General features: G+C 41.3%; 1 protein-coding gene across 3 annotated transcripts; it reads right to left on the minus strand.

The window, feature by feature from the left end:
• Positions 1-31,824: 31,824 nt before the first annotated feature.
• LYPD6 (LY6/PLAUR domain containing 6) lies at positions 31,825-97,575 on the minus strand. Of its 3 annotated transcripts, none has more exons than XM_054043252.1 (5): positions 97,492-97,575; positions 52,832-53,020; positions 48,053-48,151; positions 39,019-39,149; positions 31,825-36,047 (listed from the first exon to the last, which is right to left on the minus strand). In XM_054043252.1, exons 2-5 carry the CDS (start codon positions 52,947-52,949, stop codon positions 35,886-35,888), a joined length of 510 nt encoding a protein of 169 aa, XP_053899227.1. In that variant the 5' UTR covers positions 52,950-53,020; positions 97,492-97,575; the 3' UTR covers positions 31,825-35,885. The 3 variants fall into 3 exon arrangements, with proteins under 3 accessions (XP_053899227.1, XP_053899226.1, XP_053899228.1); XM_054043251.1 differs by lacking the exon at positions 97,492-97,575 and adding an exon at positions 96,327-96,392; XM_054043253.1 differs by lacking the exon at positions 97,492-97,575 and adding an exon at positions 65,216-65,271.
• Between the last annotated feature and the right edge of the window lie 46,604 nt (positions 97,576-144,179).

A 144,179-nucleotide genomic window follows, 5' to 3' on the forward strand; every position in this document is an offset into this window, starting at 1 on the left:
TGGTGTGGAGAAAGTGAATAAAGAACTGTTAACCCTTCACATAACTAAACCAGGGGTCACCCAATGAAATTAATAGGCAATAGGTTTCAAACAAACATAAAGTACTTCTTAAAACAATGTGCAGTCAACATGTGAAAGTCATTGCCAGGGGATGAGGTGAAGGTCAAAACTAAACTCGGTTCAAAAAAGAATTCGATAGCCAAGATGGACCTATCCTCCAGGAACCTATTACCCAAGATTGTCAGGAATGCAACTCCATACTCTGGATGTCCCTAAGCCTCTGACAGCCAAAAGCTGGGACTGGATGATGGGATGAATCCCTCAGTAAATTGCCTTACCTTCATTCCCTCTGAAGCATCTGGTACTGGCTAATGTTGAAAGGCACGATATGGGCTAGTTGGACTGTTGGTCTGACCCAGTATGGCCATTCTTAGTTTGACTATCACCTGCCTCATTGTAATTGAGAAGAGGTCTGGGGAAAACCTCTACTTGCCCAGTTAGGTCAAAAGTGGAATAGAAAGTTGTTGATTAGCTGGTTGTCAGTTGTGTGTCTCTCTGTAGAGCCAAATACTTTATTTGTGTTTAAATTGTTTTGCAAATCTTGAACATTTATGCTATGATTCTCATAAAAGGGTCTGGCTGCAGGAGTCTGCAAGAACTGCCCCAGAGTTCAATGGTGACATCTCTATACTTCCAAGACTCATGTCTTAGCAACTAGAGTGTGTATAAGTATGACCGCTGACATGGTACCATAGTAGAAGTAATATCTTGCAAAGCAAAGAGGTTGCTGCTACTTCAAACAATAACTACCCAAAGAAAATCTGGATGAGGCAGGGGACAGAAAGATGCACCTATTCCCTTCTCTCATGAATCTTACCAATATTGTGGTAGTGTCTAAATGAGATCAGGGCTCTATTAGGCTGTACAGGTAGACCCAGGAGAACAAAGCTTCCCTATCAGAGGTGAGAGAAGTGGGAAGAGGATCTGGTGGAAGCATTCCTGTGGAGCTGGGCGAGTGGGTTATCGTGAAGCCGATGTTGAACCCCTCACTCCTCCAGCTAATGCTTGAGGCATGGTGGATGCCTGGCAGCTGTCCCACTCTGTTGCCTTCAGATTTGGTGGCAGGAAATGGGAAAGAAGAAACAGTATCTTTCCCCTGCTCCTAGACCTCTCTTCTTCACTTCAGTGTGGGGTGCACACAGTCCACACTAAAGACTTGTCAGCACAGGGAAATGACATTGTTTTATAATGTCCTTTGTTTGCAGGGTTGTAGCTGTGTTGGTCCCAGGATATGAGAGAAAACTAGGTGGGTGAGGTAATATCTTTTATTGGAGCTTCACAGAGAAGAAGAGCTCTGTACAGTTCGAAAGCTTGTCTTTTCCACCAACAGAGGTTGGTCCAATAAAAGATATTACCTCACTGACCTTTCATTGTGTTATAACATGTTAATTAGCATCTTAGATGATATATTTTAAAAATCATGTCAATTGGCTAGACCATGGCCAGCTGACATTTTAAACACAAGTCCATGGCTGCACAAGGTGCTAACACATATTCAGCATCTTATTAGTTAATGTGTTACAACCTGGTGTTGCTTCCCAGTAGAAATAAGCCCCGATAGAGGAGCATGACCTTAGAAGTGTCCCTCTTGTTGTTTGTAGTAAATCAGTGGTGAGGTGGTGTTTAAAATGTGTACGTGAATATATACTACTTCTGTTTTAGAAAAAACAGAAGAGGTCACTCTCCCTAGGCTACTGTATTAGAATACACAATCACAATTAAGAAAAGTGAAAATAAAGATACATCCTTCAGAATATCAAGTTTGTTTAATATCCATTCAATACCTGGTGTGTACAATTACCAAACGAGAGGAAAAATATACATTCTGTTACATGACATGATAAACTATTTATCTTGATGGGAAAATAAATCTTTGTATTTAAAGCAAAGGATATGGTTTAGTATTTTCAAAACGTGTGGGAACTCTAAACACATTTTTAACACAGTATATCTACATGAATAAGGTACTTCAGTTCCTTTAGCAATTACATGGTTTACTGGTTCCAATTATACATGAAATCTCTAGAACACAAGGATCTATAGATACAAAGTTGTTCTGATGCTTTTGGTGTTGGTCCAGATCCCACAGCACGATAGCCCTATTTTCTGGTTCACAATCAATGCAGCCAGAATCTCACAAGAACAGGCATGAGCTCAAAACTCTATGCAAACAGATGATCTCTTGTGACATTTTCGGACAAAAACAGCTCACAAGATTTTGGCACCATTGAATTGATTTCAACTTTAACATGGATGCACCTTGGTACTATCTTCTCATCTCACATCTAGTTCAAATCAGATTCCCTGATATAGTAAGTAGAAGGTAATAATGTTGCCTTTTTTTAATCTTCCATTTCTGAGTACTGAACTGGAAACTTCAACTGTGCTCCGTGCTAGGTCTTGACAAGGGATTGTGGAAGGAATGTATACAATAGCTGCCTGATGTGGAAGGAAAACCAAAGGGGGTTATAAGTGACCAGAAGTACTGGAGCCCATCCTGAGTGGGGCCAGGAGTGAGTTATAATGTGGGAAATATCCGGTATTAATTATGACAGGAGTCATAGTCCAACCTAAAGATGGCTTGGTCAATAATTATATATAATAAGAATAAGCTAGGTTTCAGCATTTGCTGTACTCACAGTACCATCTTCTGTTATTGCACACATTGGCACTGTCTGCTCCCATTGAGCTGGGAGTGGGGCTTGTGTATTTAAGGGTGGAATTTGGCTCCCAGCTATTACAACCTTCACTAATGCTGCAGTGTAGTGTAGTGGCTGCACAGGCACCGTAGGGAGAATATACCCTTTTGCTGATGTCTGATTCAAAATCATAAAGATGTCCCATATCCTAGTTAATCTTGTAGTCATGTATCCTTTTTAAAACCTGTGAATAGCATTTGGGATTTATATATCATTACTATGATTCATAGTTGTTGGTATTGGTTTCAGTTCCTGGTGTTGTGGACATTTCAAAGTGCCTATATCTCAGCACTATAGGCTGTTCTCAGTTACATCAGTATCAATCTGCAGTGTCTCCATTGAAACTGGAGCTGCCAGAGCTTGATGAGCTACAGGGTACTGTGCAAGATTTACTTGTTCACTCAGTCCTCTGACTAGCAATGGACTTAGGTGAGCATCTACTGTAGGTTAGATAAATGGCCAGTATTTTAATAATTGATATGCCCAAAAGAGTTCCTGCAGTCCTTTGTACTAATTCTAGGGGCTTTGCTGGAGTTACCCTGTATTTACCCTGGTGTAACAGCCTCATTTAACCAGACATAAAACTTGTAAGATAGCAAATAAATCTTTTCACTTAATTTAATCTTTCCATAGTATAGCATAACTAACTCATTTCACTCACATGTCACGTAGAGTGAGTGAATAAAAATACCCATTAATGTAGTAAAGCTTTGAAATGTAATATCAGATTAATTGCACCAACAGCTTCACATGGGCTCAGTCTTTAAAACCTTTTTTTATTAAGACCTACTGTCACACTCTGCTTTCACACAAGATCCTGAAGGTTGTCAATCAAATTAGTGTTTCTATACATATGCTTGAAGAAAGCAGGAAAAATAACCCAAACAGTCAAACAGCCCTCATTCACAGGAGCATAACTGCTAAAGAATTCTATTCTCTCTCCACACCCAACACCTGAGTAAAAAAGCCCTTAAAATATCTGAAAGGTCAAAGATACATCTACCGGGAGAGAGGCCCTTTCTGTGTCTGCCATCTTGATTTCAGGCCTGTTGCCCTTCACTGGTAATTGAGGTGTCACTCAACAGCAGATATTGTAGGTAATAAAACTGCAAGAAAGCAAGCTTGTAATTTTAGACTACTCCAAGTAGCTGACCCAAAGCAGGTAAGGCTTCAGAAGCAGCCTCTCTAAAATTAACTACTCTCGCCTTGTAACTTGTGTAAAACTAGGACTGTGAACGTGTGTTATCTAAAGGTTTTTAGTCAGTCAATCTAAACTAATTGCTACAATTTATAGTAAAAGGCTTATGTTTTTAACTTAGATGAACAATATATTTTTAATTCATATTGTCATGCAAATAATATGGTATCCCATAAGATATGTTTCACATTCAAATTATATAGATATAAGTCTGAAGTCAGGATGCCACTTTTGTACTCTAGTTTATGGGGAGTTTTTATTGGGAGAAATTTTCAACGTGGACAATTACAATATTTTAGTGCATATGTTTTCCCTACTCCCTTTTCCCAGCAGTACAGCATGATAGGGCTGCTACACACATGGGTTTTGTCCACCAGATAAACATGAAAGTTTTCAGGACCAGACTCCAAAGAGAAACTGCTGAGCTCCAGTTCATTTGCAAATTTGACACCATCAGATCAGGATTAAACAAAGACTGTGAATGGCTATCCAACTACAGAAGCAGTTTCTCCTCCCTTGGTGTTCACACCTCAACTGCTAGCAGAGCACCTCACCCTCCCTGATTGAACTAACCTCGTTATCTCCACACTGATTTATACCTGCCTCTGGAGATTTCCATTACTTGCATCTGAAGAAGTGAGGTTCTTACCCACGAAAGCTTATGCTCCCAATACTTCTGTTAGTCTCAAAGGTGCCACAGGACCCTCTGTTGCTTTTTATGAAAGTTTTGGTGATTCAAAATCTGTGTGAGCACAGAGTAGGATGTTTGGTTTTTGAATTCATGCCAAGATTGTAAAATTAAACTAAGCACTATGGGGCAGGGACTGTCATTGATTATATGGTTGTACAGCCTGCAGCACAATGGAACCTTGACCTAACTGAGGCCTTTCATACTGTTAAACACCCGTGGCTGGCTCATGTCAGCGACTCAGGTTTGTGGGGCTCAGGCTGCAGGACTGTATAATTGCTGTGTAATGACATTTGGGCTCAGGCTGGAGCCTGGGCTCTGGGACCTTCCTCCTTTGCAGAAGGCCTTGGGCTCCATGCAGAAGGAGGCATTGTTATACTTGGACCCAGCAGAAAAGGAGATACAGACTCAGAGGGAGCTGATAAAAACACAGCTGTCCTCTGTGCTTGCTTTATTGTTCAGCTAGCAAAACTGAAAGCAACATGTAAGTAAGGCATTTTTCTGAGGAGGGGGAGGTACTCAAACATTTAAAGGGCGAGGGCATCACATTCCTCCTCCCTACTTTAAAAAGCTTCATATAGATATATATAGATATATAAACATAAAACACTATATAACCCAACAAAAATTGTAGGTGGGCTACTATGGATGCTTAAATTGCAAGAGATTATTCTGCCCTGGAATAGCAATTCATGAACCAAACAATTTATAAATTCAGGTGCACCACTGGCTTTTGCACTCGCTTAGGATAACATGATGATGGCAGTGCAGCAATATCCTGAGCAACAGGATCACTGGCAAGGCATCAACTGGATCTAATATGGAATCAAATGGATCTGGTACCAAAGTTTGTCTCAACAAGTCTTTGAAACTAGGAGTTGTGATGGGAGGAAGTTTGATTAGAAGAACAGAAAGTCCTACGGGAACATCCTTGGACTCCAGTAATGGTCCATATTCAGTTTCCATAAAATACTGTCAGATAGGTGCAACACAAATGAAACAGGTCCCATGCATTTTACAACTTCTCCAGGTACCTACTTCACTCCACAATCATAGTTGTGAGTCCATACTAAGTCCTTGACTTGACAAGAACAATGATGCATCTCACATTGTCAATCAATTTGCATATCTTGGGATTTGGCTACACTTGAGGCAATATCAGGATGTAGTAGGTCCCAAGAGATATGCAAAGATTGCTTCAAGAAAAGAATTGCAGGTGACTCCTGGGTAGTGGCATGTGGTATGTTCATGTTGCATGTGGTAGACAAGCAAGAAATTGTCCAATTTCTGTGGATGACTCAAAATAGACTTGTTAGCTTTTAAGGCATGATACACAAATTGTGTAAATGGAGATTCTTATGATCCAACACTGTACTCTGTAGTACCATTCCCTTCACAAAGGAACGCACATATTCCTTAGAGGTTTCTTTATTGATGTCTGTGCTAGTGATGGGTAACCTAGCTATCAAAAGGAGATAGAACACTTAGTCCAAAGTTTCTTTGAGTTGACGAGAGCTGGGGCATGGCAGGCACAACAGCCCATCAGCATTGTCAATGCTAAGTCACTTTATGGAATTGAATAGTATAGGAATGAGCTTACCGTAGAAACGTCCATCATTTTATATGAGCAGCAGCTAATGATGGAATTCCATGTTTCAGTTCAAAAATTGAAATGAATGGGTGATGAGCCATCAGCGTGGTAAAATGTCTACCATACAGCTAGGTATGGAACTTCCAAAGTCCAAAGATAATACTGAGAGTTTCTCACTCTGTTTGTGCATAGTTCTTCTCAGGTGTAGTGAGTTTTCATGATACAAAGGCAATTGGTTTCTCCATGCCATTAGGAAAAATGTAGGAAAGCACTGAAGCTTATGGCGAAGCAGCACAAGCCATTGCAGTAATAGCGAAGCTGATAACAGTTTCTTTGCTTCCTTAAATGCACATTCACACCCTTTAGTCCACGTCCATTTTTAATTTGCTTGCAACATGTCATCTAATGGCACCAATATTGTCACCAGCTGAGGCAGAAATTTACCATAGTAGTTAAACAGTCCTAAGAATAATCGTAACTGTGACACATTCTCTAGCGGTGGTGCTTCAAGAAGCACTTTCTCTGGCGAGTTCCTTAAGCCCATGGCATCAATTACATGTTCAAGGTATTCAGATGAAAATTTTAAAAACTCACATTTGTCTCAGAGCCCTGGCAACTGACTCAGGTGTGTGGGGCTCAGGGTTAAAAATAGCAGTGTAGATGTTCCCAGTTGGGCTGGAACCTGGGCTCTGAAACCCAGTGAGTTTGGACTCTTGCTAAGCACTCCCTGGTTTGTGATTTTACAATGCAATAAGCACTGTTTATGTCAATAAAAGGTTGATTCCTCTTCCCCTCATCCTTAAAGAATCACAGATATTAGATGTGGAAAAGACCCATTAGGTCACATCTAGTTCATTGGTCATGGCAATATATAATTGTTCCTATAGAACTTTAATAAGTGCCTTATCCGCTTTAGTTTTAAATGATTTTGCTGACGAAGGGAGCTTCCACCATTTCCCTTGGGAAAATATTCCACAGTTTAAGAACATTTTCCTGTTGTTATGCCAACTTTTTCCTTTGTCGGTTTTATCCCAAGTTTAATTTTGGGTCTGTCACTTAGGAGCTGATTGGCCAGGTATTGGAGTAGCTGGATTCTGGCTGAGCCTTATACTGCTGCACTTTAGTACTTCCTGCTATGGCTTATGCAGTTTGCCAAACTTTCACACTGATCTTTCGAGGAGAGCTTTCATTGACAACGCAGGCTTTATAGTCTTAGCTCTCAACCTTCTATATTGTCTTTTTCATAACACTATAATAACAGCAGAGTGAACTCAATATATTTATTCACAAAAAGCACCGGTGACTCACGTTTTGTATTGTTCAACTAGCTGTAAATAATAGCCTGCTGTTAAGAGATTTTTCACAAACCTTGAATCTATGAAGAAGTGAATGCCTACATTGTATGTCTATTCAGTCAATGAGCTTGCCTTTAAACGTCCAACCATCTGTCTTTGTATTCTGCAGAGGCTGTGATTTATTTCTTGAGTCAGAATGATAAAAATAGTAGGCTGTGGGGCTTGTCGAACCATGACTGAATGGTAATACACAGCACTGTTAGCTACATGCTGTAAAAGAGCAAAGTGTCACAGTTCAGGGCAACTGTATCTCTATTTCCACCCTATGGTCCCTCAAAGGTACCCGCTCCTGAACCATCACCTCTGTCTCTCTCTCTCTCCTTACTGGGATTTTTCCAAGCTGCACGTTTCCAAGCTGTGTACACTGTGCTATTCCCAGCGAACCAGACTGCTTAAACAGGCCAGCATCTCTGCTTTTCATTTTCTTCAACGGCTATGAACAACGTAAGTGCTGGCAGTCAAGAACTTACCACATAGCAAATTTATTCTTAAAGTGAAAGCCTTACAGCAAAAACATATGAGGGGGAAATAAATCAAAATTTCGATATGTATGCAAAAAGCTTGCCAGAGGTCACCAGTAAGCTTTATGGGGCCTCAGTAGGCCAAAGTTCTTCCAACCCTTCCCAGGAAGGATGGGAGCCCCTTTGGACAGACGGTCCTGTCCATTTACTGGATAAGAAAGAGGGCTGTGAGTCAGTTTAAACTCAGGCTATTTATCCAAAAGTGTCACTATGTCTGTTGGTCGCTGGAGAATCCAGTTGGAACCAATATATGCAAGGCTGTCCATAAGGCGCTGCTTCACTGGAGGTGTTACAACTTGAGCGAATTGTCCTACTCACCCCCCACTATTCTTAGTTCCTAGCAGAGCTGTGGTCACTAGCCCCCACCATGAAATTACACACAGTCCTTGGCCCACACTAATGCATACACTTAATACAGTAAGACTACCAAAGGTAGTCCAGTAACTTGCCATATGTGTGGCAAACAGATCCCGGGAAGCCATCTTTTCTAGCATTACCCTTAGAACAGGAACTGAGGCTGCTTGAGCTCAATCTTTGCTGCACTGAAGAATCATAAATGTAAAGATGGAAAAATTATTAAGTACTGAGAAAAATCATTGCAAAATAAAGATAAACGGAAATTTTGCAGTGCGTGTCTATAGAGCAAGTGCCAGGCCTAGCAAAATGAATGCTAATCCTATATTACCAAATGATTAAAATTAGTGAATTAAATGAAGCATGTATCTGTTGTATAAGCTGAGGGGTGGGGAGAGGCAGAGAGAATTCTCAACACAATACAAAGATTTTTTTTCCCCCAACTGAGCACCAACCGTCATTAAATACATCAATTCTGGCTCACAGTATCCCCACTGGGGTCGGTAAGAACTGTGCCTAAATCAGGTGAGCAGGATTTAATCTTTAATGATGTAACTAAAAATCAATCAATAAGAAACCAAATTCTATTGGCACAAAGGGCAGGAAAGGAAAACTAGAGTTGTAGCAGGTGACCAAACATACAGCAGCAACTTCCTTTCTTGGGAGACTCATTTATTTTTACTATTTCTCTAGTGGTTCATTTTTATATTGGGAAAAGAACTGCAGGATAAAAATTACACCATGCAAGATCAGTTCTAACACCATCCATAAAGTGGTGTTTTCTATTTGCAGGGCCATAAAAAATAGAAATGTACAATTTAGTGTTATATACATATATATAGAGAGAGATTGCTCATTATTACAGCAAGGGGTTAGTAGTACTGTCAGGCAGATGGCCAGGTTCTGCCCACTGCGCCACATGGATAGTTCATGTCTATAGTATTTGTACTTCAACCACATTGAAACACAATCCACTCGTCCTCTGCCATTCTTTGAGGGGATGCTACTTGTGGGCTGTTGAATTCAAGCCATCTGAATAAGGTTTATTTAAGTGTTTGAGTACAGTAGAACCTCAGAGTTATGAACCCCTTGGGACTGAAGGTTGTTCATAACTCAAATTTTTGTAACACTGAACAACACATTATGGTTGTTCTTTCAAAAACGCTTACAAATGAACATTGATTTAATACAGCTTTGAAACTTTACTATGCAGAAGAAAAATGCTGCTTTTAGCCCTTTTAATTTGAATGAAACAAACACAGAAACAGTTTCCTTATCTTGTCAAATCCAGCCTGAGCCCAACCATCTACATAGTGATTTTCAGCCCTGCAGCCCAAGACCCGCAAGCCCAAGTTAGGTGACCCGTGCCAGCCGTGGCCATGCTGCGGGTCTTTTATCCTTGTGTAGATGTATGGCATATAATCTACAGTAAACACTTTTCACAAAACGAGCACTCTGTATCAGAACACTCAGACGTCATTCTCTAAGGAAATCTGCACAACACCTTCAAAAGATAAGCTGAGAGTTTAAATTCATAACTTTGCTAGATACTAAAAATCATGGACTGAATAGAGACACTGGATCTATGGCTTATCACAACAATCTATAACCCCCACACACACACCCAGAACTTCCTTTTGCCCCCCACTCTCTTCCTTTCCTCCCTGTGACTGGAGGGTGGTTAACAGGCCCCTTCATCTTGACTGGGCCCTTGAAATATGTGTTAACTACTCATGCTAAACAATTTGTTCCACTTTATATTTTAGCTGTGACACTCCAAGTATGTTTCCCAGACCAGAAAAAAGAGCTCTGTTTAAGCTTGAGCGCTTTACTCTCTCACCAACAGAAGTGAGTCCAGTAAAAAATGTTACCTCACTCACTTTGTCTCTCTAACATCCTGGGACCAAACAGAAGTGTAGCCAAGGATGGGCCTGAGTGGGCCGCGACCCACCCACTTACCATACAGGCCCACCCAACTCTGAGAAGGGGTGGAGTGCTGCCACAACAGCCTGGAGCTTCACTTGGGCACCTGAAATCCAGGACAAAGCGATGCACCCACCCTTTAAAAAGCTACACGCCAGCAGCTCTGCCTTGTCATTTTCTGAGTCGTCCCAGGCGCGTGCCCAGCTCGGCAGGTGAACAGGGCCGGCTCCAGGCACCAGACAAGAAAGCACATGCCTGGGGTGGCACATTGTAAGGGGCAGCATTCCAGCCAATCTTGGGGTGGCACATTCCGGCCGGCCTGCTGTGGTTCTTTTTTTTTGCTTTGGCAGCCCAGTCCACAGCTCCGGAGCCCCCAGCCGGCTCCCCGCGCTCTGCCAGTCCCAGCCCAGCCCAGCAGGGGCACAGACCCCAGCCCGGGGGGCAGGAACTAGCGATCCCCGCCACTCACCGTGCCGCCGGGCTCCCTGGGACGTGCCACTCCCCGCCGCCTGCACCGGCCTCTGCCTCCCGTGCCACTCTGAGTCCAGCCCAGCCAAGCTCCTTTAAAGAAACGGCTGAGCCAGCACCTCCTGCAGCCCCCGGGGGCTCTGCCTGCCTGACCGGGAGAGGCACCCCAAGGCCGGCTGCGAGCGGGCTGCAGAGCCTGGATGCCCACGGGTGGAGGGAGTGGGCGGGCATCACCCTTTACCCTGCTGCGAGCATCCTTGACCGCCCTCCCTGCGGCTGCCCTTTTTGCTTGGGGTGGCAAAAAAGCTAGAGCCAGCCCTGCAGGTGAAGCCCTGTGGAAGAGGGTGTGGCATTGGTGGAGATGCTGAGCTAGCACAGTCTGTCATTGCCCGTCCATCCAAAAGTCGCAGCCCACCCAAATTTCCACTCCTAGCTATGCCACGGGAACCAACATGGCTACAGCAACTCTGCATATAAAGAGAGGAAGAAAATGTGCAACTTGAACTGAACAAAAAGGGCACTGGCTAGTAAAATGAGACAAGCGGAGAGCAATGGTGCCCTTTCAGATATTTCTTTAGAGGCGGGGCAAATTCCAGTCCCCGCCCTGCCAGCAGGGACTCTATTCAAGTGCCCACTTGTTCCCCCACTCTGCTTCCTGCTCCTGCAAGAACCCTGGGTCTACCTCTCTCCTGCTCACACAGCCCATGAGCTAGTGCCATCAGGAGTCAAGTTCTTAGCGAACCCCCTGAGCTCCACCGTATGGGAACAGACTCACAACACCATTTGGCCCAGCCACCCATCTATACGGAGGAGCGGCCAGGTCAAAGTTCAATGGCATTGTGACCAAACACCCAGTACAATGTTATGGACCACTCTAGCAGCAGCTGTACTGATTAGTAGGGGGCCTTTGTTTACAAGTGTCAGGCCGTGACCCCCCCGGCTCCACAGGCTATGGAACTTTGAGCAGGTATAAAAACCTAGGCGGGGGTGGGGGCACACCCTCATTGGCACCACTGCAGAGAACTAAGAGGAAGCTGAACTGGGGAAAGCCATAGAAGAAAGTGTGTGTGAGTGAGTAAGAGAGAGAAAGAGTATTAGAACATTTCAAAATGTTGACAGAAAAGAATATTGGGAATTTTTAAATTGTTTTTAATATGTTTTATGATGAGCTCCAATTAATGTAGATATTACATAGACTCACCCACACCCACTGTAGTTAGGGTTTTGTGGCTCTTTTTCAAATAGTAAAATTAGGCTTGTGAGGAAAGACAGGTTTGGCCTCCACTTGTCTATAGGGTGTGGTCAAAGTGAAACTTCCTGACACATTTCTCCGTACTGTGCAACAGATGAAGACATTCACCATCTTTGGAAACATTTTCATTCTATGTGAGTGCAAGTGAGAAAAGGAATTAGCGTTCTGTGGCTCAGCTCGCTGTAGCCAAGAATGCCAGGCTTCCAAATAAGGATGGTCGTTCGATTGTCAATTTAGAGAAGAATCCTTGCCGTAAGAATTAATATAAAGGGCAAAATTCAGAGGTGATGTGTAAGGCTGGGTAAACTAGACCGACCCTTTATGGTCCCTTAGGCTAGCTTGTGCCTCAATTGACATGCATGTACAGAAGCATAAGGTGGTATAAGGTGCTCCTTACTCCTCTCTGCAGACTACCCATATTGCGGGTTACAATGTGAGGGGGCAAGCAGCCTTTATGGAGCCACTTTTCTCTCTCCAGCACAGGTCAGTGTATAAAGCGGAGTTTTAGTTCTCCCTTTGCCCACCCTGATTTGGCCATCACAGCAGAGCAGCATGGCCACCAGTAATCTCCATGCTTGGTGCTTGCAATTTACTAGAACAAGTTTTCTCAAGAGATTTTTTTTCTGAACATGGCACTTTGCAGAATTGGCCCTGTGTCTGCATCCCACAAATGAAATCAGCCAAGACTGAAACTAGCATCTATTATGAGTTAGGGTATGTCTACACAAGGATGAAAGACTTGTGGCATGGATGCAGCTGGCCTGGGTCAGCTGACTGGGGTTTGTGGGGCTAAAAATCACTGTGTAGATGTTTGCGCTTGGGCTGGACCCCAAGCTGTGGTATCCTCCACCCTCACAGGATCCCAGAGCTCAGGCTCCAGCCCAAGCCTGAACATCTACACAGCTATTTTTCAGCCCCAGAGCCTGAGCCCTGCAAGCCTGAGTCAGCTGACCCAGGCCAACCATTATTGCTCTCTGTGTAGACATACCCTTAATGGCAGTTCTTCTGCCAGGCCACTCAAAAGGAAGTCTCCTTTATTATTATTTATCAGTAGTATGGCAGAGTTTATGAGCCCTGCTCATGGAACAGGGCCTCATTGTGCTAGGTGCTAGACAAACACAGAGCAAAAAGACAGTCCCTGCCCCAAAGTGCTTCCATCCTCTCTGACAAGCTAGCAGGGTCTCTTTAAGACGGTTTCAGCCTCTCTGCCAATCTTACAGAAGGTGTAATAGAGAATTGCAACAGAACATTTACAGCCAGGGATCATTATAATTCAAACACGAGACCAACCTCGAATCCTGAGTCATTAACTCAACCTTGTTATTTATATCCATAATGGGTCCTCGGAGCAGCCCTGAGAAATTCACAACTTTTGTTTCAGGGAATTTTACACAAAGCTTTCACAAGCATACCCACTATCACTTTCCCTCACCTCACCCGACCCCTAAAAGGAAAAACATTTCACATTATTTCCAGTTGCTACAAATTTACTATTTTCTCATCAGAAACATATGAACATGGAATTTTTGCATTTTCGTTAGCCAGAAGCTACCAGCACTCAATAATGGACCCATTTTCACAAGAAAATGTGCCAGGTTATGCTAACAATTGTGTGGAAATGGGCTAATTTTTGAGATTTTAAATGCATTTTAATGACTTTTGAGTAGGGTTACACCAATGTTACAGAGTTTTTAACTCCTCAACTCTCCAAGACCGTCTAAAATTGTGGATAATATTTAAAAGAATCAAGTAGGAAAAATGACAGTGATTTCTCAGGTTAGTTCAGGGATTAGCCTGCTGACTCCTGCAGAACATTCTACAGCAGGTGTGGCTAGCGAATACACATTTGCTGCGTTACCAAAATAGTTATTGTGTATTGCGTATGATTATGAATAATGAGGTAAGACGAAAAATTAATCTATTTGTGGTTTTGTGAGATGCTTATCACCATAGTATTTAAATTGAAACCTACTGTACTGTAGCTATGTGGTGAGTCTAGTTTAAAATTGATACGCATTATATTCACTTTTCATTTGATCATTGCTCCCACTCATACCCTCTCGGCAATGATTCTGTGGTTACTTGAAATAGATATTCTTTTGAAACAGAAGGAATTTCAGGATCTACCTGTTGTGTCTGGCAGCAGAGGAGGTGTGCATTTGCTAGCCACACCTCCTATAGTTTGTGCTGCAGCAGCTGGACGATTAATAGCTATTTTCTATTAATGATAGATTTTTAAGGTGGACCAAAATACCTATAGCTTAATGAAGAAAAATGCTGATTAAATGGGCTTGATTCATTTCCAGTTTTATTTACCCCTTCACACAAAACAAGCACCTTCTTTTTTGAAATGCTCATCTAGAGGCCCCCTACTCTTATTTCATGGGAACCTGATTAAGCATATTAGTTGGCCCACCAGGGCCTGGGTTTTAATCTCTGCAGTCCTCCAAGGCCACTGCTGTTCCAGATGATCTTGTTAAAGTAGGTACTATGCCTGTGGCGGGATACGATTAGGAAGCCAAACTTTTTTATGTTCTTCAGCCACAAAGCTCATATTGCCTTTGCCATTTTGTAACAAAACCACAATTATCACAGGCTGATTTTGACAGAAATTCAAGACTGCTCAATAAAAACGATGAGTTGAAAGCTCGTGTAGACTGGCTGCCAGACACAACAGGGCTGTGAATAGCACAGTCTGTGTTCAGCAGAAATAGTCATTTTCAGATTAGGCTTGCTTGCCTATCTAATCAGATTTTCTGCCCTTTTTTTTTTTAACCATATTATTAGGTTCTTTTTACATGTTCAGCTTAGGGTTTAATAGTAACCAGCAGCTAGCACTAAATAACCTCCTAGGTGGCTACTCAGCACAGGAAACTATTTGTTAGGCATCTTCTAAGTGATGATTCCCAGCTTTTCAGAAAACTATGCCACTTTTTCACCAGAAAAAGCCCACAGCTGAACCAGTCTGCTGTCTCCTTATCCTTCCCCATCCCTGCGTCTAGAGACTTCCTCACACCCTTCCCCAGTAGCTAGTAACCAATTTGTCTCCCTTCTGTTTACCATTGACTCCTGCTGTCCCTTTTCATGTCGCTTCCCACCCACCCTTGATGAATTTGAAGTCCAGCTGCTTCTCTGGGCCCCAGAGATACATCTACCTGCCTTCTCATACAAAGCCTTTGCAGTTCTCCATGTGCACACACATAATGTAGCGTGGCTTGCTCCCCACCAGGAGACATCAAATGGCAGAATGTTCAGAGGAAGCAGCGCTGCCAGTGGAAAGGGTGGGGCTCAGAGCAGCAGTGAGGAGACGCAAAACTATTTATGTGAAGGTGTTTGACTTCCCACTACTGTGAGTTCTCTTGTGTGTGGATATTCAGGACCTTTGAGGCTGGATGGCCTTTCCCCGTCCACTCTGTTACCAGCAAATACCAGCTTTGAGGCCAAGGGCTGGAAAACTCCATGAGGCAGGAATAACAAACAAATCGCTTACTGGAAAGTCAATAGCTAAGTTGAAAGAAGCAAATCTACTTTTGTATATTAAAAGGTGCAAAATATGGGTTGACTAAAGCTAGGCAGGAAACTGTTTTCCCAGCCTGTGAGAATCTTTGAGATTTCAAAAATATTTCCCATCCCAAATCAGGACAAAAAGGCAAAAATCTCAAAAATGTGTATGAACTGAAAAAAATCTGAAAAAATTAAGATTGGGTCAATCAAGACTTTGATTTTTGAGACTTTCAAAATGTTTTGTATTGATTTTGATCTTTTATTTTTATTTACTTTTTTATACATTAACTTAAAGTTCTAAACAAAAAGTCATTTGAACCAAAAAAAATGGAAGTTTTATTTAGAAAATGTTGAAGTGGGACATTTACACACGTCCAACCCACTTTCAAAAATATTGGAAATGTGAAAATCATTGAAATGCCCCTTTCCCACAAACAGTTTAAATTTTAACAAATCAGCATTTTCCAAGAAAAAAAGTGTCACAGAAAAATTCTCAGCTAGCACTAGTGTTACCAAAGTTCTGTTATTAATGGGTCAGGTCCTTCCCCTACATTTTCATAACCACCGAGGGGGCAGGGACTGTCCAGATGGTGCCATTCACTCTATAAGGCTTTTCTTGCACAGTTTGTTCTGTAACCTTCCATTGAAGGAGAAGGTTTGGCTTCCCATAGAAGAAAGCAAGGGTCTGACCCACACATCTTTGACATGCTCATAGTTACTGCAAACTGCATGGAACATAAGGCCATGTACAAGAACAGTTGCAAGTTGGTGATGTCCATTAGCTTCAATTAACTGCTGAGATTCCCTTAAAACAAAGGTGCTTCACTGCATCAATTGCAATTCTTTGTTCTTTTCAGTAAGACTTAAAATATCATTTCAGGAGGTGCATGACTGTGGAATCACTGTGGATTCTTACTATGAAAAACTAACAGGATTATGAGACTGAAATTTCATGCGACCGGATGTCACGCTTCATCGAGAAGGTAATCTCTAATTCTAAACCTGCAGAGCCCAACAGGCAGGAAAAGCTTTAGGAAAAGTAATATGTGCTACTGAGTTTAACTTTGGCGAAAGTATTTAAAAAAAATAATGCCCTATTGTTTCATTTTATAATGGGAAATTCGTACAAAGCTACGGAGAGACAATTTATTATGTATGCCTATGCAAGAACGGCAACATTACCTTTTAGAGAACAGGACTGATTTGGGGCATGCTTTCAGAAAGACATGAACTTTAATAAGGCCCCAGCTCAATGAGGTAATATGCACTCCCTAACTTTAGTATGTGTGACTAGTCACGTTGAAGCCAATGAGTTTAAAGTTAGGCATGTGCTGAATCGAAGCCTAAGGAAGGAGCAAGGCACTTTGCTATTCTATTGTTCACGTGAACGTTCTCCAAGTATTGTATATTTTATTTTCCAGTTCTTTTTAATGTCACTCAGTGACATTCTGTTTGTTCTAAGTATAGTAATGCTTGAAATGAAAGTCTATATTTAGGATGTGAATAACACTGTGTGTGAACACTAAAGGCTGGTAGGTGCCCATGCTACAACAATGCATTAATAATGAACAGTATGTGGAAACTGGAGTTTCTGTGGAACATGATGCAAAGCAGAATCTTTATAGGAAACAGGAAATGCCACTGAAAGGAGATAATACTTTATCATTGTACTAGTTGACCTAGAATTTCATAGCCATTTGGGGTGGGAATAATAAAAGACTCATCATGGGGCTACCTCCCTTAGTTTTAACTTTACCAGGCTATAACACTGTTTGATGCAGGTGTAAACATCACGCTAGAACTTAGGAAAGTGACCTGTTGCTCAGGAATTTGGCCTGATACTATTAACAACATGTTACACCTCTGTAGTCCGTTCCACCCTTCTCAAATCACTTTGCAAACAGTCAGTTAAATCTCACAACAGACACTTTTTGCAAAAATATTCAGTTAGTCAAAACCCCAATTTTCTGTTAGAAAAACTTGATGGAATATTTTGCACCACCCCTGATGTCCAACCGATTGCTATAATTGATTTTAATGAATTAGATAAAGTAGCAAATACCAACCTCACGTGGTCTGTGGGTAGGATTTCTTTTCTAGACACAACAAATAGAGCTTTAACAGTTATGAAAGCTGAGATTTTTGGTAGAGAGGAGTGCACTGCACTATTTTCTGCTTTTCTGTCTGCTTGAACAATATGGGGCACGTTATGTGGTTTATAGCAGCATCCATTTTAAGCAGCTACAAGGATTCAACGACAGACGACACTCACCCTCACAAGTGCAAGGATATTTTTAAAGGCAAACCCCTAGAAATACATGATTTAGAGATAAAATTGCCCACTCAGAATGGGAAATTCAACCCAGTCCAGAGGACCTGAACAAAACCCAGAGGGCCAACTTCTCTGCTGATGTAAATCAGTATAGCTCCAAGTGTGCATGCTAAAAACTTTGCAGCCCTAGCTGAGACTGAACAGAAGCTTTTGGATGATGTTGTAATACACAGATCTCTCTTTAAAATTCATAGTTTTAATCTAACTCATTCACCAGTGAATTCTGTACTACCACTTAGGGGTTTAAGAAACGATTAATACAATATGGGAAAGGACTCAATCAAGACATTGATGGTGGAATTATTGTATCCGACTGTTCCATTTAATGATTTTTGTAATGCTAATAGGACCAGTAAATTGTGGGATGACAGGCTTCCCTCTGTTGTGCTGTATGAAGAAATGTGTTACAAACTAAGTCAGTTCCCTGTGCTGGGTGTGAGGGGGAGAGGGAAATTTCTGGTGGTAGGATGCTATAAGCCTCAAATCTCCCAGAAGCAGCAGGCTCACAACATGTACAAGGTGTGCTACACCCTATGCATGGATCAGAAACAAGGTGAGAGGTGTCATCCACAAAGAACTGTGATGTTGCAGAACACAGGAAAGGGGCATCTAAAGTTATGGCAGCCATAGCTTGTCATGCAATGTGACTCGACTACTGAGCATTCTCTAGAGAGAGGAAAGAAACATCAGGGAACCACACACAGAACAGACATGGCAAAGGTGCAGAGGGGGACATGCAATGATGGTCCACAGCTATAACTCTTTGCGTTCACATGAAATTGTGACGTCCACGCATGTACTTTCAGGGGCTGCACTAAAGGTAGGCATTGGTTTGTGGAATATTCACTGGTTCTTCTAGTTTACATGTCTTCTTGTAACCCGACTTTCTGCACAGCTGTGGACGTGCCGCAACGTGATTGTCCTTTGTACATTTTGGCATCTCTAGCCACCTACCGCACTGTTTTGTGTGGGAGGGCACCAAGCAGCTCTGAATACAAAAAAATCACACAAGAAAAATGACTTGGCTCAACATCATTATGAATTGTCCAAATCATAGTCCCCTGGGGTAAGTTTTTGTTTTTAATACTGTTATTTGCATATAGCAACAAAATAATTTCTAATAAGTTTTCACAGTTTGAACTTTAGCTCTATTTAAATAGAGCTTCATTTACATTCTGCACTATCCATCTTATAATGCAAATCGCTTTATCCTAATTAAAATCTGATTCATTTCTACTTTCTGTGAGTTATGCAAAGTTTGCAAAAGAGCAGAGTTAAATAAACCATCTTATTCAAGCTACCTTCACCAGTTTTATTTAGAATGACTGTTGTATTTCTGTGGGGTGGGGGGGTTAAGACTTGGGGCATGGTAAATTTGATGTACCCCTAGAGATCTACACCAGCTGGAGGAGTGCTGTTGTCATACCAGTATTCAAAAAGGATGATTGAGGGAACTATAGGCTGATTAGCCTGACATCAGTCCCAACAAAATAACGGAAAAACTGATATGGGATTAAGTTACTAAATAATTAAAGGCTAGTGATATAACTAATACCAGTCAACGTGATTTTGTGGACAGCAGATCTTGTCAAACCAACTGGATTTCATTCTTTGATGAAATTACAAGTTTGGTTGCTAAGGATACCTGTGTAGATATAATATCCTTAGCCCTTGTCTACCCTACGGGGTTAGGTCGAATTTAGGCGCGTTAGGTCGATTTAAAAATGACCGTGTCCACACAACCAACCCCGTTCTGTCGACCTAAAGGGCTCTTAAAATTGACTTCTGTACTCCTCCCCAGTGAGGGGAGTAGCGCTAAAATCGACCTTGCTGGGTCGAATTTGGGGTAGTGCGGATGCAAATCTACGGTATTGGCCTCCAGGAGCTATCCCAGAGTGCTCCATTGTGACTGCTGTGGACAGCACTTTGAACTCAGATGCACTAGCCAGGTATACAGGAAAAGCCCCAGGAACTTTTGAATTTCATTTCCTGTTTGGGCAACGTGGCGAGCTCAGCAGCACGGGTGACCATGCAGTCCCAGAATCGCAAACGAACTCCAGCATGGAGCGAAAGGGAGACACTGGATCTGATTGCTGTATGGTGAGAAGAATCTGTGCAGGCAGAACTCTGATCCAAAAGAAGAAATGCAAATATATTTGCCAAAATCTCACAGGGCATGTTGGACAGAGGCTACACCAGGGATACACAGCAGTGCCACGTGAAAGTTAAGGAGCTCAGGCAAGCCTACCAAAAGACAAAGGAGGCAAACGGTCGCTCCGGGTCATTGCCCCACACATGCCGCTTCTATGAACAGCTGCATGGCATTCTAGGTGGGGACCCTACCACTATCCCAGGACACTTGCAAGGGAGGAGTCTCACGGAACACGGAGGAGGATTTTGCGGATGAGGAAGAGGAGGAGGAGGAGAATGTGCAGCAGCCAAGTGGTGAATCTGTTCTCCCAAGCAGCCAGGAACTTTTCATCAACCTGGAGCCAATACCCTCCCAAGGCGGGATTTCCCAACCCTGAAGCTGGAGAAGGCACCTCTGGTGAGATCACATTTGTAACTACAGTACAGGGTTTAAAAGCAATAGTGTTCATGATCACCTGGTTGAAATAGGGGAATTTTTATAAGGGAACAGTAAAAGGACCCCGTTCATGCTGGGCTGTTTGTGCTTGGCTAAAAGGGATCATCCCAGAGAATAGCCACTCGGTGGGGTGGCGGTAGCTGTGTGCTGCACATCTACCTGAATACTGCAGTCCCTCCTTTTAAATGTGAAACCCAACCCATTGCTTGCTCTGGGAAAGGGCGGGGGGCTGCAGTTTGAAAACATTCCCACATATTATGAAGGCGTAAGAAGCCAACCCAATTTTACTCTCTCTTTTTATCTCCCCCCAGGTGCAAATGTTTCTACGCTCTCCTATTATCCCCGTCTCTGCGGTTATCGCAGATTAGAAGGCAAAAAAAACACACTCACGATGACATGTTTTCCAAGCTGATGCAGTCCAGGATAGGGCACAGCTCAATGCATGGAGGCATTCAGTGCCAGAGGTCAGGAAAGAATTGAGTGAGCATGAAGAGCGGAGGCAGGACCCGATGCTGAGGCTAATGGGGGAGCAAACAGACATGCTGAAGCGTCTGTTGGGGGAGCAAACGGACATGATGAAGCGCGTGTTGGAGCTGCAGGAAAGCTAACAAGAGCACAGACCCCTGCTACATCCACTGTATAACCACCGACCCTCCTCCCCATGTTACATAGCCTCCTCACCCAGACACCCAAGAACGCAGGTGGGGCGACTCCGAGCACCCAGCCACTCCACTCCAGAGGATGGCCCAAACAACAGAAGGCTGTCATTCAAGCAGTTTGATTTGTAGTGTGGCTACAATAAACAATGTGGGCTTGTCCTTCCCTCCTCCCCAACCCCACCCGGGCTACCTTGTCTGTTATCTAATTTTTTTTTTTTAATTATTAAAGAAAGAATGCATGGTTTCAAAACAATAGCTACTTTATTTCGAAGGGGGGAGGGTGGTTGGCTTACAGGGAATTAAAATCAACAAAGGGGGCAGGTTTGCATCAAGGAGAAACACACACAACTGTCACACCGAAGCCTGGCCAGTCATGAAACTGGTTTTCAAAGCCTCTCTGATGCGCAGTGCGCCTAGCTGTGCTCTTCTAATCGCCCTGGTGTCTGGCTGCTCATAATCGGATGCTAGGCAATTTGCCTCAAACTCCCCGCCATAAACGTCTCCCCCTTACTCTCACAGATATTATGGAGCACACAGCAAGCAGCAATAACAATGGGAATGTTGGTTGCGCTGAGGTCTGACCTAGTCAGCAAACAGCACCAGCGAGCTTTTAAACGTCCAAAGGTGCATTCTACCATCATTCTGCACTTGCTCGGTCTATAGTTGAACTGCTCCTTACTACTGTCCAGGCTGCCTGTGTAAGGCTTCATGAGCCATGGGTGCAAGGGGTAAGCTCGGTCCCCAAGCATAACTATTGGCATTTCAACATCCCCAATGGTAATTTTCTGGTCTGGGAAGTAAGTCACTTCTTGCAGCTGCTCAAACAGCCCGGAGTTCCTAAAGATGCGAGCATCGTGCACCTTTCCCGGCCATCCCACGTTGATGTCGGTGAAATGTCCCTTGTGATCCACCAGTGCTTGCAGCACCATTGAGAAGTACCCTTGCGGTTTATGTACTGGTTGGCAAGGTGGTCCATTGCCAAGATGGGGATATGCGTTCCGTCTATCGCCCCACCACAGTTAGGGAACCCTATTGCAGCAAAGCCATCCACTATGACCTGCACATTTCCCAGAGTCACTACCCTTGATAACAGAACGTCAATGATTGTATTGGCTACTTGGGTCACATCAGCCCCCACAGTAGACTTGCCCACTCCAAATTGATTCCTGACTAACTGGTAGCAGTCAGGCATTGCAAGCTTCCACAGGGCTATCGCCACTCGCTTCTCAACTGTCAGGGCAGCTCTCATCTTGGTATTCCTGCGCTTCAGGGTGGGGGAAAGCAACTCACAGAGTTCCAGGAAAGTGGCCTTACACATGCGAAAGTTTCACAGCCACTGTGAATTATCCCATACCTGCAACACTACGCAGTCCCACCAGTCTGTGCTTGTTTGCCCAGAATCGGCATTCCACTGTATCAACCAGCCCCAGTGCTGCCATGATGTCCCAATTGCCACAGCCCATGCTTTCAGGAACGTCTGTGTCCATGTCCTCATCAAAATCCTGCTCATGCTGGCGTCTCTTAGTCCGGTTCTGCATATATTCAAGGATAATGCGTGAGGTGTTTACAATGCTCACAACAGCAGCGGTGATGGTGAGCTGAGCAGGCTCCATGCTTGCTGTGGTATTGCGTCTGCAGGAGAGCAGAGTTGCAGCGGAAGCGGTGGATGACAACGGTTAGCACCGCACAGATTTCTGACAACTTGGAAAAAATTGCTATTGAGACTGAACACATTTACAAGAGCAGGAGAGCAGAGTTGCAACAGAAGCAGTGGATGATGACGGTTAGCCAGTCCTACTGCACTGTCTGCTGACAGCAGCATCCAGGACACAACGGCAGTGGTGACAGTGAGCTGAGCTGAGCAGGCTCCATGCTTGCCGTAGTATGGTGTCTGCACGGGAAAAAGGCACGAAACGACTGTTTGACGTTGCTTTCACAGAGGGAGGGGCGACTGACGACATGTACCCAAAACCACCCACGACAACGTTTTTGCCCCATCAGGCATTGGGAGCTTAATCCAGAATTCCAATGGGCGGCGGAGACTGCGGGAACTGTGGAATAGCTACCCACAGTGCACCGCTCCATAAGTTGATGGTAGCCACAGTAGTGAGGACGCACTCTGCCGACTTAATGCGCTTAGTGTGGACATACGCAATCGACTGTATAAAATCGATTTCTAAAAATTGATTTATAAAATATCGACCTAATTTTGTAGTGTAGACATACCCTGTAAGGCATTTTACTTAATACTCCAAGATATTCTGATTAAAACATGAGCACTATACAGTACCAATAAAGCACATGTTAAATGGATTTAGACCTGATCTCAAATGGATTAAGAACTGACCTCAAAAAGTAGTTGTCAATGGAGAATTGTCATTGAATAGGTGTGTTCCTAGTGGGGCTCTGCACTGATTGGTACAAGGCCAGATGCTATTTAACATTTTCATCAGGAATCTGGAAGTAAATGTAAAATCACTGCTGATATAATTTGTGGCTGATACAAAGATGGCAGGCAGAGTGGTAAATGATGATGACAGGGAAGGCATACAAAACAATCTGTCTTGCTTGGTATACTGGGCCCAGGCAAACAAAGTTTGTTTTAATACAGTCAGATGCATACATATATGTGCATCCAGGAAAAAAGGAATGCAGGCCATACCCACAGAATGGGGGGTTGTATCCTCGAAAGCAATGACTGAAAAGGATTTAGGGAGTCATAGGGGACAAGCAACTGAACATGACCTCCCAGTGTAAGATGTAGCAAAAAAGGGCTAATGTTCTCCTTGGATGTATAAACAGGGGAGTAAAAAGTAGTAAAAGAGAGGTGAGTTTACCTCTGTCTACTGCACCAGTGAGACTGATACTGGAATTCTGCATACGATTGTGGTTTCCACATTTTTAAAGGGAGGTGGAAAACTTGGAGAGGGTCCAAAGAAGAGCCACAAAAATGATTTGAGAGCTGAAGAAAATTATTTACAGTGAGAGACTTAGAGCTCAAGATGTTTATCTTATCAAAAGGAAGATTGAGTGGTGATTTAATTACAGTGTACAAGTGCAGGGTTCTATAATCTAGCGGCAAAAGGAATAACTACCACCAATGGCTGGAAGCTGAATCTAGACAATTCAAATTAAAAATAAATGAGTAACCATTGGAACAAGCTGCCAAGGGAAGTGGTGTCTTCAAATCAAAGTTGGATCCCTACATGGAAGATAAGCTTTAACCAAACACAAGTTATTTGGCTCAATACGGGATAACTGTTTGAAATTGAATGGTCTGTGGTATATAGGAGGTCAGACTAAATGATATAATGATCCCTTTTGGCCTTAAATTCTATGACTCTATGGGTACATCCAGACTACCTGCCGTATCGGTGGGTAGTGATCGATTTATCGGGGATCGATATATCGCGTCTTGTTAAGACGCGATATATCAATCCCCGAACGTGCTCCCTGTCGACTACGGAACTCTGAGGCACAACACTGAACTCACAGTCCAGGAGAGAGGGAATCTATGATGGCTTTCCACCATCTTTGGACTTGGCCATCCTGGGCTATTTTGGGGGCTGGAGAAGACCTTGGGTCCTGTCTAGTTTATAGCAGACTCTGTGGGCTCCCCTATGGGGGCCTAAAATTTCTGGGAATCACCTCAGCTTGGCATTACCGTCAACGCACACTTCCAGCCCATCCCCACCCCAACCAAGGATTGCAAAGAGGCCTCGGAGGTAGCCTTACAGCTTCCCTATGTAGTGCCTATACATCAAGGGCATCCACCCCTGGTCTGAACCAGGACTGTTCAGGCTCCTTTATGTCATGCCAACCATTTAGGCCAGGCCTGTTCATTTTCCTTCCAAATGTTTCATAAAAAGTACTTTCCATTATTTTTTCAAACAGCACTAGTAAAAACTAGTCACATGAGCAAGCATTCCTGGCACAACCCCTCTGAAATGAGGAAATCAAGGATGTTGCTCTTTGGGACATGAAATGCTTCTTTTCTACTCCTACTGCCTTTTCAGGGTTTCCCATAGCAGCTGTTGTTGAGCTAGCATTAAAAACCATAATAAAATAAATTTCCCAAGAAAATACATTTCCTCACTCTTAGAAGTCCACTTCTGATGACACTTATGAAACCCAACTGACTTGTTGAGAAATAGCGTTCCTTGCGTCAGTGTAAATACTGTAATTATTGGGATTACACTATACCCCAAGTCTTTAGGATGCCAATAGCATGCTCAGTGTCACTTGTCTTGGAAACATTGTAGCTGCTTCATCAGTGAGGTCTTGTAGGTGCTAGCCCTTGTGGGGCCAATAACGACTCAGACACATGGCTAAGGGAAAGGATTTTGCTAGGGCTGGTAGGAAAGGGGAAAGGTTTCAAATACCCTAAGTAGCAAGGTTTAAACAATTACGGTTCAAAGCGCACAATAGCAGTTCTTGTTGTGGGGCCTTGGTGCAGCACAATCACGAGTCAGGGCTCGTCAGGCCAGTGGCCTGGGGTGCCCTCGCCAGTCTAGTCTCTATTCAAGCAAATAAACATTTATGAGTTTCCAGGTCAGGCTCAGTTAGTGTCATTCATTGAGGCCCACTTGGACTAGTTTCCTGCCCAGCCACTGCTGCTCCCATAAGTCTCACACAGACCTGCACCTATCTGTGATATCTGTCAGTCAGAGCCTGCTCCACCTGCAGCTTTGGCCACAGACTAAGGACTGGGCGACACTGAACTTTACATCAACATAGCTACGTTTCTCAGCAGTGTGTAAAGTTATGTGGCTATGCCAACCTACCGCCTGGGATAGCTAGTGCGATGGACAAATTCTTTCATCCACCTTGCTACTGCATAGCAATTAACTACAGCAACAAGACATATCCACCCACACACCGCGTTGCTGTAGTAAGTGTCTAACACACACAAACTGCTGCAACTGTAGCATTTTAAGTGTAGCTAGACCCTCAGATCCTGGGGCTTCTTCTCTCCAGCTCCCTGCTGCTATGAGGTTCCCACTCCCGCACAAACAGAGCCAGCTACTTCCTGGTTCAGGACCTCTCGTTCGTCTCTCCTCTTATCTGGCCAGAGGAAGGGGAGTGCAGTGGGGAGGGGACTGATGGCAAACACAGTCACTGCCTAACCAGCAGGAAGGGAAGGTACAGTCAGGAGGGAGCTGATGGGCATTACAGTCCCTATTGTGCAGATCCATCACACTACGGAGTAAGATCAAAAGCAGGCCTTATGTATTCAGGTTCACTGATTCTGAGCTTTAATTTAAGGTTGGTGTGTTTCTTCCTGTAGTTGTTAACCGAGCTCATATTGCCCCACAGCCTCATTTCCAGCCGACTTGGGCTTGGCACAAAGCCTGAGGGTGGGGAGGGTCAAAAGTGGTTTAAAAAGCTGGTGCACTAAAAATAGCAGTGTGAACATAACATAGGGTGGCCACTCATGCCTTCCTGGAATACCAGACATTCTAGCACATCCAGGAATGGCGTGGGCCTGCCCCTGCTAGTATGATCCCCACCCATGCTGGTCTGACCGCAGATGCATGCAGTGGACAGGGATGCTCAGGGGCCGCCCCAAGCATGGCAGTCAGGCGGCTTACGGCGGCATGCCTGTGGGAGGTCCACCGGTCCCGCAGCTTCGGCGTACCCGCCGCCGAATTGCTGCTGAAGCCGCGGGACCGGTGGACTTCCCGCAGGCATGCTGCCGAAGGCTCCCTGACTGCCGCCCCTATAGCGACCGGCAGGCCGCCCCCCGCGGCTTGCCACCCCAGGCACGCGCTTGGTGCCCTGGTGCCTGCAGCCGCCCCTGGGGATGCTGGGGGTGCTGAGAGTCACTGAACCAAACTGTAAACCATGTATATAGTGGAAACCACTTCAAGCCAGGGGGTGTGGTAGCACCTCCAGCACTTCTAGTTCCAGCCCCTATGACAGTGGGCACCATCTTTAAGACAGCACTGAGCCTCCCCCTCACTCCCCTCCCTGGCATGATTTTTGTGTGTGCGGTCACACTGGTAGGGGATGGGGCAGCCGCCTGGTGCACTCTTCAAAAGGGCTCTCCCATGCAATACCGTACAAAACCACGTCTGGTTTTGTCTGAGTACTAGACAGGGGAGAAACCCTAAAATGGGCAGCAGCTGGGACTCCCCAAGTCCAAGCCTGCCCAACCCCCTCACCTTTTAAGAAGCAAGCTCAGGCAGCTAGCCTGAGCCACCCATCTACACTGCTACTTTTAGTGCACTGCCTTGAGCAGAGCTAGCACGAGGGGGACTCTTACCTTGCAGCTGCACGGACATATCTCTAGTGAGCCTTTACACAGGCAGGGATCAATAGAGCATCTGGCTCCAAAGTTAGCTGTAGCTTATGAAGTCTTTGTCCATCGTTACACCATTAGAACATGTGACAGGAAAGCAATCCACTGTGTCACATGTTTAAATGCAATAGATCATATAGTCAGCTTGTACAAAATAGAAGTTCTTCAACTTTCTTTGCTGGTGATCTCACCTGTCAAGGCCAAATAGCCTGAATCAAACCAAGCCCTCCTCATCCCAAGAAATTTCCAATGAAAATTACCATTGACTCCATTTACTGATAAGAATTCTCTCCCCCGGCCCGCCAACAGCAAGCATGCAGGGAAACGTGTAAGGCAATAACAAAAACATGCTGAGGCAAAAGTTTGCAGCTGTTTGGTCTCGTCTATCACTGCACCTGAATTTCTGGCACCTGCAGACTACGCCCCCACCAATGTTTCAGATGAGTATAACATAATTCCCACGTCAACATCCACGTGAGAGATTTGTAGGCAACACATTATTGTCCGGTAGGTGGGATTCATGACACTGCTAGGAGCTCTCACTATTTTCCCCCCTCTCCCCCTGGAGCAGAGACTTTGCAGCCAGTTGATTAGAGTTCTGTGAATTTTCTTATTTGGGACAAGGAGTTTTCTAAGGTTAGAAGATAAAACCGAGGCCCAGAAAAATCTGAAAAAGGTTGCAAAAGGATTCAGACCCAGAGCCACAAAGGGACTTAGGCACTTTGAAAATCATAGGAACAGCATTGCAATTTACAAAACCTGAGTTAGGCTCCCTGGACGATGAATGGGGAGAGATAGGTGCCTAAGCATGTGATCCACATCCTACTATGCTAGGCGGGGAGCTACTGAGACAATCCATTGTGGATTTGGTAGTTGTGGTACTGTAGTTAATAGGGTGCATGGTGTTAGGCGAGCCCTCATTTAAATAAGGTCTCATGGGCCACTTGATATCCTTAAAAAAGAAACCCTTGGCCTTTAGATTAAGGTCAAAGGTGGTGGTGGTGATTTTAAAGACAAAAAACATGAGCTAGATCATAAATTATATAGCTTGACTGGTCTGGCTGTCAGTGAATTTAAACATCTTGCAGATTCAGAAGTAAAACATTTGTGAATGTTAACATCTGCTCACAGACACTCTCCTGTAGTAGAGTATCGCTGCTTTAGGAGGTGGGCTAAAATAAATTCTGTAAGCCTGGGATGGGCTGTAATTAATCTGTCCTTGAGTGTTGCTGGATGCACCTGTTGAACTATGAATGAGTCTTTGACCATGAGGCATGATTATAAACAGGAATGCATACAGAAGCTCTGAGGGTTCAGAGCAGCACATATTTTATGATTAAGGTGGGAGTGAGGAAATGCAGGTTAATGTGCTAGAAGGCAGGGACTGATATACAGAGTAGGAATGTGTGGGATGCTTGGGGCAATAATTGGAGAGAGACTGGTGGGGGTTAGCTTCAGGGGCTGGAATGTGTTTTCCCTTGTGTTGGGACAGTGCCTAGCACATTGTAGACACGACTAGCATACAAATACATAATAATTAAAGAGCTGAGCTTGGTATAAATTGCATCATCTCTGCTGATCTTCTAACTTGTACATTTTGAAACTCTGCAGGGGATAAGCCCATATGTAACTGCTCAACACCGTATTCCTTGTAGGTAAATATTTCACTGTTGATAGTGAATCTTATTCTTTCTTGCTATGCCCCATGACTTTGCAAACAGCCAAAGAACTGTTTTGTGTCTTCATTGTAAATTGCTGCTAAATCCTTGACCAATGCCATTATTCTTTCTCCCAAGCAAACAGCAACTTAATGAATGGTTCTGTAAAATTGCTTTATAAATTGTTAATGAACTCCAAAGTCAAGCTATTATCACATTTCTACTCCACAGAGAGACTACTATCAATGCGAACACTCTTCCTGATGCTTTAAGCGTTTAGCATTAATTACACTTTACAATGAGATCTATTTTCATTTTTGCTCTCTGAGCATTTGTTATATCCTTCCTCTGTAAAGTTTGTTTAGTCTTTTTTTCTTTTGCCCCAGCATCACCTTCTGCTGCCAGAAGACCCTCAGATCAGCCTTTCCCACTGCTAAAGTGGTCAGTGATCTGTAATGACCTTTATTATAACTTTCTACAACAGACTTATGCAAGCTTCTTTCCCATTTCTGACAAGTTCACTAACTGCCCTTCAGTCCAGTAGGGATAATGAATGCATGGAGAAGCACAGAGACACACATAGCATTTGGAAACCATGCCAACAGCAATCTTGAACTGCTAGAGTCCTATTATTGTTGTAAAATATACCAGAAAAGAAGGGGAACCTCCTCCTACCCCCCATTAAAACCCATTTATAGGAAACATATATAAAAAGCTTGGTATTTTTCATAAGATCACTCTCTGGAGGGGATTTCTGGAAACTCTCCATTATATAACAGTGATTCCCTGTTGACTCTCACCACTCTCTTTCTTCAGGGATTTCACGTTTAAGCAGACTCACTGTATTGCAAACAGGACGTTTATTTGTTTGGGGTTGATAGTGAGCTTTGGGTAGTCTTAGCATTTCTCTCTCCAGGCCCTAAATAGTTATTACAGACTGGAGACAACATGTTTAAATGGGTAAAAGAGACCTATAAAAAACTGTTTCATTAACAATCTTTATTTTTTTTTCTATCTTGGATTGCTTTCAGCTATATAAACTAGGTAGTTTATTTTTTTAAGAAGCCTATACATCTCCATGGGACATCTAAGGAATACCATTGCTGATAAGAACCCTCATAAATGTCTGGGGGGGGGTTGTTTATATTTCATGTCCATATGAGAGTCGTCCTTTCTGAAAGCAATTTCAGGATGCTATCAAGATAGTATACAGAGTTACTGGCTCCCTGGTCACAGCACAGCCTTAACAAAAGTCTATTGAAAAATCTTGTATTTCCAGTTTACAACAAAATGTTTCTTTTATGGTACAAAAATGAATCTAGGAAAACCAGCTAAAATTACTTCTGTAAATTGAAACCTTTCTGAGAAAGCACAGAACATACGTCTTCTGAGCAAAGAGATGTAAACTGTGTGCATCAGCTTCACATGAAGTTTAAGTCTGAATTAGTTCTTTAGTTGTCTGAAGTTTTTGCAATTGCATCAGAGCTCATAAGGATATAAATCGGGAGTAACTACATGAAAGCAACAGGAAGGTATACTGTGGTTAAACTGGTGAGAGAGAAGAATTAGGCCCTTTGTTAAGAAAATTACAATTTATCAAGAAAGCAGGAAATAGCTACACAACAATTACAAATTAGACTAATTTTAGGCTTGGCAGAATTCAATTTTCTTTATAATTTCAATGGATAAGATCAATGTTTATTTTAAAGCATTTTTCCCCATTTTTACGAATTTAAATTTTCACAGTTGTGGGAAATTGAAGCAGGTTCAGGTATTGAAGGATCTGACTACAATTATTTGATGACAGTAGATGCTGAGATTCAAAAAGTTAAAACTTTATAAACACTAAAACACAACTTGTCACCATTGCATGTCAAAATATACCAAGTAAATATCCTTAAAAAAACCTCTAATAAGTTCTCAAGCAGCATTTTTCTTACTGTGGTATCTGTAAATTTCTGTTATCGATGGAAATATTTTTTTCATTGGTTTGTGTGTGTGCAGAGAAATTTATGTTTACTGACATTTACTATTAAAAATCTAATCCTTCCAAGCCTATTTTAAATGATCTCATATTCACTTTTTATTATATGCTGAATTTTAATGAACATCAACAGCAGTAAGAACACAAGCTACTCACTGCTTAATATGGGATTGTTGGAAACCTGGCATGATTGCAGTTCCTCCTAAACCTACAAGTAACAAAATCAGTTACTTGCAGTCTACATCCTTCTACTATTTTCATGAGAAGGAAGATTACTGAATTTAATGGAATATAAGCATATCCTGGAACACTTACGTCCCAATCCTGCTGGTACTCTGTGCATGGAACTACCATGGACTTCTCTTGGTGAGTGCCAGAGGATAAATATATAGGATCCAATCCAGAGCTCCCACTGAAATCAATGAAAAGATTCACATTAGGTTTAGTGGGAAATGGATCAGACCCATGGGCACTTCTTTCTGTGGGAGCAATGAATTTAGTTCTTGTCTTCAAAGGTTCTTCTTTTGCTAATGTGACCTAAAAGAAGCTAATGAAGGACAAAAGAAAGTTTGCAATTATTTTCTAAGAGGAGGAGGAGGGGTAGAAAACCTAGTGGAAGAGCTGGAATTATCAAAACAATTTAAAATACATACTGATTATCAGACAAATAGGTCAACTTTTATATTTAAAACCTCATTTATTTACACAATGTACAATATTTACAACATTTAAAAATCAGATATTTAAAAAGAAGATATATTGTTCAGAACCTAAAAATAAATATGTAGCATCTCAACATTTATATGCTATTAAAATATCATACTACATCCACAGACTGGCTGGTGCACTAAGAGTTTGGGGCAAAGAGGAGAATTATGCACAGATTCTCCGTAAACATTGTTTTCAGAGAATTTATTTAAAAAAAAAAAAACTATTATAAATACAGCTATTTCCCACACTGTACATTCCCAGTAACTTTAACTTATTTGTTGACCAAACCCCATGTATCTGTATATAACAGAACTGGTAGCAACTTCGTTCCAACTTCTCCTTTTACGGACAAGACTGGGTCCTTGCACACCTGCAATGCACTGATGGGGATGAGATTAGAGGAGATGGAGCTGCAAAGTAGAAGAAGCCTGAATCATTCTATCTATGCAATGATGAAACCATCAGAATAGCTTGGGTTGCTGCTGGAGAACATGATTAGCAGTGGCTGTACCTGTTGCTTTGGAAAGATGAGTATGTGCCTTGACACAGCTTTGTACTTGCTATGGCTGGAGAGCATTACTGAGTTCACAAGCCATGTCTCAGTCTAGCACTCCCGTGATATGAGGTCTGCATAGTGGCTCCCAGGGCTTTCTTGCCTGCGAGTGCATCTGCACAGACACACCCAGAATTTAGCCATATGTCATTTAACTGTACAAACGGTATGTACAAAACCTTTTTTTCAATGCTCTTACTATTAATAAAATATAATCCCTCCCTAGTAAAAAGGATAGCCACAGCATAGTCAAGATGGTTCGACTCATCTAGCTCATCAAAATGTTACGTTTGGTGAGGCTTCAGCAGTAACTTAAAAATATCACCCAGTTAACCAAGAATCAAAAATGTAAATTCTACAGGAAAAGTATTAAATACACCTCTACCCCGATATAACGCGACCTGATATAACACGAATTCAGATATAACGTAGTAAAGCAGCGCTACGGGGGGGCGGGGCTGCGCACTCCAGCGGATCAAAGCAAGTTCGATATATCGCGGTTTCACCTATAACGCAGTAAGATTTTTTGGCTCCCGAGGACATCGGGGTAGAGGTGTATAGAGATACGGCTTACATATAGAGAGACTACTCTTGCAATCTCAGTGGCTGACCTATGCAGCTCTAATGCCAATGGGAGTTGAGGGTGCAGAGCAGCTCACAGGATTGGGCTTTAATAACCTAAGAAAGTCTACTCAAGAGGGGACCAAACTTTGTGCAATTGAGGGCCACACCATTAACTCGCCAGGAGCCCAAAGGGCAGGCCTCCCTTGCATAAAACTAGCAGATTGCAACCACCCTTGTAATTAATAACAGGGATGGTTGAGCTGGTCACTCAAATTAGAGATCCACATATTTTACTGCAATGCCATAAACATGATGCAACTGGATGAAAACACCGAAATTCAATGGCTTTTGACCAAGAACATGACCATTTGTGAATGAAAATGGGCCAACTTTCACTCAGTTTTATTTGGAAGTAAAATTCAACTTTAAAAAAAAGGGGGGGGTAAAGCTCAATTTTCACACTGAAATGTGTAAAAATACCTGAATTTTCACACAAGCGAAAGTTCTCCAATCCCTCAAAAATGTGTGGGGCATGGGTGGGAGGGTTCAGATGAATTGTGTGGTTTTGCAATTTTCCCATAACAAAATCTTTCACACAATCCTAAATAGTACAGCTGTGTAGCCCAAAAGAAGCCATTGGCCATTACAACTAAGACAAGAGCATTGCTTACCAGCATCAACAGTGTCTAGAGATTATTGATATTTTGAAGAAACTCTACAGGATTAGTGTTTGTGGATAATTTTTATGCCATTCAGAAGGCAATTTCTTATCGAAGATTTTTTACAGAGCACTTGGATTCCAGCAATATTTCCTCTCTCTTTATAATACATTTCATCACATAAGCCTCAGAGCATAAACCTGTATTGTAATTTGATAAAGTGCAAGTTATCAGTTGATTCTTGCTAACCAAAAATAGCTCAAAAACACTTAAATGTATAGTTATACATTGTACAGTCTATCAAAGTTCCACCTACTTTTTTGTTTAGTTTTAAGTTAAACCAGTGAAGGAAACTTTAATTTACTACTGACCTTGTAAAGCAAGTTAATCTTTTTTCAACACTGGTGCAAAATATTATAAATTATCATAGTATATATTACAGTTTTACCCAATCTTAAACCAACTATCCTATTAGGGTAAATTGTTCTTAAGAATGTTTTTTTTAAAAAAAACAACAACAATACATTAGATTCTAATCATACCATACAAAAATAAATATTGTATAAATGATTTACAAGTGACATACACAACAGTTGGTGCCAAAAATATAGCCAAGACTAGTAAAAGTTTCACCCTATATGCCGGGAGTGAACATTAGAAATAAATGACGTTTTCTTAGTCTTTCTTTGTCGGAGTATAATCATGCACTACAGTGTTTTTCTTGCCATGTGGCTATTCAAATAGCAGTTTTATACATTTTGAGATATACTTTTAAATGCAAAACCTCAGGCATAGTCCTGCGGTTGTTTGGTATGTATAATTCTCACTGAAGGGAACAGGAATTTGGAGAGTGGGAACATTGCTGGATCAGTTCTTAATTTAGTAGTAATTTAGTTCCAAGTTATAAAAGAAAAAACGGTCTACAATGGTAGTTAGAAATATTGTCATAAAAGTCGATTTTAGTCAAGCTATATCTTACTCTCACTCTTAAAGTCCATACCCCAGTGACATCACTGGGACTTGCATGCATGGACTCAAGCCAGAATATGTCTATGTGGTTGTTCCAAAACACAGTGAGTTCAATGGGACTTCTTATGTGCTTAAAGGTAAGCATGCGCTTAAGTGCTTTGTTAAATTAGAGCCAGTGTTAAGCACCTTGAAGGACTGGGCACCTAGCTGTAAAAAGAAATAAAATTGTGAAGCACTATTTGCTGTGCTGCCTTGTCATGCACCATCATATTCCACAGGAGGCTTTCAAATAGCTTTTAATATACATTTTCCTCTCTTAGACTAAAACTGGCTGGTTGTATTTTAGCCCATGCTTCGATCAATAGAGCTTAAAAAACTAAGGTCTTTAAAATATCTCAGGCTTGACTTACAAAATGGAGGTGTGATGTCATTCTTTACAGAATGGATGAATATTTACAACAGGTAACAACACCATGCTCAGCACCACATCCAAACATTTTAAAAGTCAGATGTGAAGGTTTCTTTTTCCTCTCTGGGTTCTCATGAAGAAAAAAAAAAACATCTTCACTGTTGATGGATTACTTTAGAGAAGGCATCTGTGAACAGCTGAAGCTTGTTCACAATCTCCCATTGGACCCAGTTCTCCTCTAATGTTACTTTTATACTGGTGTAACTCCACTGACCTCAATGGAGTTACTCCTGATTTACATCACTGAGAGAGAAGCAGCAGATCCATTGAACTTTGTGGTGTGCAAAAAAAATGACAGGGCAGGCGTATAGAGCTGAGGTTAGCTACTGTGGGGTTTCCAAACAAATCAGGAAGGTGCCAAAGATTGATATGATAATCAAATTATTCTGTTGGAATCAGTAAATAAATACTCCTTCATGAGAGAGCTTCAAATAATCAAATTATATGATTCTATAGCTGCATAATATATTTTTAACAAATATTACCACTTCACAGAGAGAAGACAAATTTCAAGAATATTCTATGTACCCGTGTATGTGGGTGACCCACTAGCATTGAAAATACTTCAAATGTGTTTCTACTCAAAATATTAAGTGAAAACAATTGGATTATTCTCCCCTTCAGGAGAATACACTTCAGGAACATTTAGGTGCAATACTAACCAAAATTAACAAACAAACAAAAATCAAGAAGAAATCAAAAATTTTGGGAATGTTGTTGAAATACTAAGATTGTGAACATATATTAAGATAAGGTCATACATTGATACTAAGGTTTTCATCCAGTTAAGCTTTTCCAACTATACAAATGGCACCTTATGACATCGCTATGAAGTAAATACCAACAGGAGACATGACGTTATTATTGATATATGTTGGGAAAGTCTTTTTGTCTGATTTATAGGGGATGTCGTTGCAAATATTGCATCAGTTGCGTTTCTGGGTAATGGCAAGTTGCAGATATTTCCTTCACAGCAGGAAGTGCAGATCTGAAAGAAATAAAACTGTTCAGTAACCAGAGTTATTCCACTTTTGAAGATACCTCAGACTAATGAGTGGATTTATCATGATGTTTGCAAACTATCACATTGGTCATTCTGCTTATATGTTATATCCCTGCCCCCAACTCTTTGTCTGTCTATTTCCATTGTAAGCTCTTAGGTGTGGGAACTGTCTCTTATTCTATAATTGTACACTGCCTGGCACAATGGTGTCCCAATCTCTGTGGGGTTTCCTAGGGACTACTGCAATACAAATAACAACAGTATGGTTACAGTCACCCCTCCTTATTCTAGAGAGGCCTGGAGACACTGAATTTGTCTTGGATAGTATTAAGGTTTTCAGAATAGCAATTTGGGGCTTTGGCACAGGGTCAGGTGGTCATGAGAACTGTCTAGGACAGATGCGTGGCCTGGACAAGTGAGGTCTGCCATAGGGAGGGCTGTAGCATTCAGTTTAAAACAAATATATTTTTTTTCAGAGCAAGCCATTTAAAAAATAATACCCCTGTTCTGGCTGTATGTCTACAGCAGAGTCCATGCAATATGTAGCATAACTTTCAGAAATTAATCACGTATTTATCTAGGCTTTTCTAGGTGCCCATCACCTGATATCTAGGCTAATATAATACTGGAGAATTAAATACACTAAGATACATGTTCTATGTATACAGTTTATTGTGAATAAATACTATTCAAAGGCCTGAATTCTCAGTTACATTAAGACCCCTTTACACCATTCTGGCAGCGTAAAGAAGACTTATAAGGTGTGTAAAGTAAATTCAGCTTCAATGGGACTGCTCCCAATCCCATTTATAAAGTTTATCTTGCGCTTTTGTCTTGCAGGATCAGAGCCATAGTCTGTCTTGGAGTTTAATTACCCGGGCAATTTACTTCAGTTATTAAGAGTTCAATGGTCGAGAGAATTAAGTTCAGTTCCACAACAGTTAGTGATAAAAGATTTTAAATGTTACCAACCGGTCACATTTAAGAACAACATTCAGAAATATTTACGAAGCACGTTGGACACCACGCATCTTAACTGGCCTGAATGCTGGAAGTGTAGATGGGAAAGGATACATTTTAAGGCATATCACTCAGTCATGTCCTAGAATTACTGAATGCTAGCATAGGATAAAAGATAGAAATGAGTATATGGGATTTTTAACTATCCTGCAAGACCCACATGATGAGTGTGTCCTAGTGGAAACACCACAACATTTCAAGGGGTGTTGATTCCTGTCCAGTATCCCTTGTTAAAAAAATGGAGCATAAAGTTGGTGCCAGTGACTGACACATAGCCAAATATAGCAGACATCACTGCAAATGAACATTTCAGGCAAGATTGTGCTGTGGTCCCATATGACTATGCAGGGACATGTAGGATTTGTCAGGAACTTGGGTCTTGGCTCAGGGGACAGAGGAGTTGCATGCCACCAAGAGCAAGTGAGTCGGGTTTGGGGGAGGCGGACGGAGTGGCTTCACCTCACTTTCAGGCATCAACCACTGACCTGGGCAGGCACCAGGTAAAAGTAAGTTGCACACTTTTCAAGGCTACAGTAAGTTACTTCTCCTCGCAGAGGGAGCAGAGAATTCCTTCCTGGGGCTACTGCATGATGTATCGATATTTAATGTCATTTGGGAAAACTTATCCAGTCAACATTAACATTCTCATTTCCCCCCATCTTTGGGGGCTGGAGGGGTGGTTTCTTGGTCACCAGCTCATGTCAGCATGGTTCCTGCAGAAATTGTAGTGACATGGGCTAAAAGAGAGGTGGGAGGCCAGGAACAGGTCAGGAAGAACATGGCCTCCACACAGATGACACAGGCCCCTGCGAATAGTGGGGGAGCCACTGGTTTGCCCCTGCTTCTTTTGTCCCTCACCCTCAAGTGATAATGTGTAGGAGAACTTCACAGAGTTTCATGTGGCCAGGAAGGAGGGAATGCTATGGCCCGAAATTGCTAGAATACCACAGGGAACAGAGCCTGGTTACTCATAGGAATATCCTACTGGACCCTACTTTTGAAATGTGTCCGTAGTTTGAAATCTTGACTTATTTTTCAGTAAAACAGCTTTTTTAAAATAACCCATTCCTGATAAAATTAGAAGATCCAGCGCAGGTATGGAATGTCTACTCCGAGTATTTTATCCAGCGTAGGATAAATAAGTCACCGCATGACTACTGACTGGCGGGTGCCCTTATTTACTATGCCCTACATTGGTGGGGCTACAAAAACACTTCGCAGGACAATGTCCCCACTCATTAAAAAGAACTGGGCTGAGAAAAGCAGGAAGTATAATAGTATAAGCAAAATTGTATTCAATTTCATTAAAATGGTTCTCTTTCCTACGGTACCAGTGGATCTTTAACATACCATCAAAAATGTCTAGCCATGTCCCTGTCTTTCGTCTTGTAGACCCATTATTTTAATTCCTCAAGGAGGGTGGGATGATGTTACTCTTTCCTGTGTTTATGTTTTTGCACCTTTCAATCTGTGTATATACATACTGGCCCAAATCCTTCCTTAGTTATTACCAATTTTTATTCAGGCAAAGTTTCCTTTGCCTGAGAAAAGGAAGTTTTGTCACTGGGAAAAACTTGAGTAAGGACTTCAGGATTTGCTCCTGTATTTGTAAGGGCAATGTTTATAGATTTTACTTAGATCTGCAGAGTTCATGCAAATTATATGCTCCCATTATTTAACACGGACCAAATTCACTTAAATCACTAACACCAGTGGGAGCAGGAGTTAGCCCATAATCTTCTTTACCTCATGCTTAAAAGGCTCGCTTCCCTTTTTTTTATGAAACAAAGCAACATGAATGTAGCAAAGGACTGATCAAAAATAGAGACATTACAATTTTGGTGATATTGTTCCACCTGTTGTATGTGTCAGACTTCTGGCTAAGAGCAGAAGATTTCTGCAGTTTGTACCAAAGCAGATAGTTTTTGCCCCTAACCTTGTGGCCTTCGTGTTTTGAATCTATGCATCCAGTAGACAAACAGTCCTCCAGTGTCACACAGCGCTTAGTGACAGATATACTTTCTCCACTGGCTTCCAATGTGTGTTGAGTGTAACAGTATCTTGTCCCTAAGAAGAGAAAGAAAAGCATTTTTGGTTCTGGACAAATTCTATTTATAATTCATACTTCACAGAGCTGCTGTGCTCACATTTTGGAAATATGGATGCAATCACTAAGTAAAGAAAGTCATGGCAAACACAAAAAATGGAAGAAATATACCGAATTCCTATCCTAGATCAAACTGTAAATATGTACACACTAGTGCTGTAAACTCTTATACAGTGCCTCAGATCTCAAACATCTCTGAAGATTAGCTTTGGAAGAGACCTCAGGAGGTCATCTAGTCATTCTAGATATGGATCCAAATATCATGGGTGAACTAAAGAGACCTCCAAACTCTGAACATCCCAATATGGATCCAGGTCTAAAAATCAATACCTCAGGACCATCCCTAGTTTATAGCACTGCTAGCTTAAAAACAACTGTTAAATTCACACCAGTTGCAGGAATTCGCCATACACGTTTTGTCCCTAAATCTGACCTTTCATGCCCCTTAACATCAATTTACGTGGGTTTGAAGATTCTCTTCCACTAACTTCATGTACATGCTTTCCTTCCTCATGATTGAGATCACTGCAAATGTGAGCCATCCTTCCCATAGTCTAGACAGTGGACTGAATAGGTGGTCAGGAATACCAGTCTTCTAATCCTGGCTCTGCCACTGGCTAGCTGTGTACTCCAGGGCAAGTCACTTAGCATCTTTATACTTCAGTTTCTGCAGCTATAAAATGGTGATTAATGCACTTCCCTACCATGCAGGGCACTTATGAGGATTAACTAGCTCTATGTTTCCCAAACTGTAATGAAGTCAATGACACCCTCCACTATTCCCACCGGGAATGCGCTGAAAATGTAAACCATTGTGTGAGTGATTAAAACAAAAATCAAAATTGTCTTCATCTACAAAGGGAACAGAAAGGCATTGGACTCTGATTTCCTATTTCTGTAAGATGATATAAACATAGGAAACATTTTTTCTCATTTTTATGTCCTGCTTGGTAGGTAGTGATGAACATCCTGCCTGCTTTCATGGGAAAAAAATGTGTAATTAAATTAAAGTGGATGTTCTTGTGCAGCTGTTATCTTTAACTGGAAGAGAGTCTCACAAACTCTTCACTTTTTAGGCATTCATCAACTACAAAGAGAAGGATTATTGAACTAATGTGTTATTAGTTAGCATGGGCAATAAAAATACCAGATGTTTATCATAAGTTTGGCCAGCTCTGAACTTCAGTGGTGATACCCATGACAAACAGACTGGAGCATTTCAGATCTCTGAGGATGATCTAACAGGCTGCCTTTGCTTAAATCTACAGTCACTACAAACACAAGACTTTTAATATATTTTAATATATATTCTACTCAGAGGTCAGAGCCTAATTTTATCAGATGCTGAGTGCTCTCTACTCCCACTGATGGGAGTGATGGGACTTGAAAATACTCAGGCCCAGATCCTCAAAGATATTTAGGCACCTAAATCTTATTGAAATCAATGGGAGTTAGGTGCCATTTAATACCTTTAAGGATCTGGGACTCAGCACCTCACAGGATTGGGCCTCTAGAGTAAAATCCATTCCCAGTAAAGCAACAGAACAAGGCCTATGCATGTACCACTTAAGTCTCACATAAACCTTATCTGTGGCATAGAGCCTGTGCTGCCTCTCTGCACAGGGGTGAAGTTTAGCCTTTATACATATCAGCTGAAACCCATTTACAATTCCATGTTTCTAGAAGCCACCACAGTATAATGCACCCAATGGCTCTCTTTAATGGGGGTTTTGTTGTGATTAACAGACTTACTTTGGGCTGAAAAAGTTCAAGAACGGACAATATTTTACATCTTTTGCTGGAAAATATTCTAGGCAATAACCAGTGAGATATGTGCATTTTTGTGTCATGTGAGACCTACTCTTCCTCTCTTTCATAAGTACTTCTTAGGTCATGAGCACCTCCTGCAAGGTGAGGATCACCCTGAAATCCTGTTGAAGTCCATTGGAATTCAGGGGCTCTGCAGCCTACAGAATCAACTCCTTAGGGAGCAACAAACTGTGTTTAAGTATTACTGAGGGCCAAATCCTCTGAGGTATATAGGCACCTAACACCTACTAAAATCAAAGGCAATTAGGTACCTACATTCCTTTGAGGATCTGGACCAGAGTGCCTGGGTGACAACTGAGAACACTTGGCACTTCACAAGACATGCTCAGTACCTTGCAAGATTGAGCTCTTACAGAGAACCATTGCAATGCTTGCATTTACCAGCTTCCATCTACATGCATCAGTGAAGATGCTCTTAACATCCCAAATAAAAGTCTTTTTTCCCTGGATTCAAGATACATGCATATAAAACCCTCTCAAGGGACTGAAGTAAAGTAATGTTCTTTGTGCATTCTAGCCTTTTGTTATATATTGCCTGTTTTCCCAGTGCAGGGTAAGTGCAGTGATCACAGCTGATAAGATGAAGGCATATCTTGGGTTTATATAGAGGACAAGAGGCAGCCCAGAGCAAAGATGAGTGTAAAAGTGAAATAGATAAATCTACATTACAGTTAATACCTTGGGGAGGTGAGAGCTTTGGTATGCTGACGCTGATGGGGTCACAGGTAAGCAAATGGGCTGATGGGCCTGCCCACTACATAAAGTTAAGCCAAAGAATTGAAGAATACATAATGGAATCAATGTCCTTTATCTGTGCATCATCTCTTGGACACTAAGGTGTCCAAGGCCATGCAGGAACTGTGACACAATCAAGAACAGAACACAGTTCTCCTGTTTCCCAGATACTTGTCTTAATTATAAGATCATCTCGTATCAGGTTAAATGTAACCCAAATTTTAAGTTGTGCAAAAAAATGAATTAATAAAAAAAATGATATATGATTTATCATTTGAAAATGTCTCTTTAAATGCAGCTTCAGTTATTAAAGGTGGAGCTCGTAGTGCCACTTATAGTTAAGGTTGCCCAACACTTTCCATTATAAGACCCCGTTTTCAGTTACTTATAATTTTGGCTACTTAAACAGTTCAGGCTAAAATTTCCCAGGCTGGATGTCTGCCTCAGAAAGAATTTTTTTTTTTTTTTTTTTAAGTGTCAACAAAAATGGTTCAGCCATTTCAGATCATTAAGAATAGGGAAAAATCTGTTGTTTTGTCCATGTTAAGAGAAATTCTTTCAACCATTCTGTCGACAAGCTCTGGCACCTCCATGCTGTGCCGTTTGCCATCACCATGAAAATTCACCTAAATTTGATCAAGTTATAGCCTCTGCAAAATCTGTTTGCTCATGCTCAGTAGACACTTGTTAGAATTTGGTAGCAAGTTCTCCAAAGACTCCATCTCCACTGAGCATGCTCAAACCCCTCACAGCTCCTAGGAGCAACTGGACTGCACATGTCTATCCCCACAGAGTGACTGAGCATCCTGGAGCCTCAAGTGCTGAACAAGCATTTCCTTCCAATTGCTCCTCCCAGCTGCTGAGAGCAGCTGTGGTGTTGGACACAGGGAAGCTGGCTTGGGAGAGAGGGACCGGACCTAAGTGGAGATGGGCTAGGAGATGAGGGGGCAGAGGCTGGAATGTGGTGGGGGAGGGGGACAAGAGCCAGAGTGCATGGGAGTTGAACAAGCATAGAAGTGAAGGGGGCAGGAGGTGGGGCACTGGAGGGATGGTGTTGGATGGGAGCAGAAGAGGGAGCAGGAGCTGGGGCTTGGGTCTGTTAGATAGTAGCAGAAGGGAAGGGAAGCAGGAGCCTTAGGAGTTTGGATAGGAGCAGAGAGGGCTTGACTTTCAATTTTACCATGCCTTTAACATAGGCTTTTTAGATGTAATATGTATACAGGATCTGACAGTCATAACTTTGATGCTGCTTTTGGTGGCACCTATCCACTTAACAGTTTGCCTCAGTTGTCAGACTCTGCTCAGTAGCCATTCAGGAACTGAATATCAGGAATACTCCAAGTGCAGGGTCATAACAGAACTGGATAACACACTGTGCTTGAGATGGACCTACCCAGAAGAGAGGGCAGGTTAATGTACAATGGCAAGAAATGAGCCTGCACCCTTCTGCATTCTAGCAAATGCTGTCAGTCATTCATGTTCAATCCAGGGTTCATTCATGTTTTAATAATACACTGCACTAAATTTTAGTTATGCAGAAGTGTGCTTTCCATGTAACTCTTGCATTTATGCTCCTGTGAAAGTGACTTAATTTTTTAAGTATCAGAGGGGTAGCCGTGTTAGTCTGTATCCACAAAAACAACAAGGAGTCCGGTGGCACCTTAAAGACTAAGGAATTTATTTGGGCATCTGAAGAAGTGGCAGTTTTACCCACCGGACTCCTTGTTGTTTTAATTTTTTAAAATATCTATTTAACTAAAACAAATTTTCTGCTATTTAAAAAAAAAATGCAATACCGAGAATTTTCTTATCTTTCAATATCACTTAACACAAGCAGTCCAGAAAAGGTTCAGATAACTGCAGAGCAGGAGGTGATACAACTTTACTCTTCTAGCTGCCCCCCGAGATAAAATCACCAACCTATGGAATGAGTAAATAACGTCAGGTCTTCACAATTACCCTGGGGGTCAATTTTCAGTTATAAGGTAAATTTTGAGGCCTGTTTACTAGAACTGTGACATGAAATTATTTTTTCTTCTTTCAGTTTGTTTAAAAAAAACTGATAAGTTAGTTTATTTTGAAATGTATTTGCTTGGAAAGTTGGAGATAAAAAACAAGCAAACACAGACACTGATTTTGCATCCAGAAGGAACAAATACAGATCACATCTGACTTTCCTTACAGTATGAACTGAAAGTTTTCAGCCTGATTCTGACTCATGTAAGCCAATAGTGCTGATTCCTTCAGTTACACCAGTGTAACTCGACTGACTCCAGTGGAATCATTCCTGAATTACAACAGTGTGAGAAGAGAATCAGGACCAACAGATTTACACCAGTTTAAAATCAGTATTAAGTGATAGCAGAATTAACGCTTCTCTCTCAAAAAAAAAACAGAAAACAAAACAAGACAAGCTACACTTGTTTTTTATTTGTCAGCTGTGAATTGTTCTGCTTTGTTCCATCTCTTAGACTTTCCTTTGCGTCTGTTCCAAAATCCATGGTCATAGATAAAAAGTGCCAGTGCAAGTTATACTTGTCATTTCTGCAAGCAGCAGCTCATGAATACTACTCTTTCCTTCTTCCAAAGAAAGAGCAACTCTGGTCCTGGCCCTTTAAAATTCTACTTGTTCTGCAGAAAAGGAGAGCTGTTTCTTAAAAGAATGCGTGGAAATCACCTGCAGGACAGGAACATTTTAAAGACCCAGAGCTGTAAGACGGAGTGTGTTGCATGCATTGCTGCCCAACACCAAAGTAACACTGTGCTGTCTAGGTTATTATTTTCCATTCATTCTAAAGAATGCCACTATAGGGAGGTGGCACACAAGGACTTTGTCTCAGCCTCTGAAGATAAATAAAGTAGGGCATACAGTGAATCTGAGCTTGGTTCAGGCTAAAGTCCAGCTACAGAGTACACTGTTCCCAATGTACCTTGATAGTTTTAGGACTAAATGCTCCATGCTATGTGAGCAAAATGCTATCTGATAACTGCATTCTAAGGAGATTTGGGGTTCTTTGTTCTAAAGATAAAAAGATGGATTCGAATTTCCACCTGGTCGATTCCGGGCTCCAAAAGCCCATATTTTGTAAATATGTCATGATCCTGCTGTGGTGAAATGTAAGAGAAACCAAGCATTGTTTTATCTGCTTGTAAAAAACAAGCTTTAATACAAGATAGAGTGGCAATAGTAGTTCACAGACATACCATCAAAAGCTGGTCTGCATAAGCCTGATTAACGAAATAAAGAGAGTCACTGGAAACATGATTTCCAAAAAGACAAAAAGAAAGCAATTGGCATTGCCTAGCTATTGGTTTCCCTTTAATGTCTAAATCAGTGATTCTTTGAAGCTGGGAAACATTTTTATTAAAAGCAAGTCTTGCAGTCATTCTTTTGTGTGTTATAGACTAGTCTGCAGACTGTTTTCAGTCACTATCATCATTGTCAATTATTTAAAATAATGTGTATTCTTGCCAAAACGGGGTGGGGGGAGGGGAAACTGCTACTATTGCCATAATTTGACACAAGCTGTTCTGATCTTTCATTGTTATTGAAGTTACATTAATTTAAACTCTTAAGAAAACAAACTAAATTCAAGAGGATTTCTTGCAGCTCTTTAGTTTAGTCTAGAGACACAGGATGGCTGGTCTTTGCTATTGGGACTATTGTCTTTTGGTTTTGAGATGCATGAAAAGCACTGACTACGGAAGGCATTTGCAATGGGCCAATCACCACCAAATCTAGGTATACAATTCAGAGAGATCCTGGATGAGAATGCTAAAGGACATTATTCAATATATATTAAGTTCCTATTGAAAAGAACTGGCTAGATGAAGGCTGCTTTCCCAAAACGTCAGCTGCTTACATCTTGAGTTCTGTAGATTCAGTTGCAAAGGGTCAGTCAGCAATATTTCTCGACCATTGTAAACTTCTCTTTGCTGCTCCTTTATTTTGAACAAGTTCATGAGTAACTGTGATAGGGCCAAATTTGGATCCCCTATGAATGGCTCAAGAAAATGAACTTGGTCAAGGGGACTTGTACAGATTTTAGACAAAGGCGTACACCCGTGTGTGTATCCAGCAGCAAAGTGGAGGATACTCACACACCTGTTCTGCAGTGGCTGGACTACGATAGGGGAAGCCCAAGGGTATAAACTATCTATGGGAAGGATATGCTTGGCCAGTGGATCTATGTAGTGTTGATCAACTGGCCATGCCTGTCCGCCTCTCAATAGCACTGGGGAGAGAAACACCATGAATAAGGCTCCGTGTTTGTCACGGAGGTCACAGATTCCGTGACTTTCCATGACCTCAGTGACTTCTGCAGAGGCCTGTGCAGCTGTCCCGGGAGCCACCTGAGCAGCTCGGGCTGCCCCTGGGCCAGTCGCACCGGCTGCTGCTTGGGCAGTCTCGGGCCCGCCCCCAGCAGAAGGAGTTGCGGTGGGGGGGGCACTCAGGGCTGGGGATTGGGCTGCGGGGCGGTGCTTACTTGCAGGGGGCTCTCCAGAAGGGCTACAGGAACTCCCCTCCCTCCGCTTCTAGCTCCACATGCTGCCTCCGCCTGCAGGCACTGCCCCCGCAATTCCTGTTGGCCACTGGAGCTGCAGAACCAGGGCTTGGGGCGGAGTGGAATGGAGGCAGCACGTGGAGCTAGGAGCTGGAGGTTGCCGCTTCCCAGGAGCTGGGCAGGGAACCTGCCCCAGCCCAGCCACCCGAGCACCTACCGCACCTCCCGGGCTGCGGAGCCCCTCCTCCCCCAGCACCTCCCTCCAAGCCATCCCTCCTGTCCCCAAGTTTTAGTCAGGGGTATATAGTACAAGTCATGGACAGGTCACAGGCCGTGAATTTTTGTTTACTGCCTGTGCCCTGTCCATGACTTTTACTAAAAATACCTGTGACTAAAACATAGCCTTAACCATGAAGCACTGCTTGTAGTACACAGGTAGTACACAGTCCCTTGTATCTCTTCACAGCCCACTCTCTGCTCCCCATTCTAGGCAGGCTAACTATGGGACTACATGGCCCCACCAAGGTTGGAGGATTTCTCCCAACACAAAGAAACACAAGACAAAATGAGGAAGAGCAACAATGAGAGACAAATGGAGCGTGAAGGCGACACTATATAAAGGATGTCAGTGTGGGCAAGAAATGAAAGATGAAAGCAGGAAGCAATTAATTGAGAGAATTAGGAGAGACATTCAGAGCATGGAAGAGAAAATGAATGAAGAGAAGGTAAAAAGCAGAGAAGGGCATCCACAGAATTTGGATCCCTGTCAGGATTTCAACCACTTCAAAATTTCAGAGGTATTCAGATCTGGGATTCTGCGCTGTGCTCAATGCTATGCCAACGGGAACAATTAGAAATGAAGCAAGATTTTAAAAAAATAAATAAATAGTTTTCCAAAAGGCGGAATATACCTTTGATTCCCACCACTTGTTGGGCGTGGTTTAATTATGCCGGCAGGAGAAAACACTTCTGCCAGCATAGAGCGGCTACAGGAGACCTTACAGCGGCACAGCTGCCGCGGTACAGCTGTGCCGCTGTAAGGTCCGTAGCATAGACATAGCCTTGGTTTCCTCCTCCCCTCCCCCCAAGCCCGGAGAGTGACTGACAACTTCCACACTGCAGCCCCTTTCTGCTAGGAACTTCCTGGTTTTATACCTTAGCCAGCTTCTCTCCCAACTGGGCTTTATTAGCCATTAGTCATTTCCAGTCATGCCAGACTCTCCACCAGGTGTGGCCTATGAGGTTAATTGGCTCCATCTGCACCACCATAATCCCTTCAGGGCTGATGTGTGGTGAACATCTCATCACAGTTCCATTTCTAAAAGTGACTTACATACTTGGGAGACTAAGTCCCACTGAACTTAATTTCTGTTTCAGCTATGGGAGAATGTGGGGATAGATTAAAGCTCTAAACGTATCTACTGCAAAGGGAAGTGTGAGGGTTGGATGGATCATTTGTATCATCCACCAATCTTACTCACAGTAATTGAGGCTTACAGGTGTGAATAACCATCATCTGAATTCAAATACTCTTAGAGAACAATGAAAATCATAGGATCATTGAAATGTAGGGCTGGAAGGGACCTCAAGAGGTCAGCTAGTCCATCACCCTGTGCTGAGGCAGGATTAAGTATACCTAGATCATCCCTGACAGGTGTTTGTCCAACCTGTTCTTAAAAACCTCCAGTAATGGCGGGTATTGGATACCTGTGCATGTTATCACTTAAATGGGAATATTGAGGCATTTCCTTAACATAGATTTAATCTAAACAGATAGTATGGAGCTAATTTACCTTTTGGACAATAGATATCTGGAGCCCATCGGTTGCATTCATAATTGTCTGCTGCCTTTTCACAGGTGAAACATTTAAATCCACCAGGATATGGTGTGGCTGAAAAATGTAAACAAAATTCATGTAAACTGATCACCATTTAGCCAGTCTGTACCATGCTTTTTAAAGGCACCATGGTAATATTCTTTTTAAAAAATGTATTTGCTGCTTGATATGTGCACCCGAACCCCATCATAAATTGTCTTGAATTTTAAAATTCTCTAATCCAGGAAGAGCATTTATATATAAGTAAAAGGGCCCAGTAAAACAGTCATTACTCAGGAAAACTGCCCATAGCTGAGCTCAAGGGGAGTTTCATCTGAATAAGAGGTATGGGATTGAGTCCCATAACCGCACTTGCTCATTCTCTGTAGCACATATCATTATTTCACAGCAGTATTCAATACTGTTACTCCATCCCCGTTGTTAACAAAATGTCAGCTGGACTAAATACTTCTGAAATCTGCCTCACAGAGGAAATACACTCACACTTTTGAATGCTGATTGATCTTCCAAATGAAAAAAATATATCAATTTGCTGAACCTCCAGCTATCAATAATCTGCTTGAGTACAAGTTATTTAGCCAAATGTGAAACAAAGATTTAAAGTGCTCTCTTGGCAAGATTTCTGCAATACATCCTAAATTAATCCAAGTAAATGGATTTTTCCAGATGTTGCCATCTCTCAGTACAATGCCCAGAAACTAACCAGCGAACAATAGGTGAAATTTACATACAAAGCCAAGGCATTGTACGGGGCAATAAAATGTGGATAGTAGAAATTAATTTCACTCCATTTCATTTCAAGCAACCAATGCAAGATTCAGTACAACACCTCTACAGCCACTGTTCCAGTCCAAAGACTAGAGTAGTAACCATTGCACACCCTATATAGAGATGTTTGGGGCCCTTGAATCAACAACCTGTGGCCAGTCCCTGGATCTCAAATGTCCTTTGAATACCAGCCTATATGGAGTTGGTGTGCATCTCTGAATGGTTGGTCTGTCCCAAAGCCCAAAGAGCTTATATGGTTTAGAGAGCCTTGCACTAGACCCTTTGCAACATGGGTGAATTTCACCAGTTATGCCAACCTTGCAAAATTCAACTTGCCTGCTCCAGACGTCAAGTAGCTCTTTTTAGTGGGTGAATAAAACATTATTCACTTCTTCCTTAACTCCATAATCATAGGAAGAGCAGCTGAATAGATTTTGTGCATGGACTGAAAAATGTTCATGATAGTTCTGTAAGGCTGAGCTATGCATATGTTGAAAGTAGAGTGTTTAAGAAGCAGGTTTAAGACAATCTGTATCTCACTGATTTGCAAAGGTCTAGGTAAGTGCTGTGTTAAACTTTGTTTTTGTTGGACACAAAGCATTACATTGCACCTCACCAGATGTAATCTTCTGAAATTAAAAGATAAGCCAATTTGTATTAGCAGAGACCGTCACAAAATATAGATTTTCTCCTCTATAGGCAAAATACAAATCTGCCTATCAAATGATTATTAATTCAATTTTGGCAAACAACCCAAATGAGAGCACAAAAGTACTCCAAACTCTTCTTTATGGCTGTCTTCAGGCCAGCATCCCAAAACATATTCATCTCATAACAAGTGTCCAGGGATTGGAGGTTTTATTTTAAACAGTAAAAAGGAAATGGCTCCTCTGGATATCAAAAGGCAGGAAGGGGTCTCTGGAAATAGCTTCTAGACAACAGAGGCATGTATGGCTAGACGCATGTGTGTGAACATTGCTTCTTGTAGTAGACCATTAACTAATACTATATCTGATAAAACAGAACAAAAAGGTGAACAAAAAGGAGAGGCTGTGGAAGTTCCTGAGATGCATGGTATTTTCTTTATCTTCAAAGCGCTACTGGAGTAAAATAAAGTTTCAAACAGTTGTTGCCACAGCTGTGAGTGAATCTCATTTGGCTCTTGATCACAGAAGTGAATAAGCTCAGTAGACTGTGTTTCGGGACATAAGGCCTCAGTCCCTCAGGAAAGGGTGATTCTAAAGAAAAAACCAACCTCACAGTGCCCCGTAACTGCCTGTAACATTATCCATCCATTAACTCCCTTGGTCAGCAATGGTTCACTTTGTACCAGCTTTCTTTGGAAGACTACTGCGGAGATTTAGTCTTTGTTCAGCATACACTAAAAAAAAAAAAAACAAAGGCTACATTTCTCCAACAATGATGTTGGTTTTAGGGGTGTGCAAACACATTTTTGCCTAATTTCAAACCCACTAGAACATATGTGGGTTCAAAAGTTTGACTCACAAAGTTGAACATCATCAGATTCCATTTAGCAGAGGGGGGAAGGTGCAGAGAGGGAGAAAGTCGGGTGAAAAAGGAACAGAGCAGGCAGAATGAAAAAAAAAATACAATCAGACTGAGAAACTAATGAAAAAAATACACGCAGCATCTTATATTGGTATCTAAATGAAATGCCTTAAGGACTTGGTTGTGCAGCCTTTGCTCATGTCAGTTAGCACTTAAATGAATAATCACAATGATTAAATAATTGCTCACCACAATAAGTAAGATCTGCACAACTGAGTCTTAAATTGGGCAGCCTCTAGTGCCAGTCTAGCTCCCTTCTCCCCCTAAACAGAGCTGGTTGAAATTTTTATTTAAATTGTCAATAATAGTTTTTGTTCAAAATTCAACTTTTGATTAAAAGAAACCTGAAAATGTTTGGGATTTTCAGTCACCTCTAGCTCCTAATACATAGGCTTCCCTTTAGCTAGACAGATATTGGAACAGACCTTTAGCTGGTGTAAACTGGCATAACTCCACTGACTTCACTGAGTCTATGCCCACTGACACCACCCGAGGATCTGGCTTATTATTTTGAATGACTCATCCTTGGGGAAAATGGATTTAAGTGATGTGGGCAGAAGGACTACAGTCCAGACTAGTGCCAGAACCCAGGAAAGAAGTTCACAAAATCTCAAGCTCTATGAGCTTCAGCCCATTTCATCAATCACAAAAAAAAAAAAAACAGAGGCTCAGAAATTTAATAACTTAGTGGCTGAGGAGAGTGCAGAGATAACAGCCTTTCAGCTCTAGCTGAGTGCTTCCAGTGGGGCTTGGGCACTGGTAACAGTCACTGCCACCTGACAGCTGTTCCCTGGCCTCTGTGAAATAAATTAGTGATCTAAAACCATTTCCTAGTGGACAGGTGTCCATGCCACCAAAAATGAATAAAATCCATCACAGCCAGCACTATTGTTGGCAGAGAGCTCTTAGTAGAGAACTCAAAGACTGGGGGCCTAATCCAAAGCCACTGACTCTTTCCATTGACATAATAGGTTTTAACCCAGGCCTTGATGAAGGATGGAGCCTTCACAAGGTTGAGGTCTATAGGAAGGGCAACATTAAAAGGCATCTACTGCTGCTGCCTGGGTTGTACCTGTTCTGTGATCAACAGTCGACTTCAATCCCCAGGGCTGTCAATGTGGCACCTTTCCTGAGCGCTGTAAGTTGTGTTTTTATTTCCGCGAGTCTATCACAAAGGACAAAAGTTGCCTATAAAAATGAATTGCGCTTACCTCAGCTGTCTGCCATTTACACACATTAGTAAAAGGAAATAATTGTCCTAACAATCTGTAGAATTGAAACATAGGTGCAATGCTAGAGTGGGGAATGAGATACTTGGTAAGCATTGAGGACCGCTTCACATTATAAGCAAGTTTCCCCTTTGCCAAACCCTGGGTACTTATGGCCCAGACCTGCAGCCTGTTGAGCACTGCTGAAATAAATCTAGAGAACCAAGAACTAGAACCTGGCACTCGCATTTATTCCACACCTAGGTAGGGAGGCTTCCACATAGTACTCATTATAATACAGAGAGATGTTCAGCAATGTAAGCAAACCTCCACTGCCATACTGAATGGAGACATGGGTGTGTCAGGGCCAGCGAGAGTGGGAACACAACATGAGCAGTGAATGCCAATGATGTGTGTAGCAGCTGTTTTTACTACCAAGAGTAGTGAGTTATTTGAGTGTGCGAAAGAGCTGCATTTAGAGAAACTGAGAGCAGAGACAGCCAGGATGATCAGATGCTGCTAGAAAAATGTGTCCTAAGTTTACTGGAGAACAGTATCTCAAGGCCAACTGCTCAGTGCCTCATGACATGTACTAGCCAAAGTGTTTTTGCCATCCCATTAGTCTGTAATGCCAATCCTGGTAGTTTACTTCACTTTATTAGACTGTCAGTAACAAAATACCAGGTTCATCCATCCTGCCGGTTGTTCAGTGCTGCTGTCGCAGAGCTTTCATCTGAACCCCAGATGGATCAAGCCCTAAAAATACATTGAGCTAGGTGACCTAGAAGATCCCTGAAGATCCCTGTCTGATCAGCTTTATTACATCATTTCAATAGCACAGGTAGTTTGGCTTTTAATTGTTTGTCGTCATGTAAACTGACCAAGAAATATCCTTCTGACACAAAGTATATTAAGTATATATGACATAAAGTATATATGACATAAATTTATATAAAGTATATAAATATCCTTCTGACACAAAGTATATTAAGTATATATGACATAAAGCACATATAAAACATACTTCCTTTCTATTTTAATAACTTACTTTCTGTAGTGCAGAGGCTAACTTTAGAAAAAGCTACATATCCCTTAGACTACCCAGTGTTTCTGCTGTCTGAATTCAGGGTTTTTTCTCTAAGCCTTGGCACAGTGACATCCTATTTTAAGCATGTGAAATGAATCTTACTTGAAGGATGAAGGTAGATAATATCTTTCACTGTAAAGTCTCGAGGTTGAACTGCTTTCAGACAGTCAGCGATCAGGCTAAGTAGCAGAACCCAGGCCAGGGTAGGCCAGGATTCCATTGCAGAGTGAGGCCTCACTCATACGGGTTTCTTGGGAGCAAGTCCTCTTTATAATTGGAAGAAAAATGCACCTATAAAACAAAGAAGAAAAAGAAAGAAAAGTGAGACTATTACAGCTACTGTCCATCCAAGGGCCAATCCTCATCTAAGCACACAGCCCAAATAACCAAGCTTGGCACTTGGGAGTTGTGCAGGGGCCAGGAAAGAATTCTACTTACACCCCAAGGCTAGAGCTGCAGTAGCCCTCTCCTCCCCTGTAGTTGTGGATCTACGACCTCTGCCCTGTCCTTCCATCCATCCCAGCCCTCTAAGCCCTTCTCTCAGCTGAGGCACAGGGACCTCCTCAGAGCTGTGCTCTGCTAGAAGCAGCTGTGGAGTTGAGTCCTGACTGCAGTGGACTGCACAACGTTTTTGCACTGCACAAAGTTTTGAACCAGGATCTGAGAATTTCAACTGCATAGATTCTAGTGGGGTCAGCAAGCGCCAAAGCAGAGATGGAGAGAGTTTTGCCCCTGAGTGAGCAGCAGGACAGCTATCAAAGTCTCTGGCTTCTGTAACGCAACAACAAGGTGAGTTTAGATTGCTTAGTAAAATTCCATGTGACCTTTATTTTTTTAAAGAGGGGCACTATCATCCCATTAGAAGCAGTCCCCTGAAAAATCCCAGTGTGATTTATCACATCTGAGTTATAATGAGATCTAACTAGTTCTATCTTACAGACCACTGGAAAAGTGCCAGACTCAGACAATAAGAAATCCAGTGAGGAAATTCAATACAAGATTCTTGTTAGCAGTGTGTGGTCTAAGGCACATTGGAGCAGCTTCTCTTCATACACCTGTTCTTGGGAACCAGAAAGGCTTTAGGGCTCAGTGTAAAGAGACTGACATTAAGTTGCTGTAGTCACCAGTAATATACCATCATGTACAACACAGCTCTTCCCCAAATCCTACCCTCTCACTAAAAACACAGACACAAGTCCTTGCTTCTTCTCTCCCTATGGAGTCCTGTTAAGAACTAAGCATCTTTGTCACAAAAGTGGCTTCTCAGTGATTCAGAGAATTCTGCAAGACAGAATACACCATTTCTGAGGAATGCTCCCCTCAAGCGAGGGATGTTTGAGGCCTCAGGGAGGTGCAGAAGGCCTGGCCTGGAAATCTCACAGATATACTGGCGCTGTAGGAAATGCAGGGCTTAAACCCATGGATCTTACAGCATCTGCTAGGAGAGCAGGATGTTCCACATTGCTCTCTGGATCTCTCTGGCAATACAGCTATGTTAAAATCTAGGATACCATTAGATCCCTCTCCCAGGCCTGCACTTTCCTCAGCCATGCCCCTAGAGTGGGAAGAAGTTATGGAGGAACTGTTGATCTAAATATGCTGGGTAGACTGGCTGCTCCCCAGCTGTACCCCCCCCCCCGCCCCGCTCCTACATGCTTCACCACAGATCCCAGCTGAGCAGTGCCCATGTGGAAGTATTCTGTGAGCTTCTAAGGGGGAGCAGATGGTGGGGTCACCATTCAGTACCCTTCCACTCTTTAGTTCTCATCTGGGCAGACCTTTTCTCTTTTGCTCCCCTCCACGATGCAGAAGGAAGGGGAGTATGGAACCCATAGGAGTAACTACATAACAGTATAACACAAAGCCTGTATCTAACAAACTACAGCAATGCTAATCAGAGAGGCTGAGGGCAGCATTCAAAATAGAATCTGGATTGAGTTTGGGCTAAGGTTCAGGCTTCGGATTTGAAGCCAAATGCAAGACAGGGTTTGGATTTACTGTCACAAAGCAAGTCAGTCGTAAAGGCAATACTAGAGCTCAGAGTCTCTGGCTTTTGGTCACTCAATTATAGCATATGGCACAACACAGAGGGAATTTAGGTGGACAGAATATTAACCAACTGAGGGTTTTTTGTTTTAGGACATCAGATTTTAACACTACCACCCTAGTGAAAAGAGCCATGGATCGTCTATTCACATGCATCCACAAGTGTCAGGATTTTGGTTTTAGGTCTAAGTTATACACACCACGTTTAGCGTGAATTGTCATGGCATTCTACTAAACACAACCCAAATACCTTTCATTTCATTTGAATGACAAAACAGTTTTAGTTGAATAGTGTCTTTGACCATTATGCCATGTGATAAGCAGTATCTCTGATAGAACACTGTACAAACAAGGCCTGGTTCTCGTCACACCCCCGTTTTACTCCAGCTTTATGCTAGGGTGAGTGAGAGGTTCACCAGGTTTATTTTCATGTCAAAAATTCTGCATAAAATGGACAGTGGAAGAGATTTGTCTCACCTTTTAACTTGACTGAGTTTTCCATTGCCCTATCTCCCCTAGCTACCTTTTTATGGAGGAAACAGGATGGGTGAAGCTGTGTGTTTATTCAGACTGCTGTGCACTTCACAGCATAATGAAATAATTTGGTATTTTGATCTAATGGCATATTATCAGTAAATGCAGTGCATGTGTTAAGAGCTAGGTGATAAGGATCAATGGCTGGTCTAAACTAAGGTCCCTAAAGACTCTTTTCAGTACTGAGATTCCTTCTCCACTGCCTCATTTTTCCTGTAGTGCACATACCAGAGAATGCATGGAGCAGACTGAACTGAAGCAATATTAGATTCAAGTTTCTTCCAACTCCTAAACTTGGTTACCACGGGTTTACTGATGCTCAGATACTATAAAGTTGATTTAATATTCTTCTCTGGGGCATTCTAAGGCCTTACTTCTGTTCTATAGTAATAAGTATATCTGTATTGCACATTACATTTAAAAGCACACAATACAGATTAGCTCCCCTTTTTGGGGGGCCCTAAAGGAAGGAAAGTAATTTCTGCAGCCCCATGAGCACTTGTTTCTGCTGTTTAGAAGGTTGTCCAAATGCAGTAGTACTCTACATTTGAAGCATGGATTTAAATATGCTAAACATCTTGCTGTAAGTTGTTTCCTTGCTCAGTACCCAACACTCCAGAAAAAATTCAAGATCTCTAGCTATACAGTGTTTATTACCATTCATTATAAACCTAATGCTAGTGAAGAGGGAAAACTTGTACTTTAACATTCAAAGGGACAAAGGAACCCTCTGTTTTAGTTTCACTTTGCTTGATATGTTTCTCTTACATAGAGTCTCAAAATAAAATGTGAAGGAGGAAGAGGAGACTCTCTTAAATAAAGTCATGAGCTTACGGTTAGTTTCACAATTCTCTGCAATCTGATTGGCTTGAAGAGGAAGGGTGGGAATCTGGGTTGTACAGTAACTGTGTGGTAATTTCTCTTAGTGAAGGAAAGAGAACCTTCCTCAAAAAGCAAAGCAGAGGAGGGAAAATATTAAGAAGATAGGACTGGTTGGGTGAGGAGGGGGCAGAAACTGAGGCAGCCATGTTTGCTGTGGGCATATAGATGGACCAGTCCAAGGCCTAAAATGGAAAATCAGAGATTAGGGTGAGAGGGCCAAGAGCAGCACATTGCAATATAACCACTTTTAACTTATTAATAACCATATTCTGTGCTAACAAGTCCTCAGCCATCGGTCCCCAAGTTTATGAGCAACCCAGATACTGTAATAAACTAATTAACAGGAAGCACCCCCAATTTACCATTTAAATAAACTGTTCAGATGGTTCACACAGACTGCTTTCTCTAAAAGGAGAAAGAAAAATTGATCCAAATTCCTATATGAAAACCCTTTAAAATATGTATTGCTCAAAAAGGTACACTTATACACTCTACACTGAATACAGTTATTTCCCCCAAGCAATTTACACATTTTGATAAAGATTATGATTTTATATTAATCAAACATCCTTGTTTGCAGTTAGAATGTTCCAGAGATGACTGTGTAAGCTAACTTTCATTTCTAGCTCTGTTTCTCTCAAACTCACTGTGATAGTCACCAGGGGTGTGCACAGGATCGGCATTTAGATGAATATCAGAGGGTCTGACGTTCTGATTTGCTCAGATTTGGAAACAGCCTTTTTATTAAAATGGCATGAAATCCATAACAACAGTGAGGAAAGCAGATAACAGGCCTATGTGGTACATTAAGCTTTGTTGATGTAACTCTGAGAAGAAGGAAATGCCAATTTCCATTTATTTTAGTCCACAAATGTGTATAATCCAGAAAAAAAGTCACAATTCGAAGCAGAAAGGAAATAAAATGAGCTCCTCACAATTAGAGAGAGAGACCTATCTCATAGAACTGGAAGGGACCCTGAAAGGTCATTGAGTCCAGCCCCCTGCCTTCACTAGCAGGACCAACTACTGATTTTGCCCCAAATTGCTGAGTGGCCCCCCTCAAGTATTGAGCTGAATTAGGGCCTAACTGACTACCTGCTGGCTTTGGTGTATTGATCTGAGACAAAGGAAATCAAAGAAAAGAGAACTTGTAATTGCATAAAAATACAAGCTGAGTGAGAAAAGACAAATAGCCTGACCATGCAAGGTATGGCAGGTGAGAGGAAAGGAAACAGAGTGAAAGTATCCTAAGGCAGAGCAGTGCTAGTGTACTCCCCGACACAGCCCAAAGCCAACGCCCAGGCAGGCAAGCCATACAAATACTAAGTACAAACAAAATTATAATGGAAACTCAGTTGCAACTGGAGTGATTGCCATCATTCCAGAATAGCTATATTACATAGGGGGAATATTTGTGTTTTGTTTGTTTTTTTTACAAGTGCACTTACATACACACCCCAGTACAGCAGCTAGCCATTTATTTAGGCTCCTTGAACTCACTCCACCATCCCCTACATATCTCCAATTATTTTCATGGAAAATTGGGTTTTTGACTAAACGATTTTTGAGGGTAAAAAAGTATTTGCTGCTTTCCAGGGAAAACTGACTTTTCACTGCTCTCCCCCCCCAAACACACACACACACACACAAAGTTTCAGGCAAAATTTTCAGTTTTTAGGCCAAAAACTTTTCAGGTTTACAGTTTGTCAACAACAATCATAATTTCGTGCAAAAGAGAAACATTTTCCAAACGCCTCCTATTGTTAACATAGAGGCCACTATTGGTTAGACTATTAATAACAAAACAGTCTTACTCTTTGGAAATACAGTACTATAGTTTTACTTTTAAATTAACTCCCTTTCTTGACAAGTTTCAGTAGGCTCTTGCGGGTAATCAAATTTGTGCATCTAAACTGATGTAACAGAAAATGGCACTGACCAGCCTGATTTTGATATCTGATTGTAGTTAGAGGAGAGACAAGGGGGTGAGGTAATATCTTTTATTGGACCAACTTCCGTTGGTGAGCAAGACAAGCTTTCGAGCTTACACCAAGCTCTTCTTCAGGTTAGTAGTTAGGGGAAACAGTTCTATGGTATTTAGATCATATGGCCTGTTCTGTTTATAAAATGGCTTAGGACACTGACACAGAAATCCCAACTAACTCATAATCCTTCCAGCCTTACACAGCACCTTCCATACAGAAACACATCTTCACTAGAGTTACACAGCAGGATTATTCCCCCCACCCCCTCCCCTTTTGCCCTGACACAGAGCTATTGAAATTCACCAAGCAGCAATCCAACTGCTCTGTCAGATCTGATTAAGATGGTGACATGTTGTCCTCACTGTCACCAGCTCTGGAGACAATAGAATGTAGATGTACTTAAAAGAAATAGTGTTATAGACATTTTCATGTACAGCCAGTGCCAATAATTAAACATGTAATTTTCAGAAACTGCAAGCCTCTTGGGGAAGGGGATTATTGCAGTGGCTCTCCCCATTCAGTCTGTCCTGTCCCTGACTCTAATTCTCAGTCATACATACACTAGCCGGCCTTTGCTGGAAATGATTAAACTGTTCAAATAGCGGTACATATTATGAATGAATTACTGCTGGTAGAAAATGGATTATGTCACAGTTTTAATTGTTTTTCCAATAGCTTCAACAAACTAGAATTAAACAGGTGTGTGTTTTCCTACGCCATATATTCTTTCAATTTCCTCCAGCCTCTCTTCTAATCCAAACAGAAATTCTCAGTAGGAATTTCCCATTGCTAAAACTACCAAAATGCTCACAGATTTTTATCCTTCCAGTGTCTAAAAAAAAATAAATCTAAATTTCTTATTAGCACTACCTCAAGACAATAAAATGAAGATTTTCCATCCAGCGTAACAGTCTGACAACAGAGAGAAACTATTAATCAACATTAGTGAATCTAGAGAAGATATATGCAAACACTAGTAACAATGACCTTGGGGAGTGCTGTATTAATTTAGATGGAATAAATGGGCCCGAAGTGTCAAAGGTATTAACAAGACCCTGTTACTGTCCAACAACAAACAGTGTTAAACAAAATTCGAGTTTGGTATACAGAGATCTCAGCCTGCTTAATACCATGGCAAACATCATTAAAAATCTTCTTAACCTTTTATTAAAGGCACAGAAAAAAAGGAAAACAGTTAAAGCCCTTGAAATGTAAAGTATTAAGTAAGGGTTTATTTTAACAACATCCTTTGTTTCCTTCCCCTCAGGATGCAGGGAGATTTTAGAAAGAAACGCCCAGTATGATAGTCTCTTAGACAGTAATAACTATTTTCTTTGGCAGGAGGCAGGGCTGGCGCTTCCATTTAGGCGACCTAGGCGGTCGCCTAGGGCACTAGGATTTGGGGGGGCGGCATTTTGCCACCCTCAGCAGCAATTCGGCGGCAGGGGGTCCTTCTGCGCTCCAGGTCTTCGGCGGCAATTCTGCGGCGGGTCCTTCACTCGCTCCGGGACCTGTCGCCGAAGTGCCCCGAAGACCTGGAATGCGGAAGGACCCCCCCCCACCGCAGAATTGATGACGACAACCAGGAGCACGGAAGGACCCCCGCCTAGGGTGCCAAAAACCCTGGCGCCGCTCCTGGCAGGAGGGACAGTTAGTTGACATTGGCTGGAGCTGTTGTAAGTGTTGTTGTTGTTGTTGTTCCCACTTCCCAGAAGACAAATCAAGCCAAACACACAAGGGGTTGAGAAAAGAACAACAAAGACAGAAAATGCAGCTTTTGTCTCAGATGTTGAATTTTGCTTGCAAACTTACTGCTGAAAACCCAGGCCAAGCACATAGTCTTATTAGCCACTTTGAAATCTGGCAAACTTGTACCAGCATTAGCAGTTCAGAGCACTGGATTTAGAAGTTTTTCCAGTCACAGGCTTATAGCAGTGTTGCAAAACATACAGTCTTGGCCATCTGAGCCTGACTCTTATTAGACAGAAGGCAAAAGGAGAGGGATAGGAAAGAAAAGAAATAAGGTGGGGAAGGAAAAGGCTACACTTGGGGAGAGGTGTGACATCCCAGGTGGTGTTTGGGATTTAGCTGCAGCTGGTGGCGGTGGTGATGTCATCTGGGTCCCTCTCTCTGGTCCAGTCTGGTGTCAGGACCTCTCTCAGGATCAGGACAAAGAAGGTCCAGGTGCCCAGGAGACAGTTGGTGTGACAGCCATGATGGTGAAGCTTGCTCCTTCCTCTTCTTTCAATCAGCCAGCGTATCAGTAACCTCCTTCCATATTTGCCCCCCAACATTTCTTTTTTTTTAAGAACCCCAAAAGAGAGTGAGGGTGGCTTGGCCCATTCCCCTGTTATTTTGTCCACCAATTAGGCCTAATTTTCAACATACCAATGTTGATTCATTGATTTTCAGTCTCACACCAGGCACAACGTTAACACAGTCCTTGAGTTATATTAGCAGGTCTTTTTGTTTGGACTAATTTAGTTGGGCCTGGCCTGGGACTCAGGTAACCTGGATTCTATCTGTTCTCGCTCACTGACCTGCTGTGTGACCTTCCTCTCGCTCTGCTTCTCTTTTTCTTCCCACCCTTTGTCTGTCTTGACTAGTTAGATTTAAAACTCTTTGGGGCAGGGGACTGGCTCTGTATTTGTACAGCACCTAGCGCAGTGGTGCCCTGATCTTGGATGAGGCTTCTAGAGGCTGCTGTAATACAAATTACTAATAGTGCAGTCAGATCATGTCTGTTCACTACAGTCTACGTCACTGAGGTAATGTTGAGGATTCCTCCCTGCCCCTGACAATACTTCACCTATTTCCACCCTTCAGAGACCATTCCTCATTACAAACTGTACTATAATCCACTTGATGTGAGAACTCATTAAAGCCTCATAACAGCTGTCACAAGGGGCTGACTCACAGGGCTGGGTTTTTCTTGTCACTGTTGTATTTGGAAAGGGTTTTTTAAAATTATGAATGGAGTAAAAAGATGCACAGTACAAACAGGCATGTTGTGTCTCCAGACAGCATAGAGGTGCATACTATATTGACATACCTTACAACCTCACACAGTGTTGTGCAACTTCATGGTACTCCACCAGAATTGTGTGCAGCTGGCTGATAAATTGCTGTGGCCATATGTTAAAAAAAAACTGGGGCACATCTCTATTACTCTCATCCTCCCGCCCTTTCGTTTTTATCTCTTCGTGTTTCTGCTACGATGGTCTCTCATCCCCCACCTGCTAGCAGATATCTTTTCTATCCTGTTACTTTGTAGGATTCTCTCCTTTGAACCATTTGAAAGTCCTACATTTTCGTTCCTTTCCTTCTGCCTCTGTCCTCCTGGATTTTCTTTACTTCTTTCTTTGTTTTTGTCATCTTTTCTGCTGATCCTCCGTTTTTTTCTCTCTCCCTCCAACCTAGCACTGGCCAGTAAAGGCTTTAATAGTCGCCTGTATTTGTTCTCTTTCTCTTCCCCTCAAATCAAGCCTTCTTTCTTCTTTCTCCTTGTAGATTTCTTCTCCTCTCTTAGCTTTGGGAATAGTTAAAAATATTCTAGCCTCTTGAGAATTGTGTGAAGCTTTATGACACTATCACACTTAGTCATCAAAAGGCCCTATAGCAACTATTGTAAAGGGGTCACCATCCGGCCTCAATTACAGTAAGCAAGTGTAATTAAACAGTCAAACACAATTAGCGTACAAATTACTCTCCTAAATGTGGACCATCTAGTCTCCTTGCTGCTAATTACAAAGCCGTTCATTGAGCTAAAAGCCTACATCTTTGAAAAAATGTACAATAAACTCTTCTCTCACACTATGTAATCATTATTTTAATAGGATGCATTATAAGGGATATTTTTAACCCAAGCCCTAAAACATGAGTTTCTTATATCTTCGGAATGATTTCAACAATCTCTAATTTTATTTTATTTTTTTATGATTTGTATAAAAGCATCTATCCTAGGCCCTAGGTGTTTTGTCAACATTTAAAAAAAAAAAAATCAAACTTTGATTCCTTGAATGCTAGTATTGTTTAAGAAAAACATGGAAGAAGAAAGCTTAAATACACATACTTTTGTCACTGGACTATGCATCACTGTATTATTTTTATATTCTAGCTGTTAGTTATATTAGGATTGAAATGGAGTACAGAAAAATGTCTCAAGTTAATGTGAATTTACTTAGGTGCTTATTGACATCATACACTGACAATACACTTCAACAGAGTGAATAAGCTCAGCGTTCAACCTAAACCTGGAAGTTCATGAGTTTGGGGGAACTGGAGCCAGATTCCTTAATCTACATTGTTATTTGTAGCAGTGGTTATACCAGTCCAGTCTCCCACTCCGCCTTTGGCCCCTCCCCAAATGCCATTGCAGTTGACATGACCTCAATCTACACCCAGCTCTCAGACAGTCAGGCTCCACATGATACAGAGGACAGGAAAACTCTGCATGGGTGCTGGAAATCCTGTGATTTTTACTACTGGGAGGAAGCAAAAATCACATCAGCTCCATTGCATTTAGGGCCCTCTACAGTTGCAGAGGTGGGGGCAGGGTTCTCCCCTATATACATGCATATGTCTGTTTGGGGCCATTATAACTGCTCCTCTTTCACATGTAGAACGCTCCTTGGTGGGAAGGGGGATTCTTTATGTGGATCATGGGTTGTGTAGGGCCCTTGGAGTCTTTTTAAAACTAGGTGTTAGATAAATGATCAAAGCAGATTAAAATCTACAGGTAAGTCTTCTTAGGTACAAACTTTGAAAAGATGGTCTATGAATAGGCAAACTAGAGTTGCTCAATGTCAGTGAACATTTAATAGTATCCTTGCTACTACAGTCATAACACTTTTTACTATGGTTCTGTTTTCTGTCACAAACCAACAGACCACAATTTTGTAATCTGATCAATGTGGGCAGATCCTTAACCCCACACAGAGACTCATTAAAGTCATTGGAGCGCCCCATGAGTGCAGGGGTCTGCTCTCACAAATCAGAGTAAAAAATCAGACCTACAAAGAGTCAGACTGATTATTCAGCTCTTAGATAGAGACCTACAGGAAACACCTAGGTTCTATAAAAAGTGTTTCTTGTATAGCTCAAGCAATATCTACTTGAGCTGAAAAGAAGACTAAAATGTTGCATGACACTAATCCATAAAACAAGCAAGTTATTTTTTGTGTTACAGGAGTACAAAAGAAATCTCAAAAAAATCTGACAAACAGTAATGAAACTGACTTGTGAAAAACATTGTGTGACCTCAATAGGACCACGGTTTCAACTGGAGTTATCTGTTACATACAAGATAGCCTAGGGTGTCTGCCCAGGAGTGTAACAAAGCTATTTAATAAAAAGTGTTCTGGCTATCCTGACCATACATCGCTCTGTCTTCATACTGTCTATATAGTATGTTTGTGCCTTTAGATTAGAAGCCCTTCAGATTCTGCTCTGTGACCCCTGTGCACCAGGGCGCAATGCCACTCACTCAGTTTTGGTCCCCATGTTTTGTCATGATGGAAGACTGGCAGGACTAGACCTGAGTAGGCAGTGGGGTAGGCAGAAGTGGTCCTCCTTAAAACTGCCAGTGGTACACATTGTGCGTAAAATGCATACGGCTGCAGGTGCCACTGGTACAGCACCATGTACACCTGAAATGCTAGATAAAGAGTAATTAAAGTACCTTTCAGGATACATTTCAGCCCAAAGTAACTTTTTGAAAAAGCTAAGATATAATCCCCTGAAAATATGGGCTTGTGATTCCAGTTGGTGCTGGTTACATAAATTCAGTTATGTATATATAAGCCGCCCCAGGCAAAAAAGCCTCCCGCCGCCCCCCCTCCCCCCAGCGTGGCAGGGGAGGGCACCGAGCCCGGCCGCAGGCCGCTCTCCCTGACCGGCCAGAGTGCCGGGGGGAGGGCAGCAAGCCTGCCGCGGCTCCGCTGGTGGCTGGAGCCCCGGGAGGAGGGCGGAGAGCCTGGCCGGGGCTCCGCTCTCCCTGGCGGCCAGAGTGCCGGAGGGAGGGCGGGCTCGCTCTCCCCGGCAGCCAGAGCACCGGGGGGAGGGCAGCGAGCCCGCCATAGCTCCGCTCTCCCTGGCGGCCAGAGCGCCGGGGGTAGGGCGGAGTGGTGGCCAGAGCGCCTGGGGGAGAGCGGAGTGCCGGCCGGGGCTCCACTCTCCCTGGTGGCCAGAGTGCTGGGGGGAGGCCGGAGAGCCCAGCCGGGGCTCCGCTCTCCCCGGCGGCCGGAGCCGGAGCACCACGCTGCCCCCCTCCAGGTGCCGCCCCAAGCACAACCTTGGTGGGCTGGTGCCTGGAGCCGGCCCTGGTTTAGGCTTGATCCTACTCCAACTGAAAGCAATCTGTGTTTTGCCATTGACTTTTAATGGCCTAATTCTATTACCACAATACTTGTTTGTGCCAGTAAAGATACCAATGAATTCACATGCTTTTCCAATACATGCAACACTGTCATGTGTTTTTCCACGACAGTTTAACACAGGGGTAGGCAACCTATGGCACGCGTGCCAAAGGCGGCACGCAAGCTGATTTTCAGTGGCACTCACACTGCCTGGGTCCTGGCCACCAGTCCGGGAAGCTCTGCATTTTAATTTAATTTTAAATGAAGCTTCTTAAACATTTTAATAACCTTATTTACTTTACATACAACAACAGTTTAGTTATATATTATAGACTTATAGAAAGAGCTCTTCTAAAAACATTAAAATGTATTACTGGCATGTGAAACCTTAAATTAGAGTGAATAAATGAGACTCGGCACACCACTTTTTAAAGGTTGCTGACCCCTGGATTAACATATGTATGTAGTAGTTAATGAAACACCAGGCGTTGTTGTCCTGACTCTTGAGCAACATACAAATCAGTCTATGGAAATTCTCAGTTTCACTTTAGTTCATTCCAAGTTCATGTGAATTTATATTTTTCAACTCATGAATAAATTTCCTGTTATGCACCACTTCACAAATACAGTCAAGACGCTAAATGAAGGGACATTCGGTATTAGGGACAGAACATGAAACGTACTTGCATGTGGTGGTTTCCAAAAAGACACCGAAATACTGGCGTAATTCAGGTTGACACACGTTGATGCAGGCAGCTATGTATTCATACAAGTGCAAATATAATTTATTAACTTCAGTTAAAAATGTAAGCACTTCCATAAATATTTACAAACAACATATTGAGCCTCACAACAGCCTGGTGGAGTAGGTAACTTATCCCCATTCTGCAGATAGGAACACTTCAGAAAAGAGAGATCACGTGACTTGTCCACGTCCACATAAGGAGTCAGGCCCAAATCCACAAATGGACTTAGGTGTTGCAAGACTCACAACTGCAACGCATAACTTTTAGGCACTTAGCCCACCTGTTGAGTCCCCAACTCTGAGTTAGGCATGTAGGGCGAGAGTGTCACCAAAGAATGGGACTCTCAAAAGCCTGCATGCTAGGCAAGGAGTAGCCTAAGCTAGCTAGTAGAAGATGCCAAAGACATGGGTGTGTCCTAAGCCCCACCCCTCTTGTGAAGTTTAGAGCCCAAGCAGAGTTAAGTGCCTAAACCAGGAACCCTCTCCTAGAATCAGGCAACTAAGTCATTTCTTTCAAGAATGGCACCAGCAAACATTTAACTCCATACAAAATGGATGGGGGGGGGGAATTCCATTATAACCTTTAGCCCAGTGGTTAAGGCATTCACGCAGGATGTGGGAGATGCTGGTCCAGGTCCCCCCTGCCTGATGCAGAGAAGGAATTTGAACATAGGGCACTCACCTGCTCACCTGGACTATATAGCATCATTCTCACTTTTCTTTGGCCCAATGCACATTTACTTATTCATCCACAGTGGAACAGCTTCAATAGGAGAGACTGAGAGAAACCCACATCTGAACAGCCAGGAGCCCTGTGATTAGGGTACTCACCTATCAGCCTCAGAGCTGGGATAAGAACTCCATTCTTTACAGCTAAAAGTAAATTTAGGCCTTTCCCTTAAAATGCTTAATCATTAGCACTCTTTTCTTTGCATTTCAAAGCATTAACAGACCCTGGGAAGAAACCTGTTTTTAATATTTTCCATAATTAATCATATTATCTTCCAAAGGATGGAGGCTTCATCTAATTTAATATAGTATATTGTTATATGCCCTTGAAAGTTCAAATCAAATACATTTCTAATAGAGTTTTGTACAGAATGTATTGTCCTAATGCTGTCTCACCATCAGATTTTAAAGACTTTTATTAAATTAAAATATCAAAACATTAAAAGAGCTATATTCTTAATAATATTTAAATTATCTAAGACAGCCCAAATGATAACTGACTAGTCAGTAGTGTTTCAGGTTTCCAGTTAATGGAACAAGTAAACTTCACCAGTTAGCATACTTACAATTTCAACAACTTTTCTGGAAAATAAAAATACTGTCTTATCCAGAATTTCAATTTTTGCTGAACAGTTTCCTCACGAAGCTCAATTTCCTATCTGATGACTTGGCACCTTCCTTTCCTGAAAGAGCAAGTCAAGGATATGTCTATACTGCATGGGGGAGTCAGCCTCCCAGCCCAGGTCCACAGACTTGTGCTAGCACACTAAGAACACATGTGTGGATGTTGCAGCTCAGGCTGTAAAGCCTGGGGTGGGGGGAGTGGCCTTGTGAACTCAAGCTCCACCCTGAGCCACAACATCTCCACAGCTATTTTTACAGCACTAGCATGAGCCCTGCCAGCACAAATCCGTAGGATGCTCGCTCCCAGATGCAGTATAAACATGCCCCAAGAATAATTCATTTTCACTAATAGAGCCCTGGGGAAAAAAATTATAATCATTGTAATGGAAAACTATGAAACAACCTCCTCACAACTAGCCATCTTTAACAAGATTTGACTGAGTTGTTCTTCATTCTGGAGTGTTTATGCTGGAAGCATAAGAGAATGTGCTTCAGCTGACATTCCTTTAAGCTAGATCACTGCTGTGAGTATTTTACATGGCACCTATCTGAGCACATGCTATCTAGTAAAGCGGAACAGCTACACGTGCATATCTTCCTACTAAAACCAGACTACCCTCGTTGCACAAAACCTCTCTGCAATAGTCATCACCTGATCATTTTGCTGTGATGTTCATAGCTGATATATTCATTACTAATATATACTGCAGAATAAGCTCTTGGAAATGGAAAGCTTCCTTTGAGAAGGTAAAAATATACACTTTACAGACTGGGTCCAGCTATGAGCTTGCATACTGCAAAGACCAGTATGCCCCAAAGAAATCTCTCTTTGACTGCTTGGAGACCGAGGCAGACCGAGGCAGAACCCAGAAGCAGAGGATGTAGTGCCCCAGGTACCTCTTCTCATGTCACTTGGTGTCTTATGCTTCTGTATACTGGCCAGAATCCATGATGACAAATTGAATGAGAAATCCTCAGGACTTGTCTCCAGCCACCAACAGGAGTTTTGATGCTCAACTGTATTTTAATCAATGCACCCCACAGTCCAAACTGCTGAATATGCTGTTGCCAGATATTGGAAAGTGATTTGGGGAATTATACCATTTATAATGTATGGGAAATGAATAAGCATTAAGTTCATTATGTACAGGCTGCTTATTGTCTAGTACACCAAGCATAATAAAAACATAACGTCAAATTCATCCTTGCTATAACTCCTCCCGCGCCAGAATCTTTTGACTGTTCTGAATTCAGATTGCATGCAGGATAGTTGAGTTACAGCAGAGTGAATTAAGGGGAGAAAAAAACCATTAAACTGACTCGCTTCAAACTTCAGGACTGATTTGGATTCAGATCAATTCTTTACTCCCCAGATGGCAATGAGATCCAGGATCTCAGTACGGCTCTAACTGGCTGCTCGAGGCATGCTGTAGGGCTTCTGGAGCAATATCGCGGCAACGTCAATATATTTGAATCCAGGAGCAGTTTTTAAATGGGGGAGGCAACATCAGGTCAACCTGACCCCAGAGCAGTGTAAGGTTCTCAGGTAAACAAACAGGTCAGTAACAGACAACCACAAAGTAGTGTAGGATAGCATTTGGAGGACCGCCAAAGTAATGTGTGGCAGCACACAAACAATACTCTGCACTAGTTCAATTAGCATCAAACATAATACACTTTGCAAGGGACTCCAGAGTTCATAGTAAATGTGGAGTTTCTGCGCTCTAATTAATTGTGTTGTGCGTACGCAGGCATTTTCACACCAAACTAATTTGAGTTACTATGGATCAAACACCTGGTGCAGACAAACCCTCAGTGTAACTTATTTTATTTATACAGTCCTTGAACAAAATGAAGGACAATAACCCACTCATTATGCAGATGTACCACTTGAAAGCTATATGGCTATATAGTGACAGGTACCACTCAGGGTTGGATCATTTCTTTGTTCTACCACGAAGTCCCCCAGGACTAGGTTGGCAGGTAGTGGCAAGCCCCGATCAAGTTCAGGCAACAAGTCCATTTCTGAGGATGGTCCTTCTCCTGAGTTTTCATACTGCTTTGAGCCCCTTTCTTCCCTGGACTCCCCCTCAGCCACTATGGCCATCCCACGCCTTCCTGGGTCTTCCAGCTCTGGCTCCACTTTTTTATGGAGGCATCCCCCCGAACCCTTGACCACTTCTTCAAAGAACTTCCAGTCACACATAAGTATGAGTGGGTAGGCCAGGTCTTTTGCCACTCCCGGCCACACGATTTCAATGTGTTCTTACATAGTCATTAGTACTTCTGTTGTGGGATAGGGTCACACATCCCTGTGTATACACTGAAGGTAGGTTATGTCACCAGCTTCACCTCTGGTCCCCACTAGCCTCTCCCAGACCAGGGTCTGGCTACAGCCTGAGTCTATCAGCCCATGTATTGCTAATCCATCCACTTGTATTGGGTTCAACATCTTCCCAGGGTCCCTCTTCCAAGCCCTATTATCGGCTGTCCAGGTCTGCCCTTAACTACAGTCCATGAATGGGCAGCTCTTTCTGAAATGTCCTTGTTGACCACATGCAAAACAGCTCCCAGTGGGAGGAATGGTTTCTTGGTTGGTTCTCCCAAAGGTGGAAATCCCTTTGGATAAGGTCATTCGGCCAGGCCTGGTGGAGTCCTCTTGGACAGTGGTGGGTGGACTTCCAGGCTCTTCTTTTGGCCTTTGTGCCCCCCTCCACTACATTTGGGAGTGCAAGCTCCCCTAGTCAGCCTTGGCGGGGTTCAGACATCAGTGCTCCATAGAGACCAGAAGCTCACAGGACTGACTTTTGGTGTTTCAGCCTCCAGCCCAAGGGACATCAGGTAGTTCGCTGCCAAAGACACTGCCTCTGCCAAAGTTTCCAGTTGATGTTTCGCTACCCACTTAAACTCCGCCCTTCCCCTGGAAGGATTTGGGTGATTTGTTCTATGATGACCTTTTCTGTCACCTGAACCCTGGTACTTCTCTAGCTGGAGCCACCACCAGCAATGCTCCTTCAGGCTCTGGGTGACTACCTGTGGCCACACGCCCAAGGGAAATGTCTCAAGGTGGAACAGTTGTCGGTAGATTTCTGGTGAGATATTGAAGCGTCTATGATGGCCGCTTTGACATGCACATAGTCTTTGTGAGTTGTTGTATCGAGCACCCAATACGTCACCCGGGCCAGTCTGATCAAGTAGGGGCCAATAGGGTGGCCCAGCTCTCCTTGAGCCATCAGGCCATGACAGTCACCCTCTCCGATGTGACAAGGAACACCAGGGTCGTCAACAGGCCCCATTTTGCTCAACTTTACCAGGACAGGTGGCTTTGAATTGGTGCTCCCCTTTCCCATGGTTAGGCTCAAGGTCAATACGGGTGGTTTTAGGAGCATCATCATCTGGTGGACGAGTCACTCCTGTTGTTCTTGCTGCTAGGCTGTCATCTCCTTAATCAGCTGCTGCTGCCGCCGTCTGCTGCTGCTGTTGGGCAGTGATCTGCCAGAGTAGTTGGCTCTGCTGTTGCTGCTACTGGGCGGCCTGCTGCTGTTGATTCTCGAGAACCCATTTTAGCAATTTCTCAATGTCCATCCCTATTTTTTTTTTCTTTTTTCCTTGGTCTACTATCAGGCCTGGGAAACTGTATGTGCCAACATCCTCCAGCAAATGTAATGATGTCCTTGATGGGTTAGGTTGCCCAGTGGTTAGCACACTTAGTGCCCCCGCCTTCCCATGGGTCAGTCTTTCAAGTTCTGATCCTCTTTTACTCAGGAGGTGTGGTGAGGAGTAGAGGCAGTTCCAGCCCTTCCTGTGGTAGGGGAGCCTGGCCCTGCCCACTCCACTAGGCTTCAATCCAGGGCCCTAGGAAGGTCAACAGTATCAGGCCCCTGACGGTGCCCTCCAAGTTACACTCCCTGTGTCACTTCCTACCTCTGCTTTTCTCTCCTTTTCGCCTTCAGTCCAGGATAAGGTAAAAAGAAAAAGAAAAGGTAACCAAACTGTCAGCCCCAGCCGCATATAGTCCCACTTCCCTCAGGGAGGCTTCTCCGGTGCCCTTGTCAGGAGCCTTCAGGGTAGGTCTGTCCTCCTCCCCCATCTTCTCCCTTATGAGCTGTGCTGCTCCATTTTCAATCCCTTCTCCAGTTGGAGCATGCTGTGCAGGGCTGGAGGGGCCTGGCTACCTGGGCCCAGTATTGGCCTTTAAATCCTTCTGATCCAGTGTTGGGTTTGTTTTCCTCATTGCAGAATCCCTGACCTAAACGAAAGATTATTTATCAGCCTAGAAGAAAATATTCTAAACTTATTAAAATTTAGTACAATTTCTACACTGCCTATTGAACTAAAAGAAATCAGAAATCCTAACAACCTCAGAAAGATGCTTCAGACCATATTTTAATAAGAGAAATTTTTAAAGGATTCCCAAAGTACTGTTCTGGATCTCAGTCTAGCTAATGAAAAAGAAAAATAATTTAATTTAATTTAAGATGTCCTTACGCACAATTACATCATATCCAAGAAGATGGGGACAGTTAAAACAGGCTAAGGGCTACTGCGAGCTTAATAAGAATGAATGTGTCTCCAAGAATATAATAAAGACATGATTATTGAACTGAAAAAAAAAATTATTTTAACATTAACAAAAATACAGTATTTCAAAACCTTTTGTTTGGGGAGTTGAATAGAAGTCAGACTAGCCTTTAGCAAGCCTACACATTCCTATTTATAAAGATTAATTTAATTTCACAAACCTGAAATTCTGCCACCATTTATTTACTACAAAACAGGCTACACATTTAATTATTACTTCATCTTTGGTACTAACTGAACTAAAATGCTGGAAGGAATGTTTCATCCCTCTTTCATTAGCACAGAGGAAAACACTATAATCTCTCATATCTCAAACATACAGGACATTATGGAGCAAACCAAAAATAGATAACAAAAATAATTATTTGGGAACACTGGATACTAGAAAGTATAACAAATAGATCATTTATATCAAGATGTGAATGCCATACTCAGGGAAACATTTCAAGGAATTTACAATATAATGTAGGGGCCTATTTCTGCAAACTCCCCAGACAGAGATCTTCCACTGAAGTCAACGTAATAAAAGAAGTCAACACTTGGTGTATTCAGAATTCAGGAATATCATTCAAACAACCAATTGGAAGAATGGCCCAGAACTGTCACAAGTAACGTTCTGTTCAGAAATTCTGAGCCAAAGAAAATGCAATGTTACATTAATAGCTGAATAAACTAGTTTCAGATGATGAACCATATTGTGCTACCAGGTTTTAGTTATCTCAATGAGGAATTCTGCTTAGAAACTTACAGCACAATATGGCGCTATGGAAAATGAGAAATATATGGAACAAAGAGCTGACACTAAACTATTAACACTAAAACTTATTAGATTTAGGTGCAAAGTGACAGCATGAGCATGATGTCTGCATTCTTTTTCTACCTTTCCCTGGTTCCCTCCATGCATTATCTTCACCCATTGTTCTCACTTTAACAAGGGCCAGGTTCTGCAATCTTCACTACTCTAGATAAGGGCCTTAGATTGGAAGCTCTTCTGGGCACGGAATCCATCTTCATTCATTCAGCAAAGCACATCATGCCATCTATGCGCCTTATTTATAAAAATAATTTTTAAAGCTCCACTTCCTTTTCTTTCTACTTGTCCTATCTCTCCTTCTTTCCCCTGCTAAATACACAAGCATAGACACACACCAGTTGCCAACAGAGTCATTTGTTATTCGATTATGTAAAAGCTGAAGGGATCAGGGGAAGTACTTGACTCCCACCCACGAGCACTGAAAGCTGAGGAAGGAGAAGGATGGGGAACTTCAAATATATGCATACTTCAATCTTTTTTTTTTTTTTTAAAGTTACTCATTGTTTGCAGAAGGTCTTGGAGTTTGGAAGTTGTAAGGGCAGGAGTCAATCAGAGCAGAGTGATTTGTAGTTAGATAAGTAATCATAATGCCATTATGCAAATCAGGCACCTTCATTCAATCAGAGTTCAGGGATTTCCATAACTGAGAAATAACCACACAGCTTTGAGTCAGCAACTGTACAGCAACCCTGTGCTAAGACTGGCAGAGATAATTCAAGCTTGATATAATGCACTTTATTATGTAGAATTAAGTAAGCCAATAAAATGAAATGACATTTCCTGTGCAGGTAGTTTAGGATCTCTGCCAAATGTTTATCAAGAGTTCAGGGTGCTCTGCTGAGGCCCAACTGAAGAATTTGGGTCTGATTTATCTGTTACACTCCAGTTTTACACAGGCTCTGCGTTCTGACCCTGACATGCATAAAACTATTAGCTAGGCTAGAGACCCAGTACACAGCACAGCTAATTGTTATGCAGAGAGAGGTGCAGTCTGGGCACTGACTAAGAGCCAGGAACTCCTGAATTCTAGTCCTAATTCATAAGTGCCTTTGCGCAAGTCATTAGCTCCCCATCTGCAAAATGAGGATCATAATGATTCCCTATTTAATGCCTACAAAGTGCTTTGAAGAAGAAAAGAATTAAGTATTGTGTCACGGTCTGAGTACACCCCGACCCCATCCTGGGGCGAGACAAGGGCATCACAACCCTGTGGCTAAGTCCATCTGCCCGCCCTTGGCCTCAGGGCAGTCTGGCCTAGTGGTCTGAGCCAATATGGCTGCCATCCCTCACAGGGCTATGTGGCCTAGTGGCCAGAATCAGTATGGTTGCCCTTTCTTGCAGGCTGCACGGCTTAACATAGATGTCCTCTCTTGCAGGGCCATGCGGCCTACTGGCCAGAGTCAAAATAGGTGCGGTTTAATGGCTGTAGGGGCAATAGGCCACCACCCAGGTGGGGATGGTGGCTGGGGTAGGAGGACCCAAGCCCTCCCTACTCCATCAGGTCCCAGCCGAGGGCCCTGTCAGCAGCGAGTGTATGCGTCACTGAGTCAGCGGAGATCCTACTGAAACATGCTGACATATCACTCGGTTCTACAACCGGATCAATGCATAATCCCCCTGGGCTACTCCTACTCTGTCTCCCGATGAGAAGGCCCAGCCATCTCTGTGGTCTCCTGGTTCCTCGGCCTGTGCAGTTCTCTGCAGCTCCCCTCTCCCTCGGGCATCCTCAGGTAGCCAGATATAAGCCTTCATCTCGGTGGGTCTGGCTTCTGCAATTGGGGGCTTCAGCAGCTCCCGGGCAGGAGCCAAGAACACGTGTCCTCCCTCCTCGGCAGTCAGCCATGACTGAGCTGAGCTGCTCCCTTTTATACTGGTGCTCTGGTTGGAGCGTGCCCAGAAGGGGCAAGGGGGCGTGGCTTCCTCAGCCCACAATGTGGGATTAACCCTTCCTTGTCCAGTGTGGGGTGTGTACATCCTGTCACATACTAGTAGAAGCAGCAAAGACCACAAGACTTTTTCAAATCACTAAGTCTCACCCTCAAAAATGGGCAGCAACCTTGCATTAAATCTATTTGTTGCCAACAGTCCAATGAGCTCTGTGCTTGATCCTTGAGAAATCATGTGCATACTTCTTGTCTAACCATTGGATCCAAAGTAGGAATCATTTCCCACATGCATTGAAAAGAGCATTCAAATATAAAACACTGCTGAACATTTAATTCTATGTTATAATTGGGGAAAAAAGAAGCGGATGCACTTGCAACTACCATTAGTCAGTCAGAATCCTGAGAGCTCAGTATCTCCTAGGATCTGACCAGTAATATTTTATACATTTATATATCATTTATATAACTGGTGTGAGGAAAGGGGGAGTCCAAGAGAAACCTTAAGAATAACCCTTAGCCGGGAGGGCAAAACAGTCCCACCATAAAACAGATGAAAGCAGCAGCAAATGATAGAGAGGAATGGAAGAGACTAGTTAGGGACAATATTGGCATGGGAAACGTAACGCAATAAATAAATGTTATATCATTAACAGAAAGACACAATATTCTGAAATAGGCTGAAAGTGACTCCACCCTATGTGGCTCAGTGCCACATCCCAGACTGTTGAGTACTGAAGCCATTCCCAGCCGCGCAGTGTAAAAGAATTATGTCCTGTATTTGAATCCCAGTGCTGTGTTTGTTTAGTGATGTTCACGCTCTGCAGTGCAGACATCAGCACTGATCCCAAGTACAAACCTTGGTTAAAGTACAGTGCAAGTTTTGTTATTGTCATTTTTTTCAGTTGGCTTGAACATGTATTGCTCTCCTAAGAGCATTCCAACAGGCTTTTCAAATAGATTTTCTTGTATAACTTAACTGAGAATATTGTCGGGGTCCTTTAATTACCATGGGAATAGAATCTGCCCTTGCTTATGTTGCTTTAATTCCAACTCCATTGTCTTCTCTGGAGTTACTCCAAATTTAAATTAGTGTGAGGGCAGAAACTCTCCCTTTATTATCTAGGTTTTCCACATGATCTGTGAGGTTTTTCTTTTTAATGTTATATTATCTTATTTAATATTGTAATTTTTCTTTTATTTTTTTTATTTAGGGATCCTACCTCATCAATGTGAACTTCAGTAACCGGAAAGATAATGGAGAAAATAATTAAGCAATCAATTTGCAAACACCCAGAAGATAATAAGGTGATAAGTAACAGTCAGCATGGATTTGTCATGAACAAATCATGTCAAACCAACATAATAGCTTTCTTTGACAGGGTAACAAGCCTTGTGGATAGGGGGGAAGTGGTAGATGTGGTATATCTTGACTTTAGCAAGGCTTCTGATATTGTCTCGCATGACCTTGTCATAAACAAACTAGGGAAATACAACTTAGATGGAGCTACTATAAGGTGGGTGCATAAATGGGTGGAAAAACATTCACAGACAGTAGTTATCAATGGTTCACAGGCAAGCGGGAAGGGCATATCGAGTGGGGTCCCACAGTGATCAGTTCTGGGTCTGATTATGTTCAATATCTTCATCAATGATTTAGATAACGGCATAGAGAGTATACTTATAAAGTTTGTGGGCAATACCAAGCATGGAGGGGTTGCAAGTGCTTTGGAGGATAGGTTTAAAATTCAAAATAATCTGGACAAACTGGATAAATGGTCTGAAGTAAACAGGATGAAATTCAATAGGGACAAATGCAAAGTACTCCACTTAGGAAGGAACAATCAGTTGCACTGCACACATACAAAATGGGAAAGGACTGCTTAGGAAGGAGTACTACGGAAAGGGATCTGGGTATCAGTGGATCACTGGCTAAATATGAGTCAACAGTGTAACACGGTTGCAAAAAAAGCAAACATCATTCTGGGATGAATTAGTAGGAGTGTTGTAAGCAAGACACAAGAAATAATTCTTCTGCTCTACTCCACACTGATTAGACCTCAACTATAGTATTGCATCTAGGTCTGGGCGCCACATTTCAGGAAAGATGTGGACAAATTGGAGAAAGTCCAGAGAAGAACAACAAAAATGATTAAAGGTCTAGAAAACATGATCTATCGAGGGAAGATTGAAAAAATTAGGTTTGTTCAGTCTGGAAAAAAGAAGATGGAGAGGGGACATGATAACAGTATTCAAATACATAAAAGGTTGTTACAAGGAGAAGGGAGAAAAACTGTTTTCCTTAACCACTGAGGATAGGACAAGAAGCATTAGACTTAAATTGCAGCAAGGCCGTTTAGGTTGGACATTAGAAAAAACTTCCTAATTGTCAGGGTGGTTAAGCACTGGAATAAATTGCAGGTTATGGAATCTCCATCATTGGAGATTTTTCAGAGCAGGTTAGATAAACACCTGTCAGGGAGGGTCTAAATAATACTTAGTCCTGCCATGAGTGCAGGGAACTGGACTAGGTGACCTCTCGAGATCCCTTCCAGTCCTACAATTCTGATTCTTTTCATTCCCACCTTTCTCCATTGGTTGGTTCAATTTACAATACCGAATCACAAATAAAGCTAGCATCAGTGCTACTTATTACCCAGGGCCAACAAGATGTACTTAAAAGGTGTAGGCGTACACCTACCTTTGTACATGCTCCCATTCTCCTAGTCTTTACATCAAGATTGGCTGTCTTTCTAAAAGATATGCTTTTGCCCAGTCAGAAGTTATGGGTTTGATGCAGGAGTCTCTGGTGCTATGCAGAGAGGTCAGACTACCTGAACATATGGTCTCTTCTAGCTTTACAAACCTATGAGTCCATGAACCACTTTGCAAAAAAATACATTGTCACGTGACTAGAGAACCCTTGAATATGGATAGTAACTGACATACTGCCTTCTTGAATATGCATTTGATACACAGCGTTAACAAAATTAAGTATGCCATCTAAAGAAAATACAGCAGCCATGAAACATTAATCAATGCTCATTAATAGGAACAGGAAAAATATTTGCAGATGATTTCAAAAAGGCAGTCTTTGCAGGGTTTGGTCCCATATCTTGTTTATAATATCTTGTTTATCTCTAAAAGCACAAAAAAACTTCCCGAATGACCCATGAGAAGATGCTGCTTGAAGATTCCACTCCTCCTGGTCTACCTTACATTCTGGTGCTTTACAGGCTACATATAAAGTACATGAAAGGCCCTAATTGTGTTCCTCCATTACAGAGCATGCAGCTTTTCTTCCTACAGAGATTGAGTAATGAAGTGCACCGCAATGTGATTCTCCTTACAAGGGATGATGGAGTTTCAGAATACCTAGTGTCCAACAGATTTGCACACCGAATTCTTACTCCAATATTTATGTAAATTCATATTTATGGAGCTTAGCTTGTCTTTAGACTCCTCTAAATTTACATACAATTCCTGAATTGATTCTTATGACCCTATCTTGCCCTTAGTTACTTCAAAATTTCAGCTTATTATCCTCCGGTCAAAAATGCTCTCGTTTCAAGCCTTTATACTAGATAATGACCTACGGTGAAATTCTGCACCCACTGAAGTCTATGAGAGTTTTTCCAATGACTTTTCAATAGAACCAGGATTTCACCTTTAAACCTGCTCCCACTGAAGAGCAAAACCTGCATTGGGCTTCCATAGGAAGTTAAAATGTCCTTCAGTCATCAAGATAATTACATGTTCTAGAGCCCAAGCTTGACTCATGTTGGTGAGCTGTACTCACACAAGTAGTCCCACTGTTACTAGTGAACTATTTGTGCGTAAGTCATATGAATACGCTTTGTAGGTTTGGGTCCCATGTTTGCTAGATACGCAATCAATTAAAATACAACAACAATGATTGAAAAAAAAACAGCCTTATATTGAGAAGAAAAGATAAACAGAGCATAAAAGTACCATAAAAGACCTCTAGGGTCTGGCACTGTTTTTCACTTAAGTCCATGAGAGATTTGCTATTGATTTCAACGGGAGCATGACCGGCCCACAAAAATCAGAGTTCCACTGTCACATTTATAAAGTTAGTTTTAGGATTCTGCTCTGTTGACGATGCATTAGCCTGAACAGAATTAACTCATTCTGTCAAGTTGTGTTGGCTGTGCAGTGCTAACAGGAAGGGGGATGGAAATCACTAAAAATCAGTATAATCAATCAAAAATCAAACTATCCATAGGGAGAAGATGTATTGAGTAAAAAGGTGGCCTTTTTACACAGTCACTTTTCAGAGAAGAACCACACTTTAAGGGCAGCTTAAGAAGTGCCTAGGGCCTTGTTCAGTCCCTCTACACAGGAGTAATTTCATCCACAGAGTGCACACAACGTGTCTGTATCTGGAGTTCCCTTCAATTTAACCTAAAGAAAAACATAGCTGCAAAGATGTGGTAGGTTAAACTATGTAGTTACAATGCTTGAAAGTGAGAGGAATCTTATCTCTTTGAACTCCTCACGAAGTTAAGCAACAGTGTTAAAAATATCAGGAATTAATTAGAGGGCAAGTTTCAGTGCAGCTGTTTAAGTGATCGATCACATGCCTGCTTTTCCTCCTATTGCGCCGTTTACAAGAAAAAGGATGGAAAAAACATGCACCTAAACTGGTTCATCTAGAATAGGCATTTACCAGACATTCTCTTTAATGTCTTTTGCTTCAAAGAAGTGAAAACAAGTAAAAGAGAATAAGAATTACAAATGGTTGCTCAGGATAAAAACAGATGTGTGAGAAATTAGACAGAATATTAAAAGGGCAGGAAAGGTCCCAGTGTGCAGAATCTAGCCCAAGGTTTGGATGCATCATCTTAAACGGAGGAAGATGTAACACCCCTATGCACCACTGGTATACCAATCTGAGCTTTCCTTTATTTTCTTCAGGTAATAAAAGGCATGAATCAAAGAAGCGGTACAAGTCTGACCTCCTCTGAACTGCGGGTTTCTGTCTAGATTAACCTGCTATAAAAATCAAAACTTTACATTCCCATTACCATTCAAGAAAAGGCTTCATTTGAGAAATCTCTATCAGGGGTCTCTAACCCCACTTCTTTATGTTCTTGGAACAAAAAGGAGCAACTTCATAAGAGAAGAGCTGCAGCTGTAACTCAGGCTAAGTCTGTTCGTTTTCTGACCTACCAGTGGAACATTTTCCTGCCTCTCACCCTGCCATTTATTTTAAAACCCCCAAAACAAACAAACACAAACACTCTCCAGGGAAATGTCTAAACTTCAGATTTAGATATTGTAATAAGTCTCATGATCCATGACAGAGCATTGCCCTCTGGTTAAACTGGCAAAGCTTTTCAATATAGACAAAGCCTTAGGCTCCTAAGTCACTTAGACACATTTGAAAATTTTACCCTTGATCTACAGATGGAAAAGACCAAAGGAAAAATGTGACCTATTAACCATTTTGTATTAAGACTCATGATCCAATACTAATAATTTTAAATAAATGTTAATATTCCCTACAATTAAACAGATACTTATATTTAATTTTAAATGAATTATTTGGAAGGTTTGGTTTCTATAAAGCCTCAAGTCATGTTGCTATGCCAGATAGATGATGTCATATCAACTGAAGTTAAAATTCTGATACTCTGCCAGTTTGAGCTGTAATATTAAATGAAGGCATAATGAGCTTCCTGCTCTAAACTGGAAACAAAAGAGCAGTTTATTTAAAAGCAGGCCCTCAAGGTCAATAGAAATTTACAAGTGTCTAATTCAAGACAAAATTACTATCTTATCATATTAGTAACTTTCAGACTGTACTTGCACAGCACACAAATCTAATGCAGGACACTGCATATCATTACAATATTATACTGGATAAAGACAGACACAGAAAGACCTCGGAATAATGAGATTCCACCCACTGGAATTTGTTTTACAGGTTTTTTGCCTAATGGATCATTTTCCAAATTCAGTGCACATTATGTAGTCTTTGAAGACATATTATAAACTGCAACCCCAATGAAAACAAAAGCTAGCAGAATGTAAGTGTTACCCTTTTTATATGAGGAGAAATCATTTAGGTTATTGTCTAACCCCACTACCAGTATGCCCTGACGTTCTCAGAGCTCCAGGGCTCAACCCTGTGATATGCAAAGTACTCTCAAATTCCCTTGTCAAATGACAATATACAGATAGCAATGCTGAACTCGCTACAGGCCACACACACACAAAAAACCAACAACTGTAATTCACGGGTGGGAATAAGTCTCAGATTTCCTGGCTCCCAGCTCTGGGCCTTACCCAAGAGACCAACCTTCTTCCTGACAAAGGAGTGACACAATAATTCCCTGATCCAACAAACATTTAAGCATATGCTTAACCACAGTGGGACAATGTACAAGTGTTAAAGTTAAGCATATGATTAAGTTCTTAGCTGGACTGAGACCTATCTAAATAGTATGCTTGATCTTAGCAGAAACAAATCATATTGTAGTTGGGAGACAGTGTGACCTGGTGGATAGCTTGGACTTGGGACTCACGAGATCCGGCTCCTATTCCAGTTTCTACCACTGGCCCTGGTAACCTTGGGCAAGTCATTTCACCGCTGTGCCTCAGTTTCCCCATCTGTAAAACAAGGGTGATGATACTGACCTTCTTTGTAAAGACATTTGAGCTCTACTGATGAAAAGCGCCATCTCTGAGCTCGGTATTATTTATCCTTATTTTTCTGAAATACCCTCAACAGATTTTTGTGTGTCAAAAGAAGCAAGAAGGTTTCTGTAATCAGAATTGCTGTAACGGTATTCTTACTCCTTACCCTGCCCCTCCCCAGGCAAAATGTCATTATATTACAATAATAATAAGATGCAGCTTCATTTTGTATAGCATCTTTCAGACAAGCTGTGTCCCAAAATGTTTTATAATGCTAAAGACAGTTACAAAGAGACAATCAAAAGAAAGGAGAGAAATTAAAAGGATGACAAGATATGGTTTCAATAATTACCTGAAAATTTAATGGGATGTCAATAAGGTATAGAGCTACAGACAGACTGGTCCAGATGGAAGGAGCCATAGAGATGAATGCTCTTACCAAATGTGGCAAAACTGTGTGGAAGCTAGTGATAGATGAGCAGAGGGAGCAGGGAAGGGAGGAGAGCTTGAGTAAAAGAAGGATCCATGTGGTAGGTTGGAGACAGTCCATGGAGGGTACTAAAAACAAGAACCACCAAATGGAATGAATATGGAGCTAATGGAGTTCTTTCAGAATGTGGGAAACCACGGGAAGTTAATAAGTAGAGCCCTGCAAATCTGTGGATATCTGCTTATATCTGCAGACCATTTTTGCAGATTACAGATCAGATGCAGATATAACTTTTGAATCTAAGCAGGGCTCTATTAATAACAATTTTTGAGCATCAACTTTTTTAAAATGCTCATGTTATTTTGATCACTTTACAAATAATTTTGGAGTAAAATGTATCTTTTTCTTGGAGGGTAAAAGTGTCTTTGAAAAGCATTAAGATTTTGTGATTTGACAAGATTCGCTGGGACACACAGAGTGATGCTATTTCTGACCACTTGTATGGTACTATTATTCTAAATATCTACCCTACATTACATACATGTACAAATATGTTTGTACAATCTGCCACGCCTACCCTAGATAGATGCTTATTTTTCATTAAAGATAAAAGGACAGGTAAGTCTAAAATGTTTTCACATGAATACAGAACTTCTTCTAATAACTTAGCAGATCAAAACATATCATAGATGAAAACTTGCTAAATACAAGCCAAGCTATATTCAGCACCAGAATTAGGATTTTCACAATGGTAGAAGCACATTATTAATAGAAAAATTATAGTACTGATCCAGCTGTCATTTAAATCAATTGTAAAATTCCCATTCATTGAAGTTGGTGACTGGATTGGGTCCTGCCCTTGGACTCTTGATAATTAAGGTTTCTTTTGACTGCCAGGTACAGCTCTTAAAGCCTTATATTCACATGCTTCAAAGTGTCTGAATAAAAGACTATAGCAAATACCACTATATCCCCTGTAATTAAAGCAATTTGGTGCATAAAGTACCAAGTACCAAAAACTGTAGTAATCATCTTGAGCTTATTAATTTACAAAGCTCTGGGCATTTGCCAGTCACTGCAGTTCTGATCATGCCCTGTTCCTGCTTAGTCGACACAATTCCAATTAATCCAGTAAAAGACATTTTCAAAACTAGCTAGAAAATATATTCACACACATATTGCATTATTAGAAATGGTAAAAAAAATTAATCATAGAAAATTAGGATTGGAAGAGACCTCAGGAGGCCGTCTAGTCCAACCCCTTGCTCAAAGCAGGACCAATGCCAACTAAATCATCCCAGCCAGGGCTTTGTCAAGCCGGGCCTTAAAAACCTCTAAGGATGGAGATTCCACCACCTCCCTAGGTAACCCATTCCAGTGCTTCACCACCCTCCTAGTGAAATAGTTTTTGCTAATATCCAAACCTAGACCTTCCCCACTGCAGCTTGAGACCATTGCTCTTGTTCTGTCATCTGCCACCACTGAGAACAGCCTAGATCTTTGGAATCCCACTTCAGATAGTTGACGGCTGCTATCGAATCCCCCTTCACTCTTCTCTTTTGCAAACTAAATAAGCCCAGTTCCCTCAGGCTCTCCTGGTAAGTCATTTGCCCAAACCCCCTAATAATTTTTGTTGCCCTCCAATACCAAATTCCTCAGAATGGGGGAAAGAACTTGTGTTGCTTACCTCTTCTTTCATTTAAACTTCTAAACACCAAGGGTGAGGCTTCCCAGTCACATATCCTGTCTTGCACCACAAGTGGTATCACTCAAGGGTTAACCTCTTAAACTTCCCCTTCTCTTGTTGTAATAAGAAAGTACTCACTTCAGTAAAAAAGCATATCAGTTCCAGCACTGTAAGATCACTCCATTTCTGTTCTCCCTCCCCACCACCACCATTACTCTGCCACATGGATCTCAATCACAGAGGTCAAATGATACAAGCCCAGCACCATCCTCTGCTCAATTACCTAACCAATACTATCCAAAGGTCCTTGTGAGTTTTACTGTAAGCTCTTCCTAATTCTGAACCACTAATGAAATTATCTGTTTGTTCTTAAAATAACACTAGTATTACTGTTATTTATACTACTATAGCCTAGGAGTCCCAGTAGTGGACCAGGACCCCATTGTGCTAAGTGCAGAACAAATACAGAACAAAAAGATAGTTCCCGCTCAAAAGAGTTTACAGTATAAATGTAAGACAAGAGACAACAGACAGATACAGACAGACCAACAGGGGAATACAGTACAAGAAAACAATGGGACAATATTGGGCTGCATGATAGGCTGTGGTCCCAGCCACCAGCAGCCTCGCCATTAAAAATGTGGAGTCTAAAGAGGGTTCTTGACCCTGTCACAAATGGTTTACAATAAACACAGCTTCTGAAGTGCAGGACAACTACATATTGCTGTACTAGAGAAGTGCTGTAAATCAGAAGCCATAAATAAAATGATGCCTGGATTACCGTATCACGCAGTGGCACACCATGGTAATGAAGAATGGCAGGTATACCATTACAGACTTGCTTTTAATGGCCACAGATGTAAACATGCCAGAGAGGAAGCCTGATGGAATCTCACAGTTTTATTCATCTATTCTGTTAATCTTAGTTCTTTTAATCACTTTTTTTAAATTGCACATGGCCATATAGTTATCCTTTTTACCATATTAAAGTGTACAGACAGGTCGCACTTAAAGCAGCTTTTTTTCTTTTCTATTTTTTTTTTTTTTTTACCAGTTCCAGAAATTCCCCATTCCATGAACAGGTAGTATCTCTCCAACTGGCAAAACCTTTCAAAGCAGTAGAAACTTTTGAACTGTGACTTTTGTACATACCACATGGTCCCTAGTTTAAATACTAACACATTGGAAGGTTTTATTTTTGCTAAACCAATCACACTTTCACCCTCCATAACCATATTTATGGCAGCATAAATCAACAAGTGTTCAAAGAAACAGCTCCAAGGAAATATGATCACCACAGCAAGCAGCAGTGAAAAGAATGTGTGTGGTGATTTTATTGTCACTTAGAAACAGGAGGTCTGCGATAAACCTTAGAAAATTATGTCTTGGAACTACAAAAGCCAAAACTCTCCACCATTCTAAGCAGGCAAGAATTAAGTGCTCAAATATCAATTATGTCAGTTATGAATACAAATGGATCAAGATTTGATACAGGCACTGAAAGTTTAAAATGCTGAACTTTATATTAAAATCATTATTCAGCACTCACATTGCAAACTAGGGCCTGAATCTACAGTTCTTTCTCAAAAATCTGCCATGGGAGTCAATAAATATCTTGGTTAAATGAAGAACGCAGGATCTGACCTCTTTGTGTGTTTATAAAATATGGTTAAACTTTATAGACTGAAATATTCAACATGAATATATTATTAATATAATAATAACTACTACTGTACTTCATAATAATTAGTAATTAAATAGAATTGGTCAAAACATTTTGACCAAAAAGAAAAAATAAAAACCCTTTCCCATAAAAAAAATATAGTTTCATTTAAATCAATTTTTTCTGTGGGAAAATGTTGATTTCAACAAAAATGTTCAGTTTTCTAATTGGAAAATTTGAAATAAAGATTTCATTTTGAATTGATATTTCAAAATAAGATGGACATTTTTGTTTCATTTCAACTTAAACTGTCTTTTTTTTTTTTTTTCAGTTTTTGGACCAAAAAAATCATTTTCCATTCTTTCCATTTTGTCCTCCCTTCCCCCCCCCTCAGCCCCAGTGGAAAAGAAGTGTCTGAAAGGGCAGAAGAACACTTTTCACACTTATTTACTGTTTTACAACCAGGAAACGTAAAGTATATTTTCCAACTGTTCACCCTTTTTTCAGAGGGGGGAAAAAAAAAAAGTTTTTCTGGTCAAAAATTTTTGAAAGGACTTTTTCCTCACAAAATTTTGCATTTTCCAGCCAGCTCGATAAAATAAAAATAGTGATGAATAATTCCCCTGAAGTAAATGGGAGTAAGATGCTACTCATAGTAAGTAAAAGTATCAGAATCTGAACCTAAGTTATTACTGAGCCATATTGGCTTCTTGGTCATTGAATAAAATTCCCATTGGAACAAGGACAGACTGTGGCCTGTAACATATAGCTGTATGGAATAAAAATAGAAAATATATTGGGTCTCTTGTTGTTCCTCAGGAAGTTCAAGATTTGTATTGTCATATTTAGACTCAAATCAGTCTCAGACTAATGAAAAACTATCTAAATGGACACATTGTGTTTAACTGTTGCCTGGTTTTTCAGCATAAAAGCTGTAAAGCAATGCACAGAGCTATACAAACTGCAGAGTCCCCAGGCACAAATTGAATGCACATACAGCGTGAGTTTTATGGACACCCACGTCCAAAGAGTTTCAGATGGTCTACTACAGGGGTAGTCAACAGGCAGACCGCGGGTCAACTCCAGACCATGAAATCTTTTTATTTACTTATTACTATAATTATTGCTATTGTGGTTTGAAAAATGTTTCTCTGGAGTCTGGACCTGGACAAAAATAATTGACTTCCCCCATCTACTAAATAGGATACTTCTATATCTATGACCAATTCTGGGTTGTCTCTGGTGACATCGGAAATATGGTCACTTAATAGTTAAGTTAGCTTGGTAAAATGCTGCAGTATACTTGGGGTGGTCTCAAGACAGGTGGTCTTTGAAATAGGCTTCACTGTATTTTTCTATATAAGGTACATGCTAACAAAGGGCTCCGTGATAAATAATAAACTTCACCAAATAAAACCTCACAACAAAGAGCAAGTAAACAAAAATATCCACATTGAAAAGACCAGCAGTACTGCAAGCCACATGCATTCAGAACCCATAAGTCAGGCCCCACAAAATCACGAGGTTTTAAACAGTACAAAATTTTGGATACTTTTTATTTTCCTTCAGGATTTTGTCCTTTATGATGGACTTTTCAAGCTTTTCTTCAAAACTTTTCTTCACAACGATCGTATATAAAAACTGAGATTCCTGTGCAATCACGTCTGCACTACCGCTTAAGTCGATGTAACTTAAGTCGCTTGGAGTGTGAAAAAGCCACCCCTCTGAACAACGCAAGTTACATCAACTTAAAGCAGTGTTCACACTGCGCTATGTCGGTGAGAGACGCTCTCCCATCAGCATAGCGCGTCTTCACCAGAAGTGCTACAGTGGTGCAGCTGTGCCAATGTAGCACCATAGTGTAGACCAGCCCCGAGAAGAAGTTCAACATCTATAATTACTGATGGCCATTATACAATAGACATTAGCAGGCTAAGGATTACATTTCAGACCTCTTATTTTTAGGGAAAGACCCAGTCAGGAGTAAGAAAATCTAAACCTGGCATCTTAAAAACAGTATAAACAAATATGCACTACAGTATATTTGACAGGATTAAGAAGTTTGGCATAGGCAGGCTAAACATTTAATTTAAAAGATTTTAACGGCAAGGTAAGCTGCCATAATTACATTGCAGCTTTTCTAATGTTGACAAAGTTACTTTTAAAGTCTTTTAAAAGCGGTAAAGGCCAGTCAACTGAAAAAAGAATGGAAGAAAAAAAACCCCAAAATCTTACTTATCGTTGAACAGAGCCCAATATAATTAAAATGACGCTGACACGAAAACATAACCTTCCTCGAAAACACACTGTAGTTTTCTCTTTTTCAAAACATCCACCCTTTTCCCATTCAAATCCCTTGTGTACTTTTCCTGTGAAGCATTGCAATGATTATCCACCAAATAATGTTATTTAGTTTATATATAAAGCAATTCAAAAGTAACCAGCATGAAATATGGGATTTAAATAACATTTACAATCTAGCCTGCACTGGAAAACTAAGCTCTCCATAGCACTCTGCTGTCCCGCTCTGCTTCTCCTCACCCAACATTGTCCAATGTCAATTCTGTTGTGCCCTTGATTTAACTTTTAGACCACTAGTCCTGCAAACACATAATATCTTGTTTACAACCATGAATATTCCCACTGATAACTGTAAACTCCTTGGGATGATGAGCATAGCCAAATTCACCAGTGGTGTAAGCTTATTATGCCACTCTAAATTCAATAGACTGGCACCAGCTTACCCCAGCACTGAATTTGGCCCAAGTCTTTTAGTTGTCTGGAAAACACTATGAACACTTGTTGTGCTAAATAAATAATAAAAACAAATAGCGATATTTCTATTAAATGAGTCATACGAGCTGACGATAAATAAAGACTTTAAACAGGTCAGCTACTTTTTATATTAATTCTTTGGTTCACCGGCCATTGTTTAATTTTGAAGGCTATGTTAACAAAAGACATCTAAGGAAAATATCTTCTCTTTACTAAATATTTAAGACCACAAACATTTATTAATGTTTTTGAAATTTTCCCCTCATATTATAACTACTTCAGAACTCACCATAAAATTAAGAAATGATCAAAACAGGTAATATAAAACATATTTTTGCTGCCTTATGGAACCGCCACAGATTATGAAGTCTGTTAAACATCTCTTTTGACAACACATATATTTAAACAGTCACCACGTATCAGTTTTAAATTTTAATATATAACCAAACATAGTGTGGATTTTAGTAATAGCTAGACCTGAAATTCCATTCATTCTTATGTCAAAATCATCTTCCCCTCCTCATTTGTACTGTTCAAGAAAAACAGAAACATACAATTATTTTATTTTTACTTGTTTATTTAGATTTATAGAACTATCAGAAGCTCTAAGCATTTAAGCAAATTTTATAATACCATCTCATACAAGACAGTTATCAATAACAAATCCAGTCTAAATAAATCACTCTCATGTAGTAAAACAAACTGATAGCCCACCACATATTAGCGAATGATATCCTTTTCAAATCAGCAAGTGTGTCAAATAGTTACATTGTTTCATTCATAATTGCCCCATGTGTAAAATATATAATTATGTTGTATCACAAATTGGCCACAAGAGTGTGTATTTGTTTCTGTTTGCTACACTTAGAGACACTCCAAAGCACCACACCACATGTAAAGGTCCAAATTGTTTGGGATTATAGGGTGAAATCCCAGATCCACTGAAGTCATTAGGAGTTTTGGCATTAACTTCAATGGAGCCAGAAGGTCTACCAAAAGTGCTGACATACTGTAAAATTAAAAGTACAAAGATTTCAAAAGTTTTAAAGACCCAAGCTGTCACCTCTGTTCATGTGAGTGCTATTTTAGGATGCAAATTGTACACATTCTTATATTTAAAATTTGCCAAAACAAAGAAAACACAAATATCTGATCTACAATAAAATAGTATAAGGGTGCAATTCCACTTGTAATATTTCCAATAACTCGGTTTAAATTGAAATTAATTCTTTTAATTCAGGCAGTAAAACTGATATTTAATTGAGAAAAAAACTTAATTGGATGATTTAGAACTACTCAGTATTCACAAATTTTCAATTCAAACTGTCAAAACTTGGATTTATACAAAAAGTATTTCATTTTTTTCCCCCACACAAGCTCATTTTCAGGTGACTGGAAGCTTTATGGATGCCTTTATCCAAAGTTCCAGAAGCCAAGTTCAAAGATGTACTATTTTCCAAATAAAGGCCCTAACGTTGTAACTGGATCTGTATTTACTGACCCCTTCAACTGCCCTGAGCCTCACAGACTTCAACTTATCCTCCACTGTGCAAGATACAAACCACACAGAGTTTGAGCCAAAATTACAGTATGAACTATTTATTATTGGAAAATAAGACATTCAAATCGTTGTGTGTTAGTGCAACAATTTCCAATGAACCGCTTTAAAGCAGTAAATGAGGAATCTGTAATGCTGGAAGAGAACAAGCATTTAAAAGTTATTAATATGGTAGTATCCAAGAAAAAAACATCATAAATATTTTAACATGATCAAGGGGCTTATTTTACAAATTCCAATTCATAGGCTAAACAACAAGACTGGAGCGTGCAAGTTTAGTTTAATTAGAAAAGGGAAAATTTTAAACTGTCCTTACAGTACTGCAAGCACCAATAACCAAACCTAGTAAACAATAAAGTAGGAAAGATCATGGGAATCCAGCCTTGCTCTTCTTTGAATGCAAAAACCCAGGAAAATTCAGAGTTTACATGACCCTTAAATTTCAAGAATCTTACTTTTCACATCAGTGCAGTAGAGAAGGTTTCCAGATTTGAAACTTTCCATTTGTTAATCAGTTCTCTTCTTTTGCACAGTGATTAATTACATGTCTTAGTTCAGAAATGCCATTGTCAGAACAAAACCCATGTCATTTTATAAAATGTCTGCTTTGGAAATACTTACCCTTTATGCTGCCAGCATTTTCCCAATCTAATACATTCAGAATAGGAGGGCGCCATTTAATGTCCATGGCAGCCAATCGGTGAAATGCATGCAGTACAACTGTTCTTTATGACATTTTTCCTTTGTACTACTGTTAGCTAGCATACGAATAATAAAAAAAGAGTAGTAGTAGACAGACTAATTAAATGCCTGTCACCAAATTCTGACAAGACTTGCACTTCATCTAACTCTATTCAAGACGTAGGTTGAGGAGGGTATAGGAGAGGGCAGAATATGATCCCTGGAATTAAAATATAATGCAGAATGGTTTTTGGATGCATATGAAAGAGGGAAAAAGTGAAAATATGACATTTATTTATAATTGACCTATATCCCTCCCAATTACTTCAGTGCAAACTCCCATTTAATTTAATGGGATCATTTAATTTAATGGGAGTTGACTTTTGTTTATTTTGAAATGCTGCTGATGGAGCAGAAAGCTACAAAGTTTATATCCATAGCTTAGATCAATTCAAGGCTACTGCTTAATATTCCGAGTGTTACAATTCAGCAGACTGTAAACTCTTCAAGTGAGGAAGCTGACTGAGGCATCTGAGCTGTATTGTAATAGAAATAAATATTAATACCAAAAAATGCTATTTCAGTGAATTCAGATACTCATAGTGAAGCAGGATGTTAATCTTCTATAGCTTCAAAGCATAAATTGCAACACCAGTTATAAGGAACCTTTGCTTACTGCAAAGTTCTTCAATGGGAAATGGTGACTTCAGTACGAGAGAGGGCTATTGTTATTATTAGTTATTATCTGTATAACTGTAGCACCTAGGAGCCCTAGTCATGGACCTGTACCCCATTGTGCTAAGCACTGAACAACCACTGAACAAAAAAACAGTTCACCGTATGTTCCTCCAGCATGTAGACACGGCAAAGTATTTAAAAGACTCGTAGGGCTATGTGGTCCATTATGAAATAACACCATTTACTTATTTGTATATCTGCTGCATACAGATGTCAAGTATCAGGGGGTAGCCGTGTTAGTCTGTATCTACAAAAACAACAAAGAGTCTGGTGGCACCTTAAAGACTAACAGATTTATTTGGGCATAAGCTTTCGTGAGTAAAAACCTCACTTCTTCGGATGCAAACTTCAGCACTTCCATGTTAGTAATATGAAAAAATGTATTAGATACAACAAAGTAAACACGAATAAAATTAATAAGGTTACTTACCTGGGACATCTAAAAATAACACCTCCTATGAATAAAATAGGGTGTATTTAATGTTAAGAATCAAGTTCTTTCTATCCATTTGAGAAGCACACCAAACATTCCATAGATAGATCATAGTAAATGAGATAGAGAAAATTCTGAGGAAGAGTTCATATGAGCCCTACTACTACTCAAAAAGGAAAAATCAGTAAGTAGTATTAATATGAAAACGTGAGTTCTCCAACAAGTCATATAGGAAAAGGTCATTCAAACTAAAAGAAAAGTGATGAACGATGGAGACAAAAACACCAACAAAACAAGTACGAAATACTTTGTGTTAATATGCTATAGTGCTGTTACTCTACTTTGATTACAGTATAGGACAATATTGTCTAACATGGAAATCTATCCACAATATAGTGATTTATAAATTACTCATACAGCCTATGCGCTGTCTTCTTGGCTTTCCACTTTGTAAACATGTTTTCATAATGGGAAGCAATCTGTCACTATTACAGATGGCCGCTGTATAAAATAATAGTCTTGACCGATGTCAACCACCCCTAAGATTCACCAAAGTGTTGGTCAATGAGGAGGTGGATTTCATGTTAATTAAATATATCTTAAAGTATCCTAAAAATGCATTATATCTTAATGAGTAATACAGTACCAAAATATAAGGTATGGTAATTCATTCTTTGGATCTTCTCGAAGCAGTTCACTGAGGGCCAGATCCTGCTCTCATATCACTTTATTCATATGAGTAAAAGAACCTGATAGTATCATGTTTAAGGAATTTTTGTTACTTATATATGGTGCGTTGCACTAACCAAATACAATGTGTTAGTGGTAACTACGATTCAAAGCCGACGAACAAGAGCCAGGGGTCAGTTCACTGGTGGTTCTGCCCCCGTACAGCCTTTGTAAAATATAATCCCATTCTATTACTGTGAAAGTGTGGTGATTATTTTTCGTGCATTAAACTTATTCTTAATTCACTGTTTGATCAAACCAGTTTTCAATTTGTTGTTGATGATGCTTCTGAACTTGAAGAAAATTAAACAAAGTTAGGCTCAGTACAGATTTTCTTTCTTGCCCATTCCAACTCACTTGTACTATTGCCTGCAAATAAAATGGAAAGATATCTATTTTTATGGCAAAATTCTGCTCTCAGATCGAGGTGGCAGATTTCAGCTCCAACCTTCTACTCTCCCTGACTGCATGGAATGTTTTTTGAGATCAACGTAGAATGCTGCACACATATAAGGAGCAGAATATCAGAGTCAAGAGCCATTATGTGAACATTAGTTAATAATACTGATTGATCAGCTTAATTGATAACTAAAGTTTCACACATTTCATATAAGAACATGTCCTCTACTTTAACAGAACAAAAGGGGAGAGCTCCCCTTATGCAGTCTGTGTAAATATAGGTTAAAAAAAAAAAAACCAACAGAAATCAAGGGGCCAAATTCTGCCCTGATTTCTGCCTCATAAAACCCCACTTAGGGTTTGATTGGATGACAAGTCTGTGTAGAAATCGTTTCAGGACGTTTGAATACTCCATTTTATCTGAGACATAATAAGATATGCTGTCCCTCTATTTATTAATAAATAAATATTAACCCACAGACATAAGAAACACACTTGTGCAATACTTCTTTCAATCTACAGTAGCAGTGTCAGATTATTAGGTACTTGTTAACAATATATTTCATGGATTTACACATAACTTACAAACACTACTGACAAGAAATAACTTAGATAATTTTTTTTCACATCTTAGCTCAGAGCTGAGAAGCGATGGACAAGTGATTTCTAATCAGCTCACTCCCCTGTGTTTTTTAAAATGTTAATGAGTGCTGTGTACTGATTGATAGGCAGGAATATCTGCATGAATATTTCAGTTGTTCTATCTTAAACATGCTTTGTAGGTCTTGGACAAGGATAAATAACATTAAATTTCTATACTAGAAATGACGAAAAATCAATGTATTTTAGAGGCTTCAAATCAGTGGAGTTACACGGATATAAAACTGGAGTAACATAATGGTGAAGCAGGCCTTATTATATATATGTGCCCATCCATATTTATTTCTAATGCAATCCAAGCAGTAGGATCTAGGTGCCAAATGTAATTTCTACAGCAATAAAATTGAAAATTTAAAAATGAAATAGAGTTGTGAAGAAACTGCAGTAATAACTTATGAGACCCTAATACAATAATATATGCAGATATACCTATCCCATAGAACTGGAAGGGACCTTGAAAGGTCATTGAGTCCAGCCCCCTGCCTTCACTAGCAGGACCAAATACTGATTTTGCCCCAGATTCCTAAGTGACCCCCTCAAGGACTGAACTCACAACCCTGGGTTTAACAGGTCAATGCTCAAACCACTGAGCTATCCCTCCCACTCTACCTTCATGATGTTCATATCAAAATCTGCCATTAATTTCAACAGGAGACAGTGATATGGAGTTGTATGATCATGATTTTTCTAAGTATACATATATATATTGGAACCAACCCTGCCCACTGGGCATGTTTGCTCTATAGAGAATAAAAATCAAACTAAGACCTTGATCATGCAAAGAGATCCATGTGTGCATAAAAATTTGCTCACATAATCTCTTTGCAAGACTGGGGCCTAAGATATTGTGACATTAACAAACATATATGTAGTGATGTTGGTATATAGGTCCTATTCCTGAAAACTGATATTCTTACAAGTAGTCCCATTGACAGACTATTTGCATGTGTAAGGGTTGCAGAATTGTCAATATACTTTATTAACCATTTGCTATCTAGAAAAAACATGAAAAGAAGTAAAATTAATGCATTAGAGTATTTTGTTAATTAATTATAAAGGCAAGCTGTTTAATTTATTTTGTTCTGTCATTCATTATAATAGCAATATTTACATTATAATTGAGACTGTAAATTTTCTGTTCTAAACTATCTTTGCTTCAGAGAAAGTATAATTTAGCAGTAAAAATATAATTTAAACTGTCTGCAGTTTAGAATACAAAATCTCTTCTCAGAAAGGAATTTAATTTTATACATATTCAAGCATTAAAAATCATTTGGATATTTTTAAGTAAAAAAAGCCATCAATCAAAAATATAGATTCAGAATATTTTTTCAGCAGCACTGTTTTGCAGAAAGGCCTCCATTTCAATAGGAGAGTTTGAAGGCCATAAATCCTGATAGCAGACTAATTCCTTTTGCTATTTTTTAAAATAAAATGTAAAGGACTTGATTTTCATACTTAGACACACAATTACATGCGCAGTTACCTGCCTAATATGCATGCACAATGTAATTGTGTATGTGAATTCAGTAATAAATGGTCAGTTGAATCTGCACACTTAATTGCAGTAAATGCATGAACAAATTAGTCATGCATTTTTTGAGCATAATTGAATATGTTTAATTTTGTACATCAGGTCCCAAATCACTAAGAGTTAATTCTTGCTCTTTTTAAAGGCAGTGGCAAAACTGCCATTAATTTAAATGGAAGCAAAATCAGGTGTATACGATGTCTTGTTTTATAAATAAGTTAATGTTCATTAAATCAAATGGAAAACATTGCGAATATTTTTAGAGATCTTTCACCGCTTCACAAGTATGCACCTGCAAGAATCTGATTCATAGTCTATCTAATGTATTGGATGAATGAGTTGCTAAATAAGTCTTGGCACAACACACCATTAAAACCAAAAAAACATTGTAATATATGCACTCAACTGTATCCACAATAACTGTACAGATCATAATAGAGCAGAGGGACCATTATTGAATGTGTGAGCTTCAGCCCATAAAGTAAACACTACCAACAAGGCTGCAAGAATTCACCCACATCACCATACTTTGAAGGGATTCCATAACCTAATACAAGTTTCCAAAATCATAGTATTCTTTATTGAATAGGGCCCCATCAGACTAATTACCTTCTAAGACATTTCTAAATAGGTCTTGACACAAATTCTACAAGAATTCATTAATACTATACAATAATTTAAATTTATTTCAAAAGATATATAATTACATATTTCTAGTGTAACAGGGATATGGAGTAAATTATTATTTCAGTGAGAAAACTGTTTAATTACATAGTACTAAATAAATATAATGGAGATTTTTAAAAATTGTATTTACATAAACATTCAAACATTCGAATAACTTCTCTAATTAATGCAATGTACAATTAATATATTAGGGAAAGTCAGGAAACAAACAATTAAGGTTCCTTTAGTGTACTCGTTTCCAATTTTTTAACTGTGCAATCATAATGTTGGATTAATAAAGTTTTCTGCATTTAATTTCCATGTGTTTATTTTTTAGAAAGAAGAAAAGATGCCTCTTTGCTACCTTAAGGTAACACAGGCTCTCAAAGGGACAGATATGTAGACTTTGGGGAGCCTAAAGCTGCAAATAGGCACACAGAGGGATTTTCAAAAACACCTAGGCACCTAATTCTCAAGCCTTTAAAGGAGCATAAGTTTATATCTCTATGACATATATTGACAAATGCAGATTTCTGAAAGAACACACACACATTGCCTCTCTTCTGAAGTGTAAACACTCATGAGGGAGAAATCCTGATTCTACTGAAGTCAATGGTAAAACTGTTATAAACATCAACAGAGCCAGGATTTCACCTTCAGACTAAGTGAAACGTTACATTACATATGTGCAATAGTTAGTTTTCAATCATTCAGACTTTATCAATAGCCAACCCATTTTTTTCAAATATGTTGTGGAGATACTCTTCACTGAGGATCAATTACATTCAAAATTTTAAAGTTTAGCTATTTTTGAGTTGGCTGTATAGAAAAAAAAGGTGATGGTTATTTTTTTAAGAAGGTGGAGAAATATGTGGATTTTATATAACCTAAACTTTTTGCCAGTTATTTCATATCTATCTATATATGTGTATGTTTTCATTTCCGGGGGGAGGGAGGGGATTAAGGAATTCAAGGGCTGAAAAGCTTTATTCAAATTTAAATAAATAAACAAACGAACCATCTTTGATCAGAGACTAATATGAACAATTTGAGTCCAAAAGACAGTCAACTCTCTGGAAAGCTTATGTGAAAACAGGTTCCAATTGAAACTATTTTCCCATATCGCTTTCTCTACCAAATGTTCACTATAATATCTATTTACAACGCACAAAGTGATAATCAATTCCGATGGTTTCACTTGGTTTTGTTCAATTTGCACACCAACATGAATTAAAGCTAGGAAGGATTTTTACTCTGGTCTTTGTAAATTGACATTTAAGCGTAGTTTCTGTGGTTGACTAGTACCAACACATTTGGCTGCAGTATGTTTTCTGTTAGTAGCAAAAATACCAACTCCCCCCGCACCCCCCTTAAAAAAAGCTGACATCGTTGCAGCGAAATCCCTACTCGGCCGGAATTAACTTTTTTTTTTTTTTTTTTTTTTGGCTCTGAAGTTCATAAACTAAACTAATTTGTATTTTACCAATTATAAGAATCACTAAAGTTCCCGAGAGGAGAAAAATTTTATATTTCCAAGCCGTTACGCTTCCCAACCCCTTGGACTATTAAACGACAATGACACTACTGACGCGTGGTGTGAAAAGCAGACACGAGGGAAAATACAGCTCCTGAGATGAACTTGAAAGTGATAATAAATTACCCAAGCATTTTATTTGTTGCTGCTTTGGAAACTATCTGGGAGGCAGCATGTCCCCAGGGCCCTCAGACTGCATGTGCACCATCCTCTCCACTTGAACTTCCTTTCCTTTGTGCTCGGTTAAATACTGGGAAGAAGCTTTACTCACCAGAGCAATGCACCAACTCTACCCTCCAGCCAGCCGCCCCATCCCACGAATGCACCACGCAGCTACACAGACTGCGCAATGCAACAGTCCGGCTATGGAACGCTCGGCCTGCCAGGGCCCCCGCCTCTCAGCACCTTCAGCCAATCAGAAGGCCGGGGACCAGGCTAGGTTGCAAGTGTGCTTTTTAATTGGCTAGTCAATTAGCGTGGCTGCCTGATCAGCTGTGAAATAGAGTCGCTCGGCCATCCTAGCAGCTTGTCATTTGCCTATGCGAACAGAGGGGCTCGGAGAGAGAGTCCTGCGGGGAATCAGTCGTTTTGGAGGGACCTACCTGTTGCCAAGGCTCTCCAGCTCAGCTCCAGGAGCTGGCTGTGTTCCTGGGGTAGGACCGCTCTTGGAACTGCGATTCCCCTCAAACGGCCCCTAGTCGTTTGGGGAACCCACTTTCCGCGAGCCTGGTGGGTCCTGAGTTTTTCCTTCTCATACAGACAAGGAAAATCCAACCAGCAACACTCTGTCCTCCCGCCCCTCTGACAATCATCCCTGAACACTGAGTACCAAAACCCTCCCAGGCCCCGCAACAGGAGGCAACCCCAATTCGCAGCTGAAAAAAACCTTCCCAGAACCTCCCTACCCCAGTGACAAGCGACCCCAGCTGCCCAAGCGCTCTCACATCCCAGGAGAGAGGAGCTCTGAACTTTCCCCTCAAGCTGCCAAAAACCCTCCGACGCCCAACCAGGGCAACAAAAAGTGTCATCAAGCCCCTCGCTCCCAAAAACCTGTCAAGTGCCCTGAACCAGATCCTTCCCACCCCAGCCTGGAACAAGTACCCAGGGCCCTCAGCCTGCCCCCGCCAAGCAAACTCACCGTGACAAGTTGGCAGACTCCCCCCGTCCTCCCAGCTGTGCCCCGATGCCCCCAGGAACCACATTTCTCTCTGATCCCCTGGGACCACTGCCCCCGTTCCCCACCTGCCCCACACGCCCAGCTGCGCCCCCTTCCACCCGCTGCCCCACCGTGCTTACGGCACCGGAGGTTTTTTCACCCCTTGTCTCCTCTCACACCTCCTGTTTCAGCTTCTGCGCTGTCTTCTCACGCCCGCTCCATTGCCCCTGCCAGCTTCACCCCGCTCCCCCTGGTGTCTTCACCCCAGCTTCGCCCTTACCTGAGAGCAGTGAGGCGAGCCCAGGGCAGCGGTAGCTTGACAGAGCCCGGCTCGCTCCCAGAGCACTCCGGTGTTAACAGCCGGAGCCTTGGAGCGAGGACCCGGGCTACATTCAGAGGGAACCAGCAGCGCCGTGTGCACACGCACTGCACGGTCTGCCCCCTACCGCAATGAGCGAAGAGCGCTGCTGGCCATGGCTGGCCATTCTGCACCTCGGGGGAGGGGGGAGCCTGGGCTACTGGTCTGACAACTGAACCACAATGACCCACACAAAGGTCTCCCGGCTGCGGACCTAGATAACCGGTCATATGCGGAGTACAATGCAAGTTACAGTAGAGTAGTAGAGAAAGGGGAAGGGTTTTCCTTGCCAAGGGAAGCTATTGAACATTGCAAGCCGGGGAAAGACTGACCGGGGATTTCTCTGAAATGAAACCACCGACACCGAGAACATTTGCAGAATTATGGAGCCAAAATGGGGGGAGGGGGAGAAAATCTTGTTCACCCTTTCCCTTTTCTTCTCACTTCCCCCTCTCAATTAAAGCTGGGTTTCCTGTGATCTTGGTATGAACTAAAGAACACATATTTCCCCGTTAACTTTATAGCCCTTCCAGGAAACATTTATTATAGTGGAAGTCTTCTGGGACCCATTTCAATCCTCCTGGTGCTAATCAAATACGTTGTAGTCTGGTGGCTAGAGTCTGACAGTTTTTCAGAAATATTGTGGTTTAAATCCTGTTGGGATGGTACCTCTCTTAAAAGAATTATTACTCACCACCGCCATCACCGATGTTATTCTAAATTATCTTTTACAACTATTCTAACTCCCCAAAAAAAAAAAAACTAAAGGGAAATTATACCAGATCAAATAATAATAATAATAATAATAACATGTACAAAGGTAAGTTAGAGAAAAGAAAAACAACAGTTGAGCCATATAAAGAAGGGATAACTATGCCATGTCAGGAAAGGGGCAGCTTTTTAATGAGGGAGTTAAATAAGACAATTAAGACTAACTTTCTCCCGAGTCCTCATATTTAGAGGTCCCTTAGGTGGGTTTGTACCAAAGGTAATCCTAATTCCTTCTTGTTCCAGTGTTTCACTAACACTTTTAACAAAGCAGTTGAAAGAGACTTCACATCCTATGTTTTTTATATAATTTGCCTTTTTTACATATGTGAAATATTTTAGCTGAGATAAAAATTACTCTGTGCTCTTTTTTCTGACAAAATACAAGGCACAGTCAGTTATAGGATGCAGCTTTGTAGTCATATCCAACAGTGGATAGGGTTTTGTTTTAATGTATACATTTGTTGCTCAAAATATTACCATGTAAATTTTGAAAAATATAAACAAGAGGTGTTTTGCTTCTCTAAAATTGCTTCATTTTAACTGACCCTTGCCCTTGAAAACAAGGAGTCTTTGAAAGAAAAGCTGCTCTGACCATTTTACTGTAATACACAAAATAATTATTTTATATGCATTCCATATTTTCTGCTTTACTATGCATGATGTCTTAATTATGAAGCATGTCCTTCAAATTTAGGAGATCTGACAAAAATTAGTATAGCTCATGGAATATTATGGCCCTTGAGTCCATCCAGTTCCTCATTTACAAGGGGGTCTCTCCTAACTCTGCGCTCTTTGGGCTCTAATTTGTCAGTCTTAGCATGGAGAAGCTCAAGGTTAAAACAGAGTAAATTCATTTCTCCACTCCAGCAGGGGGTGCTTTCACAAAAGTACATTTTGTTTTCTTTCCAGTAACAAACATCTACTGAAGGCTTTTATACTGTGTGTTCTTTGTAAATCAACACAGGAATTAGAATCTTTCTTAACTGAGCATAGAATTTTATCTAAATGTTTTTCTTTTGTAAAATCAACGAGGAGTCCTTGTGGCACCTTAGAGACTAACAAATTTATTTGGGCATAAGCTTTCGTGGGCTAGAACCCACTTCATCAGATGCATGGAGTGGAAAATACATGAAAAGATATGAATTGCCTTACCAAGTGTAAGGTTAGTCTAACGAGACAATTCAATTGACAACAGGATACCAAGGGAGGAAAAATCACTTTTGAAGTGGTAAGAGAGTGGCCCATTTCAAACAGTTGACAAGAAGGTGTGAGTAACAGTAGGGGCAAATTAGTATTGGGGAAATTAGGTTTAGGTTTTGTAATGACCCAACTACTCCCAGTCGTTATTCAGGCCTAGCCTAATCTGATGGTGTCCAATTTGCAAATTAATTCCAGTTCTGCAGCCTCACATTAGAGTCTGTTTTTGAAGGTTTTTTGTTGAAGAATTGCCACTTTTAGGTCAGTTATTGAGTAACCAGGGAGACTGAAGTGTTCTCCTCCTGGTTTTTGAATGTTATGATTCCTGATGTCAGATTTGTGTCCATTTATTCTTTTGCGCAGAAACTGTCCGGTTTGGCCAATGTACATGGCAGAGGGGCATTGCTGGCATATGATGGCATATATCACATTGGTAGATGTGCAGGTGAATGAGCCCCTGATGGTGTGGCTGATGTGGTTAGGTCCTATGATCCATTGTCTACAGCCAAGCTTTAAGATACAATCGCATTTGCTCTGATCTCTCAGAGACAAACACCTACAGGATCTCTATCAAGCGTTCTTAAAACTACAATACCCACCTGGTGAAGTTAAGAAACAGATTGACAAAGCCAGAAGGGTACCCAGATATCACCTACTACAAGACAGGCCCAACAAAGAAAGTAACAGAACGCCGCTAGCCATCACCTACAGCCCCCAACTAAAACCTCTCCAGTGCATCATCAAGGATCTACAACCTATCCTGAAGGATGACTCTTCACTCTCACAGACCTTGGGGGACAGGCCAGTCCTCGCTTACAGACAGCCCCCAACCTGAAGCAAATATTCACCAGCAACTACACATCACACAACAATCACACAGCAACAACACCAATCCAGGAACCAACCCTGCAACAAAGCCCGGTGCCAACTCTGTCCACATATCTATTCAAGGGACGCCATCATAGGACCTAACCACATCAGCCACACCATCAGGGTCTCATTCATTTGCACATCTACCAATGTGATATATGCGGGGTGTATGAGGGGGCTCAGGGCAGGGGGTTGGGGTGCAGGAGGGGTACGAGGTGCAGGCAGGGGGCTTAGGGCAGGGAGTTGGGGGGTCAGGGGGGGTTCGAGCTCTGGCCCGGCACTGCTTACCTAAAGTGGCTCCGGGGTGGCAGCGGTGTGCACCAGGGCCAGGGCAGGCTCCCTGCCTGCCTGCCCTGCCCTGGCCCTGGCCCCGGCCCCACGCTGCTCCAGGAAGCACTGTGGCCCCTGGGGGTGGGAGGCAGAGGGCTTTGTGTGTGCTGCCTTTGCTGTGCCTGCAGGTACCTCTCCCGAAACTCCCAGTGGCCACGGTTCCCCATTCCTGGCCAATGGGAGCTGCGGGGGGTAGTGACTGGAGGCAAGGGCAATGCACGCGGAGCCCTCTGCCCCCGCAGGCTGCAGGGACGTGGTGCCAGCCGCTTCTGAGAGCAGCGCGGAGCCCACGGTGCCACGGGGGACAATCCCACATGCCAGATCCAAAGCCCTGAGGGGCCAGATCCGGCCTGTGGGCCATAGTTTGCTCACCCCTGTGCTAGTGTATCCCATAACCAAAAATATCAACATCTGCATTCTCATCCCAGGGCACATTTTTCCTTGTATCTTGGGGAAAACATGTATGTGATGCAGCACAAATGCAAAACCATGCAGAACTCAGCTCATTATTCAGTCTCAAAGGCAGAGATTATTGGCTGAACTAGAAAAGGTGGGGGAATGGCCTTAATTACAAATATTTCTAGAGGGACCTTGGGGAAATCAGGGCTATAAATAGTGTTCTACCAAATTCGAGGACCATTTCACGCTCATAGGATTTTTAAAATCATTAATTTCAGGGTTTTTCAGATACTTAAATCTGAAATTTCATGGTGTTCTAACCATGGGATTCCTGACGCAAAACAGGGTTGTGATCAGGGGGTTGCAAGGCTATTGCAGGGGGGTCACAGTTTTGCCACCCTTCTGCACTGCTGCCTTCAGAACTGGGCGGCTGGAGGGCAGCTGCTGGCTGAGCGCCCAGATTTGAAGGCAGCACCACAGAAGTAAGGCTCGCATGGTATGGGGGGGGGGGGGGGCAGCAGGGCTGGCCTTATGGGTGAGTGATGTGGGTTACCACCCAGGGCCCTGTGACCAGGAGTTCTGTGTGTCACCATTTCCCTTTTCTACCCATGCCAGAATCTCTGTGCCCCCTCATCTCCCTTCTGTCCATGCCCACCATCCTCCCTTTTCTCTGCATCAGGGGCTCTGTGTGTTCCCCCTACACTCCATGCCCAATGCTAGGGGTTCTGTTTATCCCCCAGGGCATGCCTCCATACCATTGTCCCCCAATTCCCCTCCCATTCTAGGGACTCTGTGTGCCCCCATTCCACCTTTCCCCCATGCCCTTATTTTTCTCTTCCTCTCATGCTCCCCAGCTCTGGCAGACTGAACCAGGGAGAAGGCTCACAGGGTTTCGAGCCTGAAAGCTCATCCACTTCCCCAAAGCTGGGTCTCCTCGGGCTTTTCCGCAGCTCAGCAGCACTGTCTCCTAATCTCCCTGAACAGCCCAGCTCCTTTCCTGTTTGGCTGCTGGGGCTTTGAATCATAGAATATCAGGGTTGGAAGGGACCTCAGGAGGTCATCTAGTCCAACCCCCTGCTCAAAGCAGGACCAATTCCCAACCAAATCATCCCAGCCAGGGCTTTGTCAAGCCGGGCCTTAAAAACCTCCAAGGAAGGAGATCCCACCCCCTCCCTAGGTAACGCATTCCAGTGCTATAGAATGGGCAGCTCAGGGAGCCTTAGCATCATTTAGAAGAGATCATAACAAAATGATGTTTTGACTTTTTCTAAACTCACTTTAAGAATTTCCATTCTGCCAGAAATTTCAAAATTTCAGGGAGGGGGAGGGAGATGAGTAGTTTTGGAATTTTCTGCAGAATGGGAATTCCAGTTTGTGGCCATCTGTACTAACAACTGCTGAAATTATTTTCTTTGAAACTCATTATTCATTTTTTAAAAATAAGGATTTTGTTTTCTAAAATTTCCATTATAACTTTAGAAATCATCCCTTTGGGAAATATTCTCCTCTGATCCACACTGCAGATCCATCTTACATATCCTTCTCTTTTTCAGTACATGACATTTCCATTTTACCCTTAGTGTCATGTACATTAAAAATATTTTAAATGTCCAAGGGGAATCTCAATGAAAAACTAAGTTAGTTCAATAAACAAATTTTGGACTGCAAAATGAATCTTAGCCACAAACCAACTCTTTTTGAGTTTTAACACTTAGCGTATTATATTCCTCTACCTGTTTTTGATATTTAATGGTTTTAATTCATGAAGTGTGAAAGTCACAAGCTCAAAGCCTAGGTAAACACCTTGTTTTCTGGGGAACTAAGTAGGGGTGGAGGCCTAAAATACAGCCTTTCAGGCAATTACATTAGTGAATGGGCTACAGCAGGAGCTAATGGGCCGCTGCACATTTATGTTAGAATTTCCAGCCACTGCACTTGAATCAACATGGATACAATGCCACTTCTCCCATTCACCCCCACACTTTACCGTATACACCTCTACCCCAATATAACACTGTCCTCGGGAGCCAAAAAATCTTACCATGTTATAGGTGAAACTGCGTTATATGGAACCTGCTTTGATCCACCGGAGTGCGCAGCCCCGGCCCCCTGGAGCACTGCTTTACCGTGTTATATCCGAATTCGTGTTATATCGGGTCACGTTATATCGGGGTAGAGGTGTACTATTGTAACTAATTTTGTAGCTGTAATTAGAATAACTAAAATGTATATTGTAAATATCTACTGCTAAGAGTTTGTCTCATCCCCTGGTTTTATCTGATGAAAGCTCTGATGTCACAGCTAAACGGGGTCAATACCCAAATGATTCTCAACTACTTTCTCACCAACAGAGTATCTATCTTGGTATAAACCATGCTATCCTGCCATATTGCAGACATACTGAGACTTTAGTTGGAATTTTGCCTGAGTAAGGAGTTCTGCATGAGACCCTGGGTTTGCACCTCTTGTCGATGTCAAGTAAGTGTTGTTATTGTTGTAGGAATATAGTTATGTCCATCTCACTATAGTTAATCCCACTCCTCAACAGACCTAAACATGACTCCCTAACTATACCTTGGGGAGCGTTTTTATAATATACACACTACACTCCATCAGAGTTAAATGGTTCTGCGCTAGCAGGCACCATCCTGGCCTCGCGAATAAAATATTATTCAAGATAAAATATTAAATACTTAAGACTAGAAAACACAGTTTTGTGCTTTGTTCATATCTGTAGAATTTAATGACTCAATTTATTTTATTACGTTATGTAGTCATGCAGAAAGTATTCTCAACAGAATACGAAACAATTCATCAAAAAAGCATTAGTATTAAGTCTGCATTGGCTCATAGTTAAAGTTAATAAGCACAGGAATTTTCTTTCTGATGTGGGAAGTTATAAAACCTGGCTCTGATTCTGAACTTACACTGGTTTTACATTTGTCAAGGTCCATTGATTTCAATTGAGCTATTGCTGATACTCACCAATGTTAGAGTTATCATAATTGGCCTGTTTCTTTTTTTTTGAATGATCGTACAAATATAATTTAGCTTGGCAGAATTCAATTTTTATTTTTTTAAATATTTTGATGGATAATATTAATGTTTATTTTTAAGCTTTTTATTTTTATCTATTTAAATTTCACAGTTGCACAAAATTATGAGTTTTAAGCATTTTTAATTATCAGTTTAAATTTTCACAATTGTGAGAAATTGGGGATGGTCAGACAATGGGCGAGCAAACAATTATTTTAAAACAGTAGATGTTGAGATTCAAAAAGTTAAAGCTTTGTAACTGTTAAAACAGAATTTGTCAGCATCACGTGTCAAAATATTCAAAGTAAATACCCTTAAATCAAATGCTAATAAGTTCTCAAGAGGCATTTTTCTTACAGTGCCTATCTGTAAATTTCAACCAATGGAAATATTTTTTCGTCAGTTTGTGTATGTACAGGGCAATTGACGTTTACCAACATTTACTGATAAAAAGCAAATACTTCCAAGTCTAAATATAATCAGTGGAATACAAGTTACCTTAAATATTTTTATGAGATAGTCAAAGATATTTTAGTTCTCTGACTTAAAAACCTGCCACCCCCATTCATCCAAATAAATCTTATTTACACGGACATAAAAATGGCCATACTGGGTCAAACCAATAGTCCATCTACCTCAGTACCCTGTCTTCTGACAGTGGTCAGTGCAAAATGCTTCAGAGCGAATGAACAGAACAGGGCAATTTTGAGAAATCTATCCCATAGTCCAGTCCGAACATCTAGCAGTTGGAGGTTTATAGACACCTGGAGCATGGGGCTGAGGCCCTGACCATCTTGGCTAATAGTCATTGAACTTATCTGATTCTAGACTTTTGGCCTTCACTTGAATAGTCCCAGTGATGTAACCACTGAGTTTACTCACATGCGTAGGAATTACTAGGTCAGACCTGAAACCTTTTAAGTTACTTGTTTGTTCCTTATCTGTACAGCGCCTAGCACAGAGGGGCCCTGCTTTGATTGGATTCCTAGGTGTTTTGATAATATAAATGAATAAATAATCTAAGTTTCTAGTTTGCAAAAAAAAAAAAAATGTAGTAAGCAATACACAATATTGTTTCTCAGGCTAGGTCTATATTACCTGCCTGAATCGGCCTCAATTTATCGCGTCCCATCGGGACGCGACAATCGATCCCCGAATCGACGCTCTTACTCCACCAGCGGAGGTGGGAGTAAGCGCCGTCGACGGGAAGCCGCAGAGGTCGATTTTGCCGCCGTCCTTACAGCGGGGTAAGTTGGCTGCGATACGTCGAATTCAGCTACGCTATCCGTGTAGCTGAATTTGCGTATCTTAAATCGACCCCCCCCGTAGTGAAGACCTGCACTTAGTAAGTGGTGATAATGTACATTTCTAGTGACTATTGTCCTGGTTTTTTAAATTGAACTGAAACCCTTTTATCCATGTCATAATTTGTCCAAAAATATTCATAGCTTCTTACATTTCAATGTATTCTAATTGTTGAAAAATAAAAGGGTTTTGAAATAGCCCCGAATGATTTTTTCCCCATTAGGATACTGTATCCTGCCTTGCAGAGGGAACAGATTTACTGATCAAATGGTTCCTTTCCATCACTAGAGCTATGGGTGAAATCCTGGCCCCATTGAATTTAGTAGTAAAACTCCTATTACTAACCAATAATAATAGATAACTACAACAGATGGTGAAGTCAAATAAGGAAGGTAAAGGCACGGACAATATTTAATATTCCTTTTGTCTTAAAAAGTTCCTTGAATCACATATGCTTATTAATTATCATCATCGTTATTATGTTTTAAAGCTCATGTAAGTGAAGGGTTGAGAACACTGGGCTATTCGTATGTGCATAAGAAAACTGAAATTTTGAAAAAGTCTCATTTAAATGTCACTAGAGAAGTGAAAAAAAGATTAGAAGAGACTCCCATGAGAAGGAAAGGAAATAGCTAACCAAAAGTCCCATGGGGCTAGATTCTGCCCTGTGGGTGCAGGAGAACTGATGGGTGGATGTAGGGAACAAACAGCAGCTGAAGAAGGGATTGCTAATAATTCTAAAATATCACACAGTAAAAGAACCAAAGGTTTGAATCTGTGTTTTATGATCCAAAAAATAGTTCCCCACTGAGCTCTATATAAAAATACAAACTGCATCTGAAGTTCTTAATATGACTTCACAGACATTTTCTATTTGGCTCTGTGCAATACATGCTACCATTCAAAGTCCTTTCCAGCACTGCCCATTATTTCAATGCTCAACTTCAAAGCATTTTGTTCATCTCATTTGCTACTGACCCCATCCTTACTTCCTTCTTGCTCATGAATATTCACTTTCTAGTTGTGGGGTATTTAAGGGCATCTGAAAAAGCCATTTCTTTGGCTGGGTATGGTTTATACAGATTGTTAGTTGTGTATGTCTCTTGGCTCTTAACACAGCTGCATCTCATTCTCAGAATCCCCCAAGAACACCAGCTGTCAATGGGATTCTTTTCCTTTATGTTATGTTGAGGTTTGCTGTGTCTACCACACATAGAAATGTTGAATAAAATTTAGTAAAAGCACATTTTAGTCCAAAGGCTAATCTTTCCACTGTACCCAGATCACAGACATAGTAGCTAGAGTATACAATACTTAAAACAAAAAAACAAAAACAAAAAACAGTTCTCTACCTTCCAACATCCACTATAATTTGGTTGTCTAATTAAGTGAAACTATCTGCTCCTTCCAAGTTTTCTGCAAATGAAGGTGAAATCCTCACATCCCCCCCCCCCCCCCCATTGAAGTCAATGGCAAAACTATCATTCATTTCTGGGGGGGGGATGGGGGCAGGATTTCACCTTGAGTTCTTTAGCTGGAAGCTGTAGTAAATTCATCCTCTGTAGATCAGACACGGAGAAGTACATGTAACATACTTTAAATAGTAGGTAACACATTTCTACATTTCCCATTGTTTGAAGGTGTTTTAAAAGTGCAGAGACCAAGAACTTAAAATCCTTGACAAAGGGACAATTCTGAATATGGGGTAAATGTCCTTCAACCATCACATGCTATGTCTCTTACAAATCTGAGCAAATTAAAGTGCCTGAATCCATCCATATGTGCTAAATTAAGAAATCTTTTCTTACCAATCTTTTTTAAAAAATGTGAGTAAGTATAGCAGGAGGGAATTTAAGAATATCAGTTGGAAAGGCTATTAAATTCTCTGATCAATCTTACAGAGAAAAAGGATTGAAACTGTTACAGGTCAACATTTTATGTAGGTTTAGTTGGGACTCAATCTTAAGATTTCAATAAAAGATTCCAGGTAAATTGTTTGGAGATGAATTCTAGGGTATGGTAGTGTTAGTCATACTTTATAGTCATATTATAAGGATAGAATCTACTCCCATATTCCTTGCACACCCCAAACTCTCATTGACTTTAAATGGAGTTATTAACATAACTAATAACATTTGGCAACAATTAATTAACACATACACAGATATTCTGGGCCAGAAAATTGAATGAGCACTCCAGATGGTATTTCTCCATGATTTTGCCAAGATAGTGATTTTTTCCAATCCAAGCTGGGAACGGATAACAGCAGCACTGTTGAGCAATAGCACTTCATTGTAAGGTGCTGAAGATCTACTGAATGTCCAGTGATAAAACTCTGGTGTCTCCCCAGTGGCAAAGATAACAGCTTACAACAGAACATGTTATTTAGTCAAAGAATGATACAAATTATTATTCTTAAAAACCATAGGTATAGCACAGTATCAGCTCACAGTGTTTTATGAACAGAGTAAGACACATTGAGTCATACTCTTGTCTCTCACCAGGTTTACACGTTAATCCATTGACGTCATACACTTTTCTGATTTACACGCTGGTGAGAATTCAAAATCAGGCCCCTTCCCTGATCTAAATGGAATCCTGCAAAGGGATCTCCAGCTAGGACCCTTATACTATTCAGCATCCCATCAGCTTCAATGGGTCTCCACACAGGGGTAAGGACACACTTTGGGATTTCTTTTCACAGAGATAGCCTAAGATAGATCAGAAAAACATGCACAAGGCAAGATACAGACCACCTTCTCAGGGAAGATATAGTGAGGAGAAATTACTGGTGAGGATTCTAGGAAGAAGGGGTTTTAAGGCAGGATTTGAAAGAGAACAGATACGGTGCTGCAGGAGAGACTATTCCAAGGATAAAGAGTAGAGTGATAGTTGGAACAAAATAAGGCGTCTGAAAAAAAGATGGAGGCAGCTGTATGGTAAGATGATTGGGAGGGCCCCAGATCTCAAATGGGGTGCATTTCCTCTGCCATGTTTTCCCTCTGGATATTGGAAATAGAGGAAATTGGCAGTACTTGTGAGGGATCTGCTGTACTTTTAGCCTGTTTTTTATTATTACTAGTTTTAATTTTATTACATTTGCTCTGTGTTACGTTAAATATTTTGATGTGACAGTTCCAAAAGCATCCTGTTAGAAACAATAGTGAAAATTCAAAGCAATCCAAAAATGAAATATTATGACCATATAAATCCGTTATTATTTATTACATATTATGGGGAAATAGTGTTCTTGGCACTGCCTGAGACAAAAAAATAAAAAAGTCTCTGCCCTGAGAAGCATACTGGGAGACCAGGGAAAATTTATCTGAACTAAATTACAGCCCAAAAAATAAAATAAAAAAATCACAAAAAGCAAATAAGTCAGTCTGAGAGACTAATTTCTCCCTTGCTTCGAGCTGTGCTGAGATGTTAGAGATAAGGGTAAAATTTTCAAAAGCACTCTACGTCTTTACAGCCAGATTTACAAAAGTATTTAGGCACCTAAAAATACAACTAGGAGACTTGTAGGATTTTCAAAAGTGCCAAAGCAGGTTAGACAGCAATCGACAGATTTGTAAAGGGTTTTAGGTGCCTAAACAGGTTGATAGGTACCTAAATCCACCATGTAGGCACCACCGACATTTTCAAAGCCACAGCTCAGGTGCCATCTAATTCCCCATACTGCCTAACTCCCTATGATCCCTAAATTTCCACCAGCTGGCATTTTCAAAGAAGGCTAAGTGCTGCTGCCACTCCACAGCTATCAAGAGGCTTTAGCCCTAGCTGAAGCCAACGCCTTGGATGTGGGATCTTTGAACTAGGGGGTAAAACTGGCCAAAACTCAAATTTTTGTTGCAAGGGAAATCCCAAAATTTCAAAAAAAGTTTTCTTTCTAATTCAGAACAAAATGTTGAAATTTCCTGTGGAAAAGGAAATTCCAAAAAAATTCATTTTTGAAAAAGTAAACTGTTTAGGAGAGTAAGCCCTGGTCTACACTACAGAATTACCCTGAGTGATGTAGTTATACTGACCCCCCTACCCCCGGTGTAGACAAAGCTATGTCGGCAGAAGAGCTTCTCCCACTGACATAGCTACCACCTCTCACAGAGGTGGATTAATATGCCAACGGGAGAGCTCTCTTCCATCAGCATAGAGCATCTTCATGAAAGGGCTACAGCTTTAGTGCAGCGGTGCTGATGCAGCGTTTTAAGGGTGGACCTGCCCTAAGTCACTTAGGGCACTTTTGAAAATTGAAAATTTGAAAATTGAAATTAGGGCTTGTGGGTAGGTGTGTTAAGTGCATGTACATATAAATACACCATCTGCAGTGGAGGCTATTTTGGCAATGCCAAAGTTCCAGTCTAGACATCTTATTTAAAAGATTTTAAAATTATCACTTGGTTTTTCTTTTGATGAATAGAAAATGGGGAAGTTTTTAAGCCAAAACCTTTCCAACTTAAATTTAACAAGGACCAACATGGACAATGAGGGTGGGGGGAGAACAGGACCACTTCTCTCTTTTCCATTAAAAACACACCTTTTTTTCCCCTTTCTCATCCAAGTTCTCTCAAAAAAAGTGCTCACTCAGAGCCTGGTAAAGCAGGGAACAGTCAGAGAGGTCCTCAGTATCCAGCTGTCACCCTCACCTCTGATTCCAGCTGCCACCTTCTTTTACAACCTTCTCCCTCCCTGGGTCTGTATTGGGCTCCTCTTGGTGGATTCTAAGATGCTCATAATATAAATATTATTAATAAAAAAATCTAGTAATGATGTGCACTTATAACAATCATATAATGAGCATTTCAAAAGCGTTTATGAGTTACACCTCATGACACACACTGTTATAGAGGTCAGTATTATCGCAGTATTACTAAGGGTGTAAACTGAGGCACACAGACACTAAGTGGCATAGCCAAGGTCACATAATAGAGCCAGGACTAGAACACAGGGCTTTAACCACTAGCCTACGTACATTCATAGCTATGCTTCCACTTTCCTTTGTTGAGGTTACAACATCCCACATCTATTTAAGACATTTGCATATGGCATCTTTTAATAGTATGCTGCTTGTTTTACAGGGTGGAACTTTCTGTACTGACAGGAGTTGATTTAACGTGTCCTCTACACGCACTGAGAGGCGGTATGTTAGCAAACTACTTACAAAGCATTTTACTCAGCTGTCAGGTTTTGCCACTAGACACCTCCATTTCAATAAGAACATGCTGCAGGCATATATCAGCCTTAAAAAAAAAAAAAAAAAAAAAAAAACAGGCCAGAGAACCTTTCTTAAGGATGAAGTATGCTTCACAGAAACTTCATTTCTGGATCAATGACGGCCATAAAAGCATTCTGACCATGAAGTAAAGGAGTTAAAAGAAGATTTAGTGGGATAAAAAGAAGGTTTTTTTAACATTTTTTTCCACACACTGGTTCCTTGCATAGAGCAAAGGGAAAAGTGACAGCCATGAAAGAAACCCTGATTGCCTATTATTAACTGCTAGTAGCACCATTAGTTTGTTTACTAGAGTGAAAACTAATAAGACCACTAATGAGAGGTCTAGTTGGAGGCATTGTGGCATTTCATTACAGTCTGGTGGAAAACTGGAAATGCACCTGATAGTTCTGTACTCTTGTAGCTCTTTTTCTAGAACCTGTGTGCAAATGCAAATACACAGAGCTGTATTAACTTGTAATGATCAGAGAGCTCCTAATGGGGTTGGTTTTTTTGTTGTTGTTGTTTTTTGACAGCTTTAAGCCTGGTGATAGAAGCCTTCCTCCCATATTTGCTCTTTAAGTCTAGCATTGTGGTGTTACAACATTAAACTTAGTTTGCAGACAATGTAATAATAATACGTTGCATTTCTGTTGTGCCTTTGATCAGAGACTGTCAAAGCACTTTACAAACTGTAACTAATTAAGCCTCCCAACACCCCGAGTGGTGGGTACAGAATATAGAGGGATCATTTCACCTACCACACACATGCAGCTACCTATGGGACACTTCAGCTGTTTGACAGTGTACAGAAACAGTTCACAACAGCTGAAACTACAGGGGGGTAGATTTAGAAAGCAAAATGTCATTTGTTGGAATTGAGCGAGGACATCAGCATTAATACAACTGCCGTATGATAAGTGTCCTTGGAACAACAACATGCTGATTGTACAGGTGGAGGGGCACAAAGAACACTACCAATAAAAATTGAAAATTCTTTAGCAAAAATGTTGGAACTATTTTTTTCTGCAAATTATGTGACAAACAAAATGCAGGGTGATGAGATACGGTATAAAAGTTTCTATGGTTTGAGATGACTTGCATAATACACTATAGGCTTTGCCCTTTGTGAATAACAAGGCCGTTCCTTTCGCCTGGAGCTAAAACTTCTATACCAGTCCACTAGGCTCGTACTCTTGCTCACTCTCTCACTCACACTCCACACACTCCACACACACACACACACACGTGTGGTCTCTGCCCTGCTTTTGGGTCATACTTATTGTAAAGAGACTTCCATTTATTATACCAAAAACTCAGTCAAATAAATTTGTTAGTCTCTAAGGTGCCACAAGTACTCGTGTTCTTTTTGCGGATACAGACTAACACGGCTGCTACTCTGAAACCTGTCAAAAAGTTAGTCACTTTTGTTTTTAACACTAAGTTTCTTTTTTCACATTCTCTTTTCTATACTACAGTACCTTATGGGAGAAAAAAAAATCTGAAGACCTGGAATGGTGGCATGACAAAAATGCTTCTATAGTGGAAATACAGTCATTGTTCATGCTAGTGAATGTAATGCATTGACAATTTTGCTGGGCTCTGATGTGATGTTGCCGTATATTTAGTGTAGGGGATGAAAGGCTTGGAATTTAATAAAATAAGAGGAAAAACAAAGAACAAAACACTTCAAAACACTTTTCACCATCTTTAAAGTTTAGACATTAAACACTCCAAAATAACATCTCTGGTTTTCTTAACTTCTTAAAAATTATTTGCTGATTGTGTAGGTTTTCTTTGAAATCCCATAGAGGATTCATTATTTCCTCTGGAAAAATTGTACTTTGTTCTTCCTACAATATCTCCTCCCATTGATTGTAGCTTGCCAAAAGAAGCTGCATTGGGAACATGCCAAAAAGAATGAGACAATGTAGTATACTCTAAGCAGAGACCATTATGGGCTATGGGAGAAAATCCTTTTGTAATTCTAAAATCTGCATTTGGGGCAAATTAATGAGAAACTTTGGAAAGGCTCAGGAGGTCTCATTACGAGATGTCACTCCAAGATTGCATCTTTGTGTTCTTCATTTCTTCTTTAAATGGGTCTTAAACTAGCTAAAGAGAACTTTTACTCCATAAGAGAGAATGGGATAGACTTCCGGGATTCATATTTTAAAACTGAATAATCCAGATTTAAGCCAGTTATTATGCTAATATAGTAGGTTGGAACAGAATAGGCCTACTAGTCCATATCGAAGAGATACAGTACGCATAGAGTTATATAAACAAATCTGCATATTTCTTTCACACTGCTGGAATCCTTTTGTAGCATGACTGGTCTGGGGATAGAGCTGGTGAGATTTTGAATACTATTTGTTATGCATGTAGTCCCTTTTTTTCTACTTGTGAATCATCTGCTAACCTCACCTAATTTCTGAAAATCTAGTCATTATTTCAAACTATTCACCAGATACTTGAAAATAACAATTTTCAGTCTGTGGGTTATTCGCAAAATGTTCGTAGTGATTATTTGCAATTCATAGTGCATGATTGGTCAACTATGTCACATGGTATTGCTGTTTCTGATCCCCAGATGGATGACTGGAAATATTTAAACAGCAGAATAGTAAATTACAAATAGTTCTGAGAGAATATTCTTGTTCAGGCATGTTCTCATGTGAATCAGGGTAGTCCTATGAAGAACAGCCATCCCCAAACAATCATACAAACAAAATCCCGTTCACATGAATGTTCATGAACATAGAACAGCAAGGGGACATGCACATAGTCAAAATGAACAGGAGTCAGGAGTGAATAGTGAAAGACAAAACTTGTGGTTATTGTTGAAATCTGCCATATTCACTTTTCTATGTGTAAGTATCCATTTGCAAATACACATGACTTCATGTGTTTATCAATATGCTTGGGTCAGTGTGGTCCTTCCTTTGACTTCAGTGAGCACAGGATTGTGCCCTAATAATCCATCCCTTCTTAGGAGCATCACACCGTTTCATATTCAGAATAATTCTCCATAATAAAATATTAATGTATTACTATTCATCATTATTAATTGTTATTATTTATTGGGTGCTGACATTTTGCTTAGGCAGCCAAACAGGATAGGTCCGATTACCTAGAATCTCTGAGTAGCTAGTTTAGTGGTCCTACATTTTGGCCCACAGATACAGGCATCTCAGAAGATAAGCTGTTCTGATCAAATATTTGCCATTTTGAGCATCTTGTGTCCTTATGAGGTTTTAGCTATATCTGAACCAGAACAGGAAAATAGGTCCATTCCAGTTCTGGAGACAACTGAGCACTACAACTAGAAAGCTAGGTTTAGATTTAGGAATTCAGTTATGAACTTACCTCAAAAATTCAAAGCAATGGGACTTAACCAGCCCTTTTCTGAAAGGTAAAAAGAGTATAATATTTTAATCAGTTTGCCAATCAACAGTTTGCATTAAAGGCATTGAATTGTTATAAGAGAGGTGGTTTCATATAGATTGAATAAAGTAATAACAAGCCATTGAAATCAATCACAAGTTTTATCTTTCATGATGCATAAGAGTATGTGAAGGAAACATATGGAAGAAATCCTTTTCCTCTGATAATCTCAAGTGTGAGTTTTATTGCAACAGGGAAATGTCTGCAGTTCAACAGAAACAAAACTTTACACAGCATAGTGAACATACTCTTCTAAACTCCACACCCCTTTTAAGTACATAAAATAGAAAGCCACACAGGAAACACGAGCAAGTGTCATCCTGCTTTTAATCATAAAATAGCACAAGTAGCCAGATTTCAGAGTAGCAGCCGTGTTAGTCTGTATCCGCAAAAAGGACAGGAGTACTTGTGGCACCTTAGAGACTAATAAATTTGTTAGTCTCTAAGGTGCCACAAGTACTCCTGTTCTTTTTGCACAAGTAGCCAGAGAAGCTCCACTGATTTCATAGGAATCAATTTCCTAGTTATAAATATCATAACGGCGGGAACATAATTTGACCTGAGAGGTTATAAAATATATACTGTATATTCATTATTCAGAAACTAATCCAATTGCCTGGTAAATATGTAATGACCCAGGATTTTTAAAATAATTTATATAGTGTACCTGACAAAACAGCAAACCCTAAGACTCGTTCTTGGGTTTATAAGCAGTACTTCAAAATGCGTGTAATGCACCTAAATGACAGAAGAGTATCTTTGGTGCTATTGACATCTATCAAATGTGTCAATAATTAAAAAAGCAGCAACAATACAAATGTTTGTTTTATTTGTAGAACACATAGGAGATGATCCTGTAGTCCTTTCACAAACAAAACTCCCTCTTCAATGGGAATTTTGGTTCTGCTAAGATTGCTGGATCTAACATTATGTCCCTGATCTCGGGGTCCCTCCAAGCTGCTCTCGATGCAGCCTAGCGTGGAAAAAGTGGCTTTACACCCTGCACTGTGGGGCCAACTGGGGACTGGTCCAGTTCTCTGTATAAGTCAGAGGAGCCTGACCCAGCTGCCTGTGTCCCATGCGACCATTCTAGAACTGGAGAGTGGAAATGTGTGAAACATACTAGCCACGTCACTTTCTTTCAGGCACAGCTCTAGGCTGAGAAGTGGCATCAGAGCCACAGTGACAACAACTGTTCACCACCTGGGTGAAACCTCAGCCAATGGCACAAAGTAGCTGTAGGGGAATCTGGTCCATTACACATAGCTGTGCAAAATGTTGGTAATTAACTTGCTAATTATTTTATGTGGAATGCTGTCATCTCCTTGAGTGAATGGCATTATTAACAGTGCTCGGTATTAATATGCTTCTGATTGTCAGTGCTTCAGGAAGAAATTACAGGCAACCTAATAATCTCTGGTATAAATCTCATCTCACCTCACGAAATGTTTGAAAAGATTTATTACTTCAGTAAAAGAGAAACCAGTACTAGAGCTCATTTCATATTATTTTCCATACTCTGTGAAACCTTCAGGTAATTTACCACCACCAGAAATGGCCCTGCTCTCAGTATAATATATTGACAGCTGGCTGTGTTAGATTTTATTTTCAGCATCTTTCTAGTCTAAAACTTGAAATTGCTGATTATTCCCACGCACAATATAATGAAATACAAACTCTATATTTAAGAAACATGAATGCTAAATTCAGAATTAGCTCATGACATTGGGAAAGGAAGACACATTAAACTAGAACACAGATTAACAAGGATGGAGTTCCAGCAAGTGTGAAAAATCGGGACGGGGTTGGGGGTAATAGGCTTCTATATAAGAAAAAGCCTCAAATATCAGGACTGTCCCTATAAAATCGGGACATCTGGTCACCCTAGCTCCACTCAGCCACATACCATGCACTATTCATATACACAATACCACAAAGGTCTCTGTCCTTGTTTCTATGCTCACACTTGAGAAAATGGATCAAGGTCAATGGCACTACTCACATGCTTAAATTTACACATGTGTTTAAGTACTTTTCTGGATTGGGAACCAGATCCCTTAGCTGGCAGCTGAAGCAGACTCATTAATAGGGTATGTGTACCAGCAACTAGAGGGAGATACGACCTCTCATTGTGGAAATGTGAGTAACACAAAGAATGCAGGATTGAGGCCAGAAGTTGTGTACTCACCCTGAAAGGTCAGAAGGTCTGGAATATCAGCAACCACAACAGAGATGACAACAACCACATCCTAGAGAACAACAATGTTCATGCTTTCTTTTTCATGCTAACACTTCCTAATGAAAAATTTAAATATAACGCAAAAGCCACAATTGCAAGCAAAAGATACACAAGTACTATGCTAAATACATGACACTAAACAATATAGTAATGAAAGAAACAAAATATACTGTAATAGCAACACCAGGCTAATGCGGTCCCAGTGGGTAGGGAGGTGGTTAATCAAGAAGGATTGTGGCTTTCAGATACAGTGAGATATAAGGCAACTTGTCTAATATATTTTTGTTTCTAATAAAATAAGAGTTAAATATACTAGAAAAAAATTACAAAATGATACCTTGAAAGGTAAAGGATCAGATTCTCAGCTGGTGCAAACTGGCATAGTTCCATTGAGTCTGTGACAATCTGGCCAAAATTTATAACTTATAAATATAGAATGAGGCAGAGTTTTCTAATGGTCAAAGCAGGGACTGAGAGTCAAAACTCTTGTCTCTATTCTTGACTTCCATTGACTTGCTATTAAACATGAACCCAAACCTCAAAGATTTAATGAAGATTCTAAATCTCCCAAAGCTTGGGATGGTTGGAGCTAGGTTTTTGGCTTAGGCCCATCTCTATTCACCATGTGACCTTGCAAAAATAATTTGAATGCCTATGCTCACCCATCTGTAAAATGGGTATAATTGGGGGTTTGTGAGATTTAATTAATGTGTGTAAAGAGCTTTGAAATCCTCAGATGAAAGGTGCTATATTCTGTAAAGCATCATTTTTGAAATGTTGCTGTGTTACAGTGGATTTGCTCACTCTCCAGTGCATCCTGAATTCCAGACTGCTGCATTTGCAAAAACTGCACCACAGTTTCAAACGGTGCTAGTATGTGCTAAAGAAAACAAAGATGTTTTTCATGTTTGAGATACTGATCTATAAAACAAACAACTGTAATAAGCAGCCTTGCTTCTGTTGGCAGTATTGTGGGAACTGTTACTCTCTAATCCCCCTTATTATCCAAAATCCTGTAAGGCTTTTATATATCAAAACACTGTAACAAAATAAAATGATGTAGCATTAATCTCACAGAGGTTTGTTTTTTCAGGGTCTGGGGGTGTTTTGTGCTGGTGTTTCCTCTTCCCAAAGTCACCTTGTCATTCTGGGAGTGATGAAGTTCCCAAACCAATATTTTCCAACTCTCTTCTTCCCTAGTTTCTGCCATTATGGCACTCCCCCTCCACAGCCAGGCTTATTGACTGTGTTTACCAGGCAGCAGAGGGCATGCATATAGGGTTCAAAACCCATTTCTAGGCCCAGAGTGGAGCAATCACCTCTTTTTCTCCAAAGCCAAGTACTGCTACCAAGCTAGCTGGCACATTTAAGGGGAAAGTAGAGAACCAGGGTGTAGGAGGGAGCTTGGTGAAGCCTAGCAGAACGTTAGCTGGGAAGAGGGAACCAAGAGGGTGTTGGTAGGGAAGGGGCTTGTTCTGATAAAACCCGGAGCTTAGGGAGTTATTGGGGAGAAGCTTGCTGCAGTTAAATAGTTAACATACATTTCAAGGGACCATTCAAGGTGAAGTTAACACCCCTCCTATTGTGGGGGGGGGGAGAACGGGATTATAACCCACTAACAACCACCCCCCAGCTGCCTTTCCCCCTCATCCCCCATGACCAGGAGGGGTGTTAACAGCCCAGTTCACCTTGAATGGTCCCCTGAAATGTGTGTTAACTTTGTATTTAATAGTGACACTCCCAGTATGTTTCTCAGACCTGAAAAATAGCTCTGTGTAAACTTGAAAGCTTCTCTCTCTCTCTCATCAACAGAAGTTGGCCCAACAAAAAATATTACCTCACCCACCTTGTCTCTCTATCTGCATCTCTGACCAGCCCAGTCATCAGGCAGAGACAATGAAAGTCCATTTACATATTAGGTAAACAAAGCCATCAAGCTAACAAGTGGAGGAGGAGAGAACTTCCAGCCAGAAAGAGAAACTTTATCTGGGCTATAAAGACAGGGGTTCTGAACCCCAAGTGATAAGCATTTGAATCAATTGACCTGTATACAATATTATTGTATAATTAAAGTTTATTATCAAGTGAGATGTTTTATGAAAGCCTATGACACACTGGTGATTAATATAATCATAAAATACTATACTATTTAAGGAATTATGGATACTCCTTGATATTAGGCTTTAAAATCTGTGTTCAAACAAAGGGATAAACAGGTCAGTCTCAGACAGGAGAGAATAACACAGCTATTTACCTGTCTCCTATGTAAATTAAGCATGGTGAAAACAAAGCAATGGAAGCCCCATTTGTATGCAGGGGGATGGGAAGCCCATAGAAAGGCAAAAACCAGCATGAGGTCATCCTGCCTCTTGAAACAAGGTCATTGAACTTTAGAAGATATTAGCAAAGACAGAAAGCCATTTTGGCATCCCTCACCAGACAGACCAGGGAACAGAGTTCTTGCAAGCTAAGAAAGATGGGTCCTTCAACCGGAGAGGGTGGGGTATTAAAGTCTCTGGAAACTCAATATAATGAGAAACCTGCTTAGACAAAGATCTTTCCCCTAGGAAGACAAGGGAAACCAGACTCTTGTACTTCTGTGGAAGGTCCTGACTGAGGGAAAGTCAGCCATGGCTGGGAAGAAGGAAGATTGGTGAGAGAAACCACCTTGAACTAAGCCTGTACCTTGCTGCTATCTAGCACACAGACACTCAGGGTCTGACCTGCATGCTTGTAGGCTGGCTGTGAGCATCCCAGGCTGGGAGCTATAGCAGCATAGCATTGTAAGGCACCCAGAAGCGCCGCCAGCTTTTCTGTCGCCCTAGGAGGCGGAAGGTCCTGCCCTGAAATGCCGCCCCCCACAGGGGCAATGGAAGGTCCCGCCGCCGAAATACCGCCGCGGTCGCCGCCCCCCAAATTGTAGCACCCTAGGCAACCACCTAGGTCACCTTATGGGTTGTGCCGGCCCTGAAGGCACCCAGGGTTGCAGGGCAAGCAGTGACACACCCCCTTACTGGTCGGAATTTCACCCATAGAATGCTGTGACACCCTCATTCTGCCTCCGGCCTTTCTAGTCTTTCTCCCACTTCAACCTCTCAAGTCTTCGCTGCCGGGCACTGTGGCAGCCACTCCCATCCCCCCACATGCTGCCCGCTACTCTATGCTAGTTAGGAGGTGACAGCAGGGGAGCAGCAAGAGCAGAAGAGGAGAGAGAGCCTGGTTTGCCTGCAGTTAATTGTCTACAGAGGCTCACAGTGGCATGGCAAGGTGCACAGGAAACCCCACTGCCTACCTGTACCCTGGGCTTGATACAGGATATTTTAATGGGACTACACACAAGTGTTACTGAAGGATGCGGAGGAAATGGGTGAGCATCACACCCAATGCATGTCAGTTGGCAGCCCTGTTATTAGTAATCATTTCTACAATGCTGTAAATTTGCATAGCTCTTGGCAAACAGAGGAAGGCATGTCTCTTGCCCCAAAGAGCACCACCTATGATAGGCAAGACAAACAAGGGCAAGATGAGACCCAGGACAACAGTTCCAGTAAATAAGGCAGAGTGAGGAAATCACTGGTGAGAACAAGGCAGAAAGGATACCTGGAATTGCAGCTCTCCACCTGCCAAGGCCCAGACATGGGATACAATGTGACAAAGACCCAAAACGAGGGACACAAAAAGAATTTGTGCAGGAAACTTAAATTCTGTGGGATTTGTCCCTTTAGTGTAAACAACTCTTTCCATAATTTCAGTTTAATGAGTCTTTACTTCGAAGTAAACCATTTTCAACAATAAAAGTTCATGGACACCAAATTTGCATGGATAAGAAGTGACTGTCTGTTCAAAAGCTTATCAAAGTCAATTAAGAGATCCCCATTGACTTCAGTGAGCTTTAGAGCAGGGCACCGGAGACTTTTCCAATTCCTAAGGTCTAGCCAAGAGGAAGGAGCAAAAAGGACAAAGGAAGGAGGATTCAGAGGCACAAAGGGAGCATGAAGGAGAGAAGAGAAAAGTTAAGAGAGAAAGTCTGCCCATTTGTTACAGAGCTACTTATATACCAGCTTGTGCACCAAGCTGTTCGGAGGACAGATTTACAAAAGGAAAGGCACACACAACTGTCTAGCCTCCGGGCACAGAAGAAAAGGTCACAGCAGCAACCCCATGAACAGACGAGGAAAAGTATCCATCCCAGGAAGATGAGCTGCACATACATGAGTGAGAACACTTGCTGTATTTTTTTTTTTAAACCACAATGTATCAAAGTTATTTAAAAGAGATAATACTGGATTTTCTCGCTAAAACGGGGTGGGAAATTTTCAATTACAATAGAAGGAATTCCCAACACTGGGAATCAGCAAGGCACCTGTGTGAGACCTTCAGCATATAAGTCAATAGTTTAGGTGCAAGGAATGGTAAGAGAGGGTTACATGAGATGGTTAGGCTGTTACTCTTTGATGACGCATCTTCCCCCGAGAGGTGACTATAGCCAAACTGATGACTGAGAATATGAAAGAGCGAACAATCTCTGATCAATACAATGCAACATAAAGTTAAAATGTGAAATTCTCTCCACCTATTCACCTCTACCACAGTCATGGAGTTTAGGGCCAGAAGGGACCATCAGATCATCTAGTCTGACCTCCTGTATATCACAGGCCACCAACACCACCCAGCACTTGCCCTCTAAACCCAACAACTGAAATTAGACTAAAGTCCAATTAGACCACAGGGGACTAGATTATTGTGTACCACAGCCAGACAATAGGACAAACTGAGATGCACCAGTGCCCAAGACCCTCTGCAGTGGCAAAGAAATGATTAAGTAACAGATCCTCAGATAATCCTTGCAAGTTACCTGCACTCATGCCCTGCAGAGGAAGGTGAAAAACCCCCAGTCTCCAGCTAATAATCACTTTATTTCTTCCTACAGATTACCTCATCTCCCATTTAGACACCTCTGTGAAATGGCCTGATTGTCAAAAGGGCTCAGCACCCCGGAGGTCCCCTGGGAGCTATTGAGCTCTTTCGAAAATCTGGCCCCGAGTCTCTTTGATCTTTACTTGATGTAAACACAATCTCATCTAAGTAAACATTCTTTTCATGAGAGTGTGTAGATGGCACAGCTATTTCTAAATCTATCATCTTTGGTGTCTCACCTGGGCTGAATTTAATCTAAAGCAAAATTCTTCTCTCAGTTCTAGGTGCCAGGTTACAACGCTGACATTCTGTTCTCCCTGTGCATATGGATTTTCCATCGGCATCCATGGGGAATTCTGCACATATAAAGAGGATAGAATATTAAAATCACGACCCACTGTGAGAATAACTTGGCCCATATAGTATGGGTTGGGGGAATTTCTAGATTTCTACATTTTAAATTCAAACCCTGGATATTAATATAATTTTCCTATCCTAGGAGTTGCATGTGTTTTTAAAAAATCAGCCTCCAGCACTGTTACCTGACTCCTTGCTTTCCATTCTTAAAATTCTCTTTGCTTTTTTCATAAAGGTTCCCCCTCCCACCAGCCTTCAGCATATTTAGGTCATTAAGAAATCTTAACAACTGGAGAATCTTCAAACATGTTGGTTTCAGATTATAAAATTGCAGTGTAAGGTGGCAGAATGGATCAGCTAGTTCAGCAAAAAAAAAAGAGCAGTCCTTAGTCAGTGAGTTTTTCTCATCAGGGCTTCATTCCTGAGCTTCAGAGTGCTGGGTTGCAAGAGAAGCAAATTAAAATGATTTTACATAAGAGCACACAAAAAGTCCAGCCTGGGCTATACAACGTACCCTGCACCAACTGAGCATGGTTCTGTCCCTCCCAAAGGCCCTCTCCCTATCAGACTAGCGAGTAGCTGTTTTTTTTAATAGAGTTTTGTAACCCATATGGGTATCCTAACACCACACAATCAGTTTGAATTTATCAAAAAATCAATGTAAGCTAAGCATCTGGTTCAGACTCAGAAGGAGCCAATGCCTGGTAACATCTGCCACTAGAACTTTTCTGCCAAAAGGCTGGCAAGATATTGATGCTTATTTTGAGTTGTTTCCCAGGGACCTGTTGCAGAGACACAAAAGTGGATAAGGATTTATTTTAATCTGCACCCTGTCCTAACACTGCTGCCCCCACATCTGATTCAGATTGCTATCCTATTAACCAGGGTGCAGCTCCCCAACCATAACTGGACAACAGTGGGTAGAAGGATGTTTGACCTGGAAATCTTGTTCTTCACATTTCATACGAAGAACGAACGCAGAATGAATGCTATCTTGCCTGCCAGAAATGTTTCAGTTCTTAGGATAACAGGATACTCATTCACTAGCTGGTTACAACTTTGCCCTAGCAAATAGGTGGCAGGCAGTGTAGGCTCTCAATGGGCTCCATTGCCAGTGGGTACTCTTCTGCAGGAAGTTCTCTCTCCTTGCAAGCACTGAAGCATCAATACCACATGCCTCCCTGTTCTGGGTGTGGGCACAAAATAATCCTGAGGAATGATGTTTTGACTTGCTATAAATAAAAGTGCTGAGGCAAGGACTTTGTTCCTGCATCCCTGACACTCTTTTCACATCAGTTGCCAAACACTGGTTTGAGGATCTTATTAAGCTGGCAGGACACAATCAGTTTAATTCTCCTCTTTGGCTCTATCATTGATTGATAATACCATATCAACCTGCCAATGACACACTATCTCAGCTTTGCTGCTCCACCCCTCAATGCTCTTGTTCTTAGGGATTAAACTGGATATTTTGTGTTCAGTGAGCGAGGTGCTATAGAACAATCATCTTTGAAACAGGACTATCCCAGTCAAACCTGGACAGGTGGCAGCTTGAAGTGGATGGAAGGAAGATATGTAACATTCATGGGTATTTCAGGCTACCACAATTTAGACTGTGTTGCTGTGGGCACCATAGAAAACCATAAAGGTAACTAGGATGTAAATGTCCTATGGCATTGTGACCCTAAGAGCATCACTGCACCAGAAGGCAAGGGGGTTCCTGGTAACTAGTATTGCATTTCAGCTGGCTGGACCAGCTCCGTGTACCCCAACTCACTATTGTTTTAATCTATACCTAAAAGGTGTCATGTAATAGGTCATTGGAAAACTAATAACTCACTGATCATTAATATTCTTGCATGATGCAAGTATGGTCAACCCATAAAGGATTATATAGATATGCTGGAATTATGGCTGAAACATGTTTAAACCAAGCATGTCAGGGGGAGTTGATAAACAGGGTTTGGTTTTTTTTCCAGACAAAGGAATGCGGTTCTGCTTGCTTGGATGTGTCTCCCATGTAAATTGAGCAAGGTGTGACCAATGACAAAGAAAAGCACATTTGCATGCCAGGCAAACAAAATCATTAGGAGAGCCAGTGGGGGGAAAAGTGATCACTTAACAATGTCAACAAGGGATGGAGACTGCACTCTCTAGGAATCCTTCCTGCCTCTTGAAGCAGGCTCAATGAACTTTGAGAGAGATACTTTTCAAAGTTTTACTGGACTATAAAGAGAGGGGCAGAGAGCTTCTGGTTTATCCTTTAGCTGAGGAGACAAGGAAACCAGTGCCATGGACTCTGTGGGGATCCTGACTAAGAGCCAGTCAGTTGTTGATGGACATGGAAGATTGGTGAGGAAACTACCTTGACCAAAGACTGTAACTTGTGATGTTAGGTCTTAGCCATTAGAAAGTGTATTTTTACTTCAGTCCCTTTGTAATCCTTTCTTTCTCTATATCTTAGACTTGAACTCACTTAAAACCTCTCTCTTTTTGATCAAATAAATTCAATTTACTTTTCATCTAAACCAACCCACTGCTTTGATTGAGTTGAGGTGACTGTTAAGTACAATCAAGATAACTAGCTGCTGTTTCTGTCTATTTAAAGGAGCAGCAATATTTATAACTTCTATACATGTTCCAGGAGAGGGCTGGACACTGGAAGGAGACATTTTGGGGGGAATTCAGGACTGGGGGATGTTGGGATCACTCTGCAAACAGTAACTTGGTGGTGGAAGCCAGGATGTGACTTGCATGCTGTCTGCTTGCTGTTGGTGTCTAGGCTGTGAGCCACAGTAGCATAACATTTAAGGCACCCAGAGTTGCAGGGCAGTTGGACTGAACCCCCAAACTCACATTTTGTGAGGCATTTTGTGTGGAGCAAATGAGGGCAGAGAGATCCGCAAAGGAAAGAATCAGAAAAACTAATGGTAAAATAGTGCTCTTGGGCACTGGGCTTTATGGCAATCAAGCTATGAAAAGTCCCTGAGAGGGGTCGGACAATCCAAAGTATAGAATCATACAAATAAAGGTTTGGAAGAGACTTCAAGGGATCACCTAGTCTATCCTCCTATGCTGAGGCAGGACCAAGTAAACCTAGAACATACCTGGGAGGTTTTGTCCAACCTGTTCAATAATGGGGGCAGTCCACAACCTCTCTGGGAAGCCTGTTCCAGTGCTTAACTATCCCTATAGTTGGAAAGTTTTTCCTAACATTTAACCTAAATCTCCCTTGCTAAACCAATTCCTTCTTGTCATACCTTCAGTGGACATGGAGAACAATTGGTCACTGTCCTCTTTATGTTTGAAAAAAGTGCAAAATTGCTTTCTAACTCACTCCAGAATATTTTATCACGTTAGTCTAAAAAGATGCATACACTTTGACATTAAGATTAATGGCAGAGATAATTTTTTTAAACAAGTGTGCGAAGCAAGTTTCCTGCAGCTTGCAAGCATATTTTACCAGCATAATATGATTGATGATAGTGAAGAAATTGTACTGTGAAATTTATTAATCAAAAAGTAGCTTCAAATTTTCACAACTAAAGGGCCTGCTCCTGCTCACATTGGAGTGAATGGGAGTTTTGTCATGAACTTCAATGGAAGCAGAAACAAACTGTTAAGCCCGCAAGACAAGTGTTTGGCTAGAGAGTCTCAGGTAGCATTTGTCAAATGAGGTCACTGGTGCTGCTAACACTTCACTTTGACCCCAAGCCATCCCTCCATATAAGCTAATTTCCTAGATCATATGCAAATAATGGGCCATATTTACATCTGGTGTAAGTCAGTTTAGCTCCACTGATTCGCACCAGCTGAGGATCTGGCCAAAAAGGACTATATTCTAAACATTTATCTAGTAAAGTTTGTCAAAACTTAAGATAACTCAGGCTGAATAGTTAGAAACAAATCTATTAATAAAGTGGTGTTGGTCTGATCAACCCCAAGATTGATAAGCTTCCTTACTGAAACAAGACAGTACAGTTATAAATCCACATCTACCTATCCAGGCACTTAAATGCCCCACATCGCTGTAGTAACTGAGTGCCATACAAGCAGTACTGTCACCACTACTGGGCAAGCTGCACTCCGTTCCCTCTCTAGAGCCATCCCGAGCCACTCTGTCTTTCTAGCTTGATTCCTTACAGCGTACTGGTAAATTAAACCAATCTGTTCATACAGTAAACATCCCAATAACCAGGTCAACATATAGTATTCATACATTATTACAGAGCAGCTCCACTTCTGGCACACTTATCTCTTCTTGTCACTGTGTTGTATAGGTTGGTCAGGGTCTGATAGACACTGGAGAGTATGTGAAGAATATAATCCCTTCTACTGCATTTGCTGGGACTGTCCAGCAACACAGGTGCTGGAACGAAGGGTGCTGTAGCACCCCTTGACTTGAAGTGGTTTCCATTTCATACAGGGTTTAGTTTGGTTCAGTGGCCCTCAGTACCCCCTCTATACAAATTGTTCCAGCACCTCTGTCCAGCAATTAGGAATTTGGACACTATCAGACATACTTCAGAAATCAGGACACAATCATGACTGAACACTGGACTATTAGCAGATGTCCATATTTAACTGTGAACCAATCATTCAGCTGCTACTAGTGGCTCAATCCTGCTTCCTACAAAATCAATGTCATGACTCCATTGACTTCAGTCAGGATGGGACTGGGTCAGTGTGAGATGCAGCCTGGTCTAGTGCAGTGGTCTCCAAACTTTTTTGATTGTGCACCCGTCAGTAAAAAAAATTTGAGCACGCACCCCCTGCCGCACCACAGGCCGGCTCTACCATTTTTGTCGCCCCAAGCAAAAAAAAAAAAAAAAAAGGCACTCACTTTGGAGACCACTGGTCTAGTGGATAGGCCACTGGAGTCAAGAGTCCCAGGGTTTATTCTCAGCTCTGTCAATGGCCTGCTCTCATACCTCTTATGTCTTGCCTACTTAAATTGTAAGCACTTCAGGGCAAGGCTCTCTCTTACTATGTGCATATACGGTGCTTAGAATGAGGGAGCCTCAAAGCTGTTAGGGATCTTTAGGCTATATAGTAACAAATAAAACAAATTATTAATAATAATGAAATAGCACTAAACAGAATTTCTAGTTTCTGTTCTTAGCTGTCTGAGTGACATTAGGCCAGTCACTGAACAATTCAGTGCCCCATTTGGGATGGGGATAATACGTGGCTACCACAGATAATTATTTTAAATATTAAAGTTTGTAACGTTTATTAGGCCCCTCAATTGATTCATAATACTACATTTTATCTATCTCAATATCTAGCTATAAAAGCACGAAGTACTAGAGTTAGCAGAAGCAGAACATTGTCATCAGGGGGTGATAGCTATATTGGCACATTAGTATGGCTGTATTTTAGCAACACAAATGAGATGGAAACTATGAGTCTTACTGGAGAAATATCAAAACTATCACTGGATTGGGTTATTTATTTATTCTGGGCCAGTATATACGGTATTGAAAAAGTAATAGGGCTGTAGCCACACAAAAGGAGATTACAGTATAAGGGCATAATAAGCATATGTAACAAGGTGCTGGACTCACCACTGCGGCGCCTCCTGCTGGTCATCTCTGGGAATTAGCTCTTTTCCAGCCTGGGTGCCCTCTGCAGGCCGCTGTCCCGCTTATAGCTGGCCCCGTGTCCCTCCTGGACCCCGGTGCCCCTTTACCCTGGGGCTGTCCCCTGGCAATACCCCACCAGTTTCTATGGGTCTCCCCTCTCTGGGAAACCCCCAACCCTCTAATCCCCACCTTGCCTCAGTCGTGGGCTACTGCCAGTCATCATCTAGCCCCCGCTCCCTGGGGCAGACTGCAGTGTAAAAGCCACTCATCATAGGCAAGGGGGTTCGACCTGCTGCCTTTGCCTACCCCTGGGCTGCCCTCTGCAACCCCCAGTACCCGTTGGCCTTCTGCTAGGCTGCAGCCTGGGGCTTTCCAGGCTGGAACTCCCCAGCTCCTCTGCCTTTCCTCAGCCCTGCTCCACTCAGGTACTCCACTCAGGTCCCTGCAGCCAGGTCCGTCTCCCTCTACAGCTAGAGAGAGAGAGAGAGAGAGAGAGACACTCTTCCAGCTCCTGGCTCACTGGCCTTTTATAGGGCCAGTTGTGGCCTGATTGGGACATGGTCCAACTGCAGCCGCTTCCCTGATCAGCCCAGCTTTTCCGCTGCCACAGCCCTCTCCCAGGACTGTTTTAAGCCCTTCAGGGTAGGAGCGGGGTAACCACCCCGCTACAGCATAATGCAGGACAATTCCAAACTGAACAATGGCAAAACACTGTGGGGACTCATCCTAGCTAAAAGTGCTTGAAGTGACTTAGGAACCTATATCCCATGGCTTTCAATGGGATTTAGGCTCCAAAGTCACTCAGGTGCATTTAAAAATTTCATCTGAAGTTCAGATCCAAAACCAGATCTCTAATTCCCCAAAGTTGAATAATATTTTAATTCAGAGCCATTGGTCAAGCTATTCTTGAGGCCTTTTGTTGAATTTGTAGTGGGAAGTATCTTGGCTACCTCATCTGCATATTGTCACAACCACCAGATTTTTCCTCTCCTGAAAATTCAGAGTTCTTGTATTCTGATTAGAGTGATTTGGATTGATCATATTGTCCTTCTCTGTTGATTTTTGGTAAATAGACATACCAAAATTCAAATTTGGGTCTGGATTTCAAAGAGCCCTGAAGTTGGGGATGTTTGAATGTTGTGGTATATTGGAATTTAGGCCCTAATCCTGTGCCATTAAAGTCAATGGCAAATTTTCCATTGACTTCAAGAAGCACAGGATCAAGCCCTTAGATAGGACAGCAATAGGCTACTTATAAATACAATAGATTTGCCTGATAAATCAGTTTGATGGATCAGGCAGACAATAATTTGGTTAAACCCATTATTAGATATGTATTATTTGCAAAATTCAGCTCTGGAACCAGATTTTGAGCACCCCCAACATTCACAGTTTTGGTTCACACCCAGTGGTAGATGTTTTATTTCTGTAGTTGCAAAATAATACTCCAGCCACTTTATTTTTGCAATATCTCTTTCTATATACAGAAGAGAATAGTCCTGATTTTTCCTCTAACAGCAAAGGACAATCTATTTACTCACTCATTTTCAGTCCTTAAAGACCAGTATGAATAAGACCCTTGTTCAAGACTAGGATTTCATTTATTTCTGGTAATAAATTATTGAGGTACTACCACTGCCACCCAAATATAATTTTATTTTTTAAAATACAGTCATATACCAAATAAATATTATTTGCAGTTAAATGTAGCTCTCTTCAGCTTTTATTCATGAACCAAAATTATAGCTTTGGTTTAGCTGTCAAGATGTAAAACAATATCTTTCTTTCAGATAATACAAATGAAAGGCTGGATTTTTGTGTTTCTCTCTCTACATTTATCAAATTTAAAGTAACAATGGGAATATTGAAGAAAACCAAAGAGGAAACACAGAGCTATTGAGCTGCTATAGTGTATCGAGGATTCTATCAATCTTATCATATAATGCTACATTCTTCTTCACTTAAATTTCAAAGGATACATGAAAAAGTCAAGTAAATTTCACGTAATTGCTGTGCACTTAAAAGTTCCAGAGGAAACAGCATTTCAAGTTTAGTTACTTTACAAAACATGAAACAAAAATGCTGTGAAACCCTGTGCTAATGGTCACCTGCAGTCACCTGACTTAGTGGCCAGTAAAATATTAGTCTCCTCACATTAATTGCACAGCATTATTTGGCCTCCTGTTGCAATCGCCAGACAAACAGCAGTCCACTGAGTGATCCTTACTAATTAGTTTCACTGTGCCTTTTGATTATAAGACGACAGAGCTCTATGTGGTGTATTGTATTATAGCTAAACAGCCAGCATAGTAGAGGGAGGAGTACAGAGCCATAATTAATCTGCATTTTGCTTAGGGACAAACTGTGGAGTTCTTAAGTTGATGTGCATTTGTTCGCGCAAGTTGACCCATTGACATCAATAGGATAACTCCCATGAGTAAGTGCTCACAACAGTGAATGAGTGCACCACAATGTTACTCGTAATGTTGTATCCCTGTTACTGGGAGCTTCTTAAATTAAAGCACTGGGGTTCAGTAGTGATGTATACAACTGAGTTTATCCACCATGGGTAAAATTTTCACAAGCCTAAGGCCCAGATCCTCAAAGGTATTTAGGAGCCTAACTTGCATGGAGTTCAGTGGGGGTGGAGGCCTTAATACCTTTGAGGATCTGGCCTTGGTATTTCCTAACAATTAGTGCCCAGCTTCTGTACTGCTTTTTGGCCTTGGCAGTGCGGCTTCTGCAGGAGACAAGTTCCCATGCACATGGAGTTGGCACTCTCTGTGGCGCTCTGCAGGCGGGTGCAAGGATGTTTCGCACCCTAGGCGAAACTTCCACCTTGCGCTCCCCCCTCACCGAGCCCTGTGGCAGCTCTCCGCCCCCCCTCCACCCTAAGGTGCCCCCCCCCGCGGCAGCTCCACACACACACCCCCGCAGCAGCTCCTCCCCTCCGCCCTGAGGTGCCCCCCTCCCGTGGCAGCTCCCCCCCGGCCCAGGGAGCCGTGCGGCAGCTCCTTGCCCCAGCTCACCTCTGCTCCGCCTCTTCCCCAAGCACGCCGTCGCTGCTCCACTTCTCCCGCCTCCCAGGCTTGTGGCGCCAATCAGCTGTTTGGCACCACAAGCCTGGGAGGGAGAGAAGCAGAGTGGGACAGCGTGCTCAGGGGAGGAGGTGGAGCAGAGGTGAGCTGGGGCAGGGAGTTCCCCCCCCCCTTACTTGCTGCAGGTGGCCCTCCCCACACCCCCCTGTCCCAGCTCCCTCCGCCTAAATGCCGATGACGACCGGGCCGGCCGAAGATCCAGCCGCCACGGTCGCCGCCGAAGCACCCAAAATGCCGCCCCCCAAATGCTAGCGCCCTAGGCGACCGCCTAGATTGCCTAATGGGTTGCCCCGGCCCTGGCGCTCTGCTTGGCTGTGGTAACATGGGTCTGTGCTTGCACTGAGCTATAGAAATATAGAAGGAAGAGGCATAGGAGCCACTTTTCCTCACTTGCATGCCTTCTGCCCCATTTATGCTCACTCCTGCTCTTCCCCACCAGTGGAACTTGAGGGAAGCATTGGGCCCTTTTACCTTCCATCTAATTGGCACCTCCCAGAAACAACACTGCATTTAAAGACAACTCTGCTTCTCTAACCTCGGCCCAGCTGCCACGTATGGTGCTTGCATGCTTGACAAAGAGGTTGGGGAACACTCTGAACTGAGTGTGCCCGAAAAGCTGGAAGTGAGTTCCTTCCCCCGTTGGTTGAATGTCAGTCAGCTGGGCATCAATTTTAAAGAGGCCTTGGGCTAAAGATACCTGGATTTCCTCGTCAGACACAGAGTGAAGGAAAGGGAACCACTGGGACAGACTAACCCTATCCTTGAAAATAAAGTTAATGGGAGTTGTGCAGGAAAATTCCCCTAATTATATTTTATTTCTTGTGAATACATGTTGGATGGTTATTTCATTATCAGAAGTTGTGTTGGTTTTTCAAAAAGGAGTAATTAAACCCCACTTTTATGGCTGAGTGTGTCAACTGCAAGTCAAGTGTGTCAGTTTGTCATTACCAGTGTCCAGCTCCCATCTGAAACCCACGGTACATACACAGGGAGCTAGCCCATCCCGCTTCGCACACCACCACAACTACACTATTTTTAGTGCTCTAGCTCAATCAGAGATAGTGGGGCTAAGGCTCCTAGAACTGGAAATTACCCCTCCAACTCCAGCGCAGACAGACCCTGAGAAGCAAGGAGATTAAGGCTGCGTCAGTGCTACGAGCGAGGGGTATGATTTCAACTCTTGTATACATACTTGTGCTACCCCTCATTGAGCTAGCATGCTAAAAATAGTGGCGTAGCCATGGTAACTAGGCACCCAGAGTATGTCCCCAGGGAGTGCAGGTGGGTTTGTACTTGGGGTATCTAGCCCAAGCTGCTGCGGCACTATTATTGTAGTGCAAGTACATGTACAAGCACTGGAAATCACACCCCTAGCTCATTGAATAGATGTAGCCGAAGTGCTTGTCTAAGATCACACTGGAAGTCTGTGACAGAGCCAGGAATTGAATAGAGATCTCCTGAGTCCCAGTCCAGTGCCTAATCACAAGCCTATTCTTCTGTATGTTACATAATACATTACATTCTCTTCCAAATGCCCAGGAAAGCATAGGGTTCATTAATCTATAGAAAGCAGTTTAAAACTTTCAAAGCTTTGTTTTGATTCTGTTTTGGTAATCAGTTGCTTTAGCCCAAATGGCTCACAATGCTTTCAGTTCTTACTAATACTAAGACCTGAAAGAGTTAATTATAATTTTATCTGTCAAATATAGGACACTGGTTATTGATACTTACACTTTAAAGCTATCAGATTGCTGCCCCATCTGTATGATTAACTGTTGTTTTTTTCCAGTGGCCTACTCTTTCAACTCATTTTAGACAACCTGTAATTCAGCTGTCTTTGCCCTCTCTAAATGTGTCGACTTTGCTGGATTCATACAAGAAAGATTTATAGCACAGAATGGCAGGAGGGGTTGGAGGTTAGTTAAGGAAGCTCAGAGATTACTTGCGTTAGGACGTTAGAATTCCAAAGCAGCTTCACTAGACCACAGGCATAATGACTGCTTTGCATATACTCATGACAGACAGAGATATACGATTCAGCATTAAATGGTTCAAGTTGTACTGTATGTGGAATTTTCCCAGTTATTCTGTGTTTGCAATACAAATCATTCATAGTTAACATACAAGCATGTTTAACACTTAGAACCATTTATAAGTCATTTATCAGGCGTTTGTAAACCTAAGATGTATAACACCAATGTGCTTGTATGGAAAGCTTAATCATTCTCCTTATCCATGTCATTCAGTACTGCTATGACACCTGCAGTTTCAGTTCATCTGAGTTAAAAGGCAACTTCAGTTTAATCATCTTTGCAACTTGGATCCAATCACATTTTAACACAAGTTTTATATCCTGCTTCAGCTCAACTGAATTTAAAGTTTCATTTCAAACTGTTCTCTGTAACTGTGATGTGGAACTACTGAGCTCTGCTCCACAGCTGTAGCAGCACCACAAATTGTCTGGTCAACCCACCCAGACCATAAGTATTCTATCCTCCTCCATCCAAGAGCTGCTTTCCATGAGCCATGCTTCCCCATACTATTACTACTATTTGACTTTTCTACCCCACATTTAGGTTTCCCTTTCCTCAACACCTAACCTTCCTGCTTCCAAAGTGACCAGGCTATCCAACCCTCCCTGCTGTTGATCACTCAGTCAGTAACAACTGAAATTCCTCATTGCCTTCTCATTGTTCTCTGACACACAGCCACATACTCCATTGAAATCTCCAAATTTATTCTGTCTGCCCCCTCCCACCTTAGCCTGTTATCTTTTCCATTAAATCTAAGATTTTCTTATTAAAAAGATGGTCGTACCAATAAAACTCTTCCACCACCATAATCAGGACTTTGTGTCACATTCTCTTGGATATTTGTTGACTACTCTATGATCCTACACACACACTACCTACCTCACCAAACATTTGTTAAAATTCAAGATTCTCCTGCTTGGTTTCCTCATATTGACCCCCACCAGTAGGAATCAATAAATACTTGGGGGGGGGGGGGGGGGGAGATATTAATGTTTATATTTTTTTTTTACCAGTACACTTCATTTGACCACATGTCTGTAAATTCATCCCCTATTCAAGATGCAGTAAAAATAATCTTGATCAACCAAAGATTAGAAAACTATTAATAATCATAACTCTAAATCCTCACCCTAAGCATCTAATGGAAGATGTTTGGCACAACAAATTATTGTTGCTAGTTTAATTCAGCTTTGGCTTTTAAGATCAAAACTTATGTTCTGGAGTCTTCTCAGCCGCCTCTGCTTGCCATTTGCTTACATCCACCAAAAAATGTTCTAACTAACTTCATTTTCCTCTGAGCTCATGTCTAAATACCCAGGATATAAATGACAGCATTAAATGTGATATGATGATGTGAGAGGGGCATGTAAAGATAACAAGACTATGATAAGCAGGAATTTCATCCTCCAGGGTATTAATTGGGAACCATCTAAGACAGGAACATGAGAAAGATAGAAATGATGAATGTATTAAATGACAGCTTCTTAAGCAGAGAAACTATAGCACCTCTTTCAGTTTCTAAAGAAAGAGTAAGTTAATAGTAATCTCTTTCAACAGAGCAAAATAAGCATAGCAGTGTTACCAGATTTTATCCAAAATCTTAAAGGAAGCCAGTGAAAATATTTGCTTGAAAAGGAATGTGATGCATATTAGAGAATTTTCAAGCAACTGAATATAGATTTTAAAAACAGCCTCTCAGACCACAGAAATTAGTGATTCTTCAGCTTACCAAAACAGAAGCTGCACAATATCACTTCTAGAGCATCTGTCATCTGAAGATCTTGAAGCACTTTACAAATCTTAACTGATTAAGTCTTAGAAGGTAAGTATGGGATAGGCAGGAATCACCAAGGCTGACTACTGAAATACTCCAACCTGAAGATAGAGCAAAACTGTTGTTTTACACAATATTTTAGGACAGGGAGTAAAGAACTATCCATTATCCAATTACAACTGCAAGGGAAATGGAGGTAGGCAGCCTACAATTATCTGAGTTAGAATTTGGCTAGAACATCAGTGTTTACACCTCTACTTTTATGGAGAGTTCTATGGGGTTCTGAGCTTGAGCATTCAGAACCTTGTTTTGTAATTCATCCAAAAGACTTCATCTAGCATCATAGTCCCCTGTCACACCACGCTGGGACATTAGTTCGGTACTGACTTGAGTGAGAAAGTGTTACCTAGTAGAGCTGGGGGGAATTTTTCATGCAATACCTCCTCCAAAAAATGCAGATTTAGATCGAGCAAAACAATTCATGCATTTGGGACATTTTCTGTTAAAAAAAAGAAAAAGAAAGAAAATGTCAAAATGCCTCATTTTGGCATTTCTAAAATGAAATATTTTAACTTTTGTTTTGGAAAAAAGTTTCATTTTGGAATTTCTCCTAATTTTTTTAAATGTAACAATTCTTGAAGTCCAAATGAAATTTTTTTGATTTTGTTTTGTTGAAAATGTTGAAACTTTTTGCTTTGGGTCAACCAGAAATTAATATTTTTTCAGACCTGCACCTGATGCAAATATTCAGTTACTCAGACAGCCCTATACTGAGACACTCACCAGCATTATTGCTCCTGGAGGCTTTTTTCAAGTACCATCCAGTCTTAAACCTGCTTAAATTTGATACTGAACTGAATCAGAACACATGGTGATATTGTTACAGGTAAAGACACTGCTCAAATAATTTCTTAAATATCACAGGTGAAGTTGACAATGATCATGTAGATGAACTCACAGAGTTTTCATAATAATAAATGGCATAGCACTTAATAGCATTTCCCGCCCCAGAAATCTCAGAGTTCTTTACAAAGTGGATAAAATATGAGCCTATTTTCAGATGGGGAAACAGATATAGAGAGCCATTGGAAGAATCAACAATGGAAACCAGATATCCTGACTTTTAGCAAGATTAGCAAAAATACCTTATTGCCAATATTAGCAAAAATTCCACTTAATGGGGATGCATTTGGCTAATGCCGAGGGGCTTAAGTGGTACATACCAAAGTGCTAAATAGGGATCAAATATTAAGCATTGTTATATTATGCAGAAGTTGCCAACAATTAATTAAGATATATGTGTGGGGAACATGCGAGGGCAGAAAGGGCCAGGACCAGAGCATATAGCTCTCTGGCAAATGCTGGACTGGCTTTATGCTGTTCTATGTTATCCTGAGGGCCAATTCAACTGCTGGCAGCCTCAGGCTGAAGGGAGCTGAAAAGTGATTTAGAGTCTTCTCATTTTTAATAAACTATCCAGATGCTATATGATGAAATTTAAAACGTAAAGTGAGACTATGTATATCAAGACCAATTCCAGGATTTTTCAGCACATCTTCTGTATGTGAATGAATGCTTTGGAATGGCTGCAATAACAGAGAAATCTAGTTCTAGGGAAAAAACCCATAAACAGGAGGAAATAAATAGGAAATCAAATATCATTCAATTAAATCCCACAAAGGTGCAGATTTTTGATGGGTAGGGCAGGAACTGTATTTGATTTTTATTGCATTATTTGTTAAAAGACAAATTTGTCATAAAGCCAGATTAATCAAAGGGGTTTCTAAGTGAACAATGACAGAGGGGAATGTCTGATGGATGGAGAAGCTTAGTGGAAGATAGAGCTCACTTCTAGGGCTATGTAACAAAACAAAATCAAACACCTTAAGGGCTCAGGCTAATACCTGCAGAAATCTGCTACAGACGTACATTAGATCAGTGGTTTTCAAACTGCAGGTCGTGACCCAGTCCTAGGTCGCGGATTGTAAGACACTGGGTCACAGCGGCTCTTGTCAGCACCGCCGACTGGGCCATTAAAAGTCCCGTTGGTGGTGCTGCCCGGCTAAGGCAGGCTAGTTCCTACCTGTTCTGACACCACGCTACACCATGGAAGTGCCCAGCAGCAGGTCCGGCTCCTAGGCAGGGGGGCCACGGGACTCTGCACGCTGCCCCTGCCCGGAGCACTGGCCCCGAGCACCTGGCCAATGGGAGCTGGGGGAAGGGCGGTGCCTGGAGGCGAGAGCTGCTTCCACCTAGGAGCCAGACCTGCTGCTGGCCGCTTCTGGGGCACAGCGCAGTCTGCGGTGCCAGGATAGGCAGGAAGCCTACCTTAGCACCCCCGCTGTGCCACAAACCGGGAGTCGCCCGAGGTAAGCCTGCGCCCCAATCCCCAGCCCTGAGACCCCCCCCAAACCCGGAGACCTCTTGCACTCCAAACCCCTCATCCCTGGCCCCACCCCAGAGCCTGCACCACCAGCCCAGAGCCCTGACCCCTTACTGCACTCCGAACCCCTATCCCAGCCCTGAGCCCCCCCAAACCTGGAGCCCCTCCTGCACCGCAAAGCCCTCATTCCCAGCCCCAGCCCAGCCCTGCTCCCACACCCCAACCCCCTGCCCCAGCCCAGAGCCCCCTCCCATACCCTGAGCCACTCATTCCTGGTCCCACCCCACAGCTCTCACCCCCGCACTCCAACCCTCTGCCCCAGCTCTGAGTCCCTCCTAAACCCCAAATCCCTCATTCCCAGCTCCATTGGGTTGCGGGCATCAATAATTTTCTTCAACTGAGTTGCCAGAAAAAAAGTTTGAAAACCACTGCATTAGACCCACACAGCAGCTTTGATTTGCTATTCAAACCACTTTGGTGTTCTCCATGCTGACAACAAAAACAATTGACAGATTCACCTTCAACTTAAAATAATATGAAGAAAGGATCCATTTTTTCAATGCTATTTTTAAAAGGTTTCGATCAAGCTGGGTGATAAATATTGCCATATAGAAAGTCACATGGGTATATAGTGTGAAAGACTCATTGCAATTTCTGTCTTGTAAAAGAGCAAACAAGACAAGAGAAATTCACTGGCATGCTACTGCTTTCCCAGACCATTCCTATTGCTCAGTGTACACTTGACAATGACATTTCTTTCTCCAAATGTCTGAAACGTGGGAGGAAAATCAAGACAGAAGGGTGTCATTACTTTCACTTAGGAGTGGTAATCTAGTGTGTACAAACGCTGACATTCTAGCAGGATATGCTCTTATGGAAGCTGTACACATCTGTTGACTGTCTTCAGTTTTCTGACTTGAGTAGTTATAAAACTCTCTCTAGCTGTAGGTTGAAAACAGTTTTAACTCCACTCTTTGTAAGACGAACAGAATGTAAGATTTTCACAAGGCAAGATTTTCAAAAGTAACAGTTGTATATCTATATTCTTGCACTAATTTATAACTCCACAAGGCGACTGCTGCTGTTTGCTATTGCACAAAAATGTGAGGGACAGATAATTTTCATCCAAGGACATTATCTCACATTTTGGAGAAAGCGGGCAGTAATTAATTTTAACATGCAAAATTATGTGTGTGCGCTTAAAAAGTTACATTTCTTTTAGGGGATCAGTCAACTGTCCAATGAAGTCAGTTGAAGGCTGTCCATGGACTTCAGCAGGAATCGGATCAAGCCCTTAGACAGCAGTTTCTATCTAATCTCTCTGCCTCTGTTCTTATGGGTCTTCCATCATTGTGGAAGCTAACTGTAGAAAAAGCCACACTGTCAGAGTTCAAGTGAGACTTTAACTGTCAAAGCAGAAAGAAGAAAAAAAAATGTATGGATTGTTATTAAATGGGACAAATTATTTAGCACACCACCACTTAGAAACAAGCAAAACCTTGAAGGAGGGTTCCAAGTTTTATGAAAGAATGCATTTGTATCCCCCTTGCACTTTATAAATGTTTTTGATTAATAAGTACTTTTAGGCAGTTTAGGTTTTTCCACCTCTAAAATTAAATTGTTTGTGGCCATAGGGGATCACAGAGTGCACATTCCCACGTTTAGGGAATGTGGTTTGCTATTAAGCCTAAATGTTAAATAGTACCCAGATATTACAGTGATGGGTGCTTCATGAATGCTAATAACAACAACAACTAAATATGACATGTATTCTTTAGTATTTATATCGAAAATGCATTTTTAAAAGACAACTCTGGATGAATCTGAAAATTAATTTTGGGCACTACTCCCTGGCCTGCAATGGAAGGCAGCAGTGGCTTGAGGCCAATGTTCCAGGGTAGGCAGAGAAGGGCCTGAAAACAGCTTGTGGAAGTACTTCCTAATTTCTGAGAGTCATTTCTCTTCTAGTAGAGGGGACCATCTTTTCTCCAGGTGCCTCAAATGTAACATTCACTGGTGCTTCTTAATCACGGTCATCCAGAGGAAAAATCTCCAATGTATGCCACAACTGCAAGAAAAAGTCACATCACATCACAGCACCATCTTCTGTTTATTGATGGTAACTGGTTACCTCTCCTGTTACAGTATCATCTTCCTTCTAATTTTACTGTTCATTTCCTGCACTTTATATAAAAGACAATTTAATGGGTTTACAACTTCCTGGTTAATCTTCTCTGTCTTTTGAAGGTTGATTGATACATTACCATTCCCTGGAACCTATCTGATTTATTTCATTTGCACGTGCTTTGACAGTTTGAAAAGAGGCATTAGCTAAAGAAAATGTTTTCTCTAATGAACATCCCTGGGGGATGTGATACTTGCACATAGGGAGTGAGAAGTAAAGACTTCAAGTAACAGAAGACTAACAAACATGAAGGGTGAAAGAACTTATGAAATGATGAAAAACACAGAGGAGCCGTGCACCCCAATAAAAAAAAAAACTATTGAAGACTCAAACTTTTCATGCCTTTCAGGAGCATCCCTGGACCCCTCTGATATTAACATCTCAAATGTTAAGAAGCTAAATCACTATTTTCTGTCCATTCCGATTCCCTAGTCTTTTAGACTGCAAGCTCTTTGCGGGCAGGGACTGTCACATACTGTGTCTGAAGAGAGTCTAACACAAAGGGGGCTCAACTGAGTTGAGGCTTCTAAACTCTACCACCATATAAGTGAATAATAATAATAACGCACTGTAGTAACACCAGATTTTAATGGCCTCCTACCTCTGCTGTTCCCATACTGAGCTGAATGGACATTTTGGAAACACTGGGCCAAGTTCATCTTTAGTGTAACTCCTTTGACTTCAGTGCTCTTATTTCAGAGATGAATGAGGCTCAGATTCTTCTGTTGGGAAGAGCACAGTTTTCAGAAGAGCTAACTCAGCCAGCCTGGCAATGACAGTAGGAAAAACTTAAAAGCATGTTAAAAACAAGGTTTGGCCAAGGAGAAGAAATGAGGAAGCAGAATTTATTCACTTAGCTTCTTTTCCCCCCTCTTTCACTCCTACCAATCCCAATGATGAAATATTCAAGCAGCCCTGTCCAGTTTTATAAAAATAATTGAAACTTTTACACTGATTTGTTCCAAAAGGAAATCTCAGTGTGAGTTTTGGTTTCATATAAGATCAAATGAACTGTGGCAACAAACACACACTGTGGTTTGACTTTAGTTTTAAAATATTTTCGATTTGGTCTATGTTCATTTGACATTAATATAATAAAAGGTTAATTGAATTATTTGTATTGTGATAGCACTTTGGAGACCCAGTCATGGACCAGGACCCTATTGTTCCAGGCACTGTGCAAACACTGAACAAAAAAGATGGCCCTTACCCTAAAAAGTGTAACAATCTAAGAGTGAAAATTAAAAGCAAGTATCTTTTCTGGAATATCATTTACAATCTGATGGCTGTTTGGTGACCTGTGGAAAATGGATTTGGTAGCCCTAGTCCAGTTCCTAGTGGATTGGTCCCTATCACAAAAAAGTACCATGGCTCTGGGCACTAATTTTACTCTGGTTGGAAGTCAGCAGAGAGGATAAGGAATAAATAGGCCTGGAGACTGAACCACTCTCTCCTGTCAAAGTGGTTGAGTTCTCTCGCAGAGGTGAAGGCCCATTGTTGAACAGCATGGGGGAAGCCTGCACTGTTTCTGCTGGTGATAAGCCTTTTATGTGGATAAAACAGAGACTTCAATCTCCAAGGCTCTCACGACAGCACCTTTGCCCAGCAATAAATCATGAGGAATATCATTTTGCAGAGTTTAGTGTTCTGCTGACTGTTTGACATCTCTCTCATAACATTCCCCCAATCAGAAGCTTTGTGTTGTAATTAATGACAATGTGGCCGACAATAACAACATGAAGAAGAGGATCTTTACAGTTTGTGTTTGTGGATGTGATTTTCTCCTTCCTCCCTCTCCTCCCCCCTGCCACCGCCTTGAGGAAGACATCTGTAATCTTGTCAAAAGAACAGGAGTACTTGTGGCACCTTGAAGACTAACAAATCTATTACAGCATAAGCTTTCGTGGGCTACAGCCCACTTCATCGGATGCATAGAATGGAACATATATTGAGGAGATATATATACACACATACAGAGAGCATGAACAGGCATCTATGTTCCATTCTATGCATCCAAAGAAGTGAGCTGTAGCCCATGAAAGCTTATGCTCTAATAAATTTGTTAGTCTCTAAGGTGCCACAAGTACTCCTGTTCTTTTTGCGGATACAGACTAACACGGCTGCTACTCTGAAACCTGTAATCTTGTCAGATAGTGAAGACAGAAAACTGGCTTTTTCTGTGAAAGACAAAAACTGATGGCCTTAGTAAGGCCTGGATCCAGGTCTCCTAGAGACTGGCAGCACTGAAAGATCTTCTGTCTCTTTTTTACAAGAAGGAAAAAAAGATAGAAGAAAGCTGCATTCTATACATCCGATGAAACCTTAATGGAAAATATCCCACAGCCCTTGTAATAATTTAACGACTGCCATGAAATAAGGGAATGCATTTGTGCTCAAAAACCATTTAGAACAGACATTATTTTACAAGGTAGCTCTATTTAACATCACTTGGAATAATTTAAAAGGAACTAATAATAAAACCTTATTTTAATTACTACAGGTAAATTTCATTTGCAATCCATGCAGTTCACATACAAATGCTACCTGAAAGTTTAAAGAGCAATTGTTTTTAAGACCTGTTGTTTAAAATCATTCTTATTATTGATCATTTTGCAGACTGGTGGACTAAAGGTTTTTATGGACTTAAAACAATATTGTTGATTTAAATTTGGTCCCAAAATAAAATTTTATAAAAAGAAGCATTTATACAGGGTATCACCAAGAGAAATGTTTCTACATTTTAAAAGATTTCAAATGAAAAATATCTGTTTGTAAATAAACCTCCCACACACACACACACACACACACACACACCCCGAAGAGTGTGAAATCCAAAGACTGCAGCACTAATCAATTAAAGTGAAAATATTAGTAACATCGTAGAGGAGCATGTGCAGTTCTATTGGACTGTGGAAATAATTTTTAAAGAAATATGGCTTGCATCTTTTACAATAAAGTAAACAGTTATAAGGTATGCTTCATTAAAATTCACAAAAAAATGTGGTTAGGTTTTAACAAGACCAGATATTCCTGATTCATTTAAAATGCTGAGATCTTAAATCCCAGGCAAATATATGAACTCTATTCTAACTTTAAAAAAATTATTCAACTATAATGGATACCCTGTTATCTCCCCGGTTCTAAAATACAGGATGCTGTATATAGAAATCTCTGAAATCTAGATGTCAAGTAGGACTACAATAATGAGAAACTAATTGCTGGTGTAAAGTATCCAATTTTTTAAAATCAAATCAAAAAGCAACGTACTATGTTCTACGAAGTAAAGATGTCAAGAGACAAACTGAGCCCCATTCACTCTGTTTTTTCTTGCAGAATATGGCCAAAGGGTAGCTGAATATCCAGAGGCTTTTCAGCACAAATGTATATTTCTGCGACGTTTTTACCACTTCTCCCACTCTCTTTTTCTCAGCTCTTTTTTCCTACTTCTTTCTCAGAAGTAAACTAGCTCCAGTCCATTGGCAGTGATACAGACTGGCTATACTTTTTATTAGGTTCAAATAAACCCCGTAAAGTTTGGGAACTTTTCAGTATGAGGCCTTTTATTATCAATTGCACTTCACCTTTCACACCTCCATAAGCCAAAATCTCACCGACTACCTCGATAATAACGTGACTGAGAAATTATCAAGATTTTTGTATCCTGGGAGAGTAGTCATTTCTGAATGGATGCTGTGCCACTGAGGACCTCCCTCACCCTCACCCTCCTTCCCCACCCGTGAGACTTCAGGCAATGGTCACTATTACAGCTGATCAAAAAGTGCAATTTCCATCCAGCAAGAAATTACAATATTTTAGGGTGGGAAATGTCCCAAATTAGGATGAAAAATCAAAATTTTGACATTTTCCATGAAATGCAAATTCCAAAAAGATTTAGATTTTGAAGACTTGGTTTTGAAGACTTGGTTCATTTAGATAACATCAAAACATGTAATATAAATGTAAAATATAATACATAAATTTAACATTAATGCTAAATATAATATAAAAGTCAAAATAAAATTAAATAAAGTAGTAAAGTTGACATGAAACATTTCAACATTATCAAAATACAACAAGAAAGATTAAACAAATTGTTTTTAAGTTTTCCAGTAGAAAAAGTCACAAAAATTGGCATGTTCGTAAACTGACATTTAGATTTTGATGAAACCGCACTTTCCAATGGAAAAATGTTCTGTCAAAAAAATGTTCAACCAGCTCTAGTGGTCTTATCGTCTTTCAGGAAGGACTAGACAGAACTTCCTTTGGGGCCTCTCCTACTGCTCTTTAATTGACTGAAAAGTTCCTTCTTGAATGCTGCAAAGGACTCCCTTTCTAAGGCTCTAAGGGCTAAAAATGTCCAGAGAGAACATGAGAAACCAAGACTTGGAGTTCAGACCAGGCCTCCCACTGAAAGCTGCAGTTTTAAAAGCCACAATATTTTCCATCCAGACTTATGTGAAGGAAGTGAACTACATGGCATGCTTTCTTTTTCCCTTGGCACTATGAAAATGGGCTCTGCTGATAGGGAGGCGGACAGATACTCTCAGAGACATTATTTCCTCCCAACCCTGCAAGGACTCAGTGCATAAATTCATAATGACTACATCAGTGCTACTGAATCCACATTTTATAAAAATTCCTGCCTCTTATAGGGAACAGGTTGATCTATAGTTATTGACCCTGTTGGAGCAATGTTTTGAAGCTAATATATTATTGTGGCAAACATGGTTAAGACATGAACCTCCCCCTAGGAGGAATAAGAAATCACTGTAGCCCTTCTCATTGTCCTAATGAGATATGTATTAACCCAGATAACCTGATATGTTGGACAGAGTAAACAAAACACAGCATGTTCTAAATACAACAATCTACAGTCAGTTGCATAAATTTTTAAAGCAGAGATATGACAGCTTAAAAACTATCTGTAAATATATGAATTAGATCCACACCACGTGAAAGCTTCTTAATCCTGTCCATACTCAAACATATAAATCAGCAAATGACATGATGGGTTCTGGAAAGTGAGGTCACTGATTGCCTATTTGCTCCATGCAGATTAATACCTACATCTCCAGTGCCAAGATCTACGGCCACATCCTGCTCACCTTACACCTTACTTATTAGTCAATCGTGTAAGTCTAGCAGGATTTGGCATTGAATTAGATGCCAAAATAAACAAGCCCTTAAAGCTGTGTGGAGGTCTGGAGGGGAAAAATTGCATGTGTGTGTGTTTCTGAGAATTATCTGGGGAGCACAAGCACAGAAAGATCTGATTATATTTCCAAATGCAGCAGCTTCAAGGAAGCTATGGTCAAGCTGATACAAAATTACTATTCTGTGAATGAGGGATATAATTAAATTGACATTGAGCCACTAAATTCCCCTTTAAATGCACAACCTACAACATTAAACAATTGTCTGCAAGGGATTAATAAAAAGGAAAAGAAATCAATAGACTTCCCATAGTCTGAT

This window comes from Malaclemys terrapin, chromosome 11 (assembly GCF_027887155.1).
Source record: "Malaclemys terrapin pileata isolate rMalTer1 chromosome 11, rMalTer1.hap1, whole genome shotgun sequence".
NCBI lineage: Eukaryota > Metazoa > Chordata > Testudines > Emydidae > Malaclemys > Malaclemys terrapin.

What these genes read in the sequence shown, in the direction of transcription:
- LYPD6 (XM_054043252.1), bottom strand. Translation starts at nt 52,949, where the DNA reads ATGGAATCCTGGCCTACCCTGGCCTGGGTTCTGCTACTTAGCCTGATC. An exon ending in TATCTACCTTCATCCTTCAA is followed by an intron (nt 48,152 to 52,831) that starts GTAAGATTCATT and finishes TACATTTTTCAG; the next exon opens with CCACACCATATCCTGGTGGA. An exon ending in AGATATCTATTGTCCAAAAG is followed by an intron (nt 39,150 to 48,052) that starts GTAAATTAGCTC and finishes TTCTCTTCTTAG; the next exon opens with GGACAAGATACTGTTACACT.